We start from the raw sequence: 119977 nt of genomic DNA, 5'->3' as shown, positions 1-119977 counted from the left end.
ACCTGCCAATGTCCGTCTGCGTCCATTTGTGTGCACACCACCACCAAGCGAAAATCAAGAGAAATTTGATTTGCAGTTGCAGTTTCATTTAGGCAATAATCAAGTGCAACTCACGGCTCAAATCGAATGACAGTCGGGGCGCAAATCGAATGTCACTCGAGGCGCAACTTGGATGTCGTTTCGAGTACCCATACTCAGCACACTCGCCATCATCCACGGAGTGGAGAGGCTGCCATTTTTTTTTCGTTGCCGCGACAAAGTGCAAATGTTTGGAACGGTCTAGCATCCTCCGCGAACGCCGCTCGTGCGGCTCGTGCGGCGTAGAAGGGCTTGGCCTGCGTCCAATAGAAACACAGCTAGGTGAACGTCACGACATCACCATCTGCACGCGTAGCAACCAGATGGTGTTGCTTGTAAACGCGCGGTGCAGCTGGCGCACCGAAACAAACCCACATGCGCTCACAACACGATGTCGCACGCCGTTTTCATCGAATGCCTAATCGGTATCCGCACAAGTGGCGGACAACGCAGCCGGGAACAAATACAGAAGAACCCAAGAAGAACCGGCTGAGGTAAACCGAGTTGTGCTAGGCGCGCACTACAAGCGGAGCCAGGGTTGCTTGCTGTGTTTGTCTTCTCTGCTATGTGTGGGTATATTGATAAATAATTGGCGGTTTTTGTATGACACCGTGGATAAACTCACATTTATTGCAAAACAGTCTGACACAACTTGCCCAGAAAGTAAAATAAAACCTTTTTTTTTTAAATCACAACAAGCTTTGCTCTCGGCAGACCTAAGTCAGTCTGCAAACAAGGTGTCTCTGAAATGCGAAGATCGTGACGTTCGCAGGCCATGTAGACGACATTTCCAGGCATTGCGAGCTTCGCAGTGCGAATGTTCGTTCCACCGAATTCGCAGTCAAGAAACGCACCATGTAGAACGGGCTTTACGCTTTCTAATGGCTCCGATCTGTCGCCTACATGTTGCACCGCTGCTCGCGAGAGTTGGCGACGATGGCGGATTTCGCTTTCTCTCTGTTGGCTGTAGTTTGGCTGTATTCTTCCACTACTTTACTTAATCTGCAGGGTACTGACGTGGACGGCCACGTTTCCGTACTGCCGATTTTAGGCGGGTGCTACGGGATGCCTCTCGCTATAAAGCTCAAAGCACGTCAAAGAAACGTGGTCTAAGAGGCTTTGATCTGGTACAGACGCGCATGGTGATGCCGAACGCCGGTTTTTATGCTGAACAGGCTATTTCTTGCTTTCCCAATAGTAAACAAAGCTAGCCGTTCAACCGCTTGCATTGCACACGCATTGCGTGTATGCAATCGAATGTGAAGTATCACTTCGCTGTAGGTCATCATGGGTCGGTTGGCCATTCTGGGCTCGCTGTTCATCATGGCCGCTGTGATAGCGATGAGCAGCTGTGCACGGGCCAGGAGAGGGCGAGGTGGTGGACGCTTTGGTGTCATGAACGGCGGACGGAAGCTGGGACGCAGCGGAGGTGGTAAGTCACGCATATAACTTTGCTTCTAGTCAGTATGCGGTGCAATGGGCACCCAAGATCGTGCACGGTATGCACAGGTAAAGCGGTACCACTCCGCCTCGAAGGTAGCATCGCCTTTACCGTACGGGGCGTGTTTGAAGAACTCAAGTTGAAACCACGTGGGAGTTTGACCAATTAACAGATACGCGACCTGTTTCCCGCATCCATACCCGAACGGTTGGTGCCCCGGTTCCGCTTTCCATGGACAGTGCTGCCACTTCCTGTATACGGTGATGTTTGCCGACGCCAGTGCATCAGATACTCTGCTACATACCGCTGTAGTTTGCCCGAACATGGCTCCAGACCCAATTACGTGCACCTACGTCACAAAAGAAAAGTGGCCATCCACCTAAGCCGAGTTCCTCGCAGTGCGGGATGCTCTGCTGCACACAACTGTACTTCCCACCACGACTTCAACCGAGTTTTCCGTCTACACTGATTCATCCGCTGCTGTCCGGGAGCTTCGAAAAACACTTACGTCAAACAAACTTGTGCTACAAATCTAGGACATTTACCTCTGCCTATTCGCGTGTCATGGCGTCAACGCAACAGCCACCCTGGAACGCAGGCTGGAGATGCTAGTACGCCCCCTGTGCGTGTGCAATATCCCGCCCCGCTGGCACTTTCCTCAGCAGATATTCGCATCGTCAGGGCAAAAGAACATCTTCTGCGCACCGCGCGCTCACTCATACCTCTGTGCGGTACAGATCTCCCTGGCGGGTTGTCCCGCTTAGATAAGGTCCTGCTCTGACGACTTCACTTGGGGGTGGCCCTCACGCCGGCTGTGACGAGGACATGGCCACCCCAGTACCAAGCCCCGTTTGAGTCGACGTGCCCCTTCTGCGCCACTCCTGAGAGCAGGCTAGAGCCGAGCATTTGGGGTGGAGCTGCCCTGGCCTACAAACACTACGCCTCGTGCACCTCGCCTCCTGCAGCCCGCGCTCCGGCCGTCCCCCGGACTTCACCTCATCGACACGGGGTCCACATCACGGCCCACTTCTCCGGTTTCTTCGGGAATCCGGAGTCTAAATGTATATATATGTAGCTTTTATGCTGATTAACAAACTTCCCAAAAAACAAAAGTTGAAACCAAGCCGGTTTTGTTTCAAAACAAAGCGGAACTTAGCTCGAAACTTGTTGCTGCATCGGCGAATGGGGTAGGATTTTCGGGGATCGTAGCTGTTCGTAAGAGAAAGTTTATCAGACAAAAAGGACACATTTCAATTCCAATTTTATTTCACACCTGCCGTATTTACTCGATTCCCAGTTTTTACCACGACTGAGGTGGCCAAAGTGAAGGGGGGTGCCCCCCCCCCTCCCCCACGCACACACACGCACACTTTTTGCGGCGGTATCTCGGCGATACGGGTGCCAGTAATAATGTTTTATTTGGGGAACATTGAAGAGAAAAATTTGGGCACACCGTGAACCCAGTTGTTACTTCTGATGCTCTGTCACCCTCACTAATACCACATAAGTCCGCTGCACCGTTTAAGCCGCTGCTTTCTGTATGCTACCACGGGTCGTCTTCTGTTCCGTCTAAATGATTTGTAATTAAACACTTCATAAATGACTTGGTCACAACATCATCTCCGACCCGCTAACACGCATCCAAGTCCACCTTGCCATGGTTACTTAGAAAAGGGCGGCTAAGAATCGCATGCAAACGTTTTCCAAATTTTTTTGTCGGAAAGTAGAGGAGGGTGCTTAGAATCGGGGCTGCTTAGAGTCTCACTACACTCTAATACGCTAATGAAGATACGTTCATGAGCTATTCCCACATAAATCACTTAGTACGTCTCTTTACTTTACTTTACGTAGTAGAGTCATAGACAAATGAAATGCGAAAACGAAAATGTGAACCAGAAAAAACAAATAGCGCGATTTTTTCCATGCATGTCCAAATGACGCTTAGCTTAGTTGCAAAAGAAAAGGTTGCAAATGTGGCTCTTCCTGATAATTCCCGGAGAAATACTATTCTAATACTTTTCTAATAATACCCAAACAACTACGCAACAGCTTACGTTTGAGGTGAAAAGTTCCTTTCAACGCAAATGAAATAATGCAGGGCAATTAAGTAGAGTTTTGTTTTTCAAATAAATGGTAAATTCACAACTAATGCGCAACAAAAGAACAAAAAATATCGCCGCAAGACGGTTACCCCCAAAGCGCATTTGGCGGCATTAACTCCACTTCCTCGATCCGCTGAAAGATTCACCAATAAAGTATTCGCCGACGCAGTCGACACACCAAAACCTTCGCGTAGATGGTTCCCACCCAACCCCCCTGCACGTTGCCCCTACTGTATTACATATGCACCCGCCACACACCGCCATCCAACATGTACTTGTTCTTGTTTCGCTTCTTACCACAGTTTTACCGCAACTTCTGCCGACGAGGGAAACCAATCCCCCACAGACCCCCGCCAACTGGATCCGGACACACTTGATGAAATAAGCAATTTATTCTTTTAAAAGCTATCTGTGAGCGTTTCGTGTGGGCCCTTCGCTACGTCCTAACGACTGACCCATCAGGAAAAAGAGACAAATTCAAAGTTCCCATGGAGAACTCTCCCTCATGGTTGCAGGTTATATTGTTTTGACTGTAATAATTATAATTCCTTTATTTCTATCCTTTGAGGTGAGAGAGGCAAGGAGAAAAAGCTGTACGAACAGCTTTTTCTCGCTCCAGCCATCCAAAGGGATGTGCAATATGACACGTTCAAGTTTTAAGCAGCGTTCAGGGGAAAAATTCAAATCCCAACCTAATTCCTATCCACCCATTCTCCCTAATTGGACCATCTGTCCTCCTGGTCTATATTAGAAGTGCCACTACTACTACTACTACTACTACTACTACTACTACTACTACGACTACCACCACCACCACCACGCAAGAGGTCGCGGGTTCGATTCCCGGCCGCGGCGGCCGCTTTTCTGATGGAGGCGAAAAGCAAAAACGCCCGTGTGTACGAGATTTCGGCGCACGATAAAGATCCCCAGGTGGTCAAAATTCATCCGGAGCCCTCCACTACGGCGCGCCTCATCGCCTTCGTTGCGTCGGCGCGTTAAACCCTACAATCAATCAATCAATCAACCACCACCACCACCACCACTACTACTACTACTACTACCACCACCACCATTACAACTACTACCACTACTGCTGCTACTCTTGCTACTACTGCTGAATGGTAAATGTAACTTGGGCTGTTTTAAGTGCGAATGCACTTTATAAGCGACCCCAAACCATCCACCGCCGCCGGCGGCGGCGGCGGCGGCGGCGTTGGCGTCCGCAGTGCTCCTCTATATTTAAAAAAGAAACGGCATCCGGCGCCAGGTTTCGATCCGAGGACTTTGCGGCCGCAGCGCGACGCTCTACCGACCAAGCCACGGAGGCGACGCTGATATAAGTGGTAGTGACGCGCCTTATATCTTTAACGCATTCAAACTACGTCGTCAGCGGCGTGCGTTGGCGACTCAGCGGCGTTATAGCGGCTTGATAACTGCGTGGTGTACACGTGATACTACAAACCCGATGGAAGAGATGGAAGAGAAGGCGGCGAGGCGGTGGGCTGCGGGGGCCGAGCGCAAGCGCCGCAAGCGGGCCGACAACCGTGCATTCGCACTTTCACATTCTCCCCCTCGGGGAAATGCGGGGGGATTTTTTTATGAGGGGCGCAATTTTAACAGTCGCCGCATTGAATACAGTGCGAACCTCTTACATATTTTACGAAGCGTGCGTGTTTAGCACTGCTGACCTATGAAACACTTGCGGTTTTGTTTTTCGTAACCACAAAGGTGAAATGAAGCAGGGAAAAGTTTGAAGCCGACACATCAGCGGTGATTATAGGCAGCGGTTTTTTTTTTTTTGCTTGTCCAAGTAAGCTTTTGCCACATGTTATTGACGGTGGAAATCTAGGAAAAAGTGCGATAAGATGCACTTTTTTCGTAAAACTTGAAAGGGCATGGCATGTCTGTAACTAAGTTACAAATGCCGGTGGCTCAACGAAGGCAGCGGCGTCGTAAATGTCCCAGCCTGCATCGTAAATAACGCGAGTGTGGAAGCGAATGAAGCTGCTGTTCAGTCGTCGTAGAAGCGTGCGTGATTGCCTCCGGGGACTTTCAGTGCAGCTCGTTCTTATAGATCTTCTAGGGCCTGAATAGCGCCTTGCGGGAACTGCACAAACACCCACTTGCGTTTCAAGGCGATCAAAAAAGTGAATTCGTATCCCGCTCTCTAGTAACTGCTCGCCAGACACTTTTCGCGAGCACAGCGGTTGTATAATGTGCGCATGACATTTATTTTACTCTATGAAAGTATTCGACAATGCGTTCGTATTTATTATTATTCTCTCTGTCTTATTGCCTTGTTTCGCCTGACATCTCTGATTTACTATTTTATTTATGCCCCAAATCAACGCAAAATATTTGAAGTATTGCAGTAATGTCGTTATATAAGTATGATATTGTCACGTATACAAAGACGACGTAGGTTTCCGCAGGGAACAAAAGTTTATTGGAGGTACATTGTGCTCCGCTAATAACTAAAAGAACACAAAACCTGCGAAGGATCCTTCAACGAAGAGACGTGCGCGAGCGAGTGTCGCCGAATCGAATACCGCGGCGGTGGCCTTGCGAGCATTCATACTTCGGCGTTATTACTTCAAGAACCAGCGAATCAGATCTGAAACGTTACGGTCAGAGACGAACATCCTATTCTAGCAGGTGATACACTCTTCGTATTGAATCGATAGTCTGAGCGGCATACAGAAGAAAGAGACTGAAACGCACGCTTTATTTCTTTTGATAAGTCAGCTGAACGCCGCCAGACGCTGGCAACAAAACACACAAATAAACAAACCAGAAGGCATAGTTCGCGGAATTACCCCCCCCCCCGCCCCCCCGCGCCCTTCAAGACTGCATCGACTTGATAAGCAAAATAAAGCGGTAGTTGAAACATAAGAATTCCGTCATTGTGTACAGTAGGGCTTGAGGCGAACTACGTGGACGACTTCGGGCCGCGTGGGTAGTCGAGATGCACTGGAGCAGATAAGTTTGCCTGCCTCCTAATAGGCCGGCCAACACGTCGCTGAATTCTGTAGGTTGCGAAATACCGTCGAAGGAGCTTCTCACTGAGTCCGCGTCGTCGAATCGTGTGCAAACCCACCCAAGATGGCTTGGGTGATACCCCGCATCGCGGTGTCTGAGGTTGTAGCGTCCGGCATCCACCAGCTGCTGGTCCATTGTACGAACTCGAGCAGGCTTGCGGGCCTCCTCCACACGCCGAAGGTATCCTTGGATGCCAGAGTTGAGGTCGTCGTATTCTGCGTGCGGCAGCACGAAAGGCGTCGAGCATCGTAGTCCGCCATCTTCCGTAGACAAGCTCGAACTGTGCCATTTGTGTCAACTGCGTAGTTTTCTGGATAGCTGTGTTGTACACAAACGTGACATAAGGGAGAACTTCATCCCACGTCTTGCATTCAGTCGACGCACACTGACAGCATATCCGCCATCGTCTGGTTCAGGCGTTCTGTTAGTCCATTAGTTTGAGGGGGGGGGGGGGGGGGGTATGCCGTCGTTCTTCGGTGAGCAATGTTGCTGCATCGTAGAACTCCTTGCATGAGCTCCGCAGTAAAGGCCATCCGCGGTCCAATAGGAGTTCAGTGGCTCCATGTCGCAGCACAACTTGATGGATAAAGATTTTGCATCTTCTTGTGCAGTCCTAGGAATAGCGGTGGTCTCTGCGTAGCGCTTCATGTAGTATGTAGTATATCACTAGTTCTCGGATCACGACGTAGGGAACTGGCCCAGAAGGTCCATTTAGATCTGTTGGCAGGGCCTCGATGGGACGGGAAAATCGGCTGCAGAAGTCCGACGGGTCTCGGCGGCGGCGTTTCTCGTCGCTGGCAGTCACGGTAGCTCCGCACGTAGAGGGAGACATTGGATGTAAGGCGGGGCCAGAAGTACTTCGCCTTAACTTTTCACATAGTGCGTGCTGTGCCGAGATGTCCGGAATGCGGGTTGTCATGGGCACGCTTCCCAAATTTAATCCCGAAGGTCTGCAGAGATGACAAGACAATAATTTTTCTCGCTTCGGAGTTGAAGTTATTCCTTAGGAGGACGGAGTTTTTGAGACTGAATGCAGGCAAGTTGCGCTTCAAGGCCCTCGGCACGGTGACGTTGCGTCATTCGGGGCAATCGATCATGACGTGTATCTCGGGGTCGGGGCGCTGCTAGGCGGCTAGGTCGCTCTCCGCCACAGCTACGAAAAACGCGCCGTCTTCATCGGGGTCCTGGTGGGGGTGGGTCGACGGGGAGACGAGATAGGCAGTCGGCTCCCGAATGTTTACTGAAGGATTTATAGACGATCATGACATCGTATTCTTGCAGTCACAAGCTGCACCATCCGAGACGGCCAGAGGGGTCTTTCAAATTGGCAGGACAAGAAAAAGCATGATGGTCTGTGAAACCTTCAATAATCTGCCATACAGGTATGGGCGAAATATCTAAATGGCCCATATAACAGCGAGGCACTCCTTCCGAGAGGCTGAGTAGTTTTTCTGTTCCTCCGACAGGCCAAGGCTGGCGTAGGCGATTACGTTCTCGCAACAATTTTCTTTTGGATGAGGACGGCGCCTGAGTTTATGTCACTGGAGTCCATGTGCACTTTTGTTTCGGCGTTCTCGTCGAAATCATTGAGCACGGGCGTGCTTTGAAGGCGTTGTTGTAGCTCGTGGAATGCTTCCTCTTCGGCGAATTCCCAGCAGAAAGGGCTGCTATCTTTCGTCAAGCTCGTGAGTGGTTCTGCAATGCGTATGAAGTTTGCGATGAAGATCCGGTAGTACGCGCACGGTCCGAAAAATCTTCGCATGCACTTCTTGTCTTTAGATGGTAGGAAGTTCGTTACGGCTGAAGTTTTCGCCGGGTCAGGCAGGACTCCCTCGGCGTTCATGACGTGGTCCAAAAACTTCAGTTCCTCGTACGGGGAGCGCCACTTTTCCGGCATGCAGAGGTAACATCGACGTACGAATGGCGTCGAGTACCGAATAAAACCTTGCAAGGTGTTCGCCGAAATTACGGGTGAATACCACAGCGCGGTCGAAGTAGACGAGGCAGGTGGACCACTTCAGGCCAGCTAGCACAGTGTCCATTACTCTTCGAAACGTTGCTGGTGCCGTGAACAGCCCAAGCGGCATCACTTAAATTCGTATAGACCGTCCGGGGTTATAAGTTCACTCTTCTCTCGCTATATCTCGTCCACACCATTTTTACAGTGTCCGGTCTTCAGTTCCCTCAAAGAGAAGTACTTCGTATGACATAGTTGATCGACGGCGTTGTCGATTCGTGGCAGGGTGTATACGTGATTTTTGGTGGTTTTGTTCAGCCACCGGTAGTCAACGGTATTCAACGCGGAAACTTAATGTGCCGTCCTTTTCCTTCACGAGTACGACGGGCGCTGCCAAGGGGCTTTTCGATGGCTGTGTAATGTCGTCGCCCAGCATGTCTTCCACTTGTGTCCGGACGGCTTCCGGCTCGTGTGAAGACACGCGGTACGGTGACTGTCAGGTGGTCGGGGTTCATCTTCGGTTATAATTCGGTGCTTGGACAGAGCTGTCTGACGTAATTTTGAGTTTGACGAAAAACACTCGCTGTAGCGCGTAGAAATATCAATAATTGTTCACACTTTTGTTGCTGTATCGCAGGGTTCATGTCGAAGTGAAGGCATCTTCGGGTGCGCCTTCAAAGTTGCCGACTGCAATTATGTCACTTGCTTTGTGAATTTCTTCCTGGAACGCAATTGCAGCGCTCTTGTTTTAATGCTGATAGTTTTCGGGAAATTAAGTTACTAGAACTTGGGATTTTCCTTGCTACTAGCGCACAATGCCCCTTGCAACGGAGACAACACGGCTGAGAAGCAAACTTTGGTAACTCTCCGCAATAGCGCCGATGTCAGGGAGAGTATCCTCGAGTAGGCGGTGATCATCAAGATTGCGCGGGGTGACAGGGTGAAGTAATCATCAGCGATGCTTACAGCAGCATGGTGTTTAGGACTATGATTTCACGTCAATACCTGATCGGCGGACAAACTTATGAACTTGGCCTGCAAGTAAAAAGTTGTGACCCCGAATCCCAACCATGAGGCAGATCAAACTAGGACAAGGATGGGGTGCAGTGCATTCGGCAGGCATTCTCAGATAATGAATGGCAGCCTACCATTGTCCCTGGAGAGAAAGTGTATTACAGCTGCATCTTACCGGTACACACCTACGGGCCAAAACGTGGAAACTCACTAAGAGAGTTCAACTATATTGAGGACGCCTCAGCCAGCAATGGCACGCACGATGATAGGTGTAATATTAAGGGACAAGAAGAGAGCGGAGTGGGTCAGGGAACAAAACCGTGTTAAGGACATATCAGTAGAAATTAAGAAGAAATGGACGTGGGAAGGGCATGTAATGCGAAGGCAGGATAACCATTGGTCATTAAGGATAACAGAGTGGATCTCTAGAGAAGGCAAGCGTGGCAGGGGGCGGCAGAAAGTTAGATTGGCAGATGAGATCAAGAAGTTTGCCGGGATATATTGGTCGCAGTTAGCACGGGACCGGAGTAATTGGAGATTATTGGGAGAGGCCTTTGCCCTGCAGTGGGCGTAGATAGGCTGGTGATGTTGATGACGAATGCAGCGGAATACGTGGTGCCGTTTATGTTGACGGGTGAAGTACAGGTTCCACTTGGCGTGACGAGATGGCCTCCTGCTGAGCGTACGGGCGGACCATCCCAACTTGTAGTAACGTTTTGTCAGTTCCGACGCAAATGATCCACTCATCACTAAATAGTCGGTTCGCGTGTCTATTAGTGCGGACACATCAAGGCCACCGATGGATTGCTGTATGTCAGAAGTAGTCGTCTTCGAGTAACTGGTTCGTCGGGGCGTCGTGCCTTGGCTGGTTCGCCTTGATGGTCCATGGCTACTTGCAGTTGTGGTCGCCGTCTTGCTAATTGCGGTCTTGGTCACGTCGGGGGTAAGGTCGGGTCGTCAAGTTGTGGTGGCGTCGTAAGTCTTGGTATTCGGAGCGTCGTCGCGTGATTGGAGGATTTTAGATTTTCCACCGTAGTGCAACTTGACCTCCCGAAGCTTCTGCTTCCATTTTTCCCTTCGTGGGCCGAGGGACCTTCAATGTGAGAAGTCTGCGTTGCTGTGGTGGCTCGGCGGTAGGTATGGATAGGGGACGGCGAACGCTTGGAACGGGCTGGGCCACGACTTGTCTAAGACAAATACCTGTTGATCTCACTCGGTCATTGGCTGGACAGGGGGAGTGGTGCGTCGATGGAGAAACCTCGTATGCCGTGTGGTTTGTAGGGGTAGCTACGGTAAATGTATCCGGCTTCTCCGCGGTGGTAGCACAGTGGACGATGGTCGGGGGTTCGAAATACATCAGTATTCCTCGGCGTCGGCTTTCGGACACCCAGGGGGTCGGTCGGGCGACAGTGGACGCCTGCATGACGGGGACCCTGACGATAAATTAGAGCAGGGCGGTGTCGACGAACAGCGGCGGCGTATGCCATAGTTTACGGCTCACGGGGTGCGGCCGACGGTGTAGAATTCCTTAGTGCATGCTGGAATTATCGGATAACGTCGCTTTTCAGATCACGTCGATTTGGGGTTTAAAGGGACACTGAAGTGATATGTAAACATTGCGGCATTACTTGCGCAAATTGTAGTCCGGAGTCCCCAGGCCATGTTTCGACCACCCTGGGCGCGTTTACGCGATTTTATTTAGTAGAAAAATTAATTTGAAAATGCTGTCCTCCTCTCTTTACGCTCGCCCATTTTCTGCGGCGTTTTCGTGTGACGTCAGGAGGGGATGAGCTGGCAATTGGCTGCGTTACTGCACGGCTCCCCGGCCTTCAGACAGAGTCAGTCGGCCCAGCGTTTCGTCCGCCGGCCGCCGACGGGTCGTCGCAATTCGTTCGCTCAGTTGAAACGAAGCCAGGACACGTTTTTGAATGGAAGAATCTGCCTTTCTTTACTTGGTTAGTTTGTACACTGTATCTAGCTCCAAGTCAAGGTCGCTTCACACAAGCGCTGCACAAGCGCACATGCGACGCTTCGGTCACTGGTACGCCAGTCTTGAAGGCGGGAGAAGAGCCAGCGAAGTCAATATAGGTACTAAGGAAATAAAATCAACTGATATTTTTACCGTACAGCGTAAAAATAGGGTGCGGGAAGCACTTTTTCGCGCTGGGCGAACAAGCACAGCGGTCAGCAGCACGACTACGCATCTGCGAACGCTTTTCCGTCTACGAAATGCAATTGCTAGACGTGAGTTATTGTGGAAACTCGGGGGACGCTTACTGCACGAGCGCAATACAACAAATAATCACCTAAGCTACTTGAAATGCCAAAACTAAATAAAAATGTAAACTGGTTGTACAATATATACTCTATATTACCGGTGGAAGCAGAGCCCGCCCGCGTGGCCTACTTGTCTGGTGCGCTAGGAAGTAAGTATTTTGCAAGTCACCAGTTCGAATCCCCGCGGGTACGTGCTTTTTTTTTTTAAGTTAACTTTTTCGTTTTCTGCCGATGTCTTCTACATTGAGTTCACTTTTTTTTCGGCCGCAACGTTCATGGCTCCACGAACTAGTTCACAGAACGCGCGCAGGCTGGCACTGGCGCGCTAGCGAGTTCTCGTTGGCGTGCTGTTGCCATAAGCACCGACTGCTTGCGGGCAGTGGGCACAGGCCAGAATGAACAGACCCTTGGCCTGGTGCGAACAAATTTTTACGGTACAGGCATGAGTGAGGCAAGCTCCAAATATGGGGGAAAAGCGCATGACATTTGGGCGTCTGCGGGTACGCGGAGGGCGTCCATGCACTGCGTAGGCCTCGGCTAGTGAATGCTACGATTCCAAGCCGTCCTGGGAGGCTTATCTTTATGCATTTTTACAGCTGACAACATGGCAGAAGCGCGGTACGATGATTACTGAGTTATTGAAAATGCCCATCCAACAACGCCACCGGTTGTGTTTTACAGAACCGAAACCGAAACCGAAACTTGTTTGGTTGCTCACCTTGGGCATCGTCCAATCACGGTGCCCCCTCCTCTCAACGTCACAGCTTAGTTGGTGCGGCCGCCGCAAACCGCGCATGGTAGTTTTTCTTCTTTCGCGCTTTGTAAAATAATTACCGATTTGTCAACCGGATAAACGATGAAAAGTGTGCTAATTTGAGCCAGTCTACGCAGTGCAAGCAAAAACGGGAGCTTGACAAATTCACTTCAGTGTCCCTTTAAGGCGTAGTAAGAGTGAGTGAGTGAGAACAACTTTATTGAGATCGCCTGCCGATCGATTTAGGCGTCCCTCAGCTTGGAGGGCTTGTCATCGCCGCGACGTGGCCTGGACGTCGTCCGAGCCGACCCCCGAGGTTTGCTCCCGAGTTCCGCCTCACAAGTGCGGAAGGGCAACCGCCCTCCTCACCCTCGTAGGGAAACATTTCCGCAAGTCCTTCGCTGCCACTGTGCGGATGGTCTCGCGTAGCGCCTCAGAGAAAATGGCCCCGTTGGTGATGTTAGTTACCAGCGCATTTACTGCGCGGTGGTACTGCATCGTACGAATTTCAAGCGCCTTCTCCATTGCGTCCACCTCAGACGCACATTCATCCATTGTCGTACGGGAGTTACGAACAAGGCAAGCGAAGAGCTCTTGATCTAACTCTCGCATAAAAAACCGTAGCTTTTTTTCTACAATTTCCCAGTCAGCCCGGCGAAACAAACTCTTCATCTCCTCAACAAAGATCACGACCCCCTCGTTGTGGGGTTCCGTTCACGTTTCAAGCAAAGGCGCAGCTAGTTCCTTTCTCACGACGGTAGTGAACGCTAAATGTGTGTTTGTTTGTTTCTGTGCTTGCTTGATTTTGTGTGTTCACAGTTGATTGATCTGATTGTGGGGTTTAACGCGCCGACGCAACGCAGGCGATGAGGCGCGCCGTAGTGGAGGGCTCCGGATTAATTTTGACCACCTGGGGATCTTTATCGTGCGCCGAAATCTCGTACACACGGGCGTTTTTGCTTTTCGCCTCCATCAGAAAAGCGGCCGCCGCGGCCGGGAATCGAACCCGCGACCTCGTGCTCAGCAGCGCAACGCCTTAGCCACTGAGCCACCGCGGCGGGTGTGTTCACAGTTGCCTTCGTGCTAACGGGTCCTCAAAAGTTTGTGGCTGTACGACCGGTATCGTGCATGTATTTCATCTGGCCCCGGTCTTTTTTTTTTTTTTAGATGCGACTTCATCTCATTCACTCGCCTTGTCCCTTCAAACGGCGTTGTTGTTGTCCGTCCACACCCCTCCCCCATTCTCCTCGCCGCGCGAGCTGCGCTCTCCGCCGTTCACCCTCTCTCTTCTCCGATAGCGAATACTCTCTCACGAGGGTCATTGAATTGGATTGGATTGGCTTGGCTTGGCTTGGCTTGGATTGGATTGGATTGAAGTGGATTGTGTTGGATTGTGTTGCGTCATAGCCGGTCCACGTTGCGTCATAGCCGCGGCAGGGGGTTCACGGCACGTTTCACACGATGGGAGAATCAACCTAACGGAAACAACAACGGAACCTCCTATGCGTCGCATCTACACAGGGGTTCCCGCGAGAGGAGGTGGGAGTAATTTTTTCTCTCGTTCTAATTCCTTGAGTGCCTAGTTACCTTACCTTCACCTCTTTCGCGGTTGCGGGCTCGTCAAAACTACGCGAGGGCTAGTTTCACCCGGCTTCTACGGGTGAGGGTGGTAAGGCGGTAGTAGTCCACATGAATGGATATGAAACCACAAATAAAAAATAATCAATGCATGTGCGTAGCGTTCCTCTCAATGAACATCCATCGAGAGAATAAATGAGTGCGTCCCTTCGTTCAAAATTCTGTCACCTCAGCTTCGCTGGTCATCCGCCTTCACAGTATGAAACGGCAAATTATTTTTTAGGGGCGAAACTCCTTAAGGCAGAGGCTTGTCCATCCGGCATCCGGCGTCCGTGCTCACGGCACAGCACCGTGTAAATCGAAACACCTGTGAGCAAAAGGTTCACAAACGATTAACAAGAACAAAATAAAAGGTTCGCAAAAGGTTAAAGAGAGAGAGAGAGAGAGAGAGAGAGAGAGAGAGAGAGAGAGAGAGAGAGAGAGAGAGAGAGAGAGAGAGAGAGAGAGAGAGAGAGAGAGAGAGAGAGAGAGAGAGAGAGAGAGAGAGCTCCTGCTGGAGAGCCGTGCTGCGCATGCGCGAGGAGCGTTGAATTGGTTTTGGGTTTGGATTCGATAAGATTGGATTGAAATGGATTGGATTGGGTTAAATAGAGTTGTATTGGTTTGGATTGGATTGGAAATCGTTTTAGCAGCAGTAAGCACTCTCTGACGGGTGATTTACGGTAGGAACGATCCCCAATGCTTCGCCCACTCCTCATGATTCACTTCGTGGAGATGCGTGAATTTTTTCTGTTTATTTGTCCCCTTACCTTCCTCCACACACAGCAGGCGGCGTCGGCGTGCCCGTAGGATCCTACGAGGAACGACATTTTGATCGGGACGACCTCCAACAGGGCAGCGGGGAGTCCCGGCGCCATGACCCGGCGCCAGTGGTGTGTTTCATCCGTGGACGGGCTTTCGCGCGGCCAGGCTCGTTGCGCTTCACAGCGGGAACAGTGCCGCTCAACATGTGTACGCACATCGTGTACTCGTTCCTGGAGACGAACAACAAGACGGGAAAGTACATATTTCGCAAGCGGGGTGGCGACAGGGAGGATGGTAAGATTGCATTCTTGAGAAATCGACGCGGGTGCGCTTCACGACGGCGCATCGACCAATCAGCGTGACCAATTGTGCGAAAGTGGTGAATGACGAGGTTCAGCATGTGTGATTATGATGAAAAGTCGCAATTCATGGAGTTGTGCTGTACTCCACGAGCAGATTCGTTTTTGTTTTTGTTTATCACTTCAATCGCATGCATGGCCTCATCATTCTCCAACTTCGCACACTTGGTCGCGCTGAATGGTTATTTAGTAGCGCGGAAGTTAACCTGCACCTGCGGCATTTATTAGAGCGCACGTTCAGCGGATGATTAAAGGATAAAAAAAAAAGAACAACGTGAAACTTAGCAAGCCTTCCATGGGAGACCATTTTTGTGACCTGGCATGCCGGGCTTAGCCTTGGTCGATGACGTACGACGGTAAGAAAATAATAATACGCGCGCTGAAACAAACGCAAGGGGGAGTGTGTAGTCGAAAAAGAGAGAAAAAGCTTTAGTGAAAACTGAAGAGGTGAAACCCACTAACGACTAGCCCTGCAACTCCGGATGGGGGCAAACAAACTCAGACGAAAGAGCAAAAAAAAAAACGCATCAACTGCACGCCATGCGCCAGAGACATGTAGTAAAAACTAGCCACAAAAATTTCAAATTAGGAACAATTCAGCATCATCATTAGCATTGATTTCTACTGCAATCCTGAAGGCCCTCCCTCCCTATGTGTCCCAACTGCCCTTGTCCCGCACTGTTCGGATCCATTCGTTCATAAGAAATTTTATTATCTCTTCCATAATTTTCATTCTTCAATATAGACTCCAGTATACGTTGTTCTCCTCCTCCTGCTCCTCCTCCTCCTATCCTGCATGTGTTGTTCTACTTCAAACCCCGCCTATTTGTAGCTATTCTGTAATCATACTGGCTCCCCTGGTTGCCAGTTCTCCAGTCGCCGCGGGTGGCCTTAACCACAATGCTGCTGAACTACTCAGTCAGCGTGACCAAATGTGCCAACTTGGTGAATGACGAGAGACAGCGTGTGATTAGACTAAAAAAATAGATTCTGCGCCGGGACAACACTGCAAGGCATGCATGAGCGCTATTGTCCTAGCGCAGATTCTGCTGTAATGGCACTCTGGGCCTCGTCATTAGCGAAATTCTCACATTTAGGTCACGCTGACGGGGTCGTTCTGAAGCATTGGTGTTAGGACCATTTGTGGCGACTTTTTAGAGTGCATACGCGTGAACAGCTCGGCATGGCTTATTCAACTTAACTTGTGCTAGAAAGTCGTCCAATCGTCCAACTCGGTAAAGATCCCCAGGTGGTCAAAATTAATCCGGAGCCCTCCACTACGGCGCGCCTCATCGTCTGCGTTGCGTCGGTGCGTTAAACCCTACAGTCAATCAATCAATCGTCCAACTGAAAACGGTTGTTCCTGACACATAAGCGTCGCACGTATTCTTTTTATAACTCATTTGGCCTACCTAATTTTTTTCCAGGTCTTTAGTAAGTCTGGGAGTTTCTGCTCCCTAGCTCATAATCGGGAGCAGGGCTAAATGGTTAAATAGTTGCAGTAGGGTAGATTTGTTAATTATTCTCGTTTTTTTTTTCTTTGTGATGTTAATACTATTGCCTTTTCTGTGCCACCCTCTGCTGTACCTTTTTATGTTTGCAACCGCTTGCCAGCAGTTCTTTTTAGCAAGCCTTTAAATTCAGCCTACAATCTTTAAATTCAGCCTATCATCTCTAACCTCAGCCTGTCAAACGTAAATTTATGGCAAATAAACTCCAGAATTCGCAGCTCCTAACAGAACTTCGGTCTGTACATGATCTAAAGGTTGTCGTAGTGACTGGTGTGAAAGAGGGGGAAAATGCTGAGTTTGCTCTCACTTGAGGTTCTGCAAAAACTTCGGCTAGGCACTGAAAGAAAATCCACCACATACGTGTGCGAACATTGTTATTTTTTATTTTTTTGAGAATTAAAAAATTAAAAATGGCTGTCTTATTTGGCGTGAACTGTGCAGCATCAACTAAGTTCAACCGTTCGTCGCATCATCTGGTCCGTGTTGTTGTCAACTGCGCAACAAGATATAGCATCAAGCATCCCACCGGTGACGTCAAGAGGATTAACGCTTGCATCTCCAGTGGTTGCCCTCCCAGCCAATATTTAAAAAAACTCCGAATTGAAACAATGCATAAAGCTCGTCATAAAGAATCGCTCGAATAATCTTGGTATGAATCAGACATCTAGTGCGGCTAAAAGCAAGATAAGCGACGCATTTCATATCAAATGCCTGCTTGTGAGCTTCAATGGTTTCTCAACGAAAAAAACTAGAGAATTTCGCAATGGAGCTCCTAAGCGCTACTTTGAGTGATATTCGGCTTCCTCAAAGGCGGTTCGCTCATCAGTAAGCCGTGCCAAGAGAAAGGCAAATACTAGTACAGTGGAACTCCGATAATACGACTTTCAAGGGACAGCGAGAAAGCTTCGCATGACCGGGGTGTTGTACGACCGGGGTGCCGGTAAATACCGCTGAGTAGACGGTCTCGCGCGGCAGGTGAGCTAATAGCTTATTTAAACTACTATATTTAGCGCGTTCTGGCGGTATTTGCGAACCTTTAGCTGAAATCCCACGGTAAAAAAAAAAGAACATGTATGTTTTGCCCCCCCCCCCCCCCCCTCCCTTATGGCGTCCAGCTATCCCGCTAGCCAAGAGCCGCGCGCTACGCGATATAATGCCAACGTGGTCGAGCAAATTGAGAGAGGAAAAGGCGAGGGTGAAACTGGCAAGGCCAAGCAAAACGAACGATAGTACAAGGCGGAGATTAACAAAATAACAGCTTTGCCATACAGGGTGCAGACATCTTTGAACGGTCCCGTTCAATCGCTATTGGAACATAGTGCTCAACACATAGCTGTTTTCGTTTCCCACAAGACCCAGCAACGCGAAATAGATGAGATAATTCAACCTTCACGAGTAAACCGTGTTGCGGCGAAAATTATAGCGCGTTCTTGCTAGAGTGACTTGCTGAGGCGGCCAGTAAGGGACCCAAAATGGCGATGCCAACGGGTACGTGTCTCCCCCCATCGCATTCTGTATTTTGCTCCGCCCTCGCAGCCGCCGCGCGTGAATTGAGGCGCTAGCAAAGAAAAGACAACGCGGCTTTTGATAAGCAGAGAGCAGAGATATAGGGGAAAAGAGCGTCGTGAAAGGAAGAAACTTGGATCGAGCGGGCTGGGAAAGCGGCTGTCCGGTCATCGCCGTGGGGCTGCGTCGTATATGTTTCCCGTTCGTCGGCGGCTCAACGGGAGCTCACGCTCCACCTGCCACCTGAACTTCGACTTCTAGCGGTTGTCGCGTTGGCGTACTGCTGCAGCATGGCGTCGCCGCAGGTTAACTCCCGCTCACTAGTACCCGCCTGCTTGCTTGCGTCTGTTCAGTAAGTGGTCTGACCCGCCTTCGGACCTTTGCACACCAAGCAAAGTTAAACGGGGTTGAGAATAAAGAAGGTTAGGACGAGCGGCGAAGCGGTGTAAAATATGGGAAAAGCGCCGGTTTATCCACTCCAGGGTCCGTCGTAGGAAGCGGACCGTGTGCACCCGAGGGTCATATCATCGGGGTTTTTAATGCATTGTTTCTATGGGAAGTTTGCCGAGTCCGGGGTGAGCCGTCGTAAGAAGCGGGTCGTCGTAAGTCCGGGGAACGTATCAGCGGGGCTTCACTGTTGTAGTAATCACCTGATTATTCAAAAGGGGTAGAAGTGACCTGGTTGGAGTGGGGAAAATGAAGGGTTCACACACATTCACAAGTTCACCCAAAAGGGTAATTGTTCATGTTCAAGTACACTCAGTACTGGCAGGTTTCATATGGCTTCTCGTAGAGCAGCTGTATAGACTATCCTGGCAAACGGAATGAGAATACAAGATGTGGAACGCACAATAGCTTGTTAGAACAGCGGCATTTGGGACGCTTATTCCCCAGCTTTGTTTCGTGTTTGGACAGCACTCGTAACCCAGGTTTTTTTTTAAATTACTCAATTGGTAACATGCCGGCTGACGTCACGTTATTGGAACGCCTTCGCTTGACTAGATAGCAGCAAGAAGGGGTATTTGGAACTACAGCAAAGCCGCAAGGTTTGGCACGTGCCTGTATGCCGGATTTACTCGATTGTAAGCATCCTTTTTTTCAAGACCGCAATGCCCAGAGTGAGGTAGGGGGAGGGTACTTAGATTCGAAAAATTGGAAATGACCCCCCCCCCCCCCTATACACACACACACCCTTTTCGCGGCAGACAGATGAGACAGACAGGCGCCAGGAATAATATTTTATTCAGCAAACACCAAAAAAGTAGGACGAAAGAGTAAACTCACCGCTGAAGTCTGATACTCAGCCCCTTTCACTAAACACTCGAGTGCGTATCCCCGTTTGAAACGCGCCTCTTAGTATCCCATAGCAGGTTGTCTTTTGTTCGTCAAACATTTCTTTTAAATGACTCAGGCTCTGGGAAAGGCCCAAGAACACAGCGAGAGAGCCCGGTTGGCGGCTTGGGTCTTATTAAATTTTAAGGGACGTGCGCGCCTGGGCAAGGCACACTTCCTATCAGAATAGGGGGTGCTTCGATGCGCATGCGATCTTTTTTCCCGATATTTTTTTTCTGGAAGTAGGAGGAGGGGGGTGCTTAAATTCGAAAAATACGGTACATATTTTTCGCTTGCGGCTGGTACAAGAAGCAGTTGTTTGCCCAAAATAGTTCTACTTGTTCATTGAATTTTACAGGGAATTGTTCATGGCTGGAGTTGCTTAGATTTTTCTTCGAGCCAAGCATGCATTGGCTGACTTGCGTTGTCGGTGGTGGCGCACGCGAACACCCTTCCCCGGGAGATTCTCCTTGTCCGGCGCTGCTGTCGCTCGCTGCTTGCAGCTGGCGCGGGCGGGCTCGCGCGCACAAGTGTCGCGTTATATCACGACACACTGGGAGCTAGTCAGCATCGTCGCTAGCATCACGTCATATAGCAGGTGCGATCACTCGCTCATGGCGATCCGTTCACCTTCTAGCGTGGCATGGGTAGGCCGCGCGGGGTTCGCGTCGCGGAAGAGTGGGCAGCCATTGAAGAACTTAGATGTTCCCAATAATCGCACAAGAATGATCTACAAACTTTGTGGAAAACATGCGGCCCACAGGCCGCATGCACCCCGCCGGAAAGTATCCTCAACACCCCCCCCCCACGATTTGCCGTCTGGCATCCGCTGTGTTGGTATCATGCAACACTGCCATTCACCTCTAAATTTGCTGGAGTAACGTCTACCAGACATTTGCGTTTCCGCTAAAGCTCAGCGAAATGAAAGGGTTTCGTTTTGTTCGATCAGTGATTTTGCGGTTTCACTTCGGTCGTTGACTTTTGATTTTCGTTTTGAATGAAGTCAAGCTTCGCGTACGTGCACCCTTGTTTAGGCAGGGAAGGGACTCGTTCCTTGATTCTTTTTTTGTATCCGCCGACAAACCCGCCCCGGCGAAAGCGCCGTCTGGCAAAGCCATCTCTCTTTCGACTCTCGTTTCATGAAAGCTTCCACAAAAACTTAAGATGAAGTTTTCGAAAATTTAGAACTTCCACCCTCCAACTTCCAACTTCAGGCTGTTTTAAAATCTTAAAACTTCGTTTTAAGTGACCACCTAGGTATTGTGCAAGACGGGATAATACAGGTAGCAGAACGATTCTGCACCAGAATGTACGCCAGCGAAGCTAGAACAGGGGAAACTACTGAGAGTACAAGCTCAACGTACGATGTCCCACTAGTAACTAAACAGGAATTAGGAAAGACCCTCAAAGGCACGACAACAGGGAAAGCTGCAGGTGACGACGGCACAACCGACGATCTTTTGAAGGAGGGAGGCGATATTGTACTGGGAATGCTTGCTGTACTCTTTTCGGAATGCTTGAGGAGTGAAAAAGTGCCCATAGCCTGGAAAAACGCCGACATTATTCTTGTTCATCTGAATGGGATATCCCGAGTACCCGAAGAATTACAGACCCCCATCAGCCTACTCTCAGTTATTTACAAGCTGTTTGCCAAAACTTATAGTTAGCCGCAAAGGTGACAGCCTTGATTCTCATCAATCCTGAGAGCAGGCTGGGTTTAGGAAAGGGTACTCAACCATGGATCACATCCATGTCGTCAATCAAGTGATAGAAAAATCCACTGAATACACGAAACTCCTTTACATGGAATTCATAGGTAATGAGAAAGAGTTTGATTCCACACTCACCGCAGTCCTGCTAGAAGCACTAAAAGAGGGGAGAATAGAGGAGACCCACGTAAGACTTCTAGGAGACATATGCAAGGAATGCACGGGCAGGATAACCCTCCACATGCAAAGCGATAAATTCCCGATCCGAAAGGGAGTGATACAGGGAAATATCATCTCGCCTAAAACTGTTCACAGCATGTCTGGAGAGCGTATTTAGAAAGCATGATTGGAAAAACATGGGGTACCGGATAAAGTGGCACACTTGAGCCATTTGAGGCTTGTGGACGGCATAGTCTTGCTGAGTGGGACTTCAGAACACCCGCAAACAATGCTTGAGTAACTACAATCAGAAAGCATGGCCGTGGGGCTAAAACTAAATCCGAATGCATCTAAAGTAATGAGAAATAAGCATGCCAAAAACATCCTCTTCAGGTTCCGTAACAAAAGGGTAGAAGAAGTAAAAGAATGTAACTACTTCAGGCAGATGGTTAGTGCTGACCCCAACCACGGGAGAGAAATCCGGCGAAGGATAGGTAGGGGTAGAAGAGCAGTCGGCAAATGCTCCCAAATAATGAAAAGTAAGGTGCCACTGTTGCTAAAAAGAAAATCTACATGCCAATTCATAGTACCGGTGATGACATGCGGAGATGAAATTTGGTGCCTTACTAAACAACTAGAAAGCAGACTTACATCAACTCAATGGGCCACGCAACGGATAGTGTTAGGAATAACACTCAGGGAGAAGAAACGAGCTACTTGGATCAGAGAACAAACTACAGTAGAGGATACCATAGTGCAAATAGCTAAAAATAAATTGGCTTGGGAAAACAATGTAGAAAGACGAACCAACAACCGGTGGAAAATTATCGTAACAAAGTGGATACTAAGAGTAAGGTCTAGAAGAAGGGAAAGTTCGTTAACGCGACGGAAAAATGAAATAAAGCAATTCCGGGGTAAACTGTGGACTCGAGCAGGCCAGGACAGAAGCGGTGGGAGGTCGAGGCCTTCGTCCTGCACTGTACCGGAGTAAGCTGATGGTAATGATGATGATGCTGATTCACCAAAAAAACGTAATATGACAAGTAATCGCTAAGACGACTTTACAGAAACACTGACCTTCATTGAGCTGTCGTTATTAGAGACGCCATAGGGAAGTTGTAAACGTTAGTTTCCGTCTGCTGTCAATACGTACGCATCTACGGAACGGGTGTAGCTTGTTTTATTAAAACTAGCCCGCAACAAAGTATGTATGTAGCAATTACCGGCTAAGACAAATCTACCAGTATGGCGAGTGTTATTTACTTGTCTTTATTGTGTGGTTCACAATGAAGTTGCGAAGGTTGTAGATTTTCCTTTGGCCTTCAATACATGTGCTCCTACGGGAGGAAGAAAAGTGACAGCTCGATGTTTCTCTTCAAACATAAAACCCTCGTCCTCACTCGTTCATTAAGTAATTACAAAGTCATAGCCACTGTTGTTACCAAACTGTAAGAAAAATGAATACAAGTAATTGTCTAACATGCTTGCGATGCGTATTTTCTGAAGCTTCGCTGGTGGTCCACTTTCGCAAAGTGTAATGGGTGCCTAATTTTTTGTATGTGTGCAGCAATACTGCGATCCCTGGTCAGCTTGAAGAAACGTAAGAGGAACCTGAAATTTCTCTTCAGTTACGGGGAAGGCGCACACACTAACAGCCTCCTCAACCAGCTGCGTTCGAAACAATCCCAAGCAACCTTCGTGCACAGCACTCTCGTCCTTTTAAGGTATTTAGGCCTGGATGGAGTGAACTTTCATCTTGAAGGACCCGCACCTAGCGTCTGCAACAAGGAGAAAGCGATGAAGATCCTTCAGTTCATACGGGTAACCGAGTTGATGATATATGCCATTTTCTAGAAATGAGAAAGTGGCTCGAAGGAGGGTAGAAAGGTGTCTGAGACTAGTGATGATAACTAAGAATCTCGCCATCGTTGCGTAGGGCGAGACAGTTAACTATGTTTGGAGGAGACGCTATCTTGAAATAGGGCTATAGGTCACATATCAGTTGCGTTATTAAAAGACTTTAAATTCAATTTATTTTTGACCGCGGGAAAAATAAACCAAGTAGCCTGTTAAAGAAACTATAACGCAAAAGATTTAGAAATGACAATAAACCAGTGCTTACGGACTATAAAAATTAGGAGGTCTTTCAAATAAGTGAACCCGTATGTTGCATGAACACATTTTCTCTAATTTCTGCCGCCATTGCTTGCCAAGTATTCTCCTGCAGCTTATATGATTTTTATATTACTATTTGTTAAATATTTCTCACATCTTTAGCCAACTTGAAGACAGCGGAATTACGAGTACATTATTGCGCCTTGACAGCTGCGCCGCTGTCCTCATTCTTAGTGCCGTGGCAATCCTTACCGCCGAGCTTGATATGCTCGAAACGCGGATAAATAAGGTTAGGGCATACACACTCAAGCATAAAATCTAAAATCCTGATACTGAGATAATGCCAGTGGTAGATTGGACAGGTTCTGCCTATATATAATACCCGGTACATTATTTTTCACTCTGGCCGGATGGCTGAATCGATTGACAGACAGACAGACAGACAGACAGACAGACAGACAGACAGACAGACAGACAGACAGACAGACAGACAGACAGACAGACAGACAGACAAAAATATTTACATATAGACAGCCCAAAAAAGACTATCCTTTGAAATAGAACGCTCTGCGCTCTGCGAAGGCAGAGCGCTCCGTCCCGTTGTAATCGTTCCTTCTGGTTGTTGTTTCTTTGCGCTTTTGTTTCCCCAAGAGCCCTTACCAACTCGCCCAGCTGTCTTTGTTAGTACATAAGAGTAGTATCAACTCTCTGAGCAGAGGTACAGTGCATAGGGTAAAGTGTTCTAGAAGATCGAGGTGTGTCGTGCGGAGGAAAACCCAACGGAGAGCAGCGGGAGGGAAGATCGGCTCATGCAATGTGTCAAGCAGCTAGATGACTCCTTACTAGGCCTGAGTGCGATAGCAAAGCAGACCAACATTAAGCAGTTCTTTCCTGCTAAGTAAAATTGCAGTGCCATAAAACCCAGCCGGCGAACGCCTCTTGTATGCTTTTTTTTTCTCTTTCATACCTTTCTAAAAACCAAAATTGGAAGCTACGGTTGATGAGCTAGTAAGTAGTAGCGGTTTTGTTGCAAAAAACTCAACATTTCATTGCAATTCGCGCAACTTTGCTTATCTCGGATATCCGCTTATCCCGAAATATCTCCCGGTTTTTACTACTTCGAATTAACGAGGTATTACTGTATTTCAAACTTGTCTCAAGGCTGGCAAGTTCCCAGCTCGTTGGGAGAATGCAAGGGTTGTTCGTGTAGTTAAGTCAGGTTCAGAATTTGACCCCAAGTACTGAACTACCGACTAATATCTATTCTATGGGCTGCTTCTAAACTGTTTGAGTCTATACTGCGTAAACTACTCACTTCAGTATAAAAACCATAACAGCATGGCTTTTATGCTGCATGCTTCGGAAGCTGTGCAAGGGAGAGGCCAACGTGATGTCGTCTACTTTGATTTGAGCAAGGCTTTTGGCGTCGCCTGCCACGAGTTCTTATCTACAAAACTGTCTCAATGTTATATACAACCATCCTTCATATCTCTTATATGCAATTATTTATGTGATGGGTCACGTTTCGCGCGTGCAAATGGGAAGTCTTCTCTTTCCCATAAGGCCACCAGTGATGTTCCTCAGGGCTCAGTACTCGGGCGACTTCTCTACTCAATCTCTATAAATGATCCTATTTAAAGGATCGTATAAATGATCGCATAAATTACCACCATTTAATGATTGTAATTTTCTGTTATGTCTTGATGATGTCAAAATATTCAAATGTTTCGAATAATGACAACTATTCCCCTCCCCAGAAAGTAATTTCGTCCTTTCGCATTCGTGCTCATGCAATAATCTCCTGATCAACAAATCTAAAACTAAGGTAACGACATGCACAAGAACAACTGACATCTTGCTCTCCTATAACATCAACGGTGCATTACTACCACGTGTGGTAAAGAGTAATGACCGGGGCGACAGTGAACTAAGCTTCTCTCCACATATCCAGATAATTACTCGTAGATCTCTTCGACCGCTAGGCGTTGTGTGTCGCGTGTCGAAGGAGTTCAAGAAGTCGAATTCTCTTCTCAAGCTCTACACAACTATTTGTCGTCCTCAGCTTGAGTGTGCATCTGTATTCTGGAATAGCGCGTGCAAAACAAGCCGTATGCTTATCGAAAGGATCCAAAATAAATTTATATTTATCTCCAACCATCGCTTGCGTGATAGTAGTAATTATAACCTTGGATCACCCCTTTCAGTTACGCTATGATGCTTCACCTCCAGGCAAAATAAGGCTGATATTCTATTCCACCTTCAACTTATTCACGACACACTGTCTAGTGGTGAGCTGCTACAACATTTTTCTCTTTACATGCCGCAGAAGGTGACCAGGAAACACGATATCTTCTACAATCCCAAATGTCTGATTGTCTTGTGCCCTATGTTCCCACTGCAATGCAAGTACAACCGGTACTCGGATAAGCCATAGGCACAAGCCATCGTTTCGTTATTTGCTCTTTTATTCCCTTTTTAATTGTCACGTCTTACTTTAGTCAGATATGCCTCACTGTTAGGCATTACGTATTTGTATGAGTGTGTGCTTTGAAGTGTGTTATTTGTGTGCTTATGTCAAAATATGTAGTTTTCTTCCTTCTTGTGTATCCGCTACTATTTCCCTTATATTTTTTCTTTGCGAGATATGTACATCTTGTTTCGTGCGTTTTTGTTTCCGTGCACCAGCACAAAGCCCCCCCCCGGCTTTTCCTGGCCACGCAATTGATTGATTGATTGATTGATTGATTGATTGATTGATTGATTGATTGATTGATTGATTGATTGATTGTTATTGTGCAGGCACTTCGAGCAAGGTTGGGACGAAAATTTCTCATCACTTTCCAGCTGCCCGCCTGCCGAAAGGGAAACTGTGCTCCATCAAAGAAAGAATTTTCCAGGTAGGACTTGTGCAGTAGCGCGTGGGGGATTAGCTCCAAGGGAGGAGGGTGTATATAGTTAAACACCAGCCATACTAACTATCGGGGCTTGCAAAAGCTACGGGAAGATTCCGTTATGTTGTGGCCGTTTTCAGCATTGTTGATGTTCCGACATTGTCGCTTCCCTTCTAATTTAACAATAAAATTCGGTGTATCAGCAGAATTTCAAGCGAAAACGGCGGCTACGACGACTACCGCGGCTGAGCGATGCGAACGCGAACATTTAAAAGTCTCGCAAGGCGTTGTGAAAAAAATTGGCGCAGCTTGCACTAGTGGTGCAAGGCGGGGGAAACAGCAGAACTCGGGGTCGACCTAGCTTTTCCACACACTGACATCGGATAACTGGAGAGAGGGAGCAGCTGGACCCCAGCTGTGCAAAGCCGTTTCGGGTGACAATGTAAAGCAAAGACCATTAAAGTATCTGCAGTGTTTTATTCAGTAGCAATCGTCGTCATCCCTTTCGTGGGCAAATGCACTTGTAGCGCGTCCTTGCCTCGGTGGACCTCCACTCCTTCGTCAGCTGGTCCTGTGGCTCCACGTGTAGATAGTGAAGGGGTGGCTTGACAGATTCGTCGTCGTCGTGTGCCCGCGGCGGACCCGTGGCACGCTGGTCGCTACACGGTGACGAAGAGAGCTCCTCACGTGGCGAAAGCGCGCGCGGAAACCTGGACGACGCAGGGAGACCCTCACCTACCGCACGCTCACGTGCCACAGCGCGAAGGTCGTGTCGGGCAGCTCGCGCCGAAGGGGGGGGGGGGGGTTCATTTTTTTGTATTTTTTGTGAACGCCAACTACCATGCTCAAGCTTGAACAGCTCTGTGGTTAAAAATGTCGCCGGATTAGCTTAGCCAGAGTCCTTCAATGTGAAGGACTCTGGCTTAGCTAACCCAGGATATGCAAAGCGAAAGCTTGGTTTAGCCTGGTCAAGTGTTGGTTCACCTTGGTTATCCTTTGATTTAGCTGTAGTTATTATATTTAGGTGTACACTCGTCGTTAGGTTCTTCCTCAGTCTCCGACGCAGCTTCTAGCGCTTGCTGAGCGATAGCCGCGGGGTGGTCAGACGCCGCCTTCCGACGACGGCTCAAAGCTTCCCGATCCCGCGCAACGGTCCGGAGACGGTCCTTTGCGCGGAGGAGTGACAGTCCCTCTCGCTTTCATCCATGGCGAAGCTCGCACTGACTGGGCGAGCCCTGCACTCCTCTTAGCCAGGCGCGCGGCAAACCACGTGGTCAGGCGGCGACCGAGATGCGAATAGTGCATGCGCTAAGCCTGCGGAGGCAGGTAGCGCACGCGGCTGCGCCGGAGCTCGGCGCGGCGAGTCACGTCTTGCGTTGCCAAGGCTACGGTGCAGCTTCGGTCAAATGAAGGACAAATAGCTGGCGACGGCGACACTCGACTCGACCTGGCTGGTAAAGCTTTACTTTAAAATTAGGCGTCCTTGAACACACTGACAAATACACTGAACCCTCTTTATAACGAAGTGCTTCATTCTGAGTATCTTTTATCGAATTGTCGCGCAGTGCTGACTTCAATGCGGGAATAATTTTCTACCGGATTATTCGACGCCTGTAGATATATAGCTTGCTACGCTTAGAATGAACTAGCAAGTTCGGGGTGCCTATTCACAGGGACGTTTGGAGCGGCCGACAGACCGTGCTCATGGCCGGTGAAGTGACTGCGCCCCCTCATATACAGGCCAAAGTAGAGACCTCTCGGCCCCTCATGACCGGGCTCTACAAATTTGTTCTCAGAGCCGTTAGTGCAGTGGTAAAAGGCAACTTCGTATCATTCGCATAAGCTGGTGCCGCTGCTCCTGTCGTCGCCCCAGCCCCAGATGCCGGACTGGCATCCATGAACCTACAATTAGGCATCGCAGACTTGATTCTTGGTGCCCCAATGAGCACGAAAATCCGGCAGACAAAGAGCCTCGCAAAATACCAACTGCACCGGCGATATACCAACTCTAGGGAACCTAACCACTCCTTGCAATGTAGTGAATGCGAAAGAGAATTGTTTAATTGCACTGCGGATATCCCAGTATTCTGTGCCTCCCTCTTTCACAGCTACTATTGATGTCGACCGTTCAAAACTCATCTCCGCATACACCGCTCCGGTGAAATTTTCAGAATAAATGTCGCGTGGAAGGCAGCGAGTTCATTCGATGCATGGTAATGACGCGCTTCCTACGGTGGCGTGTGCACAGGTGCTGTCATAAGTAATAGGAACAAGGATTTGTAAATAAAGCGAAATATTTGCCTTACTGGCTTTATAGCAGCTATTACTGGATTACAGGAAGCTTTACAGAAATTACAGGAATTACTGGATTACAGGAAGGAGGACTCATTTAAACGCACACCAGTGCAGCCAGGCAGTTTTCGGGAGAAGAAATTCCTGTAAATTTACGAGACCGTGTTCTAATTACTTTTGACGGCACCTGTACAGTGGTACTCATGTGTCCGCTCGTTTTCCTTCTGCGGCGCTGTCCTCGTCTGTCGGAGTCTATTGCTGGTAGGCTTGGCCATTCGGCTGTGTTGGTCCTACACATAAGCCCAAAGCGGGAACGTGCCGTGTTATTCACTTAATTGTAACTTCCGTAAGCACAACGCTCAAATTTCTCATGTGGTACTGCGTGCATGTCTGTAACATACGCTTCCTTGAAAGACTCAACCCATTCACTTAGTTCATATCTTTGGTCAGCTAGAATCATCGAGCTGTGGTGGCCCAGTGGTTCTGTGCTCCTTTCGCATTCTGGTAAACCCCCCTTCGCATACCAGCCGCGCCGAAATTTACCTAATTTTCTTTTAAACTATATTAGTTACTCTCCTTATGGAAGCTTTAGAGGAAATATGGCATTATTCCAAGTATTCGTTTACCCGCAGCTGGTCCTTACCTGTTCCGTCCGTCGGTCATTTTGTATCGGGCTGATTTTCCTCCTACGTAGTTAGTAAAGGTTTTCCTTAACACAATCGTACAGGTATACGGGTAAATAAAGATCTTCGATGCGTGCGAGCCACCGTATTGTTGAAGTAACAGACAACCGATTTTTGTCGAGTATATGTTGTCTATGCCAAATGAAAGGGCATCCTTTAAAGCACCTTAACGAGAAATGGTTTTGCAAATAACACCCTAGAACTTTCTAAATTGAAAGTTTTAGATCTACGAGCCGTATGGGTCCTCCCAAAAATAATGCTGGCAACCATGACATGCAGTAGCACGGCAATATACTTTTGTCTGTATGCGAGATGAAAAGCGATATTTATAAACTTGTCCCCAACTTAAAAAAAGTGTGAATCGCAGGCTCTCTTATTTTTTTGTGCATGTTTTTGTAATTCACGCGTCTTTTTTGCAAGAAGGCACGATCTGTTGGTATGGACGATAGGTAGAATCTGGCTTCAAGTTGTGGAGGTGAGCAATTCGATTGTCCCTGGGCGCGTCCTTATTTTATTCATTTATTTCACAATACTGCAGGCCAATGTGCTGGCGCAAGCAGGAGCGGATACATCAAAACAATTATAAAAACAACAGACAACAATACAAAAGAAACAATAGATAAGAAAGAAGATGATGAAGTCCGATGACGAGGCTAGAGCAGGTTGCCTGCGAACTAAGAGTTTTGTGGGGAAGTATTCACGAAATGATGGGGTATGTGTGGTCTGCGGAAAAGAAACAGAAACTATGCGGCACATAGTGTCAGAATGTGAGGGTATCCATCCAAATCTACTTGAAGGGAATATTGGGCTTCCAGAAGCCCTGGGATTTAAGGGTATCACAGAGGAAGTTAACTTCAAGGCTGTCGAGGGGACGAAAAGAAAATTAGAATGCTGGTGGACGAAGAGCAGAGAGGGGAACATTGCCTAGGACAGTTACCACCTGTAACAGGGAAAAGAAAGTATTTCGGGCCTAATAAGCGTTAGTGCCTGCCCTAAGCAGCGCTAGTATTAAACCAAGAGTGTAAAACATGGTTATATTAGTCCTTTTTGGTAAGATGACATGTCATCACCCCGCTTCAAAGGGGAAACCAATAGGAATCATCATCATCATCATCATGACGCTCCAGGTCACCAAGAAACCTATTACAATGAAAGATGTTACACGGCAAACAATTCGAGTCCTCCACAGTTCTAGGGAAAAAACTATATTTAAAAGCATTTGATAGGGCAAAAATTGGGATTAGAGCATGTTCCTGACCATGACGAGTACGTCGTGCGGATAGCGGTTTAACACTGTCAGGGAGTTCAATTTTTAAATAACCACACAAACAATTGTAAAGAAAGGAAAGACTACTGAACTTTCTCCGAGCTTCTAAAGTCGAAATGTCATTTAATTGCATTAAGGTGGTCGGGTAATCAAGCCTGCGATATTTGCAAAAAAAAAAACCTGACTGCTTTTCTGTTAATACGTTCCAGATTCATGATATCTTTCTTGGTATGCGGATACCAAATAATGGAAGCATACTCAAGCTTTCAACGAGCGCAGGCACTATAGGCTAGAATTTTAGTGCGCGAGGGTGCAGATGCTAGTTTTCTTTTTAGAAACCATAGCTTACGTAATGCGGAAGTGGTAATGTCAGATATGTGGGTTGACCAAATTAGCTTGCTTGTGAGAGTGACCCCCAAGTACTTATATTTGTCTACAATATTTATGTTAGTGTCTCTTAGAGTATAGTGGAATTGACTAGGACTTAGTTTCCTGGTGATACGCAGTAGCACAGTTTTTTTAGTGTTTAACTGCATGTCCCCGTTCTGACACCGGTTGTCGATAGCGAGAAGAGCATCTTGTAAAGCCACATGTTCACATGACGAGAAAATTTGTTTAAAAATGACACAATCATCCGCGAACAAGCGCACAGACACATTTTCAGGAATGACCGAAGCTAAATCATTAACATAAATTAAAAACAAAAGTAGCCCCAGCACACTTCCCTGTGGGACTCCAGAAGACACACGAACAGTCGATGAACAGTTATTAATATCTACATACTGACGTCTACCTTGAAGATAAGCCTGAATCCACTAAACAATTTTTGTAGGTAATCCTAAACGCTGTAATTTGTATGACCACTTTCCTAGTGGCACTAGTTTAAAGGCTTTATAAAGATATAAAAACAGTACATCAGTTTTCCCAGAAACATCAAGCACACGTTAAAATTCATGAACAGTTATAACTAACTGGGTAACAGTAGATAACCCCTTCTGAAGCCATGCTGATGCCTTGATAGCACATTGTGTTCGCTGAGAAATTCATAGACGTAATTAGCAATAACATGCTCAAGACGTTCCCAACAACTGTTTGTAATAGAAATGGGGCGGTAATTCTCAAACGATAAAGGGTCGCCTTTTTTATGAATTGGTTTAACACGTGCTATAACCCAATCAGCCGGTATTTCCCCCGTAGCAATTGAAAGATTAAAAAGTGTAGCTAGGATTTCCGATAAGTATTCAGCATAGCGGTTAAAAAAAGCATTAGGAATGCCATCAGGCCCCGCAGGTTTTTTGGGATCAAGTTTTAATAGCATGTGCAATACGCCTTCTTGCGTCACTAAAAGGTCATTGTCTAAGTCAACGAATGAATGCTCAAGTTCATAATCATCGGTTTGAGAAAAAACGCTCCGGAAGTATGCATTAAAAGGTTCAGAAATAGTACGAGCGCCCGTTATTATTACACCATTAACCTTCATTTTGCTAATCCCGGTCTTAGACTCGCTTAAATACCGCCAAAATGTTGAGGGCTACTCTGAAGAAATTCTGTCAGCGTATTACTATATGGTTTCTTGCATGTGCCAAGCTTGTTTGTAGCTTGTCTTCCAGATCGTTAGGCTGGGGTGTCATTGGTACATGCTTCTTGGGAAGCCTTTTAATTTTACGTTTCATGTGAGTTAATTCCCGGCTAATCCAAGGGTTTCCACGATGCTTGTAAGTTTTTCGACACGGTACAAAATTCTCAACAAAATGACGTATGGTTCTAACAAACAATTGCCAAGAGGTCTCAACATTGTGTAACAAGGATCCGATATGGGTTTCAAGGTAGTCAATTATAGCTACATCATTTGCCCTAGTAAATTAATTTATAAGTGTGGCTAGTTGAGTATTTTTAGCTTGATCTAAAGCCTTATTCCAAGTAAAAGAAATCAGTTTATGATCAGAAATGCCCGGTTCGATTGCAACATAGCCATCAGAAAATATTTCACTTACAAACACTAAATCCAAAATCGACCCGCCTCGAGTACAGACATCCACCGCTTGCTTGAGGTCGAGCAAAAACATGATGTCAAGAATTGAGTCGCCAGAAGGAGAGCGGCAATAGCTTAAATCGTCCCAAACAATTGATGGTAAATTAAAATCACCTGCTAACAATACGTTTTTCCCAAATAAACCTAGAAGTCGATCATATAATTTGTTCAAAAACATATCATCTGCATCGGGTGTACGGTGAAGAGCACAGAAAAGGTAACATGGTCAAGCGATATTAAAAAAAAAAGGCTTTCATGATCAGCAATTTGATCTGCGAGACAGGCGTCAATGGTATCTTTTACAATAACCGCCACGCCGCCATCACGAGAGCCTCTATCCCACCTAAAAACATGATATCCAGGAGGTACGATTTCGTTATCACTTATCAGATCATGTAAGATCTCAGTAATGGCGCGTATATGTGGGTCATATGAAAAAGAAAGCTTTTCAAGCTTATCGACTTTGTTAGCTTGGCTCCTAGCATTAAAAGATATCAAACGAAGCTGGAACGTTGGTAATTGCTGTCTTAGCAGGGTGCTTTTTAACCTTTGGCAGCCATTGTCGAGAATTCGAAGTGTCGTTCCAACTGTAAAGGTGGGCACCAATACGGAGCCTATCTTCAACAAAAAATACTTCTTTACCGGCATCTTTTTCTGCCTTTGCTGACTGCCAAAGCAATTTACGTTTCCGACGCGTTTCCGCACAGTAGTCGTTTTCAATACTAATCTTAGAGCCCTTAAGTTTTGAAACGTTTTTCCAGATAGCCTGTTTTTCCCTGTAGTCTTGGAAATATAGAATTATCGGCCTGTTATTTTTATTGCATCCAAGCCGGTGAATACGAGCGACAGAGGAGCAGAGAGGGAGAACTCTTTAATGTGGGCTGGAGAGGTCAGCTCTGCTAGCGGCTATATCTCTCCTATATAGACAGAGGAGCAATTCGCACCTAACTTATTCCCAAACAATTCATCAGTAACCTTACATCGCAGATCCGATTCAGTTTCATTCTGAGATTCAGTAATACCAAAAACTATCAAATTCGGTCTGCGGGTGTAGTATTCTAAGCTGCTGTTGTTTTTAAGCTGCTGTTTTTTTTAAGCTGCTGTTAGTTTTTCAGTTGCTGTTGGCGTATTTGGAAACACTAACCGAATATTTGGGCAGAAAAAACGTTCCTGACTCAGGCAGAATCGTCAAAGCTCCTTCACTGGGTATGTTTACTGAATGCTGCCGTCTTTTCTGGTCATGGAGGTTAGCCACCCTGAGACCGACCCAGCGGCGGCGAGTGGCGTGTCTTAAAATTTTCAAAAAAAATGTTTAGAAATACATAATTTAATCGTATACAAATGCCTGTGTTAAAAAGTTTTCTATAGGTGAATAAAAGTTTCAGCCTATCAGAGTAGCTGCTAGGTTTGCACGTCACGTGACCGATACGCTGTAGTGTCAAGTTTCTAGACTTCGAGCCGCCATCCATCCAATTTCAGAAAGTTTGGTGCTAAATTAAAACTATTTCCGCCAATTTGTTCATAAATTGCTTGTGGTTACCGGGCTATATAAAGCGATGGCTTTCATATGAGCTAGACAACATATACGCGACAAAAATCAGTGTTCCGTCCCTTTAAGCACTGCAAGTCTTGCTCACCCACTCGGTTTCACTACCTCCTTAAATATACATGCCTGCATACATACATACATGAATACATACATACATACATACATACATACATACATACATACATATATATACATACATACATACATACATACATACATACATGCATGCATGCATACATACATGCATGCATACATACATACATACATACATAAATACATACATACATACATACATACATACATACATACATACATACATACATACATACATACATACATACATACATACATACAAAATCCAGGGAGCAATAAAAATTGGAAGATGGTAGAGAACACAAGAAAACTTCGAACAAGGTAGCGGCCACGATTGCAACAATCGTGGTCACTACCTTGTTCGAAGTTTTCGTTTTTACATACATACATACATACATACATACATACATACATACATACATACATACATACATACATACATACATATATTTTTTTTAATTGCGAAAGTTTGCTCTGCAGCATAAAACGGTGGAGGCTAGTGTATTTAAATGTACGTAAACAGGAAGTTTTCACTAAGAAAGTCTAAAAGGCTCCGGTGATACGGCCAAAGAGCCAACGGCTGTAGTCGGGAGGCCGGCCTGGGTAGAGTCCCACACTATGTAGTACTTGCTGTTGGGAACGTTGGAGGCCACGGCAAGTCCACAGAAGATGGTGAATGTCTGCAGTCGATGCCGACGTGGTGCAGAATGAACATGTCCGGCCAAACGGAGCCCGTCGATCCGGGGGCCAGGTGTGGGTGACAGCTGGTGTAAGAGCAGCCCCGACGCGAATCCTTCGTAGCGCCACCTCCTCGCGGCGGGTGAGCCCACCACCAGGGAGTTTTGATCCACACGGTGGAATAAGTGCACGTGTGGAGCGCCGAAGGTCTTCTTTGTCGGTGGCCAACTTTGACATTGCGTCAACTGGAAATAAGGGCAGTGGATGCGTCGTTTTAGGTATACGAGTCGCCGCATCCACCTGTTGCTGTCCAGGGGTCGATGTCCTTTGGGCCCAAGTAATCTTCACTCTGAAACTTAGGGCCGCAGCCTTCGCGTGGATGGTTTGGGACATGGGCACTTGATGCAGTACCTTCCGGAGGTCTCGGACTGCTTGCATTGAATCTGTAGAGATGTTGACAGGTTGCGATTGGTCTGGCCTCAGCAGCTCTATAGCCGTCAAGGCGTCGAAAATCGCTTTGAGCTCAGCAAGTGTTGACGGGGGGCTCTGGGGGGCGTAGTAATGGCTGGTTTGACAAAACTGCATGGCTGGGTTTATGACGGCTGTGGTAATAAGACTTCCTGAAATACTGGCGTCGACGTAAAACGTATCTTGGCCAGCACTGGATGAGAGTTGCGGCGCAACACGGCTTGACCGACCCAGAGGTTTGCAGTCAGTAATTAATATTCGGGTCCAAGGAGGGGGTTCTGGAGAGGGATCTGGCAGCGTGTTAGTTTGGAGGCCCATATACCACCTTAAAGCAGCCACAGATGTGTACACCTGCGCTTTAAGAGATCGTGCCTGTCGCCGCTGGTGAACCAACTCATCTATCGTGTTAAGGCCAGCTTCTTCCTGTAGTGTGGAGATACGCGTTAAGCGAGGAAGGCAGGTAATAGTCCTCATGGCTTCTCTATTGATGGTCTCTAGACGATCCCATTCTGCCCTTGTCATGTACTGAAACTGAGCCTGGTACGTGATACGTGGCTGCAGGATTGCACGTACGAGAAGCCTAGCCATCTCTGTGCGAGCTCCTCCCGATTTCATGGAAATCCGGCGAACTAGATGTAGCAGTTGAAGGGCGCGCCGACGAGCTTCCCGGAGCCATGGCGAAGCTGAGCCAGAGGCCGCAATGTCCAGGCCAAGGATGCGGTGACAAGTAACTTTCGTCACTGGCTCGCCATCAAGATTTAGTAAAATGTGTCGGTTTTGCAGTTTTTGTCGAGCCCTTCGATTGCCGACCATAAGTAACACGGTCTTATCTCGGGATAGCATGAGTCCCACGCGTTTGCACCACGTGTCAACCGTATTTAAAGTACTCTGAAGAGCGTGTTCTTGATCCGCAGTCTGGAAGCGTCGACCAGAGCGTGATATCATTCGCATAGATGAGGCATTTTAGATCTTTCAATGCCCCTACTGTCCAAGCGAGCGGGAGAAGGGCAAGGTTGAACGGTATGGGTGCCAGGACCGAGCCTTGTGGTACCCCGCGGCATGTTGAAAAGGAGCCAACCGCCTGTCCTGAGACTCTAATTGAAAATGTGCGGTGTGTTAAAAACGACTCTATCAAGAACACCACAGGCGCCGGGCACCCAAGCCAGCGCAGTATCTGTAGGATTACTTGATGGCTCACATTGTCGTACGGTTTCTTCACATCTAGGGGAAGAATAGAACGAATACGACAAGTGCGTCCTCCTATGAATACGGAAGTATAGAACGCTTCAAGGCCGTCCTCTGTGCCGATGTGGGGCCGAAAGCCGATCTGAGAGGAATGGTACCAACCCATGCCCTCAAGCCACCATGTGAGCCTTGATGCTAGCAGCTTGCATAAGGTACACGTCAGAGCAATCGGCCGTAGATTGCTTAGCCTATCCGGTGGTTTTCCTGCTTTCGGGACGCCTACGATTTCTGCGTGCTTCCAGAAAGTGGGTACGCATCCAGAGGCCCAAGCTTCGTTTACAGTGGTCAGTATCACCTGAAGATACTTCTCTGTGCAGTTCTTATACATTTCGTACTGTATGCCATCGGGGCCCGGGGCCTTATGTGTTCCTGCTGAGTCGATAGCTGCCAACAATTCCGCCATGGTGAAGGGGAAAACAAGACCAGCTGCCTCTTCCATGGTAAGGGGTCAGCCTGCCTCAGGGGGAAGGGGTGAAGGTCCCCCAAAGGACGAAGGAGGCGTGTCATAATTGGGGAAAAAAGCCTTCATTGCCTCCTCCGCAAATTCTTGCAAGGAGAGACCCGATGCAAGGTAAGCATTGTCCAAGGGGTTCTGCGGCTTGCGTCCTCGTTCCATTGCCTGAAACGTGCGCCATATCGAGGATGTGTTTGTTGAAGGACCGAGTGAAGCACACCAATCCATCCAGCGAGCCCTGGAAAGGCGTCGTTCATGTCTTCGCGCTTGGGCTGTCAGGTGATTAAGGTGGATCTTGGCACTCTCAGATGACGCTTGGCGGGCCGCAGTCAGTACCGCGCGACGGTGGGCGGCCCACAATCGGAGCAGATGAAGGTCAGGCGTAGGTCGGGCTTCACCTACCCAAGAGATGTGCGTTGATGCGTGCAGTGCGCTTTGTAAGATAGAAATCGGGTCATCAGTCTCTTGTTCGAAGGGGGAGAGCTGTGATCTGAACTCATCCCAATCGATGACCCGGCAGCGTGACGAAGTCGCGGCACCGGTCCTGCAGCAAGCCCAATATAAATGGGATGGTGATCACTCGCCCAGCAGTCGAGCTCCAAGTGCCTTGAGGGCGCACCGTGCCCAAGCCACCAAGTGAGGTCCGGAGAGTAAGACAGTGTGCGAGGGTGTGTTTGCCGACGAGTGGGGCTGAGAAAATCATTTAGGAGTAGAAAGTTGGCCCCCCTAAATGTGTCTTCAACCAGCTGACCTCTAGCGCTGTTCCTCGGGTAGCCCCAGGATCCATGCGGGGCATTAAAGTCTCCACACACCAGAATCGGGACTCCTAGGTAGTTGTGGCGGAGATGTGAAAGCCAGCCTAACCGAATTCGACTGGCATGACCACTGCTCGGTCGAGCTTAATAAGATACGAGAATCACCTCTGAGTGGGATAGGCGAACTCGCACAGCTACTACCTCTTGCTAAGCGGTGCACCACGCGGGAAGAGGGACCTGGGCTTGTGGCAAGTGGAAACGTACGTATACAATTGCTTTGCCAGGGGGGATGTCCGGACGCACACCCCGGCGGTCCCGAATGCTTGGCGACGTATGTACATTGAACTCCGATATTTGCGGAGCGCAGTTTGTTTCTTGTAGCAGGAGGGCCCATGCAGATAATTGGCCAATGCGCATGCGGTATTTCAGTTCACCGAGCTTACCCGTTAAGCCCCTACAGTTCCACTGGAGAACACAATACAGGTGTGTAGGCCCCGAGGTGCTGGTCATCGCGAGAGATGAGCCGCGAGCACAGAAGCCAAATGCTGTAGCTGCTTCGACACGAACATCAGGAGCTGCTGTGGTGTCATCGGCGTCTCCCTTGTGTGCACCGGGAAAGACGGTGGTGTGGCAGGTGAAGTCGTGAAAGACAAATGTGGGGCAGGTGGAGTTGGTAAGCGCTGCTGGTTGTGTCGCCGACACAGTATGGCACGTCTTCTCCGGCTGCGCTGAATTTCGGCCTCCAGTGTTGTCAGGCGTTGATCTAACGCGTCCAGTGTTTCAGTCTCTTCGGTCAGGGTCGCGTCTATACGGGTGCGTGAAGGGCGACTCTTAGTACGAGTGACTTCACTGTAAGTCGGTTTGAACTCTGGGTCAGGTTCCTCAATTTCATACGATTGTTCTTCTGTAATGTCGGTCGACAGCGCTGCATAACGATTTCATACTTCAATTGTGGTGACATTCTGTTGGTGACGTGAAGTAGCGAGTTGTAGGGTCTGCCGTTGTCGCATCTGCTCTGTAGCCTTCCGCTTGGTGGGGCACAGTGGAGAGGTAATCTGATGATCATTGGTCTTGCAAAGTCCACAAGTGAACTGCGATGTCGTCGTCTCCACCACTTCTGCAGCAGTGTATGGGCATGAAGCCTTCATATGTCCGGGGCGGAGGCATTTGTAACAGTACACTGCAGATGGATGTTACTGGCAAACGTGAAGGACGCATCCATAGTAGTACATGCGAGGCGGTGAATCGGAGGGTCCATTTAGTGTTACGAGGCAAGAGCGCCCTTTCCCAAGGTAACGGGCAGCAATCACGCGGTGCGTAGAGCACTTCAGGTCTTGTAAAAGGCTGGCCGGGTCTCCTCCAGTATCCACCCCAGAAACAACGTACCGTCGAAGGTCTGTGCCTGAAGACAGGTAGGCCTGTGTCGCGAAACTCATGTCCCTCCTTGACGGGTTTTCTTGCCGCTCGCCATTTCCGGGCCGAGATGAGCCGAACCGCGTAGCGGAGATTGTTCTCGCCGCCATTGTCGCACCCGGGTCGGCTGGCCATGTGTTTCGGGGAGAGAGTTGGGCAAGAGTGCCGCGGCCTGCAGAAAGCTGCGCCCCGGGAATTCTTGGAAGACGCGCGGCCCGGTGGACTGTGTGTGCGGTGCAGTGCGGGGTTTCCGGGGAGAATGGGCTGAGAACTGGTGATGGCCGGACGTACGGCCGGGACGCGGCGTCGGCCTTGAGGGCTGTGCTGGGGAGGCCGAGCGAACTGGCGTCCACGGCAGGACCGCTAGCCACGATTGGCCCAGGGCGTGAGGCATAGGTTAGCACGAAGTAAGTGTTCTTTCTGCGACAGGCAGAATCAGAGATTTGGAGCGTCTAGTCGCTCTTTGTAAAGATGCGCATCGAAGGGAGCGCTCTTCAGGAATTTGTTTTTAGAGAAGAGAGAGGGAAGAGCGCGAGGGCGCGAACGGGAAGACGAGAGAGCGAGAGGGAGCGCGAGTCGCTTGAGTGGGAGATCGCGGTACACGATAAGGATCGGCCGGCACGAAATATGGTAGAGAAAGAGAGAAGAGATGGAATTCCTGCACTCGAGGAGCGAGACTGGTGTTAACGGGGGCGCTCTTTCGATGGATTGAAGCGGCTTCTTTCCGGGGCACCTGTCTTATGGGATTCCTGCGCTCGAGGAGCGAGACTGCTGGTATCGGGGATAACGGAAGCGCTCTTTCGATGGACTGAGGCGGCTTCTTTCCGGGGCACCTGTTTTACAGGTTGCCGGCTCCGACCAACCCTTGGTGCTTTGCACAGATGCCTCCAACAAGTGGAGGCGGGGTGATGTTACTGCAGTGAAAAGGCACCGCGTTCCACCCTGGGAGAATCTACGAATCGGAAGTTGTTTCCGAGGGAACGGGCGTAGTCGGCAATGGAGGAGTGTCGCCTCCGGGCACTGAAATTATTCAGCTCTTACATGTACGGGAGGACCTATTGAAATATAAGACGTGTTTGGCTGTATTACCGTGAAGCTATATGTGGGTGCATGGTTCAGCGTGCCCCGTGCCGGCCTTATGTGGTTTAGTTTCTGTCAGGTTTCTGGTAGTACTTTGGGGTTCTTTTTGTTATGTCTTTAGCACGCATACTCATGGGTGTAAGTATTGATGTATGAATAGTGTGTCTTTTTGTCTCAACGTGATGTAGTTATGTAGGTGTGCGAATATTTGTATTTTTGGTGCACCGTTTCTTTGTATTATATGCATGTGTTGTACTTCTGAGGGTCGCGCCTTTCTGTCTAGGCCGGGTACTTGGTGTGATGATTTTTTTTTGTGTGTGTGTGGGTACCAGAATTTCGCTTTGTATATTTGGAATGTTAATAGGGATAACATTCTTGATGGGGGGGCGGTGTCGCGAAATTCATGTCCCTCCTTGACGGGTTTTCTTGCCGCTCGCCATTTTCGGGCCGAGAGGAGCCGTACCGCGTAGCGGAGAATGTTCTCGCCGCCATTGTCGCACCCGGGTCGGCTGGCCTTGTGTTTCGGGGAGAGAGTTGGGCGAGAGTGCCGCGGCCTGCAGAAGGCTGCGCCCCGGGAATTCTTGGAAGACGCGCGGCCCGGTGGACTGTGTGCGCGGTGCAGTGCGGGGTTTCCGGGGAGAATGGGCTGAGAACTGGTGGTGGCCGGACGTACGGCCGGGACGCGGCGTCGGCCTTGAGGGCTGTGCTGGGGAGGCCGAGCGACGACGGCGGTGAACTTCGGGCCCCCGAAGATTCCTCAAGGAGGCGACAGTGCGCGGCCGGAGTTCGCCCAAATTGCGTCGCTGATCAGCGGCGCCCCACCACAGACGACCGACAGCCTCCGTCACCCCGGCAAAATCATCAGCCGGACCGCAGCTAAGATGTTCTCCCCTTCTCCACCTTTCCTCGGACTCTTCCTATTCATCCTCTGTGTCGTATTTCTCTAAGCGGACTGCACGGGCTTATCCGCCTGCTTCAGTGCACCACGCGGTATGTGTTTCTAGCGGGCCTATTGTTAGTAGTTGGGGGAAGCCTCCAACTCCGCCTATTGTATACTCTACTGTCCCCTTCATTTACTGTCGTCTTCTCCTCGGGCTCGTAGCGGCGTGTACCGTTTCTTTCATGTGATTAATGTACTTCGTGTCGGTATCTTGGAAGCTCTGACCCCAACGGGGTGTCGACTGCATTGTCTTATTCACTCGTCAAACCTTCTGTCGGTCTGAATTTTCCGTGAATGTGAAGTAAATGTCCGTTGTTTTGAAACTGTTTTCCCGTGCCCCGTCTCGTGCCTCACGACAGCGGCCAATCAGGCGTGGACCTATCGCCGGTTAGCAGGTCCGAACCACATTCTCGAATTCGCACGTAAGGGGGAGTTGTTTGTCGCTCCTCCCGTCCGAGACATCGGCCACTAAATTATTACCTCGCTCAATTCTGGGACAGCCTGCACCGGTACAGTCAGATCTTTAGAGACCTCAATTGTCTGCAGAGATTGTAGAAGGCTAACAGCTTCCATACTGTGCATCCAGACGGAAATGGTGTTCGTGGGGCGGTGTAGGGCAAAGCACTTGAATTCACTTACATGAAGGTATGCGTCCAAGGTACGCTGAATGATGCGATTAGGGAGACTGGACATGTCGAAGGTGCACTTGGGCTTGATTATCGTCTTGTATGATGACTGGGATGACATGGACTCCGGTGGACGAGGATTGGTACGAGGTCGTCCCCCCCCCGGTGAGACGTCGATGTTTTTGCCGTCCTGAGATGGAGGGTCAGGTAGCCTTTTGGAAGCGGTTGACGTACCAGGCTTTGACGGTGACCGTGGTGCCTGTACTGTTACTTCCATCGGGCAATGATCAGGAGGCGGCACAGTCATCACCTGGGGCGCCGAGGTTAGCCGCTGTTCGGAGGACTGCGCCATAGTGTCCATCTGTTCACTTCCAAGTAGTGGAGAGGTGACTTGTGCAGGCACTGCAGTTGACATATCAATTGTTGGCAGCGACGTAGCTGCTGTTGATGCTGCGCCGGCTTCCATCTTCGCCCGATGTTGGGCACGGAGGCGGTCGCGGTGGCCGAAGCCTAACCGCCGTGCACTTGGCAAGATGCTCACCGGAGAGGCCGGGGGGCGCCGCAGCACCCTCCGAACGTGAAGCTTAGGTGCCAGGTGGTCGCTTGTAAATCTCGAAGCAATGAGAGTTCGTTAAAACTCGTGAAGAACCAGAAAATCCCCAGAGTGGGGCAGGGCCCGCCTATTCCGATTCGTCTTCTTCGTCTTTATATACACACATACACACATACATACATACATACATACATACATACATACATACATACATACATACGTACATACATACATACATACATACATACATACATACATACATACATAAATACATAAGTACACACACACACACACACTTCGGTATAAACGGGCTGGGACTTTGTTCAACTGCATGGGGCTGTTGAGCCCCTATGGTGCTGAAAATTACGCTGCTCCAAGTTTGCGCTTGGCTCCGGCTGCACGCCAGCATTGCTGAGCCTTTAAACCGCCTCTGAAACACTTCCAGTAAACGCGTTCACTCTTTTCTTCGTGTCTGGAAGCATTGTGAAAGCTATGGCACGAAAAGACACTGCGTGATTTGCTCGTCGCAACAGATACGCCTTCCATTTCTGCTCTGCTTTTGCGCCTTTCTCTTTGAAGTGGCTATCAAATGAGTTCATTGTTCCAACTGTAGAAAAGCCGGCCAATAGCCGCTAAACCACTCTAATGACGCAGTTCCAGCGGCGGAAGAATCCGAGGCCGGGAACATAAGAAAAATCCTTTGGGCGATTTTCTTGGTTTTCAGACGCGCATAGAGCAGTAACTTTCGGCGGAGGTACTTTGACACCCCCTAATTTAACTACTGCATCGACGTACGTTCTGCATGCAAGCATTTAGGATTTAAAAAAAAAGCGCTCGAACAAAAGTGTTGCACGTTCTTCTTAACAGCCGTAAGCAAACGAGGGTCAAATTTCCTCAAGGCGGACTTGCGGGCTGTAATTTATTAATCTTGGGAATTGTGTGCATTCAAATGCAGGCACTTGGATTACTTGTTTCTGATGACCTTTGACTACAAGTTGGACGACCTATCAAAAACAAAACTTACAAGTGGGCTTTACTACTACGAAGGCAACCGGAAAACAGCGATTGAAACGGTAAGCTGCAGAAAATGAATGTCGCTTTCTGTAATATCAAGGATACGTTGGCTAGGGCGAGCTCATGATGGAGTGATAATGCGGCTCTATTATTGTGCCTTTTTCTTAAAAGGGCCATGAAGATAAAATGCAAGTTTGGTTCATTCACAAAGATTGCCTCGTTAGAATCATACCGACACCACAACCTAAACTTCGCTCAAATAAGCTGTATAATTAGGAAAAAAGGGAATTGTCATGCGACCCAATAGCGCATTTCCCGCAACAAAAGCTATGATGTCATACCAGCAAGCTCTGCGATTGACCGAGACCGGAAAAAGCAAACGCGAATTAGGCAGAACTTATAAGCTTGCCGAACTAGCTATTTGTGCTTAAATTTGCACATTCGCTTAGGACAAATTGCGCTTAGGGCACATTCTATGAGTAAGAATGGTGGGGCAAACAGTGGAAGTTACGAAATCACACGTGAACATAGAAGTACCAATGCGTACTGCTTGCTGTTGGTACTGCGCGCACTATGCTTCGTTTAGATGCGCAGCACTGCGGGGCTTTGGGGATATCTCTGACGACACTGGACGATTGACGCGAGCGACAGTGTCTTACGCGACCATATTTGTCGAGCGAGCACCATGTTTCAGGAAACGTTTTTTTTTTCTTCATGAACAAAAACAAGCCAAGTTTAAATACGGTCACAAACAAACCAAAGGCAGAAAACGGCTTGCCGCGGCGTTGTGGTACCGTCTAGGTTGACTAACAGTAAGCAAGTCTCTTCTCCCACGGCCGGACTCGAATCTTTTTCGGCGCTCCCCTTACGGCCTTCGCAATCCCAGCCCGGCGCATGGGATTTTTTCTGACGCGTAGTTTATGGGGTGACCGCACGAGGGCAGCACCACCTCACCGCAAGTAAGGCCCCTTAACCGCAAGTAAGGTCTTAGGGACCTTAACCGCAAGCTCCGCGTCGCCGCGTCTCCCCGCAAGGCAAGAGCGGGCTCAGCTTGAGCGTAGACAACGTAACCAGTGAGCTTCCTCGGCGGCATTTCGTAATGAAACGGGGTTTTTGCTGTAACTGATGTGGCCCAGATTTTTTTGTTCATATATATAAACGATATATATGCAAGACCATTGTTTACACAATAAGACAAGAAGAAAAGTTGTTCACGTATATTCGCTTGCAACATTCCTGACTTGAGGCACACCATGAAAAATAAATTTTTATTTGGTACCAAGCTTCATACACTTTGGGGAAAGTAGCATATTTTGTATAACTATATCTGAATAAAAAAGCAACAAAGCCCACAAGAACTGCCTAATGTAGACGTGTAAAACGCCAAAAATTACACCAAAGATGAAGAAGGACGACAGGGACAAGTGCTACTTCCAACTAGCATTAATCGTAGCCCAGGGACGCGGGTTCGATTCCCGGCAGCGGCGGCCGTTTTTCTGGTGGAGACGATAAGCGAAAACGCCCTTGTGTTCAAGAATTTGGGCGCATGTTCAGGACACCCAGGTGGTCAAAATGAATCCGGAGCACTCCTCAACGGCGCGCTCCTGTCTGTGCAGCGTTCGTGTGTTAAACCCCATAATCAATCAATCAGCATGTATTCGTGAAAACTCTCATATATCCCCAAAAAATGAGCACATCAGAAAAAATTAGACTCCACGGCGTATATACCCATCTGTCAGGCAACCACATGACAATATTTTTTGACACAGCTCGTGATCTTACAGATAACAACTTGGCAACAACCGACAATCGTGTGACACCCGCTACCACACACACACACAAAAATTACCCCACCTTCCCGCGAGGGGAATCCTGTGGAGATGCGACGCATCTTGGGGGTTCACTTGGTGTTTCCGTTGGGTTGATTCTCTAATTGCGTGAAACGTGTGAGGAACGCGTATGATGTATTCTTTATTTAACACGCGGCGTTCAGCATCGGCCGCTCGCTTCTCGCGTACGGCAGCGGCTTCAGGCTGACGAAGTTCAGCATCGGCCGCTCGCTTCTCGCGTACGGCAGCGGCTTCACGCTGACGAAGTTCAGCATGGGCCGCTTGCTTCAACCGTTGGCGTTCGGTATCACGTTTACGAAGTTGGGAATCGGCTGCTCGCTTCAATCGTTTGCGTTCAGCATCACGTTCACGCCGCTTCGCAGCCTTGTCTTCAGTGGTGCTAGCATTCCTGTTATCACAGTGATCGGAGCTTGTTACGGTTGCGCGGGCGATAGCAGAATTGTTAGGCTCCATTCAACGCATCGATGGAAATTGGAACGCCGGTGCTGGAACGACCGCGGCTATGACGCAACATGGCGCGGCTATGACGCAACACAATCCAACACAATCCACTTTAATCCAATCCAATCCAAATCCAATCCAATCCAATCCAATCCAAGCCAGGCCAATCGAATACCATCCAATGCCCCTCGCGAGAGAGTGTTCGCTATCGGAGAGGAGAGGGGGTGAGCGGCGGAGAGCGCAGCTCGCGCGGCGAGGAGAATGGGGGAGTGTGGAGTGTGGACGGACAACAAAACGCCTTATGGAGGGACAAGGCGAGTGAATGAGATGCAGTCGCATCTAAAAAAAAAAAAAAAAAAAAGGCAGAGAAAGCTGGCTGTGGCCGTTTGGAACTATTAAGGGGCAAGATGAGCAATTCCTTTGGCCGATAAACCCAAAGACGGCATGCTTATGAAAGCGTCACTAAGGCGAGCCATTTAAAGCGTCCTGATGCTTTCTTTTGCGGGATGGTTTTTATGCTTCGCTATCCCTGCAGTCTCGTTAAAGAGAGCCGTGTATTTGCATTTCCGGCAATGTGAACTGAGCTTCCCAGTTCAACCTTACTAAAATACCAGTGGGTCCACTCTTTACGTTTCGCAGATGCTTCCGCGAGCGCACGTTCAGGCATCGTGATGTCTGCCCAGCGTATTTGTGACCGCATGGTACTGGAATTACAGGTCTACGATGCAACACAAACTTTCCAAGAAGTCCATCCTGATCTGCACAATACAGTGCATCAGGCAACTAAATATGAAACACGCGTCCTGAAAAATCAGACAGGGTGGAAAAAATACGAAGACAGACCAGTTGTCCAGTTTTCTGCAACTATGTTCCAATCTGTCGTTTACAGATTTAAAAAAATATATTCCTTGGGAGCTCGTACCCCGCGGGGCGAGTTTTTCCGGTTCATTTTGCGGAAAATTGGTGAGGCCTGAATTTTACTACAGCTTGGCAATATTCTTTGACAAATCGTAAATCCGATTGTTGAGTCTAAAGCAGTTCAACGATGAGGCTTCGACTGAGCAAATAATGCTAGCTTGTTCGAAGGCAACAGCTCTACCATAGGGCGTTCACTATGTGATTGTACCGATTTTAGGTCCTTGCATTTAACTGTAGAACACGAAGCCATTTCTCCACAATGTGGCTGATCTTCAAGACACCTTATCATGACGCCGCTGACCAACGTTACTAGGTTTGCTGCTGGCGGCTTACTAAAAGCAGCGAATGGCAGTATATTGTCACGAAGACAAGGACGAAGCAGTTATCTTGAATGAGAAATACGTTTATTGGAGCGAACTTGTGCTCCCCTAACAACTCAAAAGAATACAGAGGCGGCGAAGCAGCGGTCAACAAAGTGACTTGCACAGGCGAGTGTCGTCGAATCGAATGCCGCGGCGTCCGCACTGCAGGCTTTTTATCTTTCGGCGCGCGTGGTTCTCGAAACGTCGATTCGCATCGAGAACATAGTAGATCCAAGAAGATTATTCTGGGCTGTTCACGTTAGATCGGAATGCTCTCCCTATCACAACAGATAACACATGCGGCACAGAAAGAAAGAATGGAACACGCGCTTCCCTTGGCGCAGAGATAACGCAGACCGGCGCAGCCGGGCGGTAAAAGCAAAACACAAATAAACAAACCCAATGTATGGTTCGCGGCAATATTCATTGCAGGATGTGCAAACATGCACTCTCCGCTTCAAAAATTGTTACCCATGTGGCAAGTACCCAACGCTGCGGCGCACACACCGCGCCTGTGAACGCGCTCGGCGGCGGCGGACCAACGGTGGCCTGGCAGCGCCACCCCGAACTTGCGGTGGCAGGCAGCATTGCAAGACGCCCCATTGGGAAGGCCGTAAGGGGAGGAAAGGGAGTCTAGTCCGGCCGTGCCGCTCCACACCAAGTTTAGCTGAAAGACCTATTCTTATGATGTCATTTCAAACGTCGTACAAACGCAATTTTTGGCGCGATAATCAAAATTGTAGCCTATATTGATTATTTCGTAGCGAAATAAACCATCGTTTGCTCCCGGACAACCACTGGGGGGACTATAGAACACGCAATCTTTCGAATAAAACAAACTTGCGTTTTGTCTTCATGGCCCCTTTAAGGAAGATTTGTGTGTGTGGACTTGTTGGTGTAGTAAAATCCACATAAAAGGGGTAGTTACATTTTTTACGCAAGAAATACGGGGACCACCTTGCGTTGTTTTCCGTTTTAGTTCTCGAACGTTGCTCGACCAGGTTCCAAGGCGATGGGAACTATGAAATTTAAATGCAGAACAGTAACTTTATAGTGCGAATTACACAAAAACTATTTAGCGCACCGAAACGTTTTTCATAGTGTTCATATCCATGTCGACCCCTTGCTCTATGCTAAATGACACTTTAGTCGTTGCGATTTCTTATGGTTATATTAGGTTCCTGGGCGACCGTCTTTTTAAGACAGAGGAGGAAGAGGAGTAAAAAACTTTGTTCAACTGAAAAGCTGGCAGGTGGGCGGGGTCCTTAGTCCAGGACTGCGGTGGACTTCGCCTTTCAGTCAACCATGGCTAGCTGTTTGCGTCAGATCTGGCAAGTTTCACTCTACCACTGCTAGTAGGTATGACTGGCAATTGGATTTCCGTTTGGGTTATTCTGGCAGTCCCAGACTCGCCAGTGGGAAAGCTGGCGATTAAAACGCCTTTCGAGGCTGTAATAGAAATGAATGAGTTACTAAAGGTCAGTTCTTTCGAATTCAACAATGTTGCAGTTTGTCTTAGTGAGCCCTTTAGTGTGTTCTATAATGCGTTATAAGCCAAAAACGCCCGTCTTTATCAAAAGCTGAAAGTGAAACCAGAAATTTCTGGGTTGTTTCTTACATTTTTTTTACGTGAGCATTTAGTCACGGGAATGAGAAACGCTGAGTAGAGGAGCGGTTCATTTCAGCAGCAACCCAACATAATCTCGCCAAACGTTGCGTACAACGCACAGTGTTAGTCACTGAGGTCAATGCTTACAGGTTCGCTCCTCATTATTCCATATTTTAAGCTCTAACGCATCACCCTTCAACAACTCGTTATACGTTTTTACTCCGCAGCAGAGCTACCGAGAAAAAGAGTCAATCGCGTGCGATCACCAATGTTTACGGCTTGGTGAGGGCGTTGTCAACCTGTCGAGGCTGTTACGATTATCAGTTTACGCATAAACACCAACTTTTGTGTTGTCTTCGGTTTTCCCTGACGTTATCGTAGGGCTACCTTAAAAATAGGATCGCTCCATGCTACGAATCAAATGCGCATTCGTAGATATGACGCGTTCTTTTCGTTGTCTTTTGCTTTTTGTTGCCAGTTTCTTTTTATGTGTCAGCTGAATTCGTCTAAAAAGCTACACAGATGTAAAAGTATTCGTGAGTGAACGCAGTGCCTGCTCAATGGCAACACCCGCGTGCGTCCAGGAATCGTGCCTCGACAGGTGGGTCAACGACGACGTGCCCAAGTACAAGATAATTCCAGGGATAGCGACGTATGGTCGAAGCTTCACACTCAACAACCCGAAGAAAAATGGCGTCAGTGCCAAGCTCAAGAAACACCACCCTCTGGGCTATGGCGCAAACTTTACGAAAACAGACGGCTATATGGACTACGTCGAGGTGAGTTCTGAAGTTGCTTCAACAACACAGAAAAAAAAACGACGCTTGAATAACTTGATGCAGTTTCGTGAGAATATCGTTTAAACGCTTGGTTCGTCACCTTTTAAAGGGACCCCGAAAAACTTTCTTCAAGTTTTTTTTTCGAAACCTCAAATGCTCCCGGAACGTTTTCAGCAAGCTCATCCACAACTTAGAGAAGGGTTAAATATAAATATAAGAGTATAAATATGAATAAATTAAAATAAATATTACTGTTGTACGCCCTCCAGGTAACCCAAGAACTTGCTTGGATTTTTAGGAGCGAAGCCCCTTAGGGGCTCAGGCTGTCGGCGTCTCCTGTCGTCGTTGTCATCGTTTCATGTAGTGACGGTACTAAAACACCGGGGCACTCGTTTTCCAACGCCTCGCGCTAGAACGTTTTATCTCCGTGGGAAAAATGCGCACTAGAAGAACACACCGAGACACTCGTTTTCCAACGCCTCGCACTAGAACGCTTCGTATTTCAATGGCACGAGGCGTTTACAGCAAATCTGTATACCTCTATCCAATAACTGTTTCTCCGTGGGCAAAAACTTCAAGGCGCCAAGAGTACACTTACACAGTGCAGGCTTCACCCCTCCCTAGGTTTCACGTTAGTTGAGGTGGCCCGAGATTTTTTCCTATCTTTCATGGTCCTGGCGCTGTTCGGACGTTGGAATTACGTCATACGAGCTTATATCGTGACCATTGGCCGTATTACTTTTAATTGCAGCAATAGGCGCATTTTTTAGCCGCTTTGAAGTAAATTTACACAAAAGCAAAACAGATGGTGGTACGCGTTTCTGCTGCAACGTATTTCTGCGATATATAACTATAGCTTTCGTCGTGCCTTTACGTAGTAAAGCAACATGGCGCCACAGCATCACTGGAGGAAAGACCGTGGCATGGGCGCCCGTGCACAGGGCCTGGGCTTGCGTGGTGATGATGTCACGCGCGTCGGAGATACCGGCAATGCTGCAGCAGCGGTATGGGAAGTGTAGTGACCACGGTGGCATACGTGTCGGCATAGTGCGGCGACACTGCTGTAGTCTGACGTCATACAGGGTGCAATAAAACAGGGATGTGCGTTAGAGCACTACAAGAAACCGGAGATAGCGAGACGTACGAGATGCTGCCAAAGCAATAAAGCGTTGTATCCAGCCATAAGCAGGTTCACACGTCCAGCAATGACTTCGCTGAATATCCACTTTCGCCAGACCCGACTGGGGGGTCAGTCTTATTTTTCCAAATATCGGTAATCGCGATCTTGCACTTAAAGCCAAACCCTCGAACTTTCCTAACTTTCGTGTGATGGGTGTGTACGAAAGACGTATTTATTTTGTTAGATTTTTAGCGATTTATTTTAGGTGTTACCTGTTTTTGTAAAATTTCTGCAATGATTAATCCGACTTGCGATTTTATAACGATTAAAAATTTAATTCCACTGATTATTCATTTTTGTGCAGAGGCAGGGCTTTACACGACTGGTATTTTTTACTATTTTTTTGTGTTGCGATTTTTTTTATTTGACCATTTTTGCCCAAACCTTGTGAGGGCGGTGTACAATAAGATTGAGGTTTCGGCTGAGGTTAGTTGAGCTTTCATATTTTAACTATTTATTGAGAATCTGCATTGTTATTTTGAAAATTATTTTGATCAATTTCCTCCATTTACACTATTGAAGCGATAGATTTGTCAACTTCGCCCTTTGTGCCCTTTTGGGCAGATACAGTGCGTTACACTATTGGCGCTGTCGGGCACTCGGCAAAGAATGCGTTACATTGTACGCATTCAAATGTGTTGATTTACAGCGGTAAGCCAAAGGTAGGTTAGGCCAGGTCGGATTACTTTATGTTGCGTTCACTCACTCACTCACTCACTCACTCACTCACTCACTCACTCACTCACTCACTCACTCACTCACTCACTCACTCACTCACTCACTCACTCACTCACTCACTCACTCACCCCGCCATGCATATGGATTGAAACCGAAGCTTCAACAAATATTTTCAGGTAGCCGCTCACTGTTCGAAATGCTATCGCTTGGGAAAAATACGAGCATTTAATTACCTTTATACATTGTACAGTTGTACATTGTACCTACCACTTTACTTTGCGGTAGTAGTAGTCGTGGTGAAGTGCATTCTCCTGATCTGGCAACCGTGATATGGGGGGAGCGATACCAGTGCCACGTGGTCACGTCCACTCTCTAAGGCGGGAGCATCAGCTGCTGATCCAGCGCTGATTGCCTCACCCGAAAAGAAGAAAACCCTCGATGTCCCCTACGCATATAACCAAGCTCATAAACCCAGTTTAATACATTTGGCGATGAGTATGGAATGTGATATGAAGCGGAACAGTACCGCCACAAAAGGGTCAACAGTTTAAAGGTGACAGAAACGTAACCGCCCCCCCTCCCCTCCCGTAAGCCACGACGCGGAGGACTCCTCGGCGCCAACTAAAGGTACGGCGCCATGTCTCACTTCGGAAATTTGCCTGTCTTTGAGGAGCAATCTAGCGAAGACTTTTGTTCGTACGTTAAACGCTACGAGAGCTGTGTGTCGGGGAACGACGTCTCAGTGACAGCAAGTATCGAGACATCATATTGTCAACGCTGTCCCAAAGACATTTATGCTGCTGAACTAAAAGGCCCAATCGCGCCCGAGAAGCCAAAAAAAAAAGAAATAGCTACGGCTTAGCTAAGCTTATCCTCGATATGCAAAGCAAAAGCTTAGCTTAGTCTTGAGGAGTCTTGGTTTCACTTGGTTAACCTTTGATTGAGCTCTATTTGTTTTACTATTCGTACAAAGCCGGCTTTTGTCTATGGCGGTGGTCCCGCTTCCGGCGTTTTCTGAGCCTACACAGGATCCTACAGGATCCTACGGCGATCCTACACAGGAAATGAGGAGCGCTGTAATGGATTCCTCGGGATTAATTTCGACCATTTGGAAATGGTCAAACGTGAGTCAAATTCTCGAACACTGCAGGGGTATTTTCGCTCTTCGCCTACATCAAAAAGCGGCCACCGCGGCGCTCTTCCTGAGTTTCCGGCAAGAACTGACTGCGCAGTCACACGAAGGACGATGGGGGAAGCACGAGCGCCGCCGCCTGGCAGCCGACCAAGCGGCGCATGCGTGTGCCAGCAGCTGCCGGGCTGCGAGGCTGCGGGGGCGTCGGCTGGCTACCATCTGAGTGGCCACTTCCCGCCGCAGCCACCGCCGCTCACTTGAGCAGAACTGACTGAAAACGGGGCCTTGTGCGCAGCGCTGAAAGCGGGCCCGGAGAGTCACGTGATGCGCTGCAAGAGTTATGTCGCAGCTGCGGTCAAATGAAGCTGAACTTGCGCATTCACGGCAAAACCACTGGACAAAAGTAGTAAAGCTTTGCTTTAAAAGCTACAAAGACCTCACACTCACACTGGGGCCTCCACTTCAAGCCCGATCCTGTTACTACCGCCAACCAGTTCCGTTTTCACCGGCGGACACAAGAGGAGGGAGAGTCGGTCACGGACTTTGCAGTTGCGCTTCGGGGCCACGCGTGCACGTCTGAATTCAAGACATTCCTCAACGAAACATTACTCGATGGATTTGTTTGTGGACTTCGTGAAGAGCGGTTTATTCAACGTTTCTTGCCGCAGCGAAAGTTACGTTCCAGTCGGCGTTCAATTTGGCACAGAGTTTGGAGCTCGCCCGCAAGGTCACCCTTGCATTGCATGAATCCGCAAACGAAAGGGCCCCATTCACAAGGTTGTAGCAGCAAGGTCGTGTGCTCCCCGGAAGGATTCAGAAAGAAAGGAAACCAACAAGAAGGACCTGGATGCGGCACCACAGGTCAAAATGCTAGACAGTAAGCTAACAACACCAGGATGCCATGCTATCGCTGCGCAGGACGACGCAACCCACCCAAAGGCAAAATTAAGGAAGAAAAATGCCGGAGTTGAGGACTAGCGGTCACCTTGCAAGAACAGGCAAATCTTCAGCACGAGAAAATGCAGTGGATTCAACTGAAGCAGCTGAGAACCTTTTCACGGTTAACACGGCTAAAAAGTGGATAACGGGTATTCGAATTCCGCTCATTTTGGTTACCAAGTCGGTGACAATGCTATTGGACACCAGTGCATTTTGCATCTTTAGTCGTGGAAGCAGAGTGCGAGAATGGCTTGCAGAGTTTGCCACCAAGCAGGATAAAGCTGACTTCATTCGCAGGCGCAAACATCCCCGTCAAGGGAGCAATCGACCAACCTGTATCCTATAAAGACAGAGACTACAAGCTCCCCTTAGTCGTTTTCAAACGTCAGCGACCTGCATTACTCAGAAAAAAAACTGGCTGGAAAAGAATCAGGTTAACTGGCATGAAATATTCAAGATATATACAAACAGAAACACGTAAAGGAAGACCTTTTCTGGAGAAGGAAGATGTAGCCGGACCTGCAAAAGCGAGTCATGGGAACTGAAAGACTTCCAAGGAGTCCTCCGCAAGCACAAATACCTCTTTAGAGAATGTTCTGGGCGGATTAAACATTTTCAAGTCCAAGTACGAGCTAAAGAAGGTGCCGCGCCAATCTTCCACTGATCCCGCCAGGTCCCCCGTACTTTGAAATAGCCAGGGGAGAGCGACTTTTGGCGCTCGACCAAGAAGGCATCATCTCAGGAGTGGAGAAAAGCGAGTGGGCAGCGACACTACACTCTTAGGCAAAAAGGACTAAAATAGGGACTAAAATACAGCCGTTAGTCTTCGCGGGCGACCGTTCATCTTCAAGGGGGAGTATGTGCGGCAGAGTACGTGCCGTGAGCATAAATGCGGACTAACTGTTCGTCCCCGCCGATCTATAAGGAGTAACGGGAAGACGAAACGCACGCAGTTAGTCTCTCTTCTGCGTCGTTAATCCCCTAATGGCGTCGTCGTTGCCCTTTCGCGCATATGTCTGCGAACAGTTTTATATTTCCAAAACACAAGCCATTGCAGTCACTGGGTGCTTTAGATGGTGCCACGGGAGAAACTACTGATGTTAGTTATAAGAAAATCGCCTAGGGTCAGTAGAGCGGCGGGTAATGGCAAGGAGCGACGAAGCGCGATTGCCATACACGCTTCTCGGCGAGGTTATGTTGATACGCTGTGTTGCATACGATTCGTGCGAGGTAATAACGGCCAATGAAAGCTTTCAAGCGCCTTAACAGTAACGCAAAAATTAGTGACAATTGCAAAAGTGTATTCCTGAGCGTAATGAATATGTATATGTTTAACAGACGAGAAAAAACGCATGTTGCTGATGACAACTGCAAAACAAAAATGCTCGCTACAGGTAAGTGTCTCGAAGTTATCTTTTACACTCGGTACATAATTGCCTTGGGCACCAAAGCTACGGCAATGCTGCAACTGCTGTAAAACCCGTTTACATTTCCCAGTCGCAATCGTCTAGCGACGCGAATTTGAAGAATTCAGGGTAAGCAACACCGAATTTGCTTTCGCCGATGCAGGAAAACATGGCATGTTTCCTTATTCTGACACTCACACAGACGACACCTTTCACATACGTTACATAGAGCACTTAACATATGTATCGAACACCAAGAAAGCACTTAGCTTGCGCTAATTTGTGCGGAAACAAATGAGTCGTCCGATCGCCCAGCTACCTATCTCAACTAGGCGACGACGAGTTGATTGTTATTTACGAGAAAAACATATATGGTTGTGAGGTTCTACTTCGAATCGAACTGAGCAATAGTCCCTAAACCTAGCAAAGCGCTCAGTGCAAGGCGCAAAACGCGGTCACGTTCGCTTGCACAGATAGAAATTCGGGCACCCGTTGCAATGGATCTGTTGCGTTATGCACGGAACTACACGCTCTACACTTGAATTACCGCGGCTACCACCCGGCGGCGTGGTCCAGCGGATAGCGCGTCGGGTTTCTCGTGTATATTCCCGGTCGTCAGGGGTTCGATCCCTGCCTGGGTTTTTTTCTTTTTTCTGCACTTTACGCAGTTCGTCCTTGGGGAGTATCAGAACGGACCATCCGGGTGGGGGACTAACCGTTCGTCCCCTCGCAGTTAGTCCCCAAAGGGACTAATGATTGTGGCAGAGGCCGTTAGTCCCCGAAAGGACGAACTTTTAGTCCTGTTTGCCTAAGAGTGTAGTGACAGTTTTGAAGACAGACGGAACAACCTGATTGTGCGGAGACTTCAAGGTCACCATCAACCGTGTCATCAAGTAGCAGCATTACCCTCTACCGAATGTCTAGGACCTTCTAGCAACGCTGGCAGAATAAAAATTGTTCAGCGAGATTGACTTGTAAAGCGCATACCACCAACTGGAGTTTGGTCTGGAAAGCACGAAAGTTTCGACCATTGATTGATTGATTGTAGGATTTAACGCGCCGACGCAACGCAGGCGATGAGGCGTGCCGTAGTGGAGGGCTCCGGATTAATTTTGACCACCTGGGGATCTTTAACGTGCGCCGAAATCCCGAACACACGGGCGCTTTTGCTTTTCGCCTCCATCAGAAAAGCGGCCGCCGCAGCCGGGAATCGAACCCGCGACCTCCTGCTCAGTAGCACAACGCCTAAGCCACTGAGCTACCGCGGCGGGTAAGTTTTGACCCTGAACCCTCACAAATGACTATACTGTTTCAACAGAATTTTGTATGGTGTGTAGACAGCACCGGACCTTTTCTAACAAGGGATGGATCAAATGCTTCAGGGTTCGGACAACCCTGTCGGCTACCTAGAGGACATCCTTGAGAGCGCACCAGCTGTTGACAGTAACTCAAGGTTGCTTGACAGTGCTGACACGACTTCAGCAACACGGAGTGAGAGTGAGTTGTGATAGTACTTGGGATGCTGCATCGAAGGAGATGACTTACACCCGCACGAGTACAAAGTAGCTGGAAGCGCAGACCCACCAGAGCCGAAGAATGTATCCTAATTTATGCTTGCGCTACGCGGTCACTTTAAAGGGATTCGGAAGGCCGTTGAACCGATTGTATATAGAGTGGCCCATTGCAAATACATAAGGAGCAGTTGTGGAGGAGTGTCCAATTGTCAATTGAAAGTTACCGTGTAGCACAGGTATAAGACCCTTCTTAGGTCTGCTCAGTTACTACGGACGCATCCTGGAGAACGTTCCACAAAGATGAGACGACTGCATGCGCTCCTTTAGAAAGACTCCAAATGGGCCTCGACAGAAGAGTGCGCACAAGTATATCGGGAATCGAAGCAGCTTTCGCTGAAGAGCAAATGTCACGCACATTAAGATCCAAAGAAGCGGCTTAGGCTTGCGTGTAACGCCTCGCCATACGGCATCGGATTTGTCTTATCGCACGTTTTTTTCCCATCAGAATGGCAACAGCAGATCTCATTTGCATAAAGAGCGCGAACTTCAAGTGAGCGGAACTATGCCCAAACCGAGCGCCAAGTTATCAGCATAGTGAGGAAATTCCAGAAATACTTGTAGGGGAGAAAATCGATCACCCTCATAACACATCACAATCTCCAGACATCCATCTTTGGACCCTTTAATTTCAATTTCAATTTATTTCGGACATAAATACATGCATCTAGTTATGTCCACAATGTGTGGTTAACCAAAAGCGGAATACCTGGCTGGCTCTCAGGATGCAGAGATGGGCCGTTAGTTTAATGGAATATGACTAGGACACAGTCTGCATGAAATCAGTGGAGCACGGCAATGCCGACGCATCAAGTTGTCAAGGTTGCCTCGAGATATTCCAAACAGGAGGTGAAAGTGGAGTCGGCGCTTCTCATATTCAGGGTCAATGAACTGCCCATAGCAAGTCGAATTCTCACTAAAAGAACAAAAGAAGATACAATCTTCTCATAGGTTTTGCATTTTCCAGTGCCCAGGTGGCTAAGCCTAACCCAAGTGAAAAAGATGCAACCGTACGGCACGGCTACATCCTTGGACCTGGACAACGTCACCACGCGAACGTAGATTGTGCATACGCTGAAATCGACAGGGAGAAGCTTCTTGTTGTGATAGAGAGCCACTCAAAATGGGGTAGAAGTACTCCCAAATGAGACGACAACGGCTGAGGAGACTTTTACCTTGCTTCGACGACTTTTCGCATCATACGAAATAGCGAAGGAATAGCGAAGGAAGAAACATTGCAATGCAAGTGAAGAATGCAATGAAGTGAAACATATGCCGACAGCTCCCTCTCATCAAGCATCGTACGGCTCTGCGGAACGAGCCGTGCAAACATTTAAGAAGTTTTGGAAGAAATTACAAGGTGACCCGCTCAATGGTATGTCGTCGAAAGAGCAAAGGCTCACAAAATTTTTGCTCATATACCGAACAACATTTCCACGCTGTTGCGGAAAGAACAACGCGGGAACTCTTCGTCAAGAGAAGACTCCGTACACGCTTCGGCCTGTTGAGGCTAGATGTTCAATCTACCGCATCCAGACCAGCAGATTAGGGCATATGACCCGACCGGACGGGCACTTCATGTGTTCAAACCTGAACGCATCGTTGTGAGGCGTTCGGACATGGATGCCAGCGAGGATCCGGGATCGTCAAGGACCTTTGATTTACCACATCATGCAAGCTGGCCGAACGACATTGGTGCACGTGGATCAACTGCTACAGCTGAAGGAATCCCCCAAGGCCACCAGTGCTTCAAACGAACCTGATATCGACTACTTTCGAAGAGCCGGAAGCAAATCGCGGTACATCTCTCGGTGAGACACGACACTTGGAAGATATCCCAAGAGAGACAGAAGGCCGCCTGACCGGCTGCACTTCTGAAATAAAGGGGAGGAGTGTATTGAATCACATTCACTTCCTCTTGCTCAGGCAACCATGATTTGCCGGGGGTGACACCAGCGCGACGCCCCTACGGTGGAAGCGCCAGTTGCTGATCGAGCGGCAGGCCAACTGCCACGTCCGAATACCCTCTATGTAACCTACGCATATAACCCATCATAAACCCAGTTTACTGTCAGTATTTATTTATTCATTTACCCTAAAGGCCCTTATGGGCGTTACATAGGGGTCGCAATGAAAAAAAGAACACATTGCAACATTAAAAACAGCAACACCCAAAAAAATGCGAATAAAAATACATTCATGTCGAAATGCATAGTTTCAAAAAAAGGGTACACAAGAGGCGCACAACAGTTATCCAATTCCTAGTAGTAGTAGTAGTAGTAGTACGAGGAGGAGGAGGAGGAGGAGTAGGAGGAGGAGTCTTTTATTGATCCATAAATTAGAAATGGTTCACTAGTCCGGTATCCAAGTGTCGACCGACCGACCGATGTCCTGGACTCCAGCAGCCGTACTTGTCCGTCTCAAAATTTCTGACAAAACTAATGGTCACACATAAGGTTGCTTTCTTGCCAGAGGAAAACTGTTAAAATATATTTAGAACAGCTCCGGTTACGACCGTACATCATCTCCGTCGTGTGGGCATAGCACAGAAAGCACGCAGGTAACGTGTGATAATTAGCACTTCAACTGCGATGTCAGGATTTTATTGTGGATTGGCTCAGATCATTTAAGAGGGGTACTGATGCATATATAGACAGGTAGTTTTTATGATCGTTCGAAATCATTGACAATCATCGTTTATTTGTTTTTCAGACGTGTAGACGAGTGAAATATTTCAATTGGAAGCGAGAATGGGTAAAATATGCAGCGACGCCATATATTTACTACAAAGATCAATGGGTCAGTTACGATGACGTCGACAGCGTCGACGTCAAGGTAAGCCTGTTAACCCTTTAACCCAACTCCTCTCCTTTTCTTTCTGGAAGCTAAATGAAGCACCGATCTCCCCAAGGGATCTTAAGCCATGTGACCATGTTTTAAATGGCACTGTTTACGTGTCACCAGTTATGCATGCATTTTCGGATACGGAAGCCCCACATTTGGTCGACATCAAAGTGATTTTAGTGGTACAACCTTCACGCACAAAGGAGGAAGATTGAACATTGCAGATTGGAAGATTGCAGATGTTGCAAAGGAAAATGTGGGTGTATGTGCGGGGGGGGGGGGGACGCGGGGGGGGACGGGGGGGTGATTACAACACGTGTACCCTCCGCATATAAAGTGGCCACAAAAAAACCGGGTGAGAAGCTTGTAACATGCTAAAACCAGGGGAGAATTGCACAGGAGAAGCCCATATGCCCTAAACATCGGTGATGACTATAACGATGTGATTGAAATTTGCGTGGCGGCCAATCTCCGGTTTCTGGGCCTCGAAAGGCATAACGTCGGTCTGGACGGGTAATAACGGTTTAAAAGCCTGGCATGAGCAAGCAGCCACACTTTTCAGTTCTATACAGACAGGCCACGCCTCAGCAACTGCTGTATCTCCCCACAAAATCCGTATGACCCTGAAGAGCGCGTGCTGGACGCGATAAAGGACGAATTTAGAGCACAAAGATCCCCTGTATGCCATTGTACAAAACAAGTACGAACCTCATGGGGTTGATATGTTGCTGCAGGTGACGTGTGCAACTTTGATAAGTTTCTGTATACCGCTGTAAGTCTACAGTACCCGGAGGGGCGCTTTGAACACGCACGGTACACTTGGAAAGTGTGATAAATGCATCTGTCCGTTGGAAAGCGCAAGGAATACGTAAGCGATTCAAGCAGACTCCGCAGAGATGAACCGGTGACAGTTACCGTGCGATAAACGTTTCGCTTGCGGTAAAACAAAACTTAAGGTTGTTTACGCAAAAATGTCAACGCTGTGGCTAGTCGGCAATTTTCGGAAGGCACCTGGAGCAGTCTACACCATCGTTCAATCGGGGTTAATTTTTAAATTAATTGCGTTAAGGACAAACAAAAAATAAAGGAAACATGGCGTTAATGCTTAAAGCACAACTGCTTTCAAAACGCAATCCTTTCCTGAGCACGACGCGAATATGCAAAATAAAGCTAAGCGACTTAAGCTTGTACAGTCAACTATCGATAATTCGAGGTCCCTTAATTGGAATTTCCAGTTTATTGGAGGTGATTTGTGGTCCTGGCTATTTCACATACAGTCCAATTGAAGACCCTGCTCGATAATTCGAAGCTAAATCCTAATAGATCGGTTAATTGAAGGTTATTTCGAATAGAAAGGATTGGGGTGACCATCCTTTCAGTACAAAATTCGACATTTTCAAGCGCATTAACACTGTCGTGTCCTGTACTGATTTCCGTTTCATCCCAGCTCGCAAATGAGGTAGCATGTTTCATAAAACGGCAAGTCTATTGACACTCGTGCAAGCGTATGCATCTCGCTTTTTAGGTCCTCCCCCCCTCCCTACGTTTGTTTTTTTTTTTTTTTTTTGTGCAAAGCGCCGTGTGAGCAGAATGGGTGGTTCACGATTCAAGCTTCGATTTTAGAGCTAAATCTCAACTATCATGGCAACACGTGTCGTACGCTCGACTTGAATATGGAAGTCGGGATTTTGATTGGAATCAAGGAAAGAGCTAATTCCGGGAAAGTTCCGGGCTAATGGAAATGTTGTCCTTGTGCTGTTCGCCTAATTGGAGGTTCGGTTACTACGAGTTGCTAGCGGTCCCTGAGAACTTCGCTTTAAAGGGAGTCAACTGGTCGGTTTTTGTGTAAAAGCAGTAGACAGGAATCATGAAAAGCGGAATTACTTGTGGGTTTAACATTCTAACTCCCGGTGAAAGCAATGGGAATAGGGCATGAAAAGTGAGGCAGATACAATGAGTGACTACTTGTTGATAGGGTTTGATACAGAAGACCAACGCAGATGCATACTTTGGGAGACAGAGAGAGAATAAAGTTAGCGATGGTTGAAAATAAATGAGACGGGGAGCCTCATTAAAATGTAATATTAAAAAAAATGCCCATTGGAGTGCCATTTCAGAAAGATCACCAGGCACCGTGCGTGAAGATATGCCTTATTTTCATGCTTCACAGTGCCTACGCACAGCCTCAGTAGACATTCAGTCAAATCAGCGACTGCTGAGAAAAGCTTCAGTTAGTTAATGCTTATGTGCAGAAACACGCTGAACACTGCTTGCCTAGCCCGTCTTACATTTGTTTACCTTGCATGCTTTTAGGCGAAGTGGTTCCGGGCCCACTGGTATGGCGGCATCTTCGTGTGGTCACTGGACGCGGACGACTACTTGGGCAACTGCGTGGGAGAACTCTTCCCTATGGTACAAGCGGCGTGGAAGCCCCTCAAAGGATACCGCCCGCTCGCTTCGAAGGGCGAAGACGTGGATCGCACCACAGGAAGCGACAGGAATGTACGAAAACAAACGCAATCGGAAGCGGTAGGACCGGATAGACGTAAGGTGAACCGGGGACAGCCCAAGAAAAAGCCGCCCGCTAAAGGTAATTGCTTAAGCGAGGAGGACGACACATCAAGCACGCCATGGCTCGACACGATTTCTACTCAGCCTGTCATGTCGACTACCGAATCTTCTACAGAAAAGATTATTCTGGACACAATCTCTACGACTGCTGAGGAAACTCCCACAACTTACACAGACTATGTCATGGACACTACGACTTCGGAAACGAGAGTCCCAAGGTGCCCGATATGCCCATGCACATGCTGAGCGGAGACTTGTACCACCCAGAGCCTCAGGCACAGCAAGAAAAATTAAATTACTGCCACTATACCCGCGCTCCCAAGACACAACAGCAAGAACAAAGCAATCGCACAAATCCCAGGTACCAGTTTGAACCTCTGGAAAGGCGGTGTCGTGTCCATGAGGAAAAATGTGTCGTTAGAAGCCAAGAACCAAGCTTTTAAACTGATATGCCAGTACAATATGTCGAACAGTTTGGCAGTGCTACCACATTTAGGAATTACAATGGAACTAAGGGCACACGAAGGGACCTATTTCTGACACCAGCAGCGTTCACCTAGACGTCGTGTAGTAAGGGCCAAGCTTAGGGCGACGAGGCATGGGGCGTTTCTTCATGCTAACTTCCAGTCGGCGCCATTATAGAAAAGAGAATACTAACCGAAGTACCGACAATAAAGACTCTAAAGTGCGAAGTTTTTCGGCTGAATTATTTTTAAGGCTGCCTGCCTCGTTAGTTGCTGTTCAAGCTGGTGGTTTGGCTGGCGCACGAGCACAGGGAAACCTCGCAGAGGGATGCCGTCCTCACGCGCGTAGGAACCGAAGCTGCACTGTAGCTTTCCCCCGCGGCGCTCGGGCGTGACTCGTGTCGCCAGACGTCGAATGCGCAATACAGCTGGTACAAGCATGGCTTTTGTAACTCGTCGCGAGTAGGCGCCTTACAACGCGGCTTTGGAAACACGTCGCGGGGTGGCTCGCTCTGTAGCTTGTTGATACCAGCGGTGCAGTTTTGAAAGGCCTAGTAGCGATCACGTTAATAAACTTTTTAATTTGGGTCCCACACGTAAGACCACCAAAGGCGAACAGCGGTCACCGAACGAGTTCAAAATTTTTGGGCAAACGCTCGTTCCACGGCGCCCTCTGCTACTCTTGGAGCTTCACCGTAAAGACCGTGGGCACGCGTACATTGTACATACTTTAATAATGGAGAGTTTATTTCTCTCTAGGGACCAATGATGACACCACGCAGAAAACTTGACCGAGCTTCGAAGCACAACCACGCAGAAAACTCGACTGAGTATCCAAGCATAACCACGCACAAACTAAGCAGAACCAATAATAAAATAGGTTGGGTGGGGGGAGCTTCGGTGTTCGCGCAGTCTTCGCGCCAGAGAGCGTTTATTTTTCCGCAGGGAACAGATGATGGGTACGATTAGATGAGATATTGAGTTGGAATTTATTTCCTTTTCTGTCGCAATAAGAATGTTTACAATACAAGATTTCAGATTTTAGATGATGAGGAAAGTTGGATAGATGAACGTAAAAAGGTTCACTTCACGGATGAAGTCTGGGCGGGAACAATGATGGTACCCCTGCATCCACGGAATGTAAGCGGATGCGTAGTCTACGCGGAGGCTCGTATCCGCGAGGTGTCGAATCCTCGGTGGACCCAAGGTGAGTCAGGACCACAGAAAATGTTGGAGGTCGGCTTCTGCATCGCTGTTGGGGCATACTGGGCACCCGGGGCTTGAAAAAGAACCTCGCAAGAGAGTCCGCTGGCGTGCTTCAGCAGTAGCAAGGGCCACCCCCACCCGAATCCTCCTATAAGCGCAAGCTCGTCGGCACGGGTGAGACCCGGGGGGAGGGTGGCAGCACACGGTGGAATGAAAACACGTGTATAGAGCCGCAGGCGTTCTTTTTTGTTTGTAATATGCATTTATTATTCTTAATTACACTTCATGCCTTGACCTTTGTCATTGCCGGAGGGGGATATGGGGGAAGAGAGAAGGGGGGAGCGGGCATTCCGATTAAATGTGATCTTGTATGGCTGCTCCTCGAACGTATACGAGAAAAGAGTGGATGATAATCTTCCTACGTTCTGTAGACTTCGGGATGGGTCCCCTCCCTCCGCGTTTGTGGCCTGACTTGATGCGGGATGAGAGCTTGGGCGTGGGTTCTCTGGTACTGCAAGGCAGCGTAGCTCCATAGCAGATAGTTAAAGGGGCACTGACACAAAATTTTGAAGGCGAGATAACTTCGGAGATAGATTGGTGGGAACACATATACATCATCTGCAAAATATCAGCGGCGAATACAGCCTAGAACATATTTAAAATCAATTTTAAAGTGTGCGAAACGCAACCGAGCAGTCAACAGAGGACCACGCGCCATCGACATCCCCAGGATATTGTGTAAATAAACAACATCGAAACACGTCACGAGTTTGTGTTTGCCGCTTCCGCACTGCCGGCGTTTTACGCCGGCTCGCCCGGCTCGCCGCTCCAATCGGAGGGCCGGAGGGCGGAGCTTCTGCTCTCGAAAACGAACGACCCGATCGTTGGCGGCGGAGGCGCCGTGATCAGTGATTTCGTCAGCTCATCGGGCAGCTGGCCACGACCAAAGTTCTACAGCGATTCGAGGCACTCTGTTTTATTACTGTTTATTACCATTGGATGCGAAAACGCGCCGGAGGCACGAAAAGCCTACTGAGCTACCCGCACGTTCGCTGTGCAGGCGGCGGCCACGGCCGCGAAGTGGCCCAGGCCGGCGCAGGTAGCTCGAGTGATAGCTTGTTACCGCTGCACGAAATTGTCCCCAAGTCCCGACCATGGCGGCTTACATGAGAAAGGAGTTAATGATGCGATGGCGGGTTGCATTAGAAATTGTCATCTGCACCGCTTACGAGAGCGGCACTCGAATATCCGCCGCAGTGCTAAGCCGAACACATCTGTAGACGGACCTGTAGGCAGACCGGCCGGCTGCTCCCAGCGCGCGTCTTGCCACCCACCTTCTCGAGCGTCGCGCGTCGTTCTTTAGCCGCGGTAGCATTTGCACTCGCAGCGCCTGCGTCACATCCACGGTCACTTTTTAATTAGGCGCTTCACGAGATCAGTACGTGGGGGTATTCGCAGAAACTGCCGTCGATGCGGATTCGACAGTGCTACGGCGGCTCTGCTCTGTGATATCCCTCCGACGGTCACGTGGTCAGCTTTGTTCACACAAAATCCACAAAATCCAACGTTTCGCGGCACTCGCTGAAACCGAAACTGCGACTGGCCGCATTGAAAATGCCTCTAATTAAACAACCGTCGCACGCTGAAGCAAATGAGGTTTCTACAGGTTATAAGTAGGTCACTAGCTACTTATCGCAACAAAAAAAAAAAAACAAGATGCAAAATTTTTGTGTCAGTGCCCCTTTAAGGTCAGCGACTGGTTGGCTGTCTGGGGATCCACACTGTTTGGAGATACCATCTCCGGGGTGTAGACTAAAGCGTGCCATGATGTGCGGCGTTAAAGCAGTGTTCGCCCAAATACGTCGGAGTCTGACCGTTGCCCACCGGTTATACGCCTCGAGCGCGGCCTGTAGGGGCGCCACTGAAATCCCCCTAGCGGCCCGTTTCGAAAGCAGGCGCGGGAGTCCCCGGCCCGCTCCCCCCTGTCGCCGTTGCTTTCGGGGCTCTTTCAAGACAGCGATTTACCGTTTGTCCGCGTTCGAAATACCGAATAACGTGGAGCGGGCACTCTGTTTGCAAGCGTGGTGTGTTCACGAGAGTATAAACGTTTATGACGCGATCTTAGTGAGATCTATATGAGCGCCGGGCGTGTGTCACAGGCTGGCGTCCCGAAGCCAGCATTTGCATGCACCTGATTGCAATTCCGCTGCCCTGAAATTTAGTAGCAGTGTCTCGGTAAGCAGTGTTTCCTCCGATGGTCATGTTGCGGCCATACACACTATGATGTAAATCGACTTATGATGTAAATTACAAAATCCAGCGGAGCGCTCCACTCATACCTGACAGCACGCAAGTTACGCCTGCCAATATCACATATCAGATAGTGATCAGTACCATGAACAATCCAATGCGGCATAAATTTCAGAAACGGTACCAAAGAAGTATGATGGATAATGCAAAATTACACTCCGGAGTCAGCACACGACGACAAATTTAATGCTGTGTCGTCTTGTGCCGAGGTGAGGGCTCGCAAAGATTCATCTGTTACATTTATCCTCCACGAGAAGCGCGAAGATGGGCTTATAGAGTAATCCGCGTCCGTGACCAAACTCTTCTTCGAAACATCGTCATATGACACAGGGAGACTGCAGAATCTAGCATAATCCGAAATCAGAGACCCTTATCAGATACGACACTGTTCCAACAAGCCCGTGTGTACGAGACTTCGGCGCACGTTAAGGATCTCCAGGTGGTCAAAATTAATCCGGAGCCCTCCACTACGGCGTGCCTCGTCGTCTCCGTTGCGTCGGCGCGTTAAAACCTGCAATCAATCAATCAACTCTTCCAACGACACGTCGTATCGCTTGTGAACTGCCTACCCTGTATTCTTCAAAAAATGCGTCCGCTGAGTGATCAGCCGTTCGTTGAAGGTGAAAAACAAACGAAAAGTGAACACACAGCTTGTGTGTGTGATTACTAAAACGTTCATTCGTTGATTTCGCCACGAATTTGTAAGCAACGATAGCTGAGCGTCGTCCTCCTCCTCCCCCCCCTCCCCCCAATGTCTAGCGAAATAGTGCATTTCGCATCTAGTTGGTCTGGTAAATACTACCTTGCTCAAACAAACGTCTTTAGCATTTCAGAGGCTGCACTCGGTTTTTTTGTTCATTCCTGTACGACTATTCTATTTATTCCTGACTTGCAGACCATTCATTTTCCCGTGGTTTTGGTTCTTACTATAAGGCATGAGTGGGCACAAATCGGACAATGCACAGCCTTTGACTGTACTTAACATTTCCGCGTGGCTTATATTCCCATAAAAGGCACACGTTTTTGTCAGCGATTGGATTATCACATCCCCAAAACATTTTTCTACGACGTACATATTCGAAGCAAAGCCGCATTGGTTGTCTGCGCTGCAAAACGAACCAACCACTTACAGTGCCAATATCACGTCTAAATGAGGCGACAATAATAGAATTCACTTGTGCTGACGTGTTCGAAGGTGACCTCGGTGATATGCTGCTGCCGTCGCCGACGCCCGCAAGAGGCCAAGAAGCGCGCAGAACCGCCTCCCCGGGTAGCTCTTGTTGGCGTTAGGGCGCTCTACCAAGAGACGCAGCTGTTTTTTTTAAGTGCCCTAAACGTGCAGTTAGCTTACAGACGTCACCATAACAAGTTGTTTAGTGCGCGGAAAGGCAAAGAGAAGCGAAAGAGAACCAAAACACTGCATGACCGCCTATCAGCCACGCAGCGCTAATCCCGCAAACGCCGCGGAGAAGCGGCGGCAGGCGGCGCAGCGATCGCGAATCTCGAGGCGTATAATAAGATGGGATAGGGTCATTTTCTTCACGTAAACGAAGTCGAAGCGCTCCACGTCGCTCAGCACGTGCTTTGGCAATAGCTTCCTCGTGGTCATAGTCTAGGTCATTCCCTTCCTCTTCCAACTCGTCGGGAAAAAGCTCCAGGGATGGAGGTGTTGACGCTTGGAAAGCGGCGAAGTCTTTCGTCAGTCACGACGGAGACTTTTGGCGATTTTCAGGGTTAAAAAGCCCCCCCCCCCCCCCCTCCCCGTGCTGCTTTGTGTGCCCCCTCGTAGTCCGCTATCCCGTTATGGCCAGGGACCCAACGAATCGTAATTGTGCGGCTGACCTGTCGAAGATCTCGTGCAACTGCACGAATTCTTGCGACCGTCCGGCGGCGCGTGTTATTTTTTCCGCATTCTCTCACGGCTTCCTTGGAGTCCGTATAGAGTAGGAAAGTGGTTGGTGCCTCAGTCAGTGGGGTTTGTGGCGTCAATTCTGTGTGCTTCTTATGTCGCTAGTAAAATGGCCCTCAGTTCTGCTTCCTTTACAGCTGGGGTATACCACAGAGAGCTTCGGCTCCTTTATTTTTAGTCTTGTCGCAGTACCAGGCGATGGCTTCCTGATTGTTTTTAAGAGCTGGGTCAGTGTTCTTTTCTTGTCAGGAAAATAGAGTGGCGTCATCCAGCACTAGCGGGGAACGACAAAGGCTGCTATAGCTGGGTTTCCTAGTCTTCCTTGCAGGGAGCTGGCCGTATGTCAAGCAGAGTTCATGAAGCCTGGATATACCGATGAATTGGGGCCGCAGGTTGGCGAACACTCTGGGCGATTGAAGGGCTACCAGTGATCAACCGAAGTAAGTGAACAATGTCTGCGCCGGGCTGTAAAGAGATTCTTTTATAGGGAGAAGAGATTTTTAATAGTAAGAAGTTTTGCACATGTAGAATGATGATGGAGTTTCTGGGACCTTAAATCAGGACGTCTAGTTGGGGGCTGTTTCGCTAGTAGAATGAATGGCGGTGGCTATCAAAGTATCTTGAGTAGTAATGCTGGCATAGAATACAGTGGGGCCGTGTGGAAGCAAGGTTGTGATCGTTTTCGGTGATGAGTTGTTGTAGGTTATACGCCGAATCAGTGGACTACGGGCGACGAAGGTCAGTTGGCTTGCTGCCACTCAACTACATGTACCGAGAATGGGGAGAATTCGCTGCTGGGGAGGGGGGGGGGTAGTTGTGCGTGAGAGACTGTGTAAGCTATTAGTGCCCGCGCGAAATCACACAATGCGTCTTTCAGTTGGCGAGCTTGACGACGTTGATGAACAAGTTCTTCCAACGTTTCCAGTTGGGCATGTTCCTGTAGAGCAAGTTCAGGAGTGATGCTTGAAATAGCAGTAATACCTCTGATAGCCTCTCTTTGTTTGCGTCTAAACGATCCCATCGATGCCGGACAAATGGTCGATCTTAAACTAGTAGTTCGCACAGAACAGACGCAAAAGACAGAAATGACAAAAGCGCTGTCTCATGAATTTTTTCTGTGTTCGTAGTTTGTAACACGCTAGCGACACTTGGTTACGAGTTCATTGTTACCTTTAGTTACTTAAAACAGATTTAAGTGATTTAACGTTGTTGCCCGTCAGAGTCGGTAGTGTTATGTTTATAATTGGGCGAGTGGTTCGGCATATTGCGTTTATGCTACCGGCCTGCGTTTTTTTGGACGTTACCGAATGCGTTAAAGAACTTGAAAATTCAAAATTTCAAATAATTTTGGTAATTTATGGGGCATGGTGTTCATTTTACAATGGTTGTGGCTCTAAAAGAAACACAAAATGTATGAGAATAAACAACCTAAAGCCGTTACACTCAACGGGAACGCTGTCCAGTGCTCAGCATTCATTCGCCAAAAGATTTGGGGCGTCCTCTCATGAATAGTTTGAGTATCAGTCTGGCGTTGATACCAAAATTAGTCAAGACAGAGCGCTGCAGACTATGAAAGCCTATAAAGAGACACTGGATTGGGTTTTCATCAATTTGGGTAATTAATGCCTAAATTCGACTTTTTATCCTATGTTATATTATTGTGTACTTCTTTGGGGCCTAACAACGGCAACTTCCGTGGCAACGGCGTGGCGCAAAGATCCTTGTCAACACTTTGCATATAAGTACCCTGTGCCTGTGTGACTGACATCAGCTTCGTGACGCGAGAGCCAGATTCGATCCCGACCAAGGCAAGCGGTTTTCTTTTAGAAACCTCTGTTCGGGTGCGTGATGCCGTGTTACTGCGGTGGCTAGATACCGTGACCCTGGACGAGATACAAGAAAAAGCCGGGCCCCTAATGTACTCCACACCGCTACAAAAACACCGCCTGGGGCCGAAAAAATTCTTCACGTGGGTGACCGACGCGTCACATGCCAGATAATACTTACTCTTGCGAAGTGCGCGGTCCTATATGGGGTGGAAAATTAATGTCGGTGGGGACCACGTCTCATTAACTTTTCTCCGAGACTGATGAACACGCAGTCACATAGAAAGAGATGGGAGAAGGAAGGGAAATATAAATGTACCGAGCAAAGAGTGAGATATGGAACTTGAGATGTATAAGAGCGAGTGTCTCTCTGACGTGCGACACAATTCAACACCCCTATAGTAACACGTTCGGGCAATGCGATTGTTTCTTGAGCAAGCGAAGAATTTTGAATAGATACTAAAGAAGCCAGATAACACTAAACAAAAACACCGAAGCTGCTCCTTTGAATTTCGTCTTGTTTTAATGCTTTTTTTAAACTTTGATCAACATATCAGTTCATTTCACATTTGCGACGGGTTTCTGAATCTCTCTGCCGAAAAAACAGGTGCTTCTAAGGTTCGGTGTTGAGACACTTCCCGAGTTAACGGTACTGAGAACAGCGCTGTTTTCTACAGCCAGAAGAATGGGTGCGTTACGATTGGCTTGAGCCACCTCTTTAAATCGAACAACCGTAGAAATTAAAAATTATTGCGAATGTTGATTTTTATTTCGATCCAAAACCTTATCTGGATTCTTATTCCATCTTACCTCGAATCAGTTACTGTCCCAAAATGACAGTTATTGATAAGAATCATCCTACAGTAGTTATCTGAATCAAGAAAAATTTTAAAAATTCAAGCCTAGGCTTGCAATACAGGTAAGCGGCTAAAGGTGCTGGACTGGAGGGGACCGCCCTCTAAATTTAGCAGCGAGGTGCCGCCGTCGCTATTTGTGGTCTATTTCTCATGTGTAGATACTCCACCAGTGTCATGTGTGCAGAGCATTAATCGCGAGAAGGACGGCACATGTGTTGCTAATTTCACGGACATCGAAACGTACAAGCAATTGTGAATTCTCCCATCTCCTTGTCTATTATACACGCCACAAATCTTTAATACAAAACACGCAGACTGAAATAGTGCCTTGTTGTGTGGGCATCGTTCCCTTGCTATACAGAAAACAAGTAGAATGGTTGTCGTTCACATACCAAAAGCAGGGGTAACAGTGTTAGATTTCCACAACTCCCGAACTCAGAAAAGTATTTCTTTCTTGAGATACGTGGCGGTCCGTGCATGCGCCAAGACACTGACAGTCGACCTATGCCCCACTCCCCTGACTCCACGAACAGTAGTTTGCACTTTGGCGTGTTCTTTGGTACACATTTTGTGTTCCCATTTCATTTTTCCGTGAATGTACGCCCCCGCATTAGCTTTGAAGTATTCATATAAGCATTCGCGGTTGTGCGGAGTAATATCGGTGAAACAAAACAGGGCAAAACAGCAAAATACACGTGACAGGCAATTTAAAAAAAAATGCCTTGACAGATAAACGTATCCATCTATTTATTGGCTGAAATGCGACTGCAGAATTCGGGCAATGCTTGGTGCAAGATGTATGCGTGAAGGAACGTTCAAATGAAGCTTACATAAATGCATTTTTGCAAAAATAGAAATAACATTCTGGCGAAGCACTGCACTAACCAACTAAATAACAATGGCTGGGACATTGTGTAGCACATTACAAAACATTGCTGTCATTGATCGACAGCAACGGTGGCATTTATATTGTACAAAACTAGAATATGTAAACACCATCAAAGAGCACGCACGCGAATCACAGTATTGTCACAAAGCAAAAGAACTGAAACAAAGTATTCCTTGTTACGCGGCACCGCTTATTCAGAGCACTAGGAGAAGTACAAGTGGATGAAGTAGCTGCAGGGTAATGCGTGTCGCGCGCTGAGAGAAACAGGAGCTGTTGTGGACTCACTTCGGTCGCCGGAAAAGAACCTATTCATCAGTGCCTACAGCTACGCCCCATTGTAAATAAATTCACCCCATCGGTTACACCCGTAACACTATATAGGTTACAGTGAAGGCCATACAACACAACGGCTTGTTGCTAATGCCGTTTCTTGAAAAAGCGCAACAAGCGGTTGCGCACGGATGTGCTTACAAAAGCTAAGTCAGCTGAACAGCGGAGCTGCATCGGCTCGAACGTTAACGAGAGCTCGCACGACAGCGGCATCGCCGTTGCCGTGACGATTCTGCGGTTCGCGAAGGAATCGGCAGCTAAGCGTCAGCGGCTGGAAGGCTGCCTCCCCTATCAGGAGGAAGAGGAACTCGCCCAGCGATACCACTGCGCCATCTATCGTTGTGTCTGGGAACCGGCTTTGCGAGGCCACCTGCGTGACGCACGACTGACAGCGGACTTACGAAGACGTTCGACCTGAAACCTGAAACAACCCCGCTGTTAATATGCTTCAGGGAGCGGAAATTGTCCCACAGCTGCATGCACGATTGCACTCACCGCCTGAGATCACAGGCTCTTACAGCTGCTAACAGTGCACGTAAGAAGTGACAGTATGCTTGGAGTTTCGCTCGAAGACCCTGGCTCGAAGACCCTGGTGTTCGCACAACGCCTAATCCTCCTTTGAATAAGTCGCCGCAGCTTCCGTAATCTGCAGCGCCTGTGCCGACATCGAAATCCGACGTTGCTGCGACGATAGTACGTACTGTTGAGCTTCTCTTGCGGTGCTAGGTTTCATGCCAACACATTCACTAGTAGATAGGATCGCGGTACCGCACGAGAGGGGGGCCAAGTTACACAAACAGTCTAGGGCAGGGAGGAAGCGAGGTTGTACCCGGAACGCATGATTTTAGATTAAGATGCACGCCGTGCTGTAAGCAAACATTTGTTCATCCATACGTACGTTACGACACATCGTAACCGTCGTCATCATCACGACTCGTTTCTCCCGCTGGTCATTAGACCCTGCTCTGCACGAGAGACCACCACGAATGATGAAATCAAAAGAGCCTACCGACATTCGTGTCCTAATCGTAAGCGCGAGTACGACCATCCTCCTCGCAAGGAAATTTGTCTCTTATTGAGCTAAGTGAGGAACGAAATCATGGCCCCTATTCTTAAGCGTAGAACGGTCATGATTCAAGACATTCTCAATGCATGTATGGCGATGGAGCGTGTTCTGCTCCTCGCGTAAGTCAGGTTTCTCTCTTACGCGGCAAGGTTTGAGGGGCTCTAGAAGAAGTGCAACTTCAATCCGCTAGTCGAGAGTGGTGACAGTGTGTCGTTGTACCAAGGCGTCGGTTCATCTGTATCTGTCACCCATGAGAAGGGGTGCCATCGCTCTTTCTGTTATCCTAAGGGGAATGGGCCATCGTCGCACTCGTTCTCCTCCTCGTGTTGACGAGAACTACCATCACGAAGGCGCTGACGATGGTTAGGCACCGAGACGTACAAACGGAAATCATTTTCTTTAGCGAGACATACACAATATTCGGTGACAAAATAAAAAGGGAACTATCAAAAAGATAGCTTGGGATCATCTCGCGGGTTTATGCCCGAACGCGCTTTTAATTTCCACGCAGACAGCCTGCAGCCCCTGTCTTTGTCTACTGAAGCATCTTTTTTGTAACTCACCTATCCAATCAGCGCACGGTGTTATAAAATACTTAAAGCAGTTCCACTCAACGGGAAAGCTGCCGCAAGTGCAGAGCAGAGATTTGGCATATGGGCGATGGCGCCGTTCTTTGCCCTTTGCTACCCCTCACGGTGTTCCCCTCCCTGTCTCCCTCCTTTCTTGATGCATTGAACAGAGTCTTGTTCAATGCAATTCAATTTCCCCCTTCTTCACAGCGCTTGCGCACCTTCTAGTACGACAGCTTGCACCCTTTTCTTTACATTTTGTTTCTTGTTCTGCCTGGAACAGCATGAGCGGGAGTTCCGTTCGTTCTGTTTTTGCTTTCATCTCACACGTGCTGGAGGCTTTCTGCGCCATTCTGAATGCGTCGCGATTTTTCTCTTCGGCGGCCACTTTTTTTTCGCTTACTATCGTAAAAACCAGCCCAATGAGCATTCCTAACTGAATGGACGCGGGGACTGCCCATTAATCAAATACACCTTCAGTTTCCTTGACGCTAAATAATGGGGACATGTACAGTCAAACCCGTTTATAGCGAACTTCAATATGCACCGCGATAAGTTCGATATATCCAATAGTTCGATATAGCCGAACCCGCCTATAACGAGCTTATTATTACGAGTTCGCAATCCGCTGGAGCCCTCCGCCGCCTCCCCAACTCCGCCATCCACGTAGGCAGAAGCGAACACAGTACAGTAGCCATTACCATACCAAAATAATCTATTTATTGCAAGTATCAAAGCTACTTTCCGCCTTAACTGCCCACGTTGCAAAAAAAAAAAAAAAAAAAGCCGGTGATTTTTGTTTTCACTTTCGCTTTGGCGGCTTCAACTAGCGTAGCATTCTCTACCCGAAACATTCTTTGCACCAGTTCGAGTCCGCGTCCTCAAAAATCTAAGAAGCATTGCGGAGCACATCGGCTGCCGAAAGCGCTTCATTATAAGCGTCGGACGGATTTCACTCGCGACATCATTGGGAACGTAGGCGAGCTCTTCCCACCGTTCACCGATCCTGCTGTCTTTGTCCGTACTCGCTGACTGGGCGGGTTACGTCGCGAGTCCCGCGCATCGGAAACAGTTACGGAAAGTATTAGGCGTCACGTCGCTCCATGCGAGGCGCAATGTCTCAGTCGCCGCTCTTGCTCCGTGGTCGCGGCCAATCCACATCTCAATCGCCGCTCCGAGATCATGCATTTCGGCGGCCATTCTAGGCGCCCAGAATTTGATATATCGGATGTGAACTTCGTTATAAGGAATATGTTTCCCATGTATTTCCGTAACTGAATTATTTTTGTTCGATATATAGCATAATTCGCTCTATCCAGGTTCGTTATAGCCGTGTTTGACTGTATGACAAGTGCCAGCGGTTCCAGCAGTTTCGAACGGTTCTGCGTATGTGAACCTCTTGATCATGTATCCTCTCAACTCTTGGTTGGAAGGCAGAATGGAGAGAAAAGCGGGTACCTTTTCGAAGCCTCTGTTTGGGTGCGTGGCGCCTCGTAACTGCTGTGGCTAGGTAGCGTGACCGCGTACGAGCCACGACGATAAGGCGGGCCCATAAAGTGCTCTGCCCTTAACATAACTTCTACTACACTGTGACGTACAGCAGGCGATATTAAAGCGTCCCTTCATGAAACGCAAGGCCTAGATGTGAACGCGTAAAAACGGATGCCGCCCGCGCATCTGCTCCTGCGTTTCGCCGCTGCTCTTCGCCGCTCGCCGCTACACTTGCGGATGCAGTTCTTTTGAGAACAGTCTCGGGCTGTCCGTAGCCGCTCCTGAGCGGTGAGCGGTCGAGGACGCCAAGCACGAATGCGGCGGCCTCTGCCGGGGCAATGTAGTGCACAACGGGGAATGGGAAACCGTTGAAGCCGGATGCCCTGCTCAGCGAATACGCGCCGAGGTTGTCCATGAGGAGCCACTCGTCGACGCGGACGTCGAAGTGGAGCCTCCTGGATTCGATGCAATCCGCGGGGTTGCACGTGGCGCCCCATATCGTCGTGAGCACGTCGCGTGGCCTCTCCATGGGTTCCTACGCGGATAGAATCGACAAGGGTTGAGGCGAGTAATATATATATACAATATTTAGGTGACATTGTTAATCTTTCATATGATGCCTAATGAATCTCGATAATAAGGACTTTAATATGACGTGCAATAATATAAACAATTCTGATCAATACTAATCTAGAACACTGCTGTATACTAATAAAGACATAACCGACCGGCCAACTGACCTACCGACTCAATGACTGATTGATCAGCGTGTAGCCCAATCCACTACGCGTATAAACACTTAAAATCAAGAAAGTGCATTCTTTCACGTCAAGACTCACTAAGGTGGTATTATTCGAATTGGCAATGCTATGGTTCCGAAAAGTCCCGTAACGCAAGTGCTTTCACAAATGCATAAGAATTTATTAGGCCGGCTGTAATCATTGCTCACACAAATGTTCCTTCGGAAAATTACACCAGTAGCGAGAATAAATAGATAACATCTGGGTTATACCTTCTTTCGCACATTCTACAAAATCCCCTTGGTCCAGTCTTTATTATATTTGTTTCGCCTTCTTTAGAAAAGCCACGCAAATGTCTAAAACAAAAATTCTTGATTTTTGCCAAGTCCACTCTTACCGATGTTGAACGAATGATATCTCTCTTAAACGGGTTTCTACAAAGCATTGAACATTTTCTGGACGCTCTGAGTTATCCAACCAGGGCCCTCACCTTTCTACGAATTATTGGAATGCTTTTGAGGGAGCGCGCAGTAACTGTAAGAAGTGCTATTAATCATGTACCTTAAAAACAAAATTGTCGTTTGTTTGCTGTAAAGACTTTATGCCGGTGGATATTTTCGGCTACCGATAAATATTAGGTAAATAACAATAGCACTTCGAAAGGGGAGGGGAAGGCGCCTCTCTCAGAACTCTTCAAGCGGTCACACGAGGTTCGGAACACTGAAGGTCAAACAGTTGTAATTCAAATTTATCAGAATAAATTTTCTAAAGCATGTCTGTCGTCATGATAAAGCATTAACGATGCACAGTTGTGACATTCATTCATGTGACTACATTGCGTCAAGCAAGAATGGGAAGAAACGATCCTAGCTTAGTATCTGAACCTGTTTGCTTGACTGATCCCCCGGTGGCAATCCTGTCATATTTGAGGGGATGTACGGAAATCCAGAAACGGCCACACCTACACCGGTGCTCGCCTCCCCTCTCAGCTCTTTCTATCAGCGGGATAATGGTTGTGTTAAAATGAACATGCAGACAAAACAGTAGTTCTATTCATTCTAAGGATTCCGTCGTTAGAATCATACTGAAACCATTTTTGCCGTAAACTTCACTCCGATGAGCTATATAATTAGAAAACAAGAAAATGGCCATACGACTCACTAGCTCATTTTCCGCAGTAGAACCCATGACCCAACATGCACAGCTGTGCTATTGGCTGAGACTGGCAAACGTAAATGCAAGTTATGCAGGGCTTATAAGCTTGCAGAACGAGCCATTTTCGCATAAATGCAATGCATACTCATTTTCTAGCAGTACGATTAGCAGTAACCATAGAAGTTAGGCAGTAACTTCTATGGTTACTACTAGCAGTAGCCATAGAAGCCATATTAAACATAATAGCAGTAAACGTCTAGCAGTAACAATAGAAGTTACGAAAGTATACGTAAACATAGAAGCACCAGTGCGTACTGCTGTAGGTACTGCGCGCACTATGCTTGTTATAGCTGCACAGCAGTCTGGCGCTTTGAAGTTGTCTCACACGACACGGACCGATTGGCGTAAGTGAGACTGTCTTACGTGACCCTGTTTGTTGAGCGTACCCAAGGTTTCACGCAACAGTTACTTTCTACCGTAACAACAACAGGCCAGGTGCAAATGCGGTCAAAAACAAAGAAAAGCCGGACAGCGGTTCGGTACACTAAGTTGGCGCCATCTAGGGGGACTGAAGGTTAACAAGGCTCCGCAGTGCGCTGAAGGCTAAACGGCGCACTACCGTTCGCTTGAAGACCTGACCTTGTTACGTCATGGCAGACGTCACGAAACACGCGATCTAGCGGGGGAATCAAAATGTTAACTTAAATTGATTCATTTCTCACTGAATAAAGCAGCGTTTGCTGCCGCAAAGCGCTGGTTGCACTATAAAACATCGAATCTTTCGAATAAAGTAAACGTACTTCGTCTGCACGGCCCCTTTAATACCAACAACAGGTTTTGAGAAAATGAAGGAATGTGATCACTGATCTGGTTATATCAAGCCCATACTTCGCCTTCAACACTGCGCCTGCAGTTGAGAATTTCATTTCACCAAGAGTGCGCTAAAGGAAGCAGTTTTCACTGAAGGGTTCACTGTCTACGGCATTTCACCTGTACGGCGCGAACGTAGTGTAACTGGAATTTCTTCGCACACTGAGAGTGACAAGTTAGCTTGAGATTTCTTTTGTGTATCATGTTTGATCATCACGCCTACCTCAAGTGGCCATGTCTTCACGTCCACATATTCGTAAAGGTTGCGCGATATGCAGTTGTCCTTGGTCTCATTGATGAACACATCCTGGTGAACTTGGTTGGCCCCTAGAAACACAGCAATGGTATTTAGTAACAAGAACCACCTCGTATTCACGGAAGTTCGTGAAGGATCACAAAGAAAATTGGGGGCAGATGATATACGGCAGGACAATTAAAATTTAAAAATATCCTACCGTCGATTGCTGGGACAAAGGGCATTACGCGGAGTTAAAGGGATTTACCAGTTCGGTCGGTCGCCACGCAGTTGAAATCCGTCACATTTACATTAATGGCGCTACTTCGGGTTATGTTAAGGTGAATTGGGAAGTACTGATTCATAAGTAAGGCAACTTTGGTAATTTGACCCCAACATCATGCATTTGAAGGATTTGAGGTCAACGAATGGCAAATGGCAACTAAAATTGAAGGGATGCATGGTGCGCACGATATAGCGAGACCTCCTTTTTACTTCTCCTAATTTCCATTTGCATTTATTTGAATTTCACAAATGCCATGCCCTAACGGGACGCTGCGAACCTTGAATAATTCGGTTTGGTATTTTGTGTAGCTCCTTATTTTCAACTGAAGATAATTCACCTCATCAAGATTACCTCATTATCTCATCTAGGAGATTACCTCATCAAAGTTGGGTTACTTGGCAACCCCGTTACACTGTACTCTGCGCCTATGTGCATACATAATATAATGAGATAAGCTGGAGGCTGTAAGTTATCGTCGCGGAGTGGATAGCTCACGCTGCTCATAGATTGGAGGAAAGAGTGGCATTACTTCTATTTTTTTCTTCGGAAACTTCAGTATAAGCAGTAGCTGATGTGCGCCTCAGAGGAATTACGTAAAATGAACTGTGGTGTGGCCAATATGTGGTACAGAGAGGACCACAGAAAATTTACCGACGTAACATCTGTGTCAGATTCTCACCATCAACTAAAATCTCTCTGCGCCTTTTGCCGACGACACGAGTGACAAGGGCATAGGCAGATGTGACGAAATACTGCCCCGGTTCGGCGATGAGCTCCACTCCGCTCGACGTTGGGAAATGCCGATCTGTTGCTATGCGGATGGAGTCACACACCTGCATAGAAAGTGTTAGGTCCAGATCCCGTGAGTTACCCCAGGTAACGTTCAGTTGTCAGTTGTTTTTGTGCCTTGAAATTACAGCAATGTAATTTGTCTTTTTCAAGCCACAACCACAGATACGCTCGCAGTCCGAGTTATTCAAGTTAGTTCCTGCCTCCCATCTGCCCTGGGACCACAATTCGTTTACGCATTTGTTGGAGTGTCTGTTTACTGTGGCGTCAGCAGCCATTCTTGACCAAACTTCTGCTAGAACACTTAAACCTCCCAGTCCGCCACATCGATGTTCACTGTCACTCCACTATCTTCTCGTCCTCTTTTAACCATCCCATCATGGGAGCTCCGGCAGGCTCCCCGCTGGCAGTGGATGACTAAATAGTGTAGAAAACAGCCTGTTACTGTGGCCACAAAATTTCAGAAGCCCTTTTATACAATACTCTCAAACATGGAAACTGAAGGTGCATACTGGTATAGACATAGGTCATTTGCATACAATGACGTGTTTTTTTTTGTGCGTGTGCGTGGACCAGTTCAAAAAGCACGTAGAATGGAGGTACTTCAGGCACGCACGTAGGATTCGCACACCTGCCTTATAAAGGAGTCATTATAGGTGCCAGCACGAGTGAGGAATTGTATTAAAGAATATGCTCCTGATGATTAGAACTCGGTCGGAAGATCTGCAACAACTCTTAGTTCATACTGCAACAATTTAGCACGTCTTTTATCATAGGCTGCGATACAGCGTATTGCTATTTCGTTACCTGTGTGTGGGCTATTTTACTAAAAGCCTTGGAAAGCGTACGTTTAGTCCCTCTATTCAGGTAACCATGTAACAAGCCTTTGCTTTATGGAAGGCAAACCTGCTCTCAGAAACGGCAGTTTATAAAATCAATACTAAATAAACACATGAATCCAGGGGTTCCAGGGGTGCGATTCCAGGTGACCTCCATGCTACTGTCTTATCAAATACAAGAAGCAATGCCTCTGAAAAGTAAGGGCTGTGGCAAATCCGGTACTGTATACAATGTAGCCCAATACGTGGCTTCATACAATGAACGAATAGAGAGAGCCGAAACATTTAATGAGTCCACAGGCAAACCAATGAGCATGGACACTTCTGAACAAGTTCTACTTGCAATTTAACGTTTTATTTTTAAAGCCCCTCCATAAAATTTTAAAATAGGGGGCGGGGTGAGTGGGAGGGGGCTACACTACAGCGCGACTACTGGCAACCGAGCAGCAGAACTGTAGTGTGAAAGGGGAAAGTAGGCGAATGTTACGACCTGAAAAATGACTGCCTCCAATGAATTGGAGGGCGCAAATTATTTCATCGAAGACACTTCATGGTATTTGCGGATTACTTGTTTTCACGTAATGCATTTTTAATGGTTTCTCAAGAACGTGAAGAGATTTTGTACCACTCTTAAATATTGCTTCCGGGAAGCTTCGAGGACGGTTCATAAAGTACAGTTCATGCTAGCACTTATGCATATTAGGCTAGTGCACGACATCTATTGTCAACTTTATTGTAATATTCTCATTGTAGAATATACTAACCGGGGATCTGATATGATTTCTCTGAATCAGCCACCTACTCAAGGTGTTCATAATTACAGTTCAATTAGCCCAGGACCCAAATATATGTGGGTTCCTGCATCTATCGCTAAATGGCGCGCCTTGAGTTTTTTAAACCCGGTTGTTTTGGAGTTTAAAAAAAGGGGGAAGGAGTGCGTGCCTTTACGTTTATAGTATAGAGAATTTTTGAACTCTTTCTGATGCATTGGAAGCATGGTGCATGCAATAGTCCATCGATACATGTATTCTTGCAAATTCACCCACGAAAACCGCCAATGACAGCAGCACGCTGGGAAAGTCCTGAGCCATCAACGAATCTAATTTTGGGCTTACATGCATGCACCAATGAATGTTCATTGTTTTCTGTACAACCCAGTAAAGCTGAGATGCTTTAAACGTGCCTTTCTCCTTTTAAAACAAGCGCAGCGGAATGTATAAGACCAAGTGGCCTTCCATAACCTACCTTTTGAAACTTGTCGCGGTTCCTAAGACCTCCAGGAAATCCTCCGCCAATGTCGAGTACACTCATGTGGTTTCCAAGGTTTGCCGCGGTGTCGAACACGGCTCTCGCTCTGTCAAAGGTGCGAGCAAAGATCTCCGGGCTCTGGTACGCGCAACCAACGTGAAAGCTGCATAAAAACGCGATACGAGTTGTTTGAAGACCCAAAGTGTTCACTTTCCATCAGTGCGAATAGGCATATTATAATCTCGAACAGCCGACGCTGTCACCATTAGGGAGTATTACCACAACAGTCTCAGCATACATCTGTTATTTATGTGAAAGGAGCAACAAAGCTTCTCACAGCGAGTTTTGCTGGTTCCGCAATGCATGCACAGGTTTGCTTTCATGGTCGGTCGGTACATTATTGTGCTCCTTTCTGTGCCTTAAATCGCTTTGTACAACGAAGGGAATGCTTGTGTAAAGTCCAATGCTGAGATCTAGAAAGACGAATTCCAGGCGCTACTCGAGCAAAGCTTGTGTGACCGGCGGCGGCCTCCAAACGGACCTTGGAGCCCGGCGTAATGCTGCAGCCCTCACGCACATACACCGGGTCATTACCTATGCACGACGAACAAATACTACCTGATGCTCCTAAAACGGCAACTCGACTGAAGTACGCCGCCATCCTAGCCCACTACCGATGGGTAAGACATTTTTTCCCAGTCCCGCACCCCAGATTGACAATAGACGAAGCAACCACGCTTCAGAGATCGCAAACGAATCCCTACCCATACAGAACCCTACTTCATGCCATTTACGCTGCCCTCCCGCCTCACGTAAGTTCTGCACTTCCGCCAGCAACCTATTTTACTTGGTATGGGAATGCAAACTCAACCGTGGCCTTCTTCCGGACTCCACGACTTCCCACGAACGGCGGACGGCTCAAAATATAAGCTCGGATGCTGTGACCCAGAAAGACCTGGGGAAGAGGGCCCGAACATCCAGCCTATGCTAGGCCATTCCGTACTAGAATAGCCCTTCACCGGGCGGGTTACCCAACATCAGCGCCCATCTAATAACAAACCATGCACCCCTCTTGCTAACGACGATGATGGTTGCGCGCGAAGCTTCCGCCTCATGGATTGTTTGGTTGGTCAATCCCATACTGCGAGTATGTGCTACTCTGGAGGTGCGCACCACTTTTTTGAGCTAACCCGAGCAACTATCGCGTGTGCATTCCGTAGGCCTAACGTTTGGGTTTGGGGTGTACCGCGCGAATCGGTACCTTCTGCTTGGCGTTCGCTTCGACCCTGTCGAAATGGAGCAATCGGATAGACGCCCGTTTCATAACGCGAGGGACCCAGGTTCGATTCCGGCCACGGGTAGCGTTTTTTCTTTCACTTCACCCACGATAATTATTCATCATCATCGTCAGGGAAAGTTGGCTTTCCTGCAGGGCGTATTGGCGAACAACGAATCAGTGAGGGCTCTGAAGCTTCGCTTTAAAAATTAGCTGCGTATCTGCCCGTTTCGCTGCAAATTCCGTCGAAAGGCGACAATTTTCTGCCGCCCCTGTCACGTAAATGGATCTCCTCGCTTTCCCGCCCGCCCCTCACGCTCTTCCCTTCCCGCATCGATCATCCCACGATAAACACGGTAGAGGTTTTGCGACGGAAAGTTTGACATCCACCAGAATGCAGCCGTAGGGCCACAACGGTAAGCCGTTCAGCTTTCTCAGAAACTTCGGAGTTGAAGAAAAATTCATCCTGGTCCAGGATTCGAACCCGGGACCACCGCATAACCAGAGCAGTCGCTCATCAACTGAGCTAACCAGTAGGCTAGTCATTCGTAGCGCGAGAGCGAATTGATCAACAACTCCAAGTAATGGAGAGGTGCTAATCGAAAAGCTTTAGTGGAAATCCCGAGGCGGAGTAAGTCCCCGAGGTGGACTTAGATTGAAATCTCCAAGGTGTACTTAATCCATCTTGGGGATTTCCCCTAAATCTGCTCGGTTAACACGGTAGAGGTTTCTACAAGTCAACTCAATCTTTCCGAGTTCAACTGCTTGGGCGCCATATACTGGAAGCTTTCATTAGTGTTAAAATGCCGCCACGAGGTTCAGACTTGCGGTCGAGCGCTTTTTGTATTTTTGGGTTCAAAACATTGTTGCAACGTGTATTTTTCTATTTGATTTTACTAAAACCAAGGAGCCATGCATTTTTCTTTAAAATAACATTACAAATACCAGTTATGTATTGATGTTTTGCTCCAAATATGCCTAATGTTTGGATTTTACGGAACAATGTTGACAAATATGAAGTGCTTTTGTACTTTATCGGACTATAATAAGTACAAATTTGCTTCAGCAATCGTCAATTATGATACCCTAGTCTTCACGTGACTGACAACCATTAGGCACGTTTTTATCACTGTCACCATGCCGACTGACTAAAACTAAATTGCGAAGTATTGTTACACAAGCCTGACAACTAGTCGTCGGCTTTTCAGCAGCGAAGCTGTTTAGCAACTCGTTGATTCCATTCGAGAGCGGGTGACTACTTTTTAGCAAGCGAGGACTAAAGCAACGATAAGGAGTTAATTCGCCGTTTTCTTGAATGCTGTGACAGTTCAGTGATAGAGAACTTTTTTCGGCTACGAGAGACTACGTTGAGCCGATTTACGTTTGCCCAAAGCTTTTCACAACAGACACACGAACAGTGTGCGTCGGTTTAGTGTGCATACGTCCACAGCAGCTCAGCATGTCACGCTTGCATGACGGTATATGACCCCTTACAGTGCAAATTTCGGATGGTAAAACACGTTTGGTTAAAAAAAGCTTTTTGTGTAATAATTCACCACTTGATTTTTTCCTAGATGTGTTCAAGAATGCTTGTTTGAACTGTGCTTTTTTATTGATAGCTTCCGAACTGGTCACAATAAAAAAATTTACACACGAGTATTTTTGCCATACTATTCAAACAAATTCCCGACACCCATCCCTCTGTGCTTCTGATATCATCTGTGCAGTCCTTTGCGCTGATAAGAGTGAAGATGTACACAATCTTTGAAAGTTTTTGTGGCATTCCTTTTCGGGGCTGACGTGAGAGACATGATGTAAGAGACATCATGCCAGAGGTACCAGCAGTGCATTTTATGCACCAGTTCATCACACGCACGCAAGCACAACGTGTTCACGCTAGCCGTTTTTTTTATATAATTCTGGTTCTGATTGTGGGGTCTAACGCACCGACTCTACACAGGTGATGAGGCGCCCCGTAGTGGAGCGCTCCGGATTAATTTTGACCACCTGGGGACCTTTACCGTGCGCCAACATCTGAAACACATGGGCGTTTTTGCTTTTCGCCCCCATCTGAAAAGCGGCCGCCGCGGCCGGGAATCGAACCGGCGTCCTTGTGCTCAGCAGCACAACACAATAGCCACTGAGCCCCCGTTGCGGGTTCCTTTTTTTTATCGTTATATAGTCATGTATATGGCAGTTCTCGTTAAGATGTAAGGTAAAATTGGCGTTTGAGCTACCTCCCCTCACTCTCTACTTGTGGACAGCACAATGAAAAAAGGTAAGCAAAATTATTAATACGCACGATACACCGACAACATTGCAGCCAATATCTGACGCCAGATGCAACAGACGTCTCGCCTCGTTGAACGAACAGCCAAACTTGCTGTTGAATGAGTGCTGTGACCCAGTTTCGTCAGCCTCGATTCGAAGCAGGAGCCTGCGATCCATAGCAGAGCAAAAGGAGGTTTTCGGAATTAAATGTAGCGCTCGAAAATTCAATCATTATTATAATGTATTAAAAATGAAAATTCCGGCCCTTTGCAATGTCGCTTAAAACGAGGAGATACTGGCGTTTAGGGTAAACCACGAGGAAAAAGAATATTCGTCTTGAGCAGTACAAAGAAAAAAGAACTGTCGCAATCACCGAATTCTCTTAAGCTAAGAGAGGGAACTGATGCAGTATAAACAAAAGACATGTTTTAGAACAAAAGTGTTAAAGAGACATACCGAGGGGAGTTATAATCTGTAACGGCTAAAATTACATACATAAGAAAAGTCCGTAAGTAGCAACATTGTGGTTTACATAGATGCGCCAGGAAAATAAAGGTTTTCAGTTACAGAAGCACCCCGCGGTTGATCTGTAAGAGCTATATACTGTTAAATGCTAAAAAGATGGGTCTGCCAAGGGACAAGTGTCCTGACACTAATTACGAAACACTCGACATTCGTACAGCCTAGTCTCATGTTGTATAGATGGCACACGCTATAGGTGGAACCTACAACCGAAAAGGCCCGAAGTGGCTTCTTAAATTGCGGCTAAGACTTACTTCACATCCTTGTTTTTTATCTTGGCGAGTTCTTCGGCAGAGTCAAATGTCATGAGATTGACACTGTGCTCCCTAGCGAACTGGAGGTGTGAAGAGCTCTTGACTGTATTGGCGTACACGATGCGGTTCGGAGACACCCCAATATCCAAGACTGCAGCGATTTCTAGCTAAAGGCAAAAAAAGCAACATGGCAAATTTTATTACTCTAAAAAGATAAACGCTTGTCAAGTGATTATTTGACAATAACAGCCTCCCCTTCCCGTCCTGCCTTATGTGATAGCCTGTATAATATTAAAGTTTGCAATGAGAAAGCAGTTTTAGCGACTTCCTAACGGGCCATGAAAAAAAATACAAGCTTCCTTTATTCGAAACATTTAGTGTTTTATAGTGATCCCAGCGCTGGTCCGGCTGCAAACGATACTTTATTTACGGAGAAATTAAAAGTGTAAGCCAAAATTTTCATTCTCCCGCTGTATCGTATGTTTCGTGATGTCACCGATGACGTAGCCAGCGCAGTTACTTAAAACTAATGTTAGTGCGCTGACCAAGGCTGCAGTGAACGTCGAAACGCTTTTTTGTTATCTTGCTTGCCAGCCGTCCTCCTAGATGGCACCACAGTACCACTCAGGACCACTGTGCATAATCATCTTGATCTTGGCCGGATTTGCACTTGGCTCATTTTGTCACGGTCGATACTAATAGTTTGTAAAGGTTGAGTATACTCGACAAACAGTGTCATGTAGGATAACGGCGTTTAAGCCAGTTGGCTACCGTCTTTTCAGACAAGTGCAATGCGCCAGACGGCGGCGCAGCTATTGCCGTCATATTGAGTGCAGCGGGCACTGGTGCTTGTATGTATAAGTGTGGAAATGCCATGCGGTATACGTTTCGACATTTTCCGTATTTTTAAAATATTTTGTTATTGTCTAGTTTTTCAAAATGTCGTTCGACCAATTTTCTCGGGTCTAGGCCCACTCGTCACAAGTCCACTCGTCATAGGCCAACTCGTCACAGGTAAACTGGTCAGGAATGCCAACTCGTCACAGGGCATTTCGTACGAGGAATTCTCGTATCACCGGAATATTCGTCACACGGAAAACTCGCTTTACGATATTGTTTTCTAAAGCGGTGTTTCCGCCTGCTATATATATGTCGCCCATTTCAAAATGATGTAGGCGAGCGAGTGTTCTTTCATGCCGCCATACCAAGATATATTAAAATGATAGTAGCATGCACATTTGTATTACACGGCACGCAAAAAAAAGTAAACAATTTTTTATAAATGGCGCAGTGAACAGGTTGTACATGAAATAAAAAAAATGTTTATTGCACTCGCTTTGTACTGTTGTACTATTCCACTGTTGTCTCGCTGTCTCGTTGTGTAGGCGTCTTCAACGCTGGGTTGCGACGTTGTTCACTTCATCAGTACCGGAGGCGGATGTTGCGGGCAATATTCCGAAGCGTATTGACTGTGGCTCAGCCGTCGTGATCAGCCAGGATTCTTGCGATGCGATCGTTGACATCTGTATTTTCGAGTGAGCCGTGGGGGGCCCACAAGATGTTCTGGCTTGGGCTGGCCCGAATATGTATTCAATGCAGGAAATAAAGATTATTATTATTTAAAAAACAATTTCCCGCCGCGGTGGCGCAGCTGGATATGACGCTGTGCTGTTGAGCCCAAGGAAGCGCGTTCGGTTCCCGGCCGCGGCGGACGCTTTTCTGATGGAGGCAAAAAGCGAAAACGTCCATGTGTTTGAGATTTCGACGCACGCATATTAAACATCCCCAGGTGTTCAAAATGATTTCGGAGCCCTCCACTACGGCGCGCCTCGTCACTTAAGTAGCGTCGGCGCGTTAAACCCCCACAATCAATCAAATCAACAATTTCAAACCTAATGCAATGCCTGGTGGTGTGTCCTTCAGTGTTTACATAGAAAGAAATCTTCCAGCTTAGCTATGGTACAAGCCTTGCGCGAGTCAAGCTTCGGCAATTTTCATTTTTTTTATTTGCAGACAAAGTGGGGATGCGGGTTGTATGCACGGGCAGGTTATACGCGCGAAAATACGGACGTACACCACCTCAACACCGCTGACGATCAGCACTTGAAGAAGTGCAAATTGCGCTGACCCCTCCCTTCCCCCCTCCCTAGCAAACGAAAAAAACAGCTCTTTATGCACACCTGCTGGTCACACAGACCTCCGCATGCCCTCCTAAACAGCCGTAACGAATTTACCATTGTAGAAACCAGCCTTAGACCGGCTTTAAACGCCAATTTCCGGTCAGGGCTTCTAGGCTTTTGTTCACACGGCCGCGGTGTAACGAAATCCATGCGACGAGAAGGCACCTCCCACGAGAGTTCCTATCTCGAGATGGCACTGTACGAAAAGGCAGGTGTGACGAGTTGGCCTACGACGAGTTTTCCGGTGACGAGTGGGCTTGTGACGAGTGGGCTCGTTCCCATTTTCTCCATTTACGTTATTACAACGATTCAATTTGGAACTTTCGCGCAATCTGCATTATTGTGGAAATGCAAGGCATTACCCGGCTTTCCATTTTTCGTTATTACTTTAAATTTTTCTAATTTTTTTTAATTTTTCAAAATTTCGTTCAACCAATTATCTCCATGTGCGTTATTATAAGGATTACAGGTGTAACTTTTGTGAAATCTGAATTATTGTAGAAAGGCAGGGCGTTACACGTTTCGCCATTTTCCGTATTTTATAATATTTTTGTTTTTTTTTGGTTTTTAAAATTTCGTGCAACCAGTTATCTCAATATATGCTATTACAGCAATTAAAAGTGAAACTTCCGCGATGTCTACATTTTTGTGGAAATGCAGGGCGTAACACTGTCCTGTCTGTGGGGTACTCCGCAAGGAATGCTACGAATTAAAAAAAGTTCCTTGGTTAGCATTTCAGTCGCCGAATATGTACGAGCTAACCTTTCAGTAGGCCTAAACATTGTGCTCCCCTCAATTTCATAACTGTTTGACAATGGGAAAACATGCAGGGAAATAGGCGTCAGTAGCAAGTTGCTACGATCGCGGAGTCTAGGCAGGTCGAGACATTTATGAGGGATCACATTGACACAACCGCATCCTTCTAAGGAAAAGCGGTAGGGTAGATTTTTATAGCGAAATAAAAGCACAAAAGTGCCGTATACCGATGCGGCGGAATTCGTGGCTCGTAAAACAGTTAATTCGTAATTGCAACATTATTGTGCCTGTAAAAGCCTACTGCATTTATTTAATCGGCCCGCCATTTCAAAGTAAGCTTTCCGTCATGAATCAGATAAAATATTAATCAGATAAATCAGATGTAATAATCTTCCCACCTTATTGGAACAGTCGAAGTTGACGCCGAGCGAGTTGAGCACGTTGAGTACAACTGGGTCCCGACAAGATTTTATTGCTGAAAGTAGGTCACAGGAGAATATGTCAGGAAGAGGAGAAAGATACTTTGTTTAGACAAGAAATGTACTTTCCTATGGAGGTGTATGTCGGACATCTTTTTTCATAAGAAGCAGTTCTACTGTTCTTTGCGATTATCTGGGGCGGCGGAGGGAAAACGGGAGTACTCATTTTTCTAGGCTGGGTGCGCAAAGGAAAGGTAAGTTATTCGAGCATTACCATTCCGGCTGAACTATGTTTCTGAGTTTTCTTCATAACTGTAAATTGTTGCATTGTGCGTTAATTAAAAAAAAAAGAAACGTAGCAACATAAAACGAAGTGACTGCTTAGAACAGCTCTATGAAAACTATGCCAATAATTGATTCTCGATGATATGCTTTAGTGGATATTCTGCGAGGTTTTAACCTCAATAATTTAAAAACAGCTACCGATAACCGGTATGCCCTGTTACGAATCGGCCAACGCCGCCGTATTTTCCCGCATCACTCCTCGGCTGGGCGGCGAAGCCACCACGTGCGCCTTTCTGCCATCAGGCGCCAGCGTGTCGGTGAATCATACTTTCATGTCTCGACATGCCGGACCAGACGCCTCGCTTTGCAACGCGCCTCCAGCGGTTGCCAGCGGCACGTCGAGACTTGTTTCAAGGACGTGCGCCCCACAGCCGTCAGGCGCCATCATGTCGGTAGGTCATACACTCACGCCTCGACATGCCCGGCTCAGACGTTTCGCTATCGTCGCGATCATCAGCGCGCCGACTTAACACGCCCAGGGATGTTTCAAGGACACAGAGGCCCCGTCGGTCGCAGCGGAATCCTCCTCTCTCCCCTCTCTCGGACTCAACGTGCGCCGAGGCTACCGACGACTCAGGAACTGTGGAAAGAGCGTTGTGTGTGTCTGTGACGTTCATGGCGTGTTGCTATTTGTTGGCGTTTTGACCGTTGCGGCTTTCGGGTATAAAATAGAAGCCGCCCAAGCGCTGTATTTCATTCCTGTTTGAGCAGCGAATCCATGTTGTCGCTCTGCTCGAGTCCTGTATTGTAACCTCGCCCGTCGGGGCATTGTTTTTTTTTTTTTTTTGCTTCGGCTCCCCTCTCGCTATGAAGTAAACAGTTACGTTAGCCTACGGCTTTTGGACTTCTTCACGGCTGCAACAGCGGCTGGCCGCTCGCATCATACACGCTACCACTCGTATGTCGGAGGCCACGGAGCTCGGATCGGGTGCCCCCGCCCGGACGCAACAGCCCCAAACGTTATTTCACCTGGCTAATACATCGCATCTCTGCTGATAATTCCTCAAGCCAACCATAAATCTGCAATCTGCTCTGGGGTGCAGACTCACCGTAATAAGGTGTCACTCTTGGTAATGCTTCCCGCCAAAGGTAGACTTTCTCGACAATGTCTCGCACGTCGCAGACGTAAAAGGCGTCGTCACCTGCCTGTTGAGAAATAGTGAAATCGTTGACTGATGGGAATAAATTGGCGGGGAACAAAATGGTTGAGCTACTAAAGAAGGCATGACATCTATTCTTACATTCGCGGTCAAATAAAGCAGTACAAAAGAAATAAAAGAACACTCAGGGTGAGCCAAAGAGATCTGTACCTAAAACGCAGGTTCGTTTGCAATCGGCTGTATTAGTCCCCGGTAAACCCCAAAACCTGCACTGTTAGGGTTGCATCCTTTCTAGGCCGGCACTTTATAAACACGTTCTGAATAAACACCGTGTAGTTTGGGAACAAAACCGTGCGCACTCATGTGCGCGCGCGCATGCCCACTTGTACACGCCCACATGCGCGCTCGCATTCACGCACACCCACACCCTTACACACGCATACGCGCCGAAAGTAATATAAAGGGCCACTGTGAAAACCACTCACATATTCTCTAGTTTATGGCATGATGATGTTTGTTTTCCGGGATGGCTACCGTTCATTGATTTCACAAGGGGACAATAGCGGTGTGGTAGGTTCGGAAAAAATGTCAATTATTAGAATAAATGATTACATGAAGTTACAGAGGCCAAAAGTCGTTTAAAGCTACTTTGAAGGGGAGTAAAATGTTTATAAATCGACTGAGAGATGCGGATAGGTTTAAGTTATGTTATACGGGGCAGCACCATACCTTCGGTTGGTTAAAATATTATGGGAACGTAGAGATGCTACACTCATGCGTATTTGTTGTTCGAGGATTTTCTATCACTGATTGAGGAGGAGAATTCTCGAGACTGCGTTAACGCCTCCACACATGACATGAAAAATCTCAGAACTCATAAAACACTAAGGAGGGTTGAGATATAAAACCTAGGCGGCCAATAATGGACTGGAATGGCGCCGTTAGGGGACATATGGAGGCTGGTAATGACAACGATGGTGTTGGCGCCTACGGCGCTGATCAGAATGACGAAGAAGAAAACTCGTGGAGCACACATTTTAGTCAAAATGAAGAAAAAATGCAGCACGCGGTGATGTAAGCGAAGTAAATACAATGGAGGAGCCACCTGAGTACGAAAGAAAATATCTAGAGGCTTGATAAAATCAAGCAAGGACAAAAAGTATCGACTGGTGCGCGTTTGGAATATCAAAAAATATTCCCGCGACCAAGCTGAATGCGCATCCCAGCTGATATAATTTATTGATGCAAAAGAAAATTACGGAAATAATATATATATATATATATATATACAGTAGAAAATCGATCAACGGAAATCGCTTAAACGGAATTGCCGCTTAAACGGAACAGTTGCCTGGAATTTGGTTGGTTTTGTATTCAGATAACGTAAAAAGCTCTCGGTAATCGGAACTAAAATTTCCGCATCACCGTGTAAACGGAACCAGAAATGGAACTTCTTGTGAAATCCACTGGCATGAGAATCAGCTTTTTACGGTTCCGGCTGTTTCGTTCTTGTTTTTTTTTTTCTTCCTCCAGGCTTTTTTAGCCTTGTTGGCCTCGTAAGCCTCATTTCGTAAGTGGTTAGCCGTGTTAGCGCAATGAATGCAACATCGCAGTTCTTGTTGCAGTCGTTCGGTCTCGATTCTAGACGCCGAAGCTACAGGGCTCCCCTCGTGTCGCCTCGTTCGTGCCATCGTTGTGCTATTCATCCTTCATTATACCCGTTGCCGTCTTCTAAATTCGGTGGCTCGTAAGCCCTCGTGAAGTTGAGGCCTCTAGCCTCCTTGAAGATGCAGTTGCAAGGACTCAAACAAAAATAATTGACGCATTTTGTAGTGCACAGTGACTGATTGTTGCCAAATCAACTTTGTGAATGCTGTGACTACGCTTCTTGTAGTTTTCTTGCTTTCTGAAAACTATCAGCTACAGTCACTTTCTAGTGGTTAGAGTTCCATGAAATACCCTTAGAAGTGTGTACGCACATAAATTTGCACCTTAGAACATCTCTCTCAGTAAACGGAACTCCTGTTAAACAGAACTAGTTTTTCCGGTCCCTTGAAGTTCCGTTTATCGAGAGTCTACTGTGTGTATATATATATATATATATATATATATATATATATATATATATATATATATATATATATATATATATATATATATATATATATATATATATATATATATATATATATATATATATATATATATATATATATATATATGCTGGCTCATTGGTTGGCAATATCGTCTGTTCATCGTAAGTAGCGCTAGAGACGGGACACAGAAGAGGAGACACACACGACGGCGCTCTTCTCTTCTGTGTCCCGTCTCTAGCGCTACTTACGATGAATCAAAACCAACTAGCCAGACTGTCAATTTTATTGAATATCGTCTGTTAGCAAACGGAAGAAATATTTCCCCTATCAGAATGACGATTATCATGAACCCAGTACATGTTAAGTATGATGGCCATGACGGTAATTCTGATAATGATTACTTCTACGGGATAATTTTAGTGTTTGTCAGGACGATTTTTAAGCAGACCCTGCATTCTGCATTGCTGAAGACAACGACATAGTGCCAAGTAAGAAGTGTTTTTAGCGTTGTACTGAAATTATTCAATATTGTGATAAAGTGCCGTCAAAAGAAGCCAAGTGTTTTTGTTTGTATTAAGCGTGTGGCACCATTTGCGCAAAGTGTAACCGTTGGTATTTCTCTCACCTGCGCTTTGATTATGTCTCGTGCTACATCGTGCACTTCTCCTTGCGTGTACACGAAGGCTCCATCGTCGGACTCAAAGGTAGTCGGTGGCTGTAAACAAATTATGTGTGCAAAATATAAGCACCATCTTATATTTTTAGCGCTAAGAGTACTCTCTCGGCCGATTTTCGAATGCATGAGGTCATACTTGTTGATTTCTTCTGTGTTTTTATTACTCCTCGGTCACCCCGATAACGAAGGACCTGTGTACCATACACTTGATAGCCCATTGCTTCATTAACTGCAGCAAACCACCTCTCTTGCCTCGCTTGAAACACCCCTCCTGGCCAAGTTCACTTCAAAATAATGGTATCCGCAACTTGAACAACGACTTCATCAAAGCTTGACTCGATTTATTCAACCTCCACTGGTCACATGGCCCTCTACTTTCTCCATGGAAGCACGAATATATAGCCCTCATACCCAAGTCCACTAATCCCCTCGAGCTCGCTCACCAACCTTTGCCCTAGTTCCCTTACATCATGCATGGGTAAAATTTTCAACCGCATGGTTGACACTCGCCTCCCCATTCACCCTGAAGACACTTATCTATAACTCTTCCCTTCTATGCCCGGCTCCCGTTCACACCTTTCAACGCAAGATGTCCTCCCACACATAAAACAAGTCATCGGACATAGTAAAACCACGGTGTAAAAATATTCTGACACCATGAGCAAAACTCATCCCAGCACCATCTTAGCCTTCTAGATTAGGGCGCCAACATAATAGCACATGTAATGTCGCACAGAAATGTCACACATAAATGTCACACATAACATCCCATCAGAACGACTTCGAGAAACTCGATGCGGTGCTCTACATGCATATAAATAATTATGTACGATTATTTCTTACCGACGACACTGCCACCCTTGGTATCGTACTACTCCCCTCCGACACGTTTCAGCATACCTCCTAAGGGCACACCACATGATTAGGGACCTTACCCCTTCAATATCGTACTCCTAAAGCTACCATCTATCCTTCAAGTCATTCCCGCCAGGCCTTCACCATGCCATATACCCTGACGATTTAACTCCTTGGACCACCACTCGACCTCCTGTCACACAACAAGATACACTCCAAGACCAGTACCTACGGGTACTGGCGTTGCGTGTGGCATTAGCCTTACGGCCGTATGGTGGAAAGCTGAGTTTTTTGTTCCTTTCAGAAGGGCCTGGCGCATGCAGCCAGGTCCCCAACCACCACACATTTGGAGGGCGGGTAATCTCGGCTAGGTCTTCCACTGCCGGCCTGTCCGGGATGTCCACGTACTTGACGTTTTTCAACCTAGCGTCTTGTGTGCGGCTCAGGTCAGCCTGGACCACTGAGTAGCCGGCCTGGATCGGTAGCCCATGCGCGAGCTCGCGAATGGCGGTACGGGGCTAAGGAGGCGGCTGTGTGCCACTTGTCTTTGGGATAGTCTTAGTCTGTTCTTTGCTGATGCATGCGCTCGTGGAACTCTGCTGAAGGCTAGGTCTCAATGCTAGTTGCCCTTGCGTAGCCGTCCAGAGAGCATGTAACACCTTGCGCATCCCGAATGGATGATGGATGGGATAATCCCAGACCCCGCGGCTCGGCAGGCCGAACGCAGCAAGCTTACACTGATCGCTGACGGTCTATATTGACGCTGCCGGCACTGATTCATTACCTCTTTAAAATTTGTTCTTTACGACCATCGTTAGTACGTCATAAAACGTTTAGCGACAGCCATAAATTATCGCAGAGATTATTTATTATATTCTAAAAAAATATTCTACACTTCGAAAATAGCTTGCTACACTGATGACATATGCCCCACGTTGGATCGAATAAGGACATTGCTAAACACTGCTGTTGCGTACATCCTCAACCACTACTGTATCAGGTGAGTGAGTAGTCATGGCGAATTTCTTACTCTTTAATTAGTATAGATAACTTACCGTTGCATGGGAAATTGCGCGATGGTTTAGTTTTATGTGAGGCGTCCTGTTCAGTAATGCATGTGCGCTGATGTCGGCCTTGTGAAGGACACGGAATGGGCGAAAAATTCTCTTCAAAAGCATGTTGTGCAGCTGACGACAGTACCTGAAACGAGTAGGAAACTCGGAATTAAATCACAGATGCTCTTGGTATTAAATTTTATGTGCGGAACAAGCCAGGCAAGAGACGGATCAAAATTACAATTCATTCGATATGCTCTTCCTATAAGCTTCCGTACCTAATGAAGCCGTGCAATAAAAAATTAAAGGAACGAGGGTGTCAGAGAATCACTACTCTAAAATCTAGCACAAGTAACTGCTTCGCAACATAAAATTGCCATGCATAAATACTTTGGTCTTTAAACGTACACAGCCAGTGGGAAATTCGAAGTTGTAATGTCGAATAAATGGTTTTTGGAGAGTTGTGTGTTGGCGCACAATCAGTGGCGAACATTTATGAATAATTATCCCGGACATGCGGAACAGCAGAAGAGAACCACGCAGGTTCTCTTGCGCTTAAGGGTGCAATCCTATCTCGGCTTGCCGAGGTTTTCCATACAAATGGCAGTCAAATGGGTCCTAAGGCATCCTCCACCAACGTGGCAGTACGCGGCAGCACATTCCGAGCAATATAGCCGTAGCCAAAAGAGGCTAAAATTAAAAAAAAAACTATTTTTCCCCGCAAATTGCTGGGAACTGAGGGCACGGTCCGTCAAATGGCTGTTAGTTTATTGCTACACTTGGCCAGCTTCGCTTCGCTCCCAGTGCGATATACGACTGCTAGCAAAAAAGAAGCGGCCATACCAATCAATACTGAACGTACCGATCAGTAGTGCCTACATTACCGCGGTCCCCACCTGTGCCTCAAGGTGTCAGTCCGGATCGCGTATATCCGTTTTCTAGTCAGCACAGCCAGCCGTCATATAAAAGAGGCGGATGCACAAAAACGTACAACAACCAGTAGCTCAAGCTGACCTAAAGGTAATACCGAAATCACATTCATAATGCATAAAGGTGCCATAAATGTACTGTGTGCGCAATCAAAATATTAATCGTCAAGTATGACAAACCATTAAAAATGAAAACAAAATAGGGCTAACGGGATTCTAACTCGGGTTAGGATGTTGGCTATGTTCTGCGAAACCACTAAAACAGACCCAGCAATTCTGGTTGAGTAAACTGAGTGCTAGAAGCACGGGGATATAGCTTCAACCATGCCCCTAGATGGCGCCATGTGTCGCTTGGCTGTGCTGACTAGGAAAAGGTGGTACGCGTCCGGATCCGCCTCTTAACTATGCAAACGTAAACTGACGCAAATAACCACACTGGTACCATATATATCTGCGTGCTTGGCAAGCATACCTTATTTTGAGAATCTGCCGCCGTTCAAGCTGTAAGGAACTGTTTTGTTTGAAGCATCGTCAGCCGACATGCAAAATGTACCAGGAAAGGCCCGAATTTTTGTACAGGCCGCTCAAACATGATCATTCTATGTGTGGCAGCGCCTCCAGTTTGAAGCAAAACCACGGGTTTCTTCCAGCGAAGGGAGAACTACGCACGCAAACTTATTCGACAGTTCTGGCTCTTTCACAAGAAGAGGAGCCCCGCTTGCAGCAAATTTCTTGGCGTTGCTTACAAGCTTAAAAAATGGCAAACTTGGGAATGACAGCTTCGCTCGGTCAATGACTACGCTGAAAACAGTAGTTCTCTTCCGGATATATCCTGCAGGCACTGGTCTCATACCGAAGAGACAGAAACCTCGGGAAAAGGAATTTTACCTTTTTTGCCGTGTGTCTGCTCGTTTTGCACAGCTGCATGCAACAATAAACCAGCGCGTACGATGATTGGCTCACGGAAAGTGCGGTACGATAAATTCCATCATTTAAAGGGACCCTACAACACTTTTTTATTCTTCTTTTCGAAATCCAGAACTCTTGCATAAATTAGGGCCGAATTCTCAAAAAAAGGGGGCATCGTTTTGAAACGACGGGAAGTTTGCATGCAAATTTATGTATTCTTGGGTAGCGTCGCTTTAGGTGTCGAGAAAAGGTAGAAGAGACACGGGGAGGCCCCCTGATGCCCGCCTTGCGCGAAGACTTTCTCAAGAGATTTTTCTTTTTTTTTCTGGTGTTGACGTTCTTCTACCGCTCGAAGCACATTAGACCATTGTGGAATCTATTGGCCGGCCTTCCTTGAGTTGCAGCAATGAACGCATTCGATATGCACTTTAAAAAGAAAGCCACAAAAGCAAAGCAGAAACGGAAGGTGGATTCGCTGAGGAAAGCAAATCACGCCGTGTCGCTCCGCGCTGCCAAAAACTGTAGCTTTCGCAGTGCTTCCAGATGCGAAGGAAAGTGTGTAAGTGTTTATGGGAAGCGTTGCTGAGTCCATTTAAACGCAGTCGATACCACAAAAGGTGCGCGCTAGCCGCATAGTGAATCGAAAAGGATTAAGTATAACGACCCGATAAAAACAATGGAATAAGAATGACGGCTGACCGAGCGAACGCGCATAAAGCGGACAAATATCAGACGGAAGAGGGCAATTAATTTTATTATGGAAGGCCAAATGCACGGCAAGCCAGTGCTGTGACTTCGGAAAGAACGACAAGAAGCTATACAAGCAAAACCTAATTTGATGCACGGGATCACCGAGCATAGATCTTTATCTATAAAGCCGGTCGTCGTCGCACCGCGGCGTTCCACCGTAACGCAAACGTAATGCAACTCTTCATCCTGTCACGACTCACCGCTGCAGAACACGTTTCCCTGTGAAGGGACTCTCATGTGTGTCACGACGTCCAGCCATAATACACGACAGGAGTAACGCGACCGTTGGTCGTAGTCGCATGAAGCAGTTTTCAAAGATGACACTAAGGCACGCACCGAAACTCTAAATTACCGAAGCCAGCGCTCAACTCTCTCTTTTGCAGCCTTACGTACGAGCGGCCAGTTTTCTGCTGCAAATTGGCAGAGCTTTATTTACTTATTAAAGCGAAGATTTTCATGCCTTACTGTTGGCGTCCGGCGCACGGCATAACGCTAGGAAAGCCGGGTTTGCAAAAGCACCTAAAAAGCTGCGCTTGATTCCTCAGTCATAGGAATCGGTAAAACACCAATGTGAAATGTCCAGCGAAATCTGCACCTGAGCATGATTTGCGGGTCGGAGGCTTTCTTGTGGGTGTGCTTGGCGAGCGACGTTCTGCTGGCGGGTCGCTTCGGCAAAGGTCTATTGGCGTCATTTCCGTGACGGATATGACGTCAGTGAAATCTGGGTGTATACCGGCATAACACACTTTCGTGTTAAAATATAAAACCCGAAAACTAACAACCCTAAGTATAACGCACTCTTTATTAGTAAAGGTTGCTTCCCTGCAAGAAGCCCCTGTGTGCAGGGGTGCACCCTTTACAGGCCGCTTGCTTCGTTGTACTGGCGTCACTTCCGTGACGGATATGACGTAAGCGAAATCTTCGTGAATCCCGGAATAAAACACTTCCGTGTTAAAAAACCCTTTCCGTGGTCGGAATCAAACCTGGCTCCCTGGCGTTATGGAACCGACGTCTATCCTATCGCGCCATCCCTACACGCTCGCCTCAGATTGCAATTTTCAAGTCAAGCTTCCTTGGTCTTACTGATGGCGTCCGGCACACAGCAAAACTCTGCAGAACAATGCGTTCCACAAGACACGTCAGTATTATCATACAGAAGCTTCCCAAACCAGCGACGTAGAAGCATGCCGGCATAAATGTGACGTTTGCGAGCAAGCTGGTTGGCGTTGTGATGGCAGAATCTCTAACCGTCTACCACAGGGATCACAAGGCCATACTGTGCAGGTGTAAAGTCGTCGATGAACGAGGGAACGTGGAAATAATGAAAACTTCTCGATTCAATAAAGACGATCTCTATTGTATGAGTCTTCATTTAACTTAACGATTAAGCACAACACTCAGCGATCACTCGGCTACATTTATTCTATCTCTGACTTTTGCACTCCTCCATTTGAATCACACGCAAGAAAGCTTCGCGTTTCAACTATCGTCACATCGTTAGGCGGAGGCATTGCCAATTATTTATTTATTGATATATTTATTTATTTATTTATTTATTTATTTATTTATTTATTTATTTATTTATTTAAAGGGTATTTACGGCCAAGTCAATATTTTTTTTTAAATTGTAGTGAGAAACCAAAATATATTAAAGGGAAAATTCAAGAAAGGAAGACAAAAATGCGACGAGTTCAAGCCGACAGCAATGATTTGTCACCCATTAAAAAACAAAGAAAATGCGAATAAACAAAACAAAAATATAGAGTTACGAACGGTTGCGAAAGGAAACGCACAAGCTGGGCGATCACACAGAACGACGCTTGTTGTGCGAAAAAAATGACAAAGAAGATGTTTACTGCCTGTGGAGCACATGTGTGAACACAAAGATATATACAAAAAGCACCGATTAGACCGCACAGAAATGTCGCTCAGTTGCAAAATGAAAAGTTATCGTAGTAGTAGCTATCGAGGTTTGCAAGCTGTTTCAGTCATATCATGTTAACAAACACTATGATCAGTACGCAAAGAAGGACGTTTACTTTGCTAGAGTTGCATGTATACTCCATCGTAAGAATGGCGTGCTAAAAAATAACGGCTAAAGAAAGCTTGTCGAGTAATACAGTCAAACCTGGCTATAACAAACCCGGATAGAGCGAATTGTGGTATATATCGAACAAAAACAAACCAGTTACTAAAATACACGCGAAACATATTCCTCATAACGAAGTTCACATCTGATATATCGAACTCAGCGCACCTAGAATGGGGCACAGAAAGGCATGGTCTCGGAGCAACGATTGAGATGTGGATTGGTCGCGACCACGGAGCAAGAGCGGCGACTGAGACGTTGCGCCTCGCACGGAGCGACGTGACGCCCGACACTTTCCGTAACGCGCGGGACTCACGACGGGACCCGCCCAGTCAGCGAGTACGGAACAAGACGGCAGCATCTGTGAACTGTGGGTAGAGCTCGCCAACGTGCCCGATGTTGTACCGAAAGAATTGTCCTTAGAGGATTTTCTGAGTGCCGACAACGACGTTTCCGTCACTGTCAGCCCCTCGGACGCTGACACCGTCGCCGATGTCATGGCAGCTGGTGCTGCTGAAAAGCACCGAAGAGGGGTAGTATGCCGCGAGTGAAGGCCGCCCGACGCATAATGAAGCACTTTCGGCAGTCATAGTGCTCCGCCAATACTTATTCGATATTCAAGGACGCAGACTCGAACTGGTCGAAACAATGTTTCGTGTAGAGAATGCTGTGCTTGTTTACGCCGACAAAACGAAAGTGAAAACAAAAATAACTGCGTTTTTTTTTGCGAAGTTGTCAGTTAAGGCGGAAAGTAGCTTTATTTCTTGCAATAAACGAATTGTTTTGGGTATTGTAACGGCTACTTTGATACGTTCGTTTCTGCATGCGGGGCAGGTGGAGGCGGGGAGGGGGGAGGGTGGGGGGGGGGGGGGGGGGCTTTCCCGCGGATTACTAACTCGTAACAATAAACTCGTTATAGGCGGGTTCGCTTATATCGAACTATTGGATATATCACACTAGTCGCGGCGCACGTTGCAGTTCGCTATAACCGGGTTTTCAAACCCGGCTATGACGAACCCGGATAGAGCGAATTATGCAATATATCGAACAAAAATATTTCAGTTACGGAAATGCATGGGAAACATATCCCTTATAACGAAGTTCACATCCGATATATCGAACTCTGCGCGGCTAGAATGGCCGCCGAAATGCATGGTCTCGCGGCGGCGATTGAGATGTGGATTGGCCGCGGCCGCGGAGCAAGGCGCCGCGACTGAAGCATTTCGCCACGCACGGAGCGACGTGACGCCCGACACTTTCCGTAACTGCTTCCGACGCGCGAGACTCACGACGGAACCCGCCCAGTCATCGAGTCCGGACTAAGACAGCAGCATCGGTGAACTGTGGGAAGAGCTCGCCAACGTTCCCATGATGTCGCGAGTGAAAGTCGTCCGACGCTTATGATGAAGCGCTTTCGGCAGTCGATGTGCTCCGCCAATGCTTCTTCGATTTTCGAAAACGCGGACTCGAACTGGTGCAAATAATGTTTCGTGTAGGCAATGCTATGCTAGTTGAAGCTGCCAAAACGAAAGTGAAAACAAAAATCACCGCTTGTTTTTTTTTTTGCAAAGTAGGCAGTTCATGCGGAAAGTAGCTTTATTGCTTGCAATAAATGGATTATTTTGGGTATGGTAATGGCTACTTTACTGTGTTCGTTTCTGCATGCAGAGATGGCGGAGTAGGGAACGGGGGAGGGCTTTCGAGGATTGCGAACTGATAATAATAAGCTCGTTATAGGCTCGTTCGGCTATATCGAACTATTGGATATATCGAACTAGTCGCGGCGCACATTGCAGTTTTTGCAGTTTGCTATAACCGGGTTTGAATGTAGTTCTGTTTTCGCGCCGAGAGCGCGCCGTGACAGCGCTTCAAATGACATTGCAAGACAAAACACACGCTGATCTCACAGTCGGCGCATTAGCATTAGGCATGAACGCGCAGGGAAGTTGGATGCAGCCAGCGCCTCCTAGTATCTTGAAAATTTGGTAACTTTTACTTTTTCACCCAATCCCCCCCTTCCTATTCGCACCCGTCTCCTTCGAACTTTTGCCCCCTAGCTCCATCTCCGCACTTGTCTCCTTGTAACTTCTGCCCACTATCCCCCTCTACACACCTGTCCCCTTTGTTGCGACCGGGCGGGGGCACCCGATCCGAGCTCCGTGGCCTCCGACATACGAGTGGTAGCGTGTATGATGCGAGCGGCCAGCTGCTGTTGCAGCCGTGAAGAAGTCCAGAAGCCGTAGGCTAACGTAACTGTTTACTTCATAGCGAGAGGTGAGCCGAAGCCAAAGAACAATGCCCCGACGGGCGAGGTTACAATACAGGACTCGAGCAGAGCGACAACATCGATTCGCTGCTCTAACAGGAATGGTTTACAACGCTTGGGAGCTCTATTTATACCCGAAAGCGGTAACGGTCAAACGCCAACACGCTGGAACACGCACTACACTCTTTCCAGAGTTCGTAAGCTGTTCATAGCCTCGGGCACGTTGAGTCCGAGAGAGGGGAGAGAGGAGGACTCCGTTGCGATCACCGGGGCCTGCCTCTGTGTCCTTGAAGAGCGTGGAGACAAGCCGTGCAGGCAGCCGCCGAAGTTCAGCCGCCGCAGGCAGCCGCCGAATGCGCAGAGAGCGAAGCATGGAGGAAAGAAAAGCTTGAGCGAAGCGTCTGACGAGGCTTTGTCGCAACTTGTTGCCGACATGATTGCGCCTGTTTTCGAAGGAGCACGAGTGGCTTCGCCGCACAGCCGAGGAGTGATGCGGGGAAGTACTGCGGCGCTGGCCCATTCGTAACACCTTGTAACGAAAGAGCACTTAGACGCTTTCACGGCGGAAACACACGAGTCGCTAACTCGAGCTTGGCTGAGCTTGAAGGTGAAGTTTATGCTATGAGGAACGAGCCATTTTTCTGGTATGAACAGGAGTAATAGGCGGCCGTAGTCATCGACCATCAACTGCAAGAAGCCCGCAGCGAAACAATCCGTTCGAGACACCCCCCCCCCCCCCCCCCCCCAAAGGTGGAGAAAGCGGCCATTGCCTTGACAATAGCGCACGGCACGGCTTCACAAACTTTCCAGACAATATTATTAGACTCAAAGCTAGCCTGCATAAATTACCTTAACGGTAGAATAGGAAAGGCAGCCACCCGGAAATTCCGGAAACCTCGTTCACAAAGAAGCGCATTTTAGTTCGTGTGGATCTGGGACACGCCGGGAAAAAAAGGAAAATGCCGGGCCGACGTGGTGGCGCGACGATAAGCACACAATTGTGTTGCCTAAAATGAAGCCACTGACTCCAACTTCAACCCAATGCCGTTCACTTATACAGACGTACTTGAATGCCAAGAAGAACCTAGGAAACAACATCCTTACCGCGCAAATAACTCGGCAAAGAAGGAAGGCAGCAAGGATACAGGTCCAAACATATGTATACCCCAATTTGTGTCTTCTTAGTAAATGTACCCCACCACACCTATATGTCCATGGTACGGAAACACGCCACCACTGCACCACGTCACGTGGTAGTTCACTAAATCACCATTAACACCACACATACAACATCCCGATGCAGCGTCGTTGGAGCAGATGGGGGCCAGTAAAGACGTGCAATAGCAACGTGCTCTTATAGAGCGCGTCAAGTAGGCGGTACAAGTCAGCGGTGCCTTGGACTAAGGACCCAGCCACAAGCAACAGGGCCACACAAACTTGCTGCCAGAAAGCAACCAACAGAACAATTCTTTTCAATTTAATTCGCTTATAACTTAGGTCAATACGTTATACGGAACGTTTAATTTACGATGGTAAGCACAACGGGCCAAAAGGAAGTTCATTTTTCAGTACTGGATTGAACTGATAGATCTTATGTGACAGTTTAGGCCAAATGTTTTCCTCCGCTGGAAAACATTAGGCAGATTTGGTGTTCGTTTCATTGAAGAAGCGATATCCTTGCGAGCGTAATTAGAAAAGATTAAGCATACGATCCGGCTCTGTACGGACCCAAATACTCATACTCTAATAGGAAACCATAAGCTGTGCACCAGACGAAACAGGTAGAATCAAGTTGAAGACGAATTTGTGTTTTATAAAGCATTACCGTTAAAGTGAAAGTTGCCATAAAAATTACATCCTAGGTATCGCAGTGTTCGGTCTGCATTGTTCACCAAATAATTTTAAGGGGAGTAAACACGAATGAATTTGTTTTCTAAATATGCACGGTACGAAGTCGTGGTGGAGGCTTGACATCTTAAAACGCACTTTTGGAGCCTGCGTGTTGCTTTCGTCCCATTGTGAACCCCTGGTTTCCGCTATACTGTTATCGCTTTTCCCGAAAGGGGAGCATGTGCTGCTGCGACAAAAACTCCTACGCATGCTGTGTGACCAGGGGCCTTGGAAGCTGTGGAAGCCTTGAGTATGCTAAAACAGCCGATGCGAAGCGGGAGCTTTCTAAATCTAGACGCTTCGAAATGCTTAGGGCATTTTTGGAACAGTAAAAATTAGGAGCCGTTCCGCTGTATGAATGTTAATGACCAGCGAAGCTGTATGAGATACACATCACAGACACGTTAGTCTCCTGAAGCAGAAGCTGGGATCCTTTGCTCAGCTGTTGCGCATGCTGACCAGCGCCTCAGTAGTCTGTTCTGTTGAGCCGCTCCTGCGTCTCTACACAGCACTCTGCGAAGGACTGTTCCGATACAGCCTCCCAGCAGTCGGCCCCTTTCCAAGACCAGCACAAATGTATGCAGGCCTGAGCCCTGCGATTTTGTTTTGGCCTTCCTAAGACAACGTTTACGCTGGGGACCTTCCGAGAGGACTATAGGTGCTTTTCACCAAGTGTACTGGTCACAGAGGAGCTGTTTCGCGCACATCTGCGGCTGGAAGCTAGGGCTCCTGGACACCCCTTGAGTTCTAGATCCGCCTTAGAGTTACAGGACACTCTACCACCCTTGTGTCAGAAGCACACTCCAGCGTTTCATCTCCCGCCTCGGATGTGCTCCCTTTGGGTAATTGTTACCATAATACCGGGAATCAGCAGTAAATCAAGGTGGCCAATTCCAGCCCCGAAGTAATTCACTCTATAGAGCACATGTGGAACTGCTACCTTAACAACAAGCATATCTACAACCGATGCATCGGTTACGGCCACATCATCTGCGGTGGGAATCTTGGTTTTATCGACGATGACTACAATTGCGGCCAGGGTAAGTCACAAAAAAAAAAAAAAAAACCTCGACTACCTCAGAATTTGCTGCTTTGCGCTCTACCTTGCAGTACATTCTTGGGGAAGAAGCTTCTGTGTGGGTGATTTTCACGGATTTATGGGCGGCCTTTCAAAGACTATAGCTTCATTTCGACAGGAACAACTGACTTACGAAATACACACTCTGCATACACAGGCTGCCAGCTTGCTTCACGAGGTAGTGCTGCAGTGGCTTACCTGGACATTGTGGGCTGATTGGGAATATGGTGGCCGACGAAACAGCTTACGCGGCCTTCAACCAATCTAGCGTCAAAGTCCCGATTTCCTTCTCTCGACGTGGTGCTGCGACGCTTGCGTACTCTATCGCGTGGCAGTTACAACTATCAATATGGACGGTTGACTCCGGCGTGAACGAACGAAACGCCGTGAACTTTATATGTATGTATGTACCTATCAGTATCTATATTCGTGTATGTATATCATTTAATAAGTATCTTTTACAAACTGTGTGCGTTTTAATGCTTTTTTATGTTTGTATGTAATATCGACATGTTAAGGCAAGATTATTTTCTTAGGACTATTTCCTGTGCGTAGCTTTAAACTCCTGTTTCTGCTCTGCCACGCCAGCAGTAAGGGGCAAACACCTCGTCAAGCTGCAGTTTTGCAGCTTTTAAGGGCGAATGCACTTCTTAAGCGAGCCTGAATCGCCCGCCGCCGTCGTCCGCATAGCAACAGCTGCGGGTGCGCGCGCTCCTCGTCTTCCCTAGCAACGGGGGTAGATGGGCGCGCGCTACTCTCCTCCTCCTCTCTCCGCTCAGTGACTGCGGGTGTTGGGCGCCTCCTCTCCACTTCGGGCGGGAGAGCTCTCGCTCGCGTAGCGGGCGCTCCGCATTCCGACGCGTGAGGGCGCTCGTGTAGCCCTCGCCGTAACAGCGGGCGCTACTCTCCTCCTCCTCTCTCCGCTCAGTGACTGCGGGTGTTGGGCGCCTCCTCTCCACTCCAAGATCACGATATCCACCGTAATCGCGCAATCAACAACCGTGCATTCGCACTTACACACTCTCCCCCTCGGGGAAGTGCGAGGGAATTTTTTTGTGTTTGTCCTCGCATTTCTATGTACGAAATGCTCAATAAAGTTGAAGTTGAAATTGAACTCCGCGAACGTTTGGTCTTAAATTTGCTACTGTGCGTGTGCTATGCGCCTGCTCCTGCGTCTGTCAGTTTCTGTGTGCTTATCTGCTTTTGTTAGTGTTTGTATGATTGTTTGTGTCTTTACTTCCTTGGCCCATTTCCCTCGCTCTCATGTTCAAATGGATTCCTCCTCCTCCTGACACATTCAGAGTGTGGACAAGGATTCATTTTTCTCCATCATTCGGTAATGGTAGCGACTACAGTGACTGGGGATTACCTGATGAAACTTAGGAGTTGAGTTTTATCCTAACAGCCTGCGAACATGTGGCTGTCCTTTTCTCTCCCGTGGAAACTCGTGCATTTGCAGAAGAAGGGAATTCTGTAACCTTATAACTTCACTGTGAGGTAAGTAACTGTTACAAGTAAATTAAAACCCTGAGTAATGACAGAGTAAGTTAAGCCGAAAATTTTCACATTGTTGTTGGAAAATTTTGATAAACAAACAGTTACTGCGTGTCTCTCAACATACACTTCCCATATGGATGTCCATGTGTGCACGGCCGACTGTAATTCTGTAACGATTACAACTTCAGAGCCGGAAAACCAGTTATGACAGGTAAATGAAACTGAGTGTAGTGATGTAGTCGTCTTACCGGCCATTTTAATTTAATTATTTTTGTTAACGTTTTGATTAAACGAAAGGGACAGCCGTTTTCTTCTGAGAATTCGCGGTACAGTTGGCTTTGTCGCAAGGCGTTTCTCCCGCCCCAGATTGTTGATGGACACAAAAAATGCACGAAACTCCAGCTATAAGCAGTTTCGCTGCAGAAATATGCATTACAGTAATCATATCAGCGAATCATATCTGATGGGTGCACTCCTTAGTTTTATGCATGCTTGACTGTCGTCACACAAACATCGAAATGGAGCACGTACAGCGTACGACCAACGCCATGTACGATGCGCAAAGCACCATTATACATTTACGGCTGTATTACAACGATGCTGATTAGACAGTTTTAGTTGCCCGTGCCTACAGAGTTCATGTACGCAAATGTGCGAAGTATACGTAGACCAACCACATGCAGTTTGAAACGCTTATAGAAACACGTACGCCACGCACGCCGCGCGTAAGGTGCCTGGATGCCTAGCACCATCTATGAACAGACACAGACACTGGTGTAGCACTCGTGATCTCACGAGACCGTTTACGAGGACGCGGGTTCCATTCCCAGCCGCGGCTGGCGTTTTTCTGATGGAGGCGAAAAGCGAAAACGCCCATGTGCACGAGATTTCGGCGCACATTAAAGATCTCCAGGTGGTCAAAATTAATCCGGAGCCCTCTACTACGGCAGCGTTGCATCGGCGCGTTAAACCATACAATCAAACAAACAATCCGGAGAACGTTGCTATGAAGGTGACAAATGCTGCTTCGTCTGGCTTAGCAGCTGCAAAATCGCCCTTCCATTTTGTACAGGGTGGTGCGACGATGACTGGAACACTAAAAAATTTTCCTGAGCGAACTGCCGCTCTTTTCGCGCTGAAACTTCACACAAAGGTCACATTTTGTGGTCTATTTTGTTTGTAACCGGATACAATGACGGTACTTACCTCTTTATACTGAAAATAAATAAAAACGATTTTCACCTATGGGAAAATGGCGGCTGATTTGGACGTGCGAGCCAGCGCAAGTTGATCTTAGAATGACGGCGCACCTGGGGTATTCAGAGAGAAACGCGCGTTTGGGATTCACAGTATAGGAAGGAGCGAAATGGTGCAGCAGACGATCAGCAAATGCGAAAGCCGGTTTTCTGATGCTAGGTGCATTTTCTGATCGTCTGCTGCACCATTTGGCTCCTTCATACCATGAATCCCAAACGTGCGTTTCACTCTGAATACCCGAGGTGGCGCCGTTGTTCCCTGATCAACTTGCGCTGGCTCGCACGTCCAAATCAGCCGCCATTTTCCCAAATGCGAAAATCATTTTTTATTTACTTTCAGAATAAAGAGGTAAGTACCGTCGTTGTTCCCGGTTTCAAACAAAATAGACCGCAAAATACGACCTTCGTGTGACGTTTGAGCACGAACAGAGCGGCGGCTCGCTCAGGAAAACTTTTCAGTGTTCCAATTATCGTCGCATGCCACCCTCTCTGCACAACCGATTTGTTCATTGAAATTTTATGTCAGGCTAACAATGAGCAACTTGAAGGTGAAATAAACAGCTTTCAACAGAATTTAGCACATAGAGATTAGTGACGAAGCTGTTATCACTGCGAAGCGCGAGGGGAGGGCGTCGCCATGTTGGTCAACTCTACGTAAGAAAGCAACGTAAGGACCGGAACGTAAACATTCGAATCTCACGTACGCCCGTAAACCTCACACAGACCATTTGCGTTCTGAGCATGCGCACTGGTCACGTGTGAAAGCTCTACTTGCCTGAAGCTTCTACGAACGCAAAACTAAAACTTCTACTCAAAGCGTTACGTGTGATGCACCAGCATAGTGCCGCGCTAAGCCAACTACTGGCTTAAATGGCGCACCTTCTGTTATCTCACCGTTTTACAGATCGATATTTTTTGTCACTCAAGTAAGTCACGCTTGACCAGCTTTTACAAAAAAGATTAAAGCCATTGCACTGAATGTGAATGCTGTCGGAACTGCAGAGCAGTGATTCACCATAATGGGCTGTACCGCGGTTATCCGCTCACTGCTACCAAAGTATGCAATTCAAATTTCCCGCCTTCGCCTTGCCCGTGCGCCCCCTGCCTGAAACTGCGCCAGCGGGAGTTCTTTTCGTGCTTGCTTTAATTTCGTATGGTGGAGCTTTTTGCGTCAATTCGAACGCGTCATTTTTTTCTAGCGCAGCTGGAGCCTTTCTGCGGCATTTCGAACGCGCCCTTTTCTTCTTCTGCGTGGAGCCTTCCTGCGTTATTTCGAACGCGCCATTTTATTCTTGCGCCGCCGTTTTTTTTTTTCTTTTTCGCTTAGTATCACAAAAAACAACCCAACGAGCGTTCCAAACGAAATGAACGCGAACGCTGGCGGTTAATTACGCATATTTTGCCTCAAGTGTACCTATAGTTTTCTTTCGCTAAACAACGGGGAGATGTATGACAAGCGGCAGTGGTTCCCCTGTTTAGAACGCTTATGACCATATAAACCGCTTGGCTTTCGAAACCTCTGTGGTACGCCGCGACGACAGCGCTACAACGGAACGCCCTGTTGCTCTACTTGGGGCCAGCGAGCGAGCTACGACGACAAGGCGAGCTCCTAAAGGGCTCTGCACTTAAAATACATCCCCGGTACATGACAATGGGAAGTTTGCATCACCAGTGCGAGTTGCGCTCTCCGATCCAGTCATTTCTAATGCGGAATGGCGTTCATTATGCTGAACTAGCCGCCTTGTGCAAACATGCACAATGACGACACGCCTGCTAATTTGGCTGCATGCACTGCTCGATGCCACCTGCAACCCGCAGAGAAGCTGCGCATCACAACAACCTACACAACTGCTTTACACCGGTGCGTGCACGGCCTGTGGACAACACGTGAGATAACATTCTCTTTAAAGAACGGGTACAGCCGGGTGACCTCCAAAGTGGCCCAGCGTGCTGTATCTAAAACCATTTAACAGGAGGTATTGCCACCGACGATGATCAGACGACGGAAGTACGTAGCATGAGCGTTGCCTGAAGTTGGCAAAAAAACCTTATCTTGGATTTATGACGCGTAAGCCCTGCGATAATTGCGGGGAATCAAAACAGGCGCAGTAAAGTTGGAGTGAAGCTGTTCTTCCCTTTCTGCACCTGTTCGCGAAAAAGCTATGTTTAACAGAGGTGCCCTTGTGCACGGTGCCTTACGCGTGCGGGAGTTTATGTTCACAACAAATTTCCGGAGCACTTTCAAGAATAGTTTATCAGCAGTTATTTTTGTTGCTTTTTTTTTGCAAAACACGTGCACCCAAAACACGTGCACCCGGCCTTCCCGAAAAAGACTTTTTTTCTTGAGGTTGCCATCTGTTTTAAGGTTGCTTAAGATACGGGCCGCACATATTTCGTCAACCGTGTTCATGTCACTCTGCGCGACATTTTGTTGTTGCTCGTTTTATAGAAATGGAGTTTGTGCAATATGTTTTGTCACAATTTTTCTCCCCCGGGAGCCGTCCTTCCACCACCACTTCCACGACTTAGAATGTGCACATAAAGTCAGCCTTTACCAAAAGAGAACCGTCCAAATGAAAAATATGCATCGTCTTAAGGTTGAAATCAAACTTTTCTCTCAAACTAAAAAAAAAAAACATTATGAATACAGATGCTGGTTTTCAGGCGCCGGAACTTAACTCGGGCTAGGGAAGAACACCGTAGGGAAGGGCTCCGGATAAATCTAGACAACTGGAAGATATTTAGCCTTCATCAAAATCTCGCCACACCACCTTATGATGTTGTTTTTCACCTCTACAAAAAAAAAATATTGGACTTCAAAGACGAAGCTTGTGGAACGCGAAGATTTCTCGTGATTAGATTCTTTGATTGGCTAATCCCACACTGCGAGTATGTGCTAGTCTGTAGGTACGCACCACTCTTTTATACTACCCACACCAACTCTCGTGTGTGCAGTTTGTATAACTAACGTTTGGGTTTTGGGTGTACGGCGCGAATCTGTTCCTGCTGCTTGTCGTTCAGTGAGCAGTTTTTAAAAACGATAGTCTTTCTTGGACTACTCAAACACAAAAATTTTGGTCTGTCTGTCTGTCTGTCTGTCTGTCTGTCTGTCTGTCTGTCTGTCTGTCTGTCTGTCTGTCTGTCTGTCTGTCTGTCTGTCTGTCTGTCTCTGACTTGATTCAGCCGCCCGGCCAAAGTGAAACGAAGTTTGCGCAATAGTCTTACTCACAGCCAAATCTAAACCTGTTCATATTTGTCAACATTGTCGAACAAGAACAATACATTACTCCAATGTAAGACAAAAAATTAATACATAAGGGCTATTTACGGTGTTCCTTTATAAAAAACTTCATACATGCTTGATTCTTGCGAAATGAAATACTACATCTACTGCAAAAAAAAATTCACACTGTCGCCTGCTGTCTCCCGCGCCTCTATAGCTTCTGGCGGAATTTTAAGAATCCAAGCGGTAACAGTTACGAAAGGCCCCACTAGATAGGTTCCACGTTCTGCTTGGAACGCACGTGGACTAGGGCAACGCGGTTCTATAAACGTTAAAGTATCACGCCTCGATTCACGTGCGTCTTCGCCGTACGGCAGCGCTGGCATCGAGGCACCGGGCCTGGAGCTGTGGAACGTGGTAAATTTAAATTGACTTGAGCAAACCTTTAGCGTGTTTACATTGGGAGGAGCGCGATGCAAGAGGAAGAACATGAGAGGTGAGCGGGAAAGCGAGGGAAGGCATTTACTTCGCAAACGTCGACAAAGACTATCACCTTTTGTCAACATTTGCGAAGAAAGGAGCAGATACGCGTCCAATACTTTGAGTGGGTGCCGGTTTGAGGTTGTAAACCTCAAGGTGTGTCGTTAGGCCAGACGTCCTATACCTCAAAATGGAAAGTTAGGCCTTACGTCCTGTGGCTAACAAACAGCCTTACGGCACGCAGAGCAACGCTATTCTCACCCTACATTAGCCTGTGAGTAACGGCTGTCGATGTCCACTTCAAAACATGACGTTAGACCTATTTACACCACGCTGTCACACGCCTACATCACCTCCTCCCTCTGCGGCACATCAACCTTTCGCGGAGGGGGCGTAATGGAGCTGTCGCCATGGTTCCCAGGGGAGCGTTTTAATCTTGTTATTCTTCACCCACAATCATCATCATGGTCACAGAAAGTTGGCTTTCCTGCAGGGTGTATCGCGTTACAGAAGCAGTCAGTGAGAACACTGAAGCCTCACTTTAAAAAGAGGCCTTGGACGGTATCCAACCCGTCTCTATGTGCCGAGCCACACAACGGCCTAGCCACTCAGCCACCGCGGTGGGTGTTTCTAACGTAGCCGGCGCAATCAAGGTTTGAGAAGCAAACCTTGATGTTAATGTTTGAAAATGTGAGCATTTGAGAAATTCGCGACTATTTACCCAATCTCATGTATCTACTCTTAGTTTCGCGGCAGCCATGCGGCCTTCTACTAGGCCTCACATTTCTTTGAAAACTCGCTGTCTGAAACTATGCGCCTGTTCGGTTTGTGCTCATTTACGCTGTCATGAACGGTTAGGTAAACTGAAATGCCTCGATTTTATTCTCTCCTGAGGAGTTTTGTTGCTTTGACACAGGCTGAGGTAATTGGATGTTCGAATATTATGCAAACTGAAGGAAGCATTCGCCCATCAGAACTCCTCGGATTGCTGCTTGTCGGCACAATGCAGTCGTCCATTTTGCGTGGTAACTCTTGTAATCCTTGATTCGTTGATATGCGCTATCGCCTTTAATGTGTCTTGAACGCTAATGCAAGTGTTGAGGGCCCCGGCAAAGGATTCTGTGCAGCACGCGGCATGCTTTTCTGCCCCTTAACTGTTGCATCTCACACCCCCAACGGAGTTTCGTGAAATTTTGATGTCACTGCCTAGTAGCCACATAAAAACTACAGTATATAACAAAAGTACAGTCATTCTTCTAATATGACTGTACTGTGAGCTTTACACTCACTGCCTTAGCCCGATCAGTGTCAAGTTTTTGGCGGGGAAAATGTATAGCCTGAGCAGAGCTCGTCTTTTCACCCGAATCGATGTGGAGGAGTTGGAAGGGGCGATATAAACAGCTGTCCCGTGTCATTAGTGCCGTGCTGCCGGGATGTGGCGGCTAGTTATTTTAGAATAGCGGACAGGTATTGCGCTGAAACAGCGTATTGCGCAAATAAGGCTGCCGTAGAAAGCACACGCAGCATTATTAACGTCTATTGCTCGTGGACCTGTTCCGTCTGATCGCCGTCCTCGTCGACGCTGAGCTACACTTTCTTATAGCTTCTAGCCCCGGCCCATTGTGCATCTGGTTTATTTCAGTGCAAAAACAGAACCTTGATTATCGCTTGCGATTTCCGGCAAATGACAGTGCTGGTCTTTCTCCACCGTCGTCGGTTTCTGCGGATGCGGAGCAGTGCCGGCTCCGCCGTATCCTGTCTCGTGGAGTATGCACGTGGCTTGTCGGGAGCACTTCCGGCACATGCCAGTGCTGTCCTTGCGACACCTTGTTTTGTGCTCATGTCTGCGAGTTTGAAGCCTTCTAAAGGATTTTTTGGGAAACAGGCTGCGTTAGAAATAGCGTCGCAGCGTGGTTGCAATGCTAGCCAGCCGTTCACAGCAGGATTCGGAAAGTGCCCACAGAACTCGAATTGCATCGCTGCTTATCTAATCCGAGTATGAGGCTATCAAAATATATGTGGTCAACAGTGGTAGTTGACAGACAGACAGACAGACAGACAGACAGACAGACAGACAGACAGACAGACAGACAGACAGACAGACAGACAGACAGACAGACAGACAGACAGACAGACAGACAGACAGACAGACAGACAGACAGACAGAATGACAGGCGGACGGACGGGCCGACGGACGGATGGACGGGCAGATGGAGGTTAACAGTCTGTCGGGCTTTATGCGGTAAAAGACTAAAATTTCATCCCTAGCCAGGCGAGTCTATTGGGGGGCTGATGTCAAAGAGCCACAGGCGTGGGTTTGTCTGTGTATACGAAGGAATTTACCGCCCAACCGGAAGATGAAATAAAGTCATGAGAGTCGGTTTGGCTGCGCAGCCACGGAATATATATCGAGCTAAAACAGCGTACATTCCTGCTCTCAAAGTTTTTTCGAATGTAACACCGCAGGTGCGCAACACCTCGCAAGGCTTCTGAGTACACACACAGAATTGCGATACGCGCACAGAGCACTGGTTGTCGACCCTACAAGTGTTTGACCTGTAATTATGTAATCAATTTATTATTGCCCGCTTCCTTGCTGTTTTACTTGCTTGCTTGCATGAGTGGTTGAATAACTAATTAATTTATTTATTTAATGATTGATTGATTGATTGATTGATTGATTGATTGATTGATTGATTGATTGATTGATTGATTGATTGATTGATTGATTGATTGAGTGAGTGAGTGAGTGAGTGAGTGAGTAAGTGAGTGAGTGAGTGAGTGAGTGAGTGAGTGAGTGAGTGAGTGAGTGATCCATTGATTGATTGGAATTTTTCTGGCATAAATGATTTAATGGATTAGAGTGCTCCTAAAGAGTCTTCTAGCACACATCTGCGGGTGTGGGACCTGTAGGCGAGCTTGATTCTGGACACAACAATACGGGTGCACAATTTACGACGTATAGCGCGTAAGGCCGGGTTCACACTGTTGCCGCAACTGTCGTAATAACTATAAAGACGTCATTTCACGTCTCATCCAACTGAACAGCGTGACACGCCCTTTTTAGATGCAAAGTATCTCTTAGTCGACCCTCCGTCGTACGGCGTCCGCACCTTTCCCCCTACACTATAAAAAAAAGAACTAGTTAGCGGCGCCCGGTTTCGATCCCACGACTCTCGGGCAGCAACAGGATGTACATGGCGCTCTTCTCACTGTGCTACGAAACCGGGACAGGATCAAGTGCTACGAACGCACCTTATGTCCTTGACTCATTCAAACCACGTCAAGAAGCTACTGATACAACGAAGGCACGCGAACCTGAACGTCAACGGAAACGACGAGCTTTCTCTACATTTCTCTACATTTCTCTGACTCTGCATGGGGGTTCACACTACGTTTCCATTCGTGCTCCGATAAATGAAACAACATAACGGCAACACAATGAAACCTACGCAGAACCCCTATGATGCTTCGCATCCTCCTCATTGTTCCCCACGGGAAGATGGTGTAATTTTTTCTACGTCCATAGATCACGGTAAGCTATTGCGTCGGTAGTCTGAACATAGCCTAAGTGGATGCGGTGACAACAGCGCATGGAATTCTCCAGCTTATGCACCATGCAGAAGATGCTTTGGCACATGCACGTTGGGTCGATATCTGTTCGAGGTGTACATCCGGGAACTGCAGCTGTGCGAAACAAGCACTGAAACCAGGTTAGCGGTAAGCCGGTCTGCTGATTAGGCAAAGAAAGTGGGGTGTGTGGTATGCGTTATTTCTAAGTTTCAAGTGAGTTGCCGAGTTCAGCTTCCCGTGACGCATCCCTGACGCACCCTTCAGCTGTGTGCCATTGCGACCAGAGTTTTTTAGCGCGTGTACGTGTACAAACGCCACCTCAGAACTTGTGTTGCTATCGTACCGTTCGAGCTCTCTTTTCGGCCGTTATTAATCATCCGTATTGGCGCGACGTCGGCAATGGAAAAATAAATGCGCAACAGAACTGACAATTTGGCGAGTTGGTACTGATACATGTTCACTTACAGCGCGCACATATGAGGGACAAGGCAAAGAGCGCTGACGGGACGAGTACTGTCCCGTTCAGCGCTCGTCCTGTCGCCTTCTTTGCCTTGTCCTTCGCCTGTGCATGCTGTTAGTGAGCATGAATGCGCAACAGCTGAACAAGTTTCTCGCAGAATTTTGAACCTCTCAAATCTTCACAAAGTCATAAGGTGGCTGTTTTGACTTGTGCAAAAACCTTAAGTTATTTCATTACCATGCCAGACATTGCGCCGCCGCGTACTATGATAACTGTAATTCTGGTGGAGAGAGGGCCGCGCAATACGTAATCTCTCTAACACAGGGGGTGAGAGGAAATCAAATAGAGAGGTGCTATATTTATACGCCTACCCTATGGAGACCAACTAAGATAGTGCATAATGAAAAACTCTGGTCGCCACATCGTCCGCTGATCGACACAAAGTCTTGACGATATGCACAAGATATGCACAAGCTTTATTTTAAATGGACGCTACAAAACTTTCGACAAACGCTTTCACTCTTTCCTTCGCTTCCGGAAGCACTGCGAAAGCTACATTTATCGCCAGCACGGAGCGGCACCGCGTAATTTGCTCGTCGCACCAGACACGCCTTCCGTTTCCGCTTTGGTTTTGTGGCTTCATTTTTAAAGTTGCTATAGAACAGCGTTCATTGCTGCAACTGAAGGAAAACCGGCCAACAGCCGCTAGATGGCCTCAGTGACGTATTTCGGGCCGTCGAAGAACGTGAACACCAGGAACGAGAGAAAAATCTTTTGAGCGATTTCCGCGTTATCTGATGAGCATAGAGCTGTGACTACGTTTTTCAAGCATTTAAGATTTCAAAAGAAGTTGAAAAAGCGTGCCAGGGTCGCCTTAACGCCGAAGCGTCATGCCCCATAGCCAGCGTTGTTCACATCGGATGGCTTGAAAAATTTACGTGGGGTGCTCCGGCAAACTGCGCAGGGATGGGAGTTGAGCCCGGGGGCGCGCAGTGACCGGCCAGCGACTTATGCAGTATTCTACGCTGATGGCACATGAAACGCTGCTTTCAAGCTACTTTAAATATGAATGAAATCAGGCCAAGACGAGAAACAAAACACAAAACGAACGCGCCAAACCTCATGGCTTCATGCGTGCTAGGGGAAGCCACAGTGCTTTCGCATTTTAAAGCCCTGTAAGCAGAGTTAAGTGCGCCGAGGAATTTATAAAGCGAAAGCTTACTTAGTGGCACCAATGCGTCCTGTCAAAAAACTAATGCATTTCGCCGTACACCGGTTGGTCGAATGAAAAGCTCTGATAAGATCTTTGCACACACGGCGCGTGCGCGGAACCTTCCTCATATTGTGTCGAAACGGTTACTTGAAAATCGCGAAAAATGAACGGTTCCAGATAAGACAATACACGCATTAGTCTTGTAGCAGGAGTACATGGCAAACGTTCATCTCACAAACCACGGATTAGTTTGCATTTGGACCTCGCTCGTGGATGCGTTTACTTTGTGCGCGAAAAATCGTCGCGTGGTTTCGTTGTTCGTTTGCAATTTGGATCTTAAGGTTTGGCGATCGATTGGACGCACTTTCAGCGAACGTGGGACGCACTTTATCTTTCGCGCTTCTCTCTATTGTCTTTTGGAAGGTATGGTAAATTTTTATTGATTTGATCAAGGGTTAACGGTGAGCATTTTTTTATATCCATGTTCGCCTCCACCCTCCCCGCCTGTCATCCGGCCCAACTCCGCTGCATTATCCTTTAGCACTGACCCTTGGCAACAATACTACCTCTTTCCCACCCGGCGGCCTACAGCCTTCAAGATGCGCGCAATTGCGACGTTTCAAAAACAGCACATTCTTCTATACCTCCATCTTTTTAACAATAGGACAAACAATAGATGCAGGGCCACAAAGAATACATAAGATTAGCGTGAACCAACTAACCCATAGCAAGTTTTTTATTCATAGCCCCGTCCTTCACCGCAGATTCTCGGCACTATAGCCGTACAAGTGCCCTACCTGCGAAGTAACGGGATGTGCGTGTCGCATTGTATGGGAATGCCGCCAACTTTTCTCATCTATGTTTCATCTAGACTCTAATAAACGTTTTCCACCCCCCCCCCCCTCTACCCACTACCACCTTGTGATATCATAAGGCGCCGTGTCTGCAAGTCTATATATATTTGCACTACCCCCTTTGTTTTTAGTTTTTGAGTGATTCTAAAATTTAGGAAAACATACAGAACGATATTTTTACATAAAATGGGAATTCTAGGGCCGTGATCGTTAACGTTACGGTTGATGGCATGCATTATAAGACATGGCCTTGTTTGAAGATCACGAAGTCCACTGAACTTTTCGAGAAAGAATCGTGTCTTGCTATCTCTCTGTATAGGGGTTCCTGATAAATAACCCTAAGTGCAGTCTTTCACAGGAACGATTGTCTCTTAAACTACTAAAGTTAAGTTAAGCTAATTTTCCAAATGTCCGTAGTCCGAGCTAATCCTATATTTCCAACTTCACATGAACAAATCGCCTGTTTTCAAAGCTTCACGCGCAACATATTTAGCTCAGTAAGTTTCGGTAGGAGGAGGTTGCCTTTCTATTTCATCCAGGCATTTTTTTTCCATGAAGCATATTCGCACATACCGTGAGCTGGAAGAACTATGGCAACGTAATGACAATACCCGTTGCCACTGACGGTACAAGAAAGCACATTTTCCCAAGAATCGGTCGTAGTTTTTCTAGTTAAATATTCGCGCTGACCCGACCATGGGCTTTTAATGCGCAAGCATTCTCGGGCCAATTCCACCTAAGTCTGTCCGCATGTCCATCCACCCGTCCCTAACGCGTGACGCGAAGCCTTTCATAGGCACACACGAGGCGTATACCAGCCACTCGAATGGGCGGTGCACACTCCGCACTATCCCACAGCACGTGCGGTACGGTGATGGCGATGCAGATCTTTACGCAAAAGAAATAAATACCTCATCACACAAAACTCGAGCAAAGAGAATGAAAAGAAAGGCAATAAAAGTCAGAAAAAAATTAAGTACTTCAATTCGGGTCCGATTAAACCCACGACCTACGGAACGAAAAACCAGCCCGCATACCACACAGAACAGTCGACCCTCGGCTTGGACTAATTGAAGGTAGGCCTAGTAAATTGATTCTGGCCTTCGACTTGGACAGGTATGTCAGAGACATGTACGCGGAGGCCTGCAGGAGTAATTTGAGCATGCTAATTAGAGAGGTACCTAAGCATGTTTTCCCTACTAGCGCGCGTGTAGAGCTCACGGTGGCGATTGACGAAGCCTGTCGGTCATGACAACAGATAAGACGAAAATTACGCACAGGAAAAGCGATCATCACGATGATAATGAGCGGACACAATAGCACATCTCGACACTTCTGTATGTCTGAGCTGCCTCAACTGCGATAGGCCCTGAAGCATCTACTTCAGCGGAAGCCGTGAAACGTGATCACCCGCTGAAGTGTATGTAGGCCTCCGAAGAAGATGCAAGAGAACAATGCCACACGGCGAGCAGAGGAAGGCACTCGGTGCAGCTGAAACCACCACTAGCCGGCCATAACGCAACCGTTATAACGCCAAGATTACACGCAAAACATATAACCCTCTCACGACGCAGCCATTGCCGCAACATCCAAAGACATAATCATTAATAACGGCGAACCCACGACTGGGCATAAAGAATTACTTAGTTTGACATAAGATGAAATGCTTTCTCATTTACAAACGTAAGCAGCCCCCATCATTTCTGCGAATTTTATCTTATCTGCTTTTTTCCTCGGCAGTAAATCGTAGTCGTGAATATGCAACCGGGAGGAACAATTACAAGTTAGCGAAATTTTCCCAATGGCCTCAGAGGAAAATAACTTGAAAAGAATAAAAATATATCCCTTACCGCCGCATGCATACCCCCATACCAGGATTTCAGCCATTCGGGAAGCGGTACCCACTGCCTGTGTGATAACGAATTTAAGTCCAGTTCCCAACAGAAACACCTTCAAACTATTTATTCTAAGTTTCTCACGTCCGTTCGGGGTTTATCTTAAACGGACTGTTTCAACAAATTATTGTTCTGCGCTGACAACTACTTTGCTTTCCGGCGCCTGCTGTGTCGGTAGAGCGACTTGCTTAGACATTCGGGGGCGCGGAACTCGTGGGTTGGGAGATAATTTCCTTGGGCGAGAAAATAACTTCTGCTAACATGCTGAGTCGTCTAAGGCTCCACTGAAGCTTGAAGAGCCTCCCTTACCTGTGGCGAGTCGGTGTATCAACTGCAGTGCCTCTCAGGCGTTAGCAGGAGTGTGCACAGCACGTTTATCCGCTCCAAATTATACCTGCGGTGCAGCTTGAAAGGCGCGACTGCAGCAGCGCCGGCTGTTGCTCACTGTAAAAAAAATACCTAAATAAAATAAAGCGAAGCGCGCACCACAAAAAGAAGGGAAATTGCGGCCTAAACGAACGAGAGAAAGAAAGAGCTTTAGAATGAGGGTCGGAAATGCACGTGGTATGATTTACGTCCTTGGGCCATGGCTGAGTCGCTACGGAAGCTCATACCAGAAAAACATCCGTCAGCGTAGTGACGCTCTTGGGTCGAAATCCGGATCGCACCACTCACAGTGCTCC

At 47.5% G+C, this 119977-nt stretch overlaps 2 protein-coding genes across 2 annotated transcripts; one reads left to right on the top strand and one right to left on the bottom strand.

Moving 5' to 3' along the window:
- The first annotated feature begins 1365 nt into the window (after positions 1-1365).
- LOC144168501 (chitotriosidase-1-like) lies at positions 1366-62712 on the top strand. The gene is made up of 8 exons (XM_077697471.1): positions 1366-1510; positions 15066-15338; positions 23188-23441; positions 26535-26632; positions 43710-43827; positions 49533-49727; positions 59346-59468; positions 61791-62712. The coding sequence occupies exons 1-8, from the start codon at positions 1366-1368 to the stop codon at positions 62292-62294; spliced, it is 1710 nt and encodes a 569-aa protein (XP_077553597.1). The 3' UTR covers positions 62295-62712.
- Positions 62713-71326: 8614 nt separating this feature from the next.
- LOC144169885 (ornithine decarboxylase-like) lies at positions 71327-119700 on the bottom strand. Its single transcript, XM_077699296.1, has 11 exons — positions 119604-119700; positions 94933-95077; positions 92972-93061; positions 90200-90296; positions 88785-88861; positions 85451-85617; positions 84706-84840; positions 81125-81290; positions 78931-79084; positions 77954-78057; positions 71327-75500 (listed from the first exon to the last, which is right to left on the bottom strand). Exons 2-11 carry the CDS (start codon positions 95053-95055, stop codon positions 75084-75086), a joined length of 1530 nt encoding a protein of 509 aa, XP_077555422.1. The 5' UTR covers positions 95056-95077; positions 119604-119700; the 3' UTR covers positions 71327-75083.
- Positions 119701-119977: the final 277 nt, after the last annotated feature.

Source organism: Haemaphysalis longicornis, unplaced genomic scaffold (assembly GCF_048455015.1).
Source record: "Haemaphysalis longicornis isolate Haplotype H1 unplaced genomic scaffold, Haemaphysalis longicornis Haplotype H1 scaffold_2, whole genome shotgun sequence".
Lineage (NCBI taxonomy): Eukaryota > Metazoa > Arthropoda > Arachnida > Ixodida > Ixodidae > Haemaphysalis > Haemaphysalis longicornis.
The sequence above is the reverse complement of the archived record's forward strand: the minus strand, read 5'-3'. Positions and strand labels throughout refer to the sequence as shown.

What these genes read in the sequence shown, in the direction of transcription:
- LOC144168501 (XM_077697471.1), top strand. Translation starts at nt 1,366, where the DNA reads ATGGGTCGGTTGGCCATTCTGGGCTCGCTGTTCATCATGGCCGCTGTG. An exon ending in GCTGGGACGCAGCGGAGGTG is followed by an intron (nt 1,511 to 15,065) that starts GTAAGTCACGCA and finishes CTCCACACACAG; the next exon opens with CAGGCGGCGTCGGCGTGCCC. An exon ending in GGGTGGCGACAGGGAGGATG is followed by an intron (nt 15,339 to 23,187) that starts GTAAGATTGCAT and finishes GTATGTGTGCAG; the next exon opens with CAATACTGCGATCCCTGGTC.
- LOC144169885 (XM_077699296.1), bottom strand. Translation starts at nt 95,055, where the DNA reads ATGCTTTTGAAGAGAATTTTTCGCCCATTCCGTGTCCTTCACAAGGCC. An exon ending in AAGAGTGACACCTTATTACG is followed by an intron (nt 88,862 to 90,199) that starts GTGAGTCTGCAC and finishes ACCTACTTTCAG; the next exon opens with CAATAAAATCTTGTCGGGAC. An exon ending in TGCAATGTTGTCGGTGTATC is followed by an intron (nt 81,291 to 84,705) that starts GTGCGTATTAAT and finishes GTTTTTATGCAG; the next exon opens with CTTTCACGTTGGTTGCGCGT.